At 48.2% G+C, this 144,179-nt stretch overlaps 1 protein-coding gene across 4 annotated transcripts; it reads right to left on the bottom strand.

Moving 5' to 3' along the window:
• Nucleotides 1–79,498: 79,498 nt before the first annotated feature.
• Nucleotides 79,499–126,794, bottom strand: TSEN54 (tRNA splicing endonuclease subunit 54). 4 transcript variants are annotated; one of them, XM_069752354.1, is made up of 12 exons: nucleotides 126,682–126,788; nucleotides 119,083–119,560; nucleotides 117,967–118,131; nucleotides 113,243–113,306; nucleotides 112,245–112,328; nucleotides 90,359–90,457; nucleotides 90,218–90,270; nucleotides 84,683–84,769; nucleotides 83,643–84,265; nucleotides 83,144–83,204; nucleotides 80,173–80,289; nucleotides 79,499–79,786 (listed from the first exon to the last, which is right to left on the bottom strand). In XM_069752354.1, the coding sequence occupies exons 2-12, from the start codon at nucleotides 119,229–119,231 to the stop codon at nucleotides 79,636–79,638; spliced, it is 1,653 nt and encodes a 550-aa protein (XP_069608455.1). In that variant the 5' UTR covers nucleotides 119,232–119,560; nucleotides 126,682–126,788; the 3' UTR covers nucleotides 79,499–79,635. The 4 variants fall into 4 exon arrangements, with proteins under 4 accessions (XP_069608455.1, XP_069608456.1, XP_069608457.1 ...); XM_069752355.1 differs by having other exon boundaries at nucleotides 119,083–119,281; XM_069752356.1 differs by lacking the exon at nucleotides 119,083–119,560 and having other exon boundaries at nucleotides 126,682–126,794.
• Between the last annotated feature and the right edge of the window lie 17,385 nt (nucleotides 126,795–144,179).

Below are 144,179 nucleotides of genomic sequence, written 5' to 3'. Positions count from 1 at the left end.
TGCGAGGTGGGATCTGGAGCAGCGTGGACGCACAGGCACTGACAGCCTGACACCAAATTATGTCAGAAGACAGGCAGCGCTAATTGGGCATGGCCAAGGGCTAACAGAACAGCGCAGGCTCCGTGGCAGCTTAAAACAACGCTGAGGAGGCAGCGCACGGCATCAAGGGGATAGGAATGACAGCTGTGCTGTGTCCCATTACGAAGGAAATTCGCACCTCCGGAACGGTTTAACGGTATAAAGGGACACATTTTTAGTGTTTACTTCGGTGTTTGCAAGGAGCATAATTAAAAGAGCAACCTTTTCCTTTTGCATCCTTAGTGCTGCACAACATGGCTCTTTCAGCTACAAACGTCTTGGGGGGGGGGGTTAAAGGTTTCCTTTCAACTTGCTCCAATCAGGCTTCGGCCTACACTCTGTTCCTCTGCTCCTCCTGCTGTCCCTGGGCTCTAACACCGCCAGTTGGTGCCTGGAAGTGCTGTGTGCACAGTCAACAGTCGCTCCTCTGTTATTGGGGTTCAGTAACGTCAGCTGATCCCCAGCTGTGTGTGCGGCAATACCTCCAATCTGCTCCTCCTGCTGTCCCTGGGCTCTAACACCGCCAGTTGGTGCCTGGAAGTGCTGTGTGCACAGTCAACAGTCGCTCCTCTGTTATTGGGGTTCAGTAACGTCAGCTGATCCCCAGCTGTGTGTGCGGCAATACCTCCAATCTGCTCCTCCTGCTGTCCCTGGGCTCTAACACCGCCAGTTGGTGCCTGGAAGTGCTGTGTGCACAGTCAACAGTCGCTCCTCTGTTATTGGGGTTCAGTAACGTCAGCTGATCCCCAGCTGTGTATCCGGCAACGTGTCATGCGACCGCCACGCTGGCACAACTAAAATGTAAGGGGACCTGTCCCCCCCCCCCCCTAGGCGTTTGTTACTGAAAGAGCCACCATGTGCAGCACTAATACTGCACAAGGGAAAGGTCGCTCTTGAAATTATGCTCCTTGCAAACGCTGAACTACACACTCATGTAATGTGTCCCCTCACACCGTCCAACCGTCCCGGAGGTGGGACTTTCCTTTGTAATGTGACACAGCACAGCCGTCATTGCTACCCCCTTGGCACCGTGCGCTGCCTCCTTAGCGTTGTTTGATTCCGTCATGGACCCTGCGCTGTTATGTTATCCCTTGGCCATGCACAGTTTGCGCTGCCCGTCCTCTGACATCATTTGTTGTCGTCCTGGCTGCGCCTGTGCGTCCACGCTGCCCGAAATCACACCTCGCAGTGTCGTCTAATGTGATCCCACAGTGGGCCTGGTATCCATGGCCATGCGCAGTGCATATACTAGCCTCTCACTCCCCTTCTTCACGCTTCTTCAGACTAGGCGGCGTCAGCTGATCCCTAATAGCATGCCACGGCCGTGACGCCGCACAGTCTGAAGAAGCAGGAAGGAGGTGAGTGAGAGGCGATGATATGCACTGCGCATGCCCATGGATCCCTGGCCCGCAGTGGGACTACATTAGATGACACTGCAAGGTTGGATCTCGGGCAGCTTGGACGCACAGGCACTGCCAGCCTGACACCTACATGATGTCAGAAGACGGGCACCGCTAACTGTGCATGGCCAAGGGATAACATTACAGTGCGGGCTCCGTGACAGAACCAAACAACGTTGAGGAGGTGGTGCCCGGCACCAAGGGGGTTGGAATGACGGCTGTGCTGTGTCACATTACAAAGGAAAGTCCCACTTCCGGGATGGTTTGACGGTGTGAGGGGACACATTATATGAGTGTGTACTTCAGCGTTTGCAAGGAGCATAATTTTCGGAGCCACCATTTTCCATGTGCAGTATTACTGCTGTACAAGATGGCTCTTTCAGCAACAAATGCCTGGGGGGGGGGGTTAAAGGTTCCCTTTCAACTTGCTCCACTGCAGGCTTCGGCCTACACTCTGCTCCTCTTTGATTCCCTGGGTTTCAACACTGTCAGTTGCCACCTGGAAGTGTTGTCTACACAGAAAAAAACACTAGGTGATGTGTCAGTGGGGTTCAGCACCGCCAGCTGTTCCCCTGCTGTGTAGTCGGCAACGTGTCCAGCACAAGCCACGCTGGCACAACAGAACAAAAGCTGCCACCAGTGCAGGCTTCGGCCTACACTCTGCTCCTCTCCTCCTCCTGCTGACCCTGGGCTCAAACACCGCTAGTTTTTGCCCGGAAGTGCTAGCTGCACAGAGAAAAACACCAGCCAATGTGTTAGTGGGGTTCAGCAACGCCAGCTGTTCCCCTGCTGTGTAGCCGGCAACGTGACCTGCAAACGCCATGCAGGCACAGGAACTGAAATTAAAAGGGAACCTGGCCCCACCCCCCCAGGTGTTTCTATGTATAACAGCCACCTAGTACAGCAGTACTGCTGCATTTGTACAAGGTGGCTGACTTTTTCTCCTTGCCCACGTGGAACTCAACACGTACAAAATGTGTCTCATTGAGACCATTCCACTGTCCCTGAGGTGTGACTTTCCTTTGTAATGATACGCAGCACCCCCCTTGGTAGCGTTTCCCGTCTTTTGTCATCATGGTTAGCTGGCTGCGCCTGTGCATCCGCCCTGCTAGAAACAACGCCCCTCGTTGTCATATTTATTTTGTCAGCGAGGGTGTGGTTTATGGGCACGAGCAGTGCATATGTTCGCCTGTCTTAACTCATCTCCTTCCGCCTTCTTCAGACTGTGCGGCCTCCTGGCCGTGGTAGGCGATAAGGGATCAGCTGAGGCCGCCCAGTCTGGAGCCGGTGTAAGGACATGTGTAAGCGGCAAACCTATTTACTGCACAAGGCCACGAATCCCAGCCACGTAGTGTGATTGTTTGAAAACACACTGTGGGTCTGGGATTCATGTCCATCGCTAACCGCAACGGCCGACATGAAATGAGGTCAGAAGACAGGAAGCGCTCACAGCGCATGGCCAAGGGATCACAATAGCGCAGACTCCTGTACAGCAAATAACAACGCTCAGGAATCTGCGCCCAGTACCTAGGTGCAAATTTTGACACCTGTGCTGCGTCTCGTTAAAAAGACAAGTCACGCCTCCACAACTGTTTGACAGTATAATGGGCTAAATAGTGTACGTGTTTTAGTCAGCGTGTGCAAGGAGCAAAACAAATAGAGCAACCTTTTACTTGTGCAGCATTAATGCTGCACAAGGTGTGGCTCTTGTACCTTGCAACACCTGAGGGGGGGGTTAAAGGTAACCTTTGAAATTGGTTCAACTAGGCTTCGGCCTACACTCTGCTCCTCTACTCCTCCTGCTGACCCTGGGCTCAAACAGCGCTAGTTTTTGCCCGGAAATGCTAGCTGCACAGAGAAAAACACCAGCCAATGTGTTAGTGGGGTTCAGCACCGCCAGCTGTTCCCCCGCTGTGTAGCCGGCATCGTGTCCAGCAAAAGCCACGCTGGCACAACCGACCAAAAGCTGCCACCAGTGCAGGCTTCGGCCTACACTTTGCTCCTCTCCTCCTCCTGCTGACCCTGGGCTCAAACAACGCCAGTTTCTGCCCGGACATGCTAGCTGCACAGAGAAAAACACCAGCCAATGTGTTAGTGGGGTTCAGCACCGCCTGCTGTTCCCCCGCTGTGTAGCCGGCATCGTGTCCAGCACAAGCCACGCTGGCACAACCGACCAAAAGCTGCCACCAGTGCAGGCTTCGGCCTACACTTTGCTCCTCTCCTCCTCCTGCTGACCCTGGGCTCAAACAACGCCAGTTTCTGCCCGGACATGCAATCTGCACAGAGAAAAACACCAGTCAATGTGTCAGTGGGGTTCAGCAACGCCAGCTGTTCCCCTGCTGTGTAGCTTGCAACGTGACCTGCAAACGCCACGCAGGCACATGAACTGAAATTGAAGGGAGCCTGCCCCCCACCCACAGGTGTTTCTATGTATATCAGCCACCTTGTACAGCAGTACTGCTGCATTTGTACGAGGTGGCTGACTTTTTCTCCTTGCCCACGTGGAACTCAACACGTACAAAATGTGTCTCATTAGAGACCATTACAATGTCCCTGAGGTGTGACTTTCCTTTGTAATGACACGCAGCACCACCCTTGTTAGCGCTGCCCGTCTTTTGACATCATTGGTTAGCTGGCTGCGCCTGTGCATCTCCCCTGCTCGAAACAACGGCCCTCGGTGTCTTATTTTTTTGGACAGCGAGGGTGTGATTGATGGGCATGTGCAGTGCATATGTTTGCCTGTGTTCACTCATCTCCTTCCGCCTTCTTCAGACTGGGTGTCCTCATGGCCGCGGCAGGCGATAAGGGATCAGATGAGGCCGCCCAGTCTGAAGCAGGTGTAAGGACATGTGTGAGCGGCAAACATATTTAGTGCACCAGGGCACGAATCCCAGCACCGCAGTGTGATTTTTTAAAAACACACTGTGGGTCTGGGATTCATGTCCATCGCTAACCGCAACGGCCGACATGAAATGAGGTCAGAAGACAGGAAGCGCTCACAGCGCATGGCCAAGGGATCACAATAGCGCAGACTCCTGTACAGCAAATAACAACGCTCAGGAATCTGCGCCCAGTACCTAGGTGCAAATTTTGACACCTGTGCTGCGTCTCGTTAAAAAGACAAGTCACGCCTCCACAACTGTTTGACAGTATAATGGGCTAAATAGTGTACGTGTTTTAGTCAGCGTGTGCAAGGAGCAAAACAAATAGAGCAACCTTTTACTTGTGCAGCATTAATGCTGCACAAGGTGTGGCTCTTGTACCTTGCAACACCTGAGGGGGGGGTTAAAGGTAACCTTTGAAATTGGTTCAACTAGGCTTCGGCCTACACTCTGCTCCTCTACTCCTCCTGCTGACCCTGGGCTCAAACACCGCTAGTTTTTGCCCGGAAATGCTAGCTGCACAGAGAAAAACACCAGCCAATGTGTTAGTGGGGTTCAGCACCGCCAGCTGTTCCCCTGCTGTGTAGTCGGCAACGTGTCCAGCACAAGCCACGCTGGCACAACCGACCAAAAGCTGCCACCAGTGCAGGCTTCGGCCTACACTTTGCTCCTCTCCTCCTCCTGCTGACCCTGGGCTCAAACAACGCCAGTTTCTGCCCGGACATGCTAGCTGCACAGAGAAAAACACCAGCCAATGTGTTAGTGGGGTTCAGCACCGCCTGCTGTTCCCCCGCTGTGTAGCCGGCATCGTGTCCAGCACAAGCCACGCTGGCACAACCGACCAAAAGCTGCCACCAGTGCAGGCTTCGGCCTACACTTTGCTCCTCTCCTCCTCCTGCTGACCCTGGGCTCAAACAACGCCAGTTTCTGCCCGGACATGCAATCTGCACAGAGAAAAACACCAGTCAATGTGTCAGTGGGGTTCAGCAACGCCAGCTGTTCCCCTGCTGTGTAGCTTGCAACGTGACCTGCAAACGCCACGCAGGCACATGAACTGAAATTGAAGGGAGCCTGCCCCCCACCCACAGGTGTTTCTATGTATATCAGCCACCTTGTACAGCAGTACTGCTGCATTTGTACGAGGTGGCTGACTTTTTCTCCTTGCCCACGTGGAACTCAACACGTACAAAATGTGTCTCATTAGAGACCATTACAATGTCCCTGAGGTGTGACTTTCCTTTGTAATGACACGCAGCACCACCCTTGTTAGCGCTGCCCGTCTTTTGACATCATTGGTTAGCTGGCTGCGCCTGTGCATCTCCCCTGCTCGAAACAACGGCCCTCGGTGTCTTATTTTTTTGGACAGCGAGGGTGTGATTGATGGGCATGTGCAGTGCATATGTTTGCCTGTGTTCACTCATCTCCTTCCGCCTTCTTCAGACTGGGTGTCCTCATGGCCGCGGCAGGCGATAAGGGATCAGATGAGGCCGCCCAGTCTGAAGCAGGTGTAAGGACATGTGTGAGCGGCAAACATATTTAGTGCACCAGGGCACGAATCCCAGCACCGCAGTGTGATTTTTTAAAAACACACTGTGGGTCTGGGATTCATGTCCATCGCTAACCGCAACGGCCGACATGAAATGAGGTCAGAAGACAGGAAGCGCTCACAGCGCATGGCCAAGGGATCACAATAGCGCAGACTCCTGTACAGCAAATAACAACGCTCAGGAATCTGCGCCCAGTACCTAGGTGCAAATTTTGACACCTGTGCTGCGTCTCGTTAAAAAGACAAGTCACGCCTCCACAACTGTTTGACAGTATAATGGGCTAAATAGTGTACGTGTTTTAGTCAGCGTGTGCAAGGAGCAAAACAAATAGAGCAACCTTTTACTTGTGCAGCATTAATGCTGCACAAGGTGTGGCTCTTGTACCTTGCAACACCTGAGGGGGGGGTTAAAGGTAACCTTTGAAATTGGTTCAACTAGGCTTCGGCCTACACTCTGCTCCTCTACTCCTCCTGCTGACCCTGGGCTCAAACACCGCTAGTTTTTGCCCGGAAATGCTAGCTGCACAGAGAAAAACACCAGCCAATGTGTTAGTGGGGTTCAGCACCGCCAGCTGTTCCCCTGCTGTGTAGTCGGCAACGTGTCCAGCACAAGCCACGCTGGCACAACCGACCAAAAGCTGCCACCAGTGCAGGCTTCGGCCTACACTTTGCTCCTCTCCTCCTCCTGCTGACCCTGGGCTCAAACAACGCCAGTTTCTGCCCGGACATGCTAGCTGCACAGAGAAAAACACCAGCCAATGTGTTAGTGGGGTTCAGCACCGCCTGCTGTTCCCCCGCTGTGTAGCCGGCATCGTGTCCAGCACAAGCCACGCTGGCACAACCGACCAAAAGCTGCCACCAGTGCAGGCTTCGGCCTACACTTTGCTCCTCTCCTCCTCCTGCTGACCCTGGGCTCAAACAACGCCAGTTTCTGCCCGGACATGCTAGCTGCACAGAGAAAAACACCAGCCAATGTGTTAGTGGGGTTCAGCAACGCCAGCTGTTCCCCTGCTGTGTAGCTTGCAACGTGACCTGCAAACGCCACGCAGGCACATGAACTGAAATTGAAGGGAGCCTGCCCCCCACCCACAGGTGTTTCTATGTATATCAGCCACCTTGTACAGCAGTACTGCTGCATTTGTACGAGGTGGCTGACTTTTTCTCCTTGCCCACGTGGAACTCAACACGTACAAAATGTGTCTCATTAGAGACCATTACAATGTCCCTGAGGTGTGACTTTCCTTTGTAATGACACGCAGCACCCCCATTGTTAGCGCTGCCCGTCTCCTGACATCATTGGTTGGCTGGCTGTGCCTGTGCGTCCCCCCTGCCCGACACAACGCCCCCCGTTGTCTCATATATTTTGACTGCGAGGGTGTGATTGATGGGCACGAGCAGTGCATATGTTCCCCTGTTTTCACTCCCCTCCTTCCGCCTTCTTCTGACTGTGCGGCCTCATGGCCGCGGCATGCGATAAGGGATCAGCTGAGGCCGCCCAGTCTGAAGCAGGTGTAAGGACATGTGTGAGCGGCGAACATATTTACTGCACAAGGCCACGAATCCCAGCACCGCAGTGTGACTTTAGGAAAAGCCACTGTGGGTCTGGGATTTATGGCCATCGTTAACCGCACCGGCCAACATGAAATGAGGTCATGAGACGGCCTGCACTAACAGGGTATTGCCAAGGGATAACACAAGAGCGCAGACTCCTGTACAGCAAATAACAACGCTCAGGAATCTGCGCCCAGTACCTAGGTGCAAATTTTGACACCTGTGCTGCGTCTCGTTAAAAAGACAAGTCACGCCTCCACAACTGTTTGACAGTATAATGGGCTAAATAGTGTACGTGTTTAATTCAGCGTGTGCAAGGAGCAAAATTAAATAGAGCAACCTTTGACTTGTGCATCATTAATGCTGTTCAAGGTGTGGCTCTTGTACCTTGCAACACCTGAGGGGGGGGTTAAAGGTAACCTTTGAAATTGGTTCAACTAGGCTTCGGCCTACACTCTGCTCCTCTACTCCTCCTGCTGACCCTGGGCTCAAACACCGCTAGTTTTTGCCCGGAAATGCTAGCTGCACAGAGAAAAACACCAGCCAATGTGTTAGTGGGGTTCAGCACCGCCAGCTGTTCCCCTGCTGTGTAGTCGGCAACGTGTCCAGCACAAGCCACGCTGGCACAACAGAACAAAAGCTGCCACCAGTGCAGGCTTCGGCCTACACTTTGCTCCTCTCCTCCTCCTCCTGCTGACCCTGGGCTCTAACACCGCTAGTTTTTGCCCGGACATGCAATCTGCACAGAGAAAAACACCAGTCAATGTGTCAGTGGGGTTCAGCAACGCCAGCTGTTCCCCTGCTGTGTAGCTTGCAACGTGACCTGCAAACGCCACGCAGGCACATGAACTGAAATTGAAGGGAGCCTGCCCCCCACCCCCCCAGGTGTTTCTATGTATATCAGCCACCTTGTACAGCAGTACTGCTGCATTTGTACGAGGTGGCTGACTTTTTCTCCTTGCCCACGTGGAACTCAACACGTACAAAATGTGTCTCATTAGAGACCATTACAATGTCCCTGAGGTGTGACTTTCCTTTGTAATGACACGCAGCACCCCCATTGTTAGCGCTGCCCGTCTCCTGACATCATTGGTTGGCTGGCTGTGCCTGTGCGTCCCCCCTGCCCGACACAACGCCCCCCGTTGTCTCATATATTTTGACTGCGAGGGTGTGATTGATGGGCACGAGCAGTGCATATGTTCCCCTGTTTTCACTCCCCTCCTTCCGCCTTCTTCTGACTGTGCGGCCTCATGGCCGCGGCATGCGATAAGGGATCAGCTGAGGCCGCCCAGTCTGAAGCAGGTGTAAGGACATGTGTGAGCGGCGAACATATTTACTGCACAAGGCCACGAATCCCAGCACCGCAGTGTGACTTTAGGAAAAGCCACTGTGGGTCTGGGATTTATGGCCATCGTTAACCGCACCGGCCAACATGAAATGAGGTCATGAGACGGCCTGCACTAACAGGGTATTGCCAAGGGATAACACAAGAGCGCAGACTCCTGTACAGCAAATAACAACGCTCAGGAATCTGCGCCCAGTACCTAGGTGCAAATTTTGACACCTGTGCTGCGTCTCGTTAAAAAGACAAGTCACGCCTCCACAACTGTTTGACAGTATAATGGGCTAAATAGTGTACGTGTTTAATTCAGCGTGTGCATGGAGCAAAATTAAATAGAGCAACCTTTGACTTGTGCATCATTAATGCTGTTCAAGGTGTGGCTCTTGTACCTTGCAACACCTGAGGGGGGGGGTTAAAGGTAACCTTGGAAATTGGTTCAACTAGGCTTCGGCCTACACTCTGCTCCTCTACTCCTCCTGCTGACCCTGGGCTCAAACACCGCTAGTTTTTGCCCGGAAATGCTAGCTGCACAGAGAAAAACACCAGCCAATGTGTTAGTGGGGTTCAGCACCGCCAGCTGTTCCCCCGCTGTGTAGCCGGCATCGTGTCCAGCACAAGCCACGCTGGCACAACCGACCAAAAGCTGCCACCAGTGCAGGCTTCGGCCTACACTTTGCTCCTCTCCTCCTCCTCCTGCTGACCCTGGGCTCTAACACCGCTAGTTTTTGCCCGGACATGCAATCTGCACAGAGAAAAACACCAGTCAATGTGTCAGTGGGGTTCAGCAACGCCAGCTGTTCCCCTGCTGTGTAGCTTGCAACGTGACCTGCAAACGCCACGCAGGCACATGAACTGAAATTGAAGGGAGCCTGCCCCCCACCCCCCCAGGTGTTTCTATGTATAACAGCCACCTTGTACAGCAGTACTGCTGCATTTGTACGAGGTGGCTGACTTTTTCTCCTTGCCCACGTGGAACTCAACACGTACAAAATGTGTCTCATTAGAGACCATTACAATGTCCCTGAGGTGTGACTTTCCTTTGTAATGACACGCAGCACCACCCTTGTTAGCGCTGCCCGTCTTTTGACATCATTGGTTAGCTGGCTGCGCCTGTGCATCTCCCCTGCTCGAAACAACGCCCCTCGGTGTCTTATTTTTTTGGACAGCGAGGGTGTGATTGATGGGCATGTGCAGTGCATATGTTTGCCTGTGTTCACTCATCTCCTTCCGCCTTCTTCAGACTGGGTGTCCTCATGGCCTCGGCAGGCGATAAGGGATCAGATGAGGCCGTCCAGTCTGAAGCAGGTGTAAGGACATGTGTGAGCGGCAAACATATTTACTGCACCAGGGCACGAATCCCAGCACCGCAGTGTGATTTTTTAAAAACACACTGTGGGTCTGGGATTCATGTCCATCGCTAACCGCAACGGCCAACATGAAATGAGGTCATAAGACAGGAAGCGCTCACAGCGCATGGCCAAAGGATCACAAGAGCGCAGACTCCTGTACAGCAACTAACAACGCTCAGGAAGCTGCGCCCATGCAAAAAGGTGTTTTCGACACCTGTGCTGCTTTTCTTTAAAAAGACAAGTCACGCCTCCACTACTGTTAAACAGTATAATGGGCTAAATAGTCTACGTGTTGCATTCAGCTTGTGCAAGTAGACAAATTAATAGAGCAACCTTTTACTTGTGCAGCATTAATGCTGCAGAAGGAGTGGCTCTTGTTCTTTGTAACACCTGAGGGGGGGTTAAAGGTAACCTTTGAAATTGGTTCAACTAGGCTTCGGCCTACACTTTGCTCCTCTCCTCCTCCTCCTGCTGACCCTGGGCTCTAACAACGCTAGTTTTTGCCCGGAAATGCTAGCTGCACAGAGAAAAACACCAGCCAATGTGTTAGTGGGGTTCAGCAACGCCAGCTGTTCCCCCGCTGTGTAGCCGGCATCGTGTCCAGCACAAGCCACGCTGGCACAACCGACCAAAAGCTGCCACCAGTGCAGGCTTCGGCCTACACTTTGCTCCTCTCCTCCTCCTCCTGCTGACCCTGGGCTCAAACACCGCTAGTTTTTGCCCGGAAATGCTAGCTGCACAGAGAAAAACACCAGCCAATGTGTTAGTGGGGTTCAGCAACGCCAGCTGTTCCCCCGCTGTGTAGCCGGCATCGTGTCCAGCACAAGCCACGCTGGCACAACCGACCAAAAGCTGCCACCAGTGCAGGCTTCGGCCTACACTTTGCTCCTCTCCTCCTCCTCCTGCTGACCCTGGGCTCAAACACCGCTAGTTTTTGCCCGGAAATGCTAGCTGCACAGAGAAAAACACCAGCCAATGTGTTAGTGGGGTTCAGCAACGCCAGCTGTTCCCCCGCTGTGTAGCCGGCATCGTGTCCAGCACAAGCCACGCTGGCACAACCGACCAAAAGCTGCCACCAGTGCAGGCTTCGGCCTACACTTTGCTCCTCTCCTCCTCCTCCTGCTGACCCTGGGCTCAAACACCGCTAGTTTTTGCCCGGAAATGCTAGCTGCACAGAGAAAAACACCAGCCAATGTGTTAGTGGGGTTCAGCACCGCCAGCTGTTCCCCTGCTGTGCAGCTTGCAACGTGACCTGCAAACGCCACGCAGGCACATGAACTGAAATTGAAGGGAGCCTGGCCCCCACCCCCAGGTGTTTCTATGTATAACAGCCACCTTGTACAGCAGTACTGCTGCATTTGTACAAGGTGGCTGATGTTTTCTCCTTGCCCACGTGGAACTCAACACGTACAAAATGTGTCTCTTTGAGACCATTCCACTGTCCCTGAGGTGTGACTTTCCTTTCTAATGATACGCAGCACCCCCCTTGGTAGCGCTTCCCGTCTTCTGACATCATTGGTTGGCTACTTGCGCCTGTTCGTCCGCCCTGCCTGAATAAAATGCTCCTCGTTGTCTTAATTATTTTGACTGCGAGGGTGTGATTGATGGGCACGAGCAGTGCATATCTTCGCCTGTCTTAACTCATCTCCTTCAGCCTTCTTCAGACTGTGCAGCCTCATGGCCGCGGCATGCAAGAAGGGATCAGCAGAGGCCGCCCAGTCTGAAGCAGGTGTAAGGACGTGTGTGAGCGGCCAAAATATTTACTGCTCAAGGCCACGAATCCCAGCACCGCAGTGTGGCTTTATGAAAAGACACTGTGGGTCTGGGATTTATGGCCATCGTTAACCGCACCGGCCAACATGAAATGATGTCATAAGATGGGCAGCGCTAACAGGGCATTGCCAAGGGATAACACAAGAGCGCAGACTCCTGTACAGCAAATAACAACGCTCAGGAAGCTGCTCCAAGCACCAAGGCGTTATTTTGGACACCTGTGCTGCGTCTCATCAAAAAACCAAGTCACGCATCCACTACAGTTTGACTGTAGAATGGGGTAAATTGTGTATGTCTTTCATTCAGCGTGTGCAAGTAGACAAATTAATAGAGCAACCTTTCACTTGTGCAGCATTAATACTGCACAAGGTGTGTCTCTTGTACTTTGTAACACCTGAGGGGGGGGTTAAAGGTTTCCTTTGAAATTGGTTCAACTAAGCTTCGGCCTACACTCTGCTCCTCTCCTCCTCCTCCTGCTTCAACACGGGCTCTAACATCGCTAGTTTTTGCCCGCAAGTGCTAGCTGCACAGAGAAAAACACACGCCATTGTGTTAGTGGGGTTCAGCAACGCCAGCTGTTCCCCCAGTGTGTAGCCGGCAAAGTGTCCTGCAAACGCAACGCAGACACAAAGCTGCCTCCAGTGCAGGCTTCGGCCTACACTCATCTCCCCCTGCTTACCCTTTGCTCCAACACCGCTAGTTGGGGCTCTAGGAAGACAATCTTTAATAGGCAAGGCAACGCATCCGGGTTCCAGCACCGCCAGCTGGTTCTCGGCAGTGTTTTTGTCACAGGTACTCCCTCGTGCCAAGCCTGGTTTCAGCACCGTCAGCTGTTTCCGGGTTGTGTCAAGCTCACTGAGACACCTATGCTTGCCTCGTCGTGGTGCGGTCGGGTTAGCCAACTCCAGGGTGCCTCCAGTTTAGGAGCTTCCTATGTGGGCTGCGTGAACTGGTAGTCAAGGCTGGTTCTGTAGTGCCAGTAGGCCCAGCTCCCCCTGTAGGACTGTTGGGGTTCGGTAACTGCGGCTGCCTCGCGGCCTAGCTGTTCTCTCCTCTCCTGTGGACCTTCGGGTCCACCACCTGGTTCCAGCACCGTCAGCTGGTTCCGGGCCGAGCCTTTGGCTTAGGTGCCTCCTCCTGGGTATCCGAGTTCCGCCAACGCCAGGCGGTCCTTGGTAGTGCTTTTAAGCGCGGGCACCTACAGCTTAGTAACCGGGTTCCAGCACCGTCAGCTGGTCCTCGGTCGTGCCATTGGCTCTTGCACACTGGGGCAACGCATCCGGGTTCCAGCACCGCCAGCTGGTTCTCGGCAGTGTTCTTGTCACAGGTACTCCCTCGTGCCAAGCCTGGTTTCAGCACCGTCAGCTGTTTCCGGGTTGTGTCAACTTCACTGAGACACCTATGCTTGCCTCGTCGTGGTGCGGTCGGGTTAGCCAACTCCAGGGTGCCTCCAGTTTAGGAGCTTCCTATGTGGGCTGCGTGAACTGGTAGTCAAGGCTGGTTCTGTAGTGCCAGTAGGCCCAGCTCCCCCTGTAGGACTGTTGGGGTTCGGTAACTGCGGCTGCCTCGCGGCCTAGCTGTTCTCTCCTCTCCTGTGGACCTTCGGGTCCACCACCTGGTTCCAGCACCGTCAGCTGGTTCCGGGCCGAGCCTTTGGCTTAGGTGCCTCCTCCTGGGTATCCGAGTTCCGCCAACGCCAGGCGGTCCTTGGTAGTGCTTTTAAGCGCGGGCACCTACAGCTTAGTAACCGGGTTCCAGCACCGTCAGCTGGTCCTCGGTCGTGCCATTGGCTCTTGCACACTGGGGCAACGCATCCGGGTTCCAGCACCGCCAGCTGGTTCTCGGCAGTGTTCTTGTCACAGGTACTCCCTCGTGCCAAGCCTGGTTTCAGCACCGTCAGCTGTTTCCGGGTTGTGTCAACTTCACTGAGACACCTATGCTTGCCTCGTCGTGGTGCGGTCGGGTTAGCCAACTCCAGGGTGCCTCCAGTTTAGGAGCTTCCTATGTGGGCTGCGTGAACTGGTAGTCAAGGCTGGTTCTGTAGTGCCAGTAGGCCCAGCTCCCCCTGTAGGACTGTTGGGGTTCGGTAACTGCGGCTGCCTCGCGGCCTAGCTGTTCTCTCCTCTCCTGTGGACCTTCGGGTCCACCACCTGGTTCCAGCACCGTCAGCTGGTTCCGGGCCGAGCCTTTGGCTTAGGTGCCTCCTCCTGGGTATCCGAGTTCCGCCAACGCCAGGCGGTCCTTGGTAGTGCTTTTAAGCGCGGGCACCTACAGCTTAGTAACCGGGTTCCAGCACCGTCAGCTGGTCCTCGGTCGTGCCATTGGCTCTTGCACACTGGGGCAACGCATCCGGGTTCCAGCACCGCCAGCTGGTTCTCGGCAGTGTTCTTGTCACAGGTACTCCCTCGTGCCAAGCCTGGTTTCAGCACCGTCAGCTGTTTCCGGGTTGTGTCAACTTCACTGAGACACCTATGCTTGCCTCGTCGTGGTGCGGTCGGGTTAGCCAACTCCAGGGTGCCTCCAGTTTAGGAGCTTCCTATGTGGGCTGCGTGAACTGGTAGTCAAGGCTGGTTCTGTAGTGCCAGTAGGCCCAGCTCCCCCTGTAGGACTGTTGGGGTTCGGTAACTGCGGCTGCCTCGCGGCCTAGCTGTTCTCTCCTCTCCTGTGGACCTTCGGGTCCACCACCTGGTTCCAGCACCGTCAGCTGGTTCCGGGCCGAGCCTTTGGCTTAGGTGCCTCCTCCTGGGTATCCGAGTTCCGCCAACGCCAGGCGGTCCTTGGTAGTGCTTTTAAGCGCGGGCACCTACAGCTTAGTAACCGGGTTCCAGCACCGTCAGCTGGTCCTCGGTCGTGCCATTGGCTCTTGCACACTGGGGCAACGCATCCGGGTTCCAGCACCGCCAGCTGGTTCTCGGCAGTGTTCTTGTCACAGGTACTCCCTCGTGCCAAGCCTGGTTTCAGCACCGTCAGCTGTTTCCGGGTTGTGTCAACTTCACTGAGACACCTATGCTTGCCTCGTCGTGGTGCGGTCGGGTTAGCCAACTCCAGGGTGCCTCCAGTTTAGGAGCTTCCTATGTGGGCTGCGTGAACTGGTAGTCAAGGCTGGTTCTGTAGTGCCAGTAGGCCCAGCTCCCCCTGTAGGACTGTTGGGGTTCGGTAACTGCGGCTGCCTCGCGGCCTAGCTGTTCTCTCCTCTCCTGTGGACCTTCGGGTCCACCACCTGGTTCCAGCACCGTCAGCTGGTTCCGGGCCGAGCCTTTGGCTTAGGTGCCTCCTCCTGGGTATCCGAGTTCCGCCAACGCCAGGCGGTCCTTGGTAGTGCTTTTAAGCGCGGGCACCTACAGCTTAGTAACCGGGTTCCAGCACCGTCAGCTGGTCCTCGGTCGTGCCATTGGCTCTTGCACACTGGGGCAACGCATCCGGGTTCCAGCACCGCCAGCTGGTTCTCGGCAGTGTTCTTGTCACAGGTACTCCCTCGTGCCAAGCCTGGTTTCAGCACCGTCAGCTGTTTCCGGGTTGTGTCAACTTCACTGAGACACCTATGCTTGCCTCGTCGTGGTGCGGTCGGGTTAGCCAACTCCAGGGTGCCTCCAGTTTAGGAGCTTCCTATGTGGGCTGCGTGAACTGGTAGTCAAGGCTGGTTCTGTAGTGCCAGTAGGCCCAGCTCCCCCTGTAGGACTGTTGGGGTTCGGTAACTGCGGCTGCCTCGCGGCCTAGCTGTTCTCTCCTCTCCTGTGGACCTTCGGGTCCACCACCTGGTTCCAGCACCGTCAGCTGGTTCCGGGCCGAGCCTTTGGCTTAGGTGCCTCCTCCTGGGTATCCGAGTTCCGCCAACGCCAGGCGGTCCTTGGTAGTGCTTTTAAGCGCGGGCACCTACAGCTTAGTAACCGGGTTCCAGCACCGTCAGCTGGTCCTCGGTCGTGCCATTGGCTCTTGCACACTGGGGCAACGCATCCGGGTTCCAGCACCGCCAGCTGGTTCTCGGCAGTGTTTTTGTCACAGGTACTCCCTCGTGCCAAGCCTGGTTTCAGCACCGTCAGCTGTTTCCGGGTTGTGTCAAGCTCACTGAGACACCTATGCTTGCCTCGTCGTGGTGCGGTCGGGTTAGCCAACTCCAGGGTGCCTCCAGTTTAGGAGCTTCCTATGTGGGCTGCGTGAACTGGTAGTCAAGGCTGGTTCTGTAGTGCCAGTAGGCCCAGCTCCCCCTGTAGGACTGTTGGGGTTCGGTAACTGCGGCTGCCTCGCGGCCTAGCTGTTCTCTCCTCTCCTGTGGGCCTTCGGGTCCACCACCTGGTTCCAGCACCGTCAGCTGGTTCTCGGCAGTGTCTTTTGCTCTTGTACCTTCTGCTCCCCATCCTGGTTCCAGTACCGTCAGCTGGTTCCGGGCAGAGCCTTTGGCTTAGGTGCCTCCTTCTGGGTATCCAAGTTCCACCAACGTCAGGTGGTCCTTGGTAGTGCTTTCAGGCACGGGTACCTCCTGCTTAGTAACCGGGTTCCAGTAACGTCAGCTGGTCCTCGGTAGTTCCATTGGCTCTTGGACCTTCGGCTACCCATCCGGGTTCCAGTACCGTCAGCTGGTTCTCGGCAGTGTCTTTTGCTCTTGTACCTTCTGCTCCCCATCCTGGTTCCAGTAACGTCAGCTGGTTCCGGGCAGAGCCTTTGGCTTAGGTGCCTCCTTCTGGGTATCCGAGTTCCGTCAACGTCAGGCGGTCCTTGGTAGTGCTTTTTAGCACGGGTACCTCCTGCTTAGTAACCGGGTTCCAGTAACGTCAGCTGGTCCTCGGTAGTTCCATAGGCTCTTGAACCTTCGGGTAGCCATCCGAGTTCCAGTTCCATCAGCTGGTTCTTGGCATTTTCTCAGCCTTCTTGTACCTTCTGCTACATTTCCAAGTTGAAGACCCTAACGTCGACGACCCGGAAGACCACCACGATGACGACGACACGGAAGACCACCCCGATGACGACGACGACGACGGCGGAGATGACGACACTGGAGACGACGACCCTGGAGACGACAACATGGAAGACCGAGAAGCAGAAGAACAAGAGGCTGCAGAACAAAGAGCAGAAGAACATTAAGCATAAGACTTAATATCAGAGCAAAAGATATTATCTAAATTATATGCAGAAGAAGACTAAGCAGTGTATGGGGGTGAGTCCGTTCCTCCTCGTGGTGCCCCTGGATAAAGCCTGATGCTGCAGGCCAAACTGAACGCGGACAAATGTAACTTTTGTGACTGGCAGAACGGAAGGTGTAATCTTCAAACTTTTATAGATAACAACTACGGGAATGCCTGTCACAAATGAGAATATGATGAAGAAGTAGAATAGGAAGAATAATAACAGTGGAATAAAAAGAATATGTAGAATAAGAAGAATAATAATAGTTGAATAAAATGAATATGAAGAATGTAATAAAAAAAAAAAAATAGGTAGAAGATGAAGAAGAAGATGAATAAGGTGAAGAAGTTGATGTCAAAGATGCTGATGATGATGAAGATGAAAGTGTGGGAAAAGAAAAAAAAAAAGAAAAAAAAGAAGGGGAAGGGCGTGGAATAGTGAAACATCAATATCTGACAAAATAAAAAAAAAATTTACATAGTCAATATCTTTGTCACTCCGAACGTCTTAAAAAAAAACAAAAAACATGCTATTCTATTTGATTGGGATAAACCTCTATGACTTTAATGTCTCCGCCACCTCCCCAAATACATCCGGCATTATTCTTAGTTGTTTTCCTTCATGTAGAATGAACCTACAAGGAAAGAAAGGGTTTATTTTAATTCCGATATTTTGGTCCCATTGACTTGCATTGGGATCGGGTATCGGTATCGGCGATATCCGATATTTTTTGAATATCGGCCGATCCAAACCGATACCGATACTTTCCGATATCGGAAGGTATCGCTCAACACTAATCACGAACCATACAACACACTTCACACTCCAGTCCACCAGGGGGAGCCATGCTCCTATTTATTAGGGCACTCTTCTCAATTAGGTAAAACTGGTGGTCTGGATAGGAAGTTAGGCAGAAGCTGGCTGGGCTTCACCCAATGAGCTGCTATCTGAGCTCCGCTCAGGTAGTTGGTCCCTGACATGGGTGGGATCCTGTCAGAGGCCTAGACAGAAGGCCACGGAGCTGCGACTGCCTACCGATGTGGCAGCATCCTAAGAAAGAGACAAGAACAGCAAATTGTATTGTAGAGGGTGAGAAACGAAGTCATAGCAAAAGGAGAGGAAACCAGAAGGAGTTTTGCCCTATACAGGCTGCCTCCTTCTGAGGCGCAGGATCCGGTAGCCGGAACACCGAGGGAGCAATCATCTCCATGCCTTGCTCCAGAGACCAGCAGGACAGCTAATTCCATATTACCTGCCCGACATATACCCAGGAAGCACAGTGGCAACTTGTGGGGGCTGGGGCTTTCTAGAGTCCCTGTAAAAAGCCTCAGGCCACCAGTCATACGGGTTTGTTCCTATCCATCTGGGGGACAGAGAGGGACATCTACAACAGTTGTGAGGACCTTATGAGAAGCTTAGCAGGAAGGCACTACAACACCCAGGCACTAGAGGAAGGCTACTGATTTCCACCTCGATAAGGGGACTCTGGATTTGCCTTCAGACCGTCCGGACTCTGCCTGCCCTGTAATCTGGTGCTCTGGACTGTGGATGCTGAAGCCTTCAGTAAAAAGGTAAAGAGAATGCAACATTATGTCTGCGTTCTTCACTGCGCCTCACACCATCCACCATCTACACACTGGGAAGCCCTGGGGACATACTTCACCTGTGGGAAGGTATACCATCTAGCTGCCATAACATCACCCCAGCGGACCCCTAAGCAGCGTCGGTCACCCTGACCGAATACCACAGGTGGCGTCAAGAACACTTCCCCTTTAACCCCTTAATCCCATATGAAGTACTATCCAGGCAAGATGACCTGGGACTTAATTCCCAGTGACGGGATAGTACGTCATATGCGATCAGCCGCGCTCACAGGGGGAGCGCGGCCGATCGCGGCCGGGTGTCAGCGGACTATCGCAGCTGACATCCAGCACTATGTGCCAGGAGTGGTCAAGGACCTCTCCCGACACATTAACCCCGGCACACTGTGATCAAACATGATCGCAGTGTTCCGGCGGTGCAGGGAAGCATCGGGCAGGGAGGGGGCTCCCTGTGTGCTTACCTGAGACAATCGGTACAAGGCGATGTGCTCACCTTGTACCGAGCATCTCCTCCCTGCAGGCCTCGGATCCAAAATGGCCGCAGGGCTACTTCCGGGTCCTGCAGGGAGGTGGCTTACCAAGTGCCTGCTCAGAGCAGGCGCTGGTAAGCCAGGAGCAGTGCACGTCAGATCGCTGATCTGACACAGTGTTCCCCCCTGGGAAAAAGTAAAAAAAAAATGTTTTAAATGTGTAAAAAAAAAAAAAATCCTAAATCAAGAGAAAAAAAAATATTGTTCCCATAAATATATTTCTTTATCTAAATAATAAAAAAAAACAATAAAAGTACACATATTTAGAATCGCCGCGTCCGTAACGTAACGACCCGACCTATAAAACTGGCCACTAGTTAACCCCTTCAGTGAACACCGTAAAAAAAAAAAGAGGCAAAACAACGCTTTATTAGCATACTGCCAAACAAAAAGTGGAATAACACGTGATCAAAAAGACGGATATAAATAACCCTGGTACCGCTGCAAACGTCATCTTGTCCCGCAAAAAACGAGCCATCATACAGCATCATCAGCTAAAAAATAAAAAAGTTATAGTTCTCAGAATAAAGCGATGCAAAAATAATTATTTTTTCTATAAAATAGTTTTTACTGTATAAAAGCACCAAAACATAAAAAAAATCTAAATGAGGTATCACTGTAATCATACTGACCCGAAGAATAAAGCTGCTTCATCCATTTTACCAAACATGGAACGGTATAAACGGCCCCCTCCAAAAGAAATTAATGAATAGCTGGCTTTTGGTCATTCTGCCTCACAAAAATCGGAATAAAAAGCGATCAAAAAATGTCACATGCCCAAAAATGGAACCAATAAAAACGTCAACTCGTCCCGCAAAAAACAAGACCTCACATGACTATGTGGAGCCAAATATGGAAAAAATATAGGTCTCAAAATGTGGTAACGCAAAAAATATTTTTTGCAATGAAAAGCGTCTTTTAGGGTGTGACGGCTGCCAATCATAAAAATTCGCAAAAAAACCCGCTATAAAAGTAAATCAAACCCCCTTCATCACCCCCTTAGTTAGGGAAACATAAATTTTTTTTATTTATTTCCATTTTCCCATTAGGGCTAGGGTTAGGGCTAGGGATAGGGCTAGGGTTGGGTTTAGGGTTGGGGCTACGGTTAGGGTTAGGGCTACAGTTAGGGTTGGGGCTAAAGTTAGAGCTGGGGTTAAAGTTAGGGTTAGGGCTGGGGCTAAAGTTAGGGTTGGGGCTAAAGTTAAGGTTAGGGCTACAGTTAGGGTTGGGGCTAAAGTTAGGGTTAGGGTTGGGGTTGGGGCTAAAGTTAGAGTTTGGATTACATTTACTGTTGGGATTAGGGTTAGGGGTGTGGTTATGGTTATGGTTGGGATAAGGGTTAGGGGTGTGTTTGGGATAGGGTTTCAGTTAGAATTGGGGGTTTCCACTGTTTAAAGGGAACCTGTCACCCCGAAAATCGCGGGTGAGATAAGCCCACCAGCATCAGGGGCTTATCTACAGCATTCTGTAATGCCGGTGGGCTTACCTCACCCGCGATTTTCGCGGTGACAGGTTCCCTTTAAACAGTGGAAACCCCCAATTCTAACTGAAACCCTATCCCAAACACACCCCTAACCCTAAAGGTGACAGGTTCCCTTTAAGCACATCAGGGCTCTCCAAACGCGACATGGCGTCCGATCTCCATTCCAGCCAATTCTGCGTTGAAAAAGTAAAAAAGTGCTCCTTCCCTTCCGAGCACTCCCGTGCACCAAAACAGGGGTTTACCCCAACATATGGGGTATCAGCATACTCAGGACAAATTGGACAACAACTATTGGGGTCCAATTTCTCTTGTTACCTTGGGAAAATAAAAATTTGGGGGGCTATAAAAACATTTTTGTGGGAAAAAAATTAATTTTTATTTTCATGACCGTTATAAACTGTAGTGAAACACTTGGGGGTTCAAAGTTCTCACAACACATCTAGATAAGTTCCTTGGTGGGTCTAGCTTCCAATATGGGGTCACTTGTGGGGGATTTCTACTGTTTAGGTGCATCAGGGGCTCTGCAAATGCAATTTGACGCCTGCAGACCAATCCATCTAAGTCTGCATTCCAAATGGCGCTCCTTCCCTTCCGAGCTCTGCCATGCGCCCAAAAGGTGGTTCCCCCCACATATGGGGTATCAGCGTACACAGGACAAATTGGACAACAACTTTTGGGGTCCAATTGCTCCTGTTACCCTTGGAAAAATACAAAACAGGGGGCTAAAAAATAATTATTGTGGAAAAAAATGATTTTTTATTTTCACGGCTCTGCGTTATAAACTGTAGTGAAACACTTGGGGGTTCAAAGTTCTCACAACACATCTAGATAAGTTCCTTGGGGGGTCTAGTTTCCAAAATGGTGTCACATGTGGGGGGTTTCTACTGTTTAGGTGCAACGTGATAAGTTCCTTGGTGGGTCTAGCTTCCAATATGGGGTCACTTGTGGGGGATTTCTACTGTTTAGGTGCATCAGGGGCTCTGCAAATGCAACATGACGCCTGCAGACCAATCCATCTAAGTCTGCATTCCAAATGGCGCTCCTTCCCTTCCGAGCTCTTCCATGCGCCCAAACAGTGGTTTACCCCCACATATGGGGTATCAGCGTACTCAGAACAAATTGTACAACAACTTTTGGAGTCCATTTTCTCCTGTTACCCTTGGTAAAATAAAACAAATTGGAGCAAAAAAAAATAAATGTTCATTTTTTTTTAAACATTCCAAAAATTCCTGTAAAACACCTGAAGGGTTAATCAACTTCTTGAATGTGGTTTTGAGCACCTTGAGGGGTTCAGGTTTTAGAATGGTGTCACATTTGGTTATTTTCTGTCATATAGACCCCTCAAAATGACTTCAAATGTGATGTGGTCCCTAAAAAATATTGGTGTTGTAAAAATGAGAAATTGCTGGTCAACTTTTAACCCTTATAACTCCCTAACAAAAAAAAAATTTGGTTCCAAAATTGTGCTGATGTAAAGTAGAAATGTGGGAAATGTTACTTATTAATTATTTTGTGTGACATATCTCTGTGATTTAAGGGCATAAAAATTCAAGTTTGGAAAATTAAATTTTCACCAAATTTCGTTTTTTTTTCACAAATAAACGCACGTTATATCTAAGAAATTTTACCACTATCATGAAGTACAATATGTCACGAGAAAACATTGTCAGAATTGCCAAGATCCGTTGAAGCGTTCCAGAGTTATAACCTTATAAATGGGCAGTGGTCAGAATTGTAAAAATTGGCCCGGTCATTAACGTGCAAACCACCCTTGCGGCTTAAGGGGTTAAAGACCTTTAAAGGGAACCTGTCACCCCGAAATTCGCGGGTGAGGTAAGCCCACCGGCATCAGGGGCTTATCTACAGCATTCTGTAATGCTGTAGATAAGCCCCCGATGTTACCTGAAAAAGGAGAAAAAGACGTTAGATTATACTTACCCAGGGGCGGTCCCGCGGCTGGTCAGGTCAGATGGGTGTCTCCGGTCCGCTGCAGCGCCTCCTATCTTCTTTCCATGACGTCCTCTTCTGATCTTCAGCCACGGCTCCGGCGCAGGCGTACTTTGCTCTGCCCTGTTGAGGGCAGACAAAGTACTGCAGTGCGCAGGCGCCGGAAAGGTCAGAGGCTCGGCGCCTGTGCACTGCAGTACTTTGTCTGCCCTCAACAGGGCAGAGCAAAGTACGCCTGCACCGGAGTCGTGGCTGAAGATCAGAAGAGGACGTCATGGAAAGAAGATAGGAGGCGCCGCAGCGGACCGGAGACGCCCATCTGACCTGACCAGCAGCGGGACCGCCCCTGGGTAAGTATAATATAACGTCTTTTTCTCCTTTTTCAGGTAACATCGGGGGCTTATCTACAGCATTACAGAATGCTGTAGATAAGCCCCTGATGCCGGTGGGCTTACCTCACCCGCGATTTTCGGGGTGACAGGTGCCCTTTAACTTGCTACAACGGACCTCCCGAGGGCCACGGACCGGGTCAGCCACCGTGACATCCCCCTTGAGAACCGAAGGACCCGGTACCGAGTACCCCTAGCCCTTGGGGGCGCTCCACATCGGTAGTCTGTCTCTGGTCTCTGTAAATTCAAAGGCATAGAGCCAATATCTGAAAAATGGCAGAAATAGAAACCCTGCAGTATGCAACAAAGTATAATTTTTTGCAGACATGTGTCACAAATATAAGGTGCTGAGAGATGGTAGTTAGCACCCAGCCGCCCATATTTAGGCCTCATCCAAAAGTCAGTAATTTTGCACATATGCAAAAAGGGTCTGAGAGTCAAGTGTTTTTCATCAGAGTTTCACCAGAGTTTGGTCAGTGCGTCAATTTGTACCATTAGTGCTTCATCAGTGATTTACACATATGGAAAAATAAATAAATTGCAAAACGTTTCATATTCAAAGGCATCCGTGTTCTGTCCATGATTATAAATAGACCCTTGTATTGGTAATTTTGATCTGTAACTGATTGACATGTCTTAGTGACATTTCTGTGATCACAAGGTCTGCAAAAAACACGGACATGTGAATAGCACCAAAGATTTTTTGTGAAAAGAAGAAAAATGCTGAACTCCCCACGTAAAAAATCAACACACTCCATTGCTATTATCGTGGGTGCCATCCCAACCACTGACTTGCAGACAACAAAAAGAGGGATATTGGCTCATCCACTTGTAAGTAATAACATAAACTTCTTTATAATCCATTCAAACGTTACTCATGTTGTCCTAGTATGTGCATCTCTGACGCGTTTCTGGCACTAAAGAAGCCCTTAGTCGTAAAGACCTCATTACTAGACTGTCAGTTTTTGTTTTAAATAGGTGTCTCAACAATGTGCAACAATACATTAACTTAAATATAATATTGTCTTAAATATAAGAATAAAATCATAGCAATGCAACAGTTTGTGAGCCCAGGTTATTTTTAAAACATCAAATCCCACAAATTATCATGTAAAATTTCATGCCCTTGCACTTGACACTTTTCAATTAATTGTTGAATGAGAGTTGAAGGCATTGCATGTTCAAGTACCAAAGGATCACCAGAAACATAATAACTGGTGATGAGCGAATATACTCGTTACTCGAGATTTCTTGAGCACACTCGGGTGTCCGAGTATTTTTTAGTGCTTGGAGTTTTAGTTTTTAGTGCCGCAGCTGAAAGATTTACATCTGTTAGCCAGCATAAGTACATGTGGGGGTTGCCTGGTTGCTAGTGTTGAGCGATACCTTCCGATATCGGAAAGTATCGGTATCGGTTGGGATCGGCCGATATTCAAAAAATATCGGATATCGCCGATACCGATACCCGATCCCAATGCAAGTCAATGGGACCAAAATATCGGAATTAAAATAAACCCTTTCTTTCCTTGTAGGTTCATTCTACATCAAGGAAAACAACTAAGAATAATGTAGGATGTATTGTGGGAGGTGGCGGAGACATTAAAGGCAATGAGGTTTAGCCCAATCAAATAGAATAGCATGTTTTTTTTTTTTTTTAAGACGTTCGGAGTGAAAAAGATATTGAGTATGTAAATTTTTTTTTATTTTGTCAGATATTGATGTTTCACTATTCCACGCCCTTCCCCTTCTTTTTTTTTCTTTTTTTTTTTTACTTTTCCCACACTTTCATCTTCATCATCATCAGCATCTTTGACATCAACTTCTTCTTCACCTTATTCATCTTCTTCTTCATCTTCTACCTATTTTTTTTTTTTATTACATTCTTCATATTCATTTTATTCAACTATTATTATTCTTCCTATTCTACATATTCTTTTTATTCCACTGTTATTATTCTTCCTATTCTACTTCTTCATCATATTCTCATTTGTGACAGGCATTCCCGTAGTTGTTATCTATAAAAGTTGGAAGATTACACCTTCCGTTCTGCCAGTCACAAAAGTTACATTTGTCCGCGTTCAGTTTGGCCTGCAGCATCAGGCTTTATCCAGGGGCACCACGAGGAGGAACGGACTCACCCCCATACACTGCTTAGTCTTCTTCTGCATATAATTTAGATAATATCTTTTGCTCTGATATTAAGTCTTATGCTTAATGTTCTTCTGCTCTTTGTTCTGCAGCCTCTTGTTCTTCTGCTTCTCAGTCTTCCATGTCGTCGTCTCCAGGGTCGTCGTCTCCAGTGTCGTCATCTCCGCCGTCGTCGTCTCAGCCGTCGTCGTCTCTGCCGTCGTCGTCGTCGTCATCGGGGTGGTCTTCCGGGTCGTCGTCGTCGTCATTGGGGTGGTCTTCCGGGTCGTCGACTTTAGGGTCTTCAACTTGGAAATGTAGCAGAAGGTACAAGAAGGCTGAGAAAATGCCAAGAACCAGCTGATGGAACTGGAACTCGGATGGCTACCCGAAGGTTCAAGAGCCTATGGAACTACCGAGGACCAGCTGACGTTACTGGAACCCGGTTACTAAGCAGGAGGTACCCGTGCTAAAAAGCACTACCAAGGACCGCCTGACGTTGGCGGAACTCGGATACGCTCTGCCCGGAACCAGCTGACGGTACTGGAACCAGGATGGGGAGCAGAAGGTACAAGAGCAAAAGACACTGCCGAGAACCAGCTGACGGTACTGGAACCCGGATGGGTAGCCGAAGGTCCAAGAGCCAATGGAACTACCGAGGACCAGCTGACGTTACTGGAACCCGGTTACTAAGCAGGAGGTACCCATGCCCGAAAGCACTACCAAGGACCACCTGACGTTGGTGGAACTTGGATACCCAGAAGGAGGCACCTAAGCCAAAGGCTCTGCCCAGAACCAGCTGACGGTACTGGAACCAGGATGGGGAGCAGAAGGTACAAGAGCAAAAGACACTGCCGAGAACCAGCTGACGGTGCTGGAACCAGGTGGTGGACCTGAAGGTCCACAGGAGAGGAGAGAACAGCTAGGCCGCGAGGCAGCCGCAGTTACCGAACCCCAACAGTCCTACAGGGGGAGCTGGGCCTACTGGCACTACAGAACCAGCCTTGACTACCAGTTCACGCAGCCCACATAGGAAGCTCCTAAACTGGAGGCACCCTGGAGTTGGCTAACCCGACCGCACCACGACGGGGCAAGCATAGGCGTCTCAGTGAGCTTGACACAACCCGGAAACAGCTGGCGGTGCTGAAACCAGGCTTGGCACGAGGGAGTACCTGTGTCAAGAACACTGCCGAGAACCAGCTGGCAGTGCTGGAACCCAGATGCGTTGCCCCAGTGTGCAAGAGCCAATGGCACGACCGAGGACCAGCTGGCGGTGCTGGAACCCGGTTACTAAGCTGTAGGTGCCCGTGCTTAAAAGCACTACCAAGGACCGCCTGACGTTGGCGGAACTCGGATACCCAGGAGGAGGCACCTAAGCCAAAGGCTCGGCCCGGAACCAGCTGACGGTGCTGGAACCAGGTGGTGGACCCGAAGGCCCACAGGAGAGGAGAGAACAGCTAGGCCGCGAGGCAGCCGCAGTTACCGAACCCCAATAGTCCTACAGGGGGAGCTGGGCCTACTGGCACTACAGAACCAGCCTTGACTGCCAGTTCACGCAGCCCACATAGGAAGCTCCTAAACTGGAGGCACCCTGGAGTTGGCTAACCCGACCGCACCACGATGGGGCAAGCATAGGCGTCTCAGTGAGCTTGACACAACCCGGAAACAGCTGGCGGTGCTGAAACCAGGCTTGGCACGAGGGAGTACCTGTGTCAAGAACACTGCCGAGAACCAGCTGGCGGTGCTGGAACCCAGATGCGTTGCCCCATTGTGCAAGAGCCAATGGCACAACCGAGGACCAGCTGACGGTGCTGGAACACGGTTACTAAGCTGTAGGTGCCCGCGCTTAAAAGCACTACCAAGGACCGCCTGACGTTGGCGGAACTCGGATACCCAGGAGGAGGCACCTAAGCCAAAGGCTCGGCCCGGAACCAGCTGACGGTGCTGGAACCAGGTGGTGGACCCGAAGGCCCACAGGAGAGGAGAGAACAGCTAGGCCGCGAGGCAGCCGCAGTTACCGAACCCCAACAGTCCTATAGGGGGAGCTGGGCCTACTGGCACTACAGAACCAGCCTTGACTACCAGTTCACGCAGCCCACATAGGAAGCTCCTAAACTGGAGGCACCCTGGAGTTGGCTAACCCGACTGCAACACGACGGGGCAAACATAGGCGTCTCAGCAAGTTTGACACACCCCGGAAACAGCTGACGGTGCTGAAACCAGGTTTGGCACGAGGGAGTACCTGTGACAAAAACACTGCCGAGAACCAGCTGGCGGTGCTGGAACCCAGATGCGTTGCCCCAGTGTGCAAGAGCCAATGGCACGACCGAGGACCAGCTGACGGTGCTGGAACACGGTTACTAAGCTGTAGGTGCCCACGCTTAAAAGCACTACCAAGGACCGCCTGACGTTGGCGGAACTCGGATACCCAGGAGGAGGCACCTAAGCCAAAGGCTCGGCCCGGAACCAGCTGACGGTGCTGGAACCAGGTGGTGGACTCCAAGGCCCACAGGAGAGGAGAGAACAGCTAGGCCGCGAGGCAGCCGCAGTTACCGAACCCCAACAGTCCTACAGGGGGAGCTGGGCCTACTGGCACTACAGAACCAGCCTTGACTACCAGTTCACGCAGCCCACATAGGAAGCTCCTAAACTGGAGGCACCCTGGAGTTGGCTAACCCGACTGCAACACGACGGGGCAAACATAGGCGTCTCAGCGAGTTTGACACACCCCGGAAACAGCTGACGGTGCTGAAATCAGGTTTGGCACGAGGGAGTACCTGTGACAAAAACACTGCCGAGAACCAGCTGGCGGTGCTGGAACCCAGATGCGTTGCCCCAGTGTGCAAGAGCCAATGGCACGACCGAGGATCAGCTGACGGTGCTGGAACACGGTTACTAAGCTGTAGGTGCCCGCGCTTAAAAGCACTACCAAGGACCGCCTGACGTTGGCGGAACTCGGATACCCAGGAGGAGGCACCTAAGCCAAAGGCTCGGCCTGGAACCAGCTGACGGTGCTGGAACCAGGTGGTGGACCCGAAGGCCCACAGGAGAGGAGAGAACAGCTAGGCCGCGAGGCAGCCGCAGTTACCGAACCCCAACAGTCCTACAGGGGGAGCTGGGCCTACTGGCACTACAGAACCAGCCTTGACTACCAGTTCACGCAGCCCACATAGGAAGCTCCTAAACTGGAGGCACCCTGGAGTTGGCTAACCCGACCGCACCACGACGGGGCAAGCATAGGCGTCTCAGTGAGCTTGACACAACCCGGAAACAGCTGACGGTGCTGAAACCAGGCTTGGCACGAGGGAGTACCTGTGACAAGAACACTGCCGAGAATCAGCTGGCGGTGCTGGAACCCAGATGCGTTGCCTATTAAAGATTGTCTTCCTAGAGCCCCAACTAGCGGTGTTGGAGCTAAGGGTAAGCAGGGGGAGCAGAGTGTAGGCCGAAGCCTGCACTGGAGGCAGCTTTGTGTCTGCGTTGCGTTTGCAGGACACTTTGCCGGCTACACAGTGGGGGAACAGCTGGCGTTGCTGAACCCCACTAACACAATGGCGTGTGTTTTTCTCTGTGCAGCTAGCACTTGCGGTCAAAAACTAGCGATGTTAGAGCCCGTGTTGAAGCAGGAGGAGGAGGAGAGGAGCAGAGTGTAGGCCGAAGCCTATTTGAACCAATTTCAAAGGAAACCTTTAACCCCCCCTCAGGTGTTACAAAGTACAAGAGACACACCTTGTGCAGTATTAATGCTGCACAAGTGAAAGGTTGCTCTATTAATTTGTCTACTTGCACACGCTGAATGAAAGACGTACACAATTTAGCCCATTCTACAGTCAAACTGTAGTGGATGCGTGACTTGGCTTTTTAAGGAGACGCAGCACAGGTGTCCCAAATAACGCCTTGGTGCTTGGCGCAGCTTCCTGAGCGTTGTTATTTGCTGTACAGGAGTCTGCGCTCTTGTGTTATCCCTTGGCAATGCCCTGTTAGAGCTGCCCGTCTTATGACCTCATTTCATGTTGGCCGGTGCGGTTAACGATGGCCATAAATCCCAGACCCACAGTGCCTTTTCATAAAGTCACACTGCGGTGCTGTGATTCGTGGCCTTGAGCAGTAAATATTTTGGCCGCTCACACACGTCCTTACACCTGCTTCAGACTGGGCGGCCTCTGCTGATCCCTTCTCGCATGCCGCGGCCATGAGGCTGCACAGTCTGAAGAAGGCTGAAGGAGATGAGTTAAGACAGGTGAAGATATGCACTGCTCGTGCCCATCAATCACACCCTCGCAGTCAAAATAAGACAACGAGGAGCATTGTTTCAGGCAGGGCGGACGCACAGGCGCAACAAGCCAACCAATGATGTCAGAAGACGGGAAGCGCTACCAAGGGGGGTGCTGCGTATCATTAGAAAGTTAAGTCACACCTCAGGGACAGTGGAATGGTCTCAATGAGACACATTTTGTACGTTTTGAGTTCCACGTGGGCAAGGACAAAAAGTCAGCCACCTTGTACAAATGCAGCAGTACTGCTGTACAAGGTGGCTGTTATACATAGAAACACCTGGGGGGGTGGGGGGCAGGCTCCCTTCAATTTCAGTTCATGTGCCTGCGTGGCGTTTGCAGGACACGTTGCCAGCTACACAGCAGGGGAACAGCTGGCGGTGCTGAACCCCACTAACACATTGGCTGGTGTTTTTCTCTGTGCAGCTAGCATGTCCGGGCAGAAACTGGCGTTGTTTGAGCCCAGGGTCAGCAGGAGGAGGAGAGGAGCAAAGTGTAGGCCGAAGCCTGCACTGGTGGCAGCTTTTGGTCAGTTGTGCCAGCGTGGCTTGTGCTGGACACGATGCCGACTACACAGCAGGGGAACAGCTGGCGGTGCTGAACCCCACTAACACATTGACTGGTGTTTTTCTCTGTGCAGCTAGCATGTCCGGGCAGAAACTGGCGGTGTTTGAGCCCGGGGTCAGCAGGAGGAGGAGAGGAGCAGAGTGTAGGCCGAAGCCTGCACTGGTGGCAGCTTTTGGTCGGTTGTGCCAGCGTGGCTTGTGCTGGACACGATGCCAACTACACAGCAGGGGAACAGCTGGCGGTGCTGAACCCCACTGACACATTGACTGGTGTTTTTCTCTGTGCAGCTAGCAGTTCCGGGCAGAAACTAGCGGTGTTTGAGCCCAGGGTCAGCAGGAGGAGTAGAGGAGCAGAGTGTAGGCCGAAGCCTAGTTGAACCAATTTCAAAGGTTACCTTTAACCCCCCCCCTCAGGTGTTGCAAGGTACAAGAGCCACACCTTGAACAGCATTAATGATGCACAAGTCAAAGGTTGCTCTATTTAATTTTGCTCCTTGCACACGCTGAATTAAACACGTACACTATTTAGCCCATTATACTGTCAAACAGTAGTGGAGGCGTGACTACTAGTCTTTTTAAGGAGACGCAGCACAGGTGTACAAATTTACACCTAGGTGCTGTGCGCAGATTCCTTACCGTTGTTATTTGCAGTACAGGAAACTGCGCTCTTGTGTTATCCCTTGGCAATACCCTGTTAGTGCAGGCCGTCTCATGACCTCATTTCATGTTGGCCGTTGCGGTTAACGATGGCCATAAATCCCAGACCCACAGTGGCTTTTCCTAAAGTCACACTGCGGTGCTGGGATTCGTGGCCTTGTGCAGTAAATATGTTCGCCGCTCACACATGTCCTTACACCTGCTTCAGACTGGGCGGCCTCAGCTGATCCCTTATCGCATGCCGCGGCCATGAGGCCGCACAGTCAGAAGAAGGCGGAAGGAGGGGAGTGAAGACAGGGGAACATATGCACTGCTCGTGCCCATCAATCACACCCTCGCAGTCAAAATATATGAGACAACGGGGGGCGTTGTGTCGGGCAGGGGGGACGCACAGGCACAGCCAGCCATCCAATGATGTCAGGAGACGGGCAGCGCTAACAATGGGGGTGCTGCGTGTCATTAAAAAGGAAAGTCACACCTCAGGGACATTGTAATGGTCTGTAATGAGACACATTTTGTACTTGTTGAGTTCCACGTGTGCAAGGAGAAAAAGTCAGGCACCTTGTACAAATGCAGCAGTACTGCTGTACAAGGTGGCTGTTATACATAGAAACACCTGGGGGGGTGGGGGGCAGGCTCCCTTCAATTTCAGTTCATGTGCCTGCGTGGCGTTTGCAGGACACGTTGCCAGCTACACAGCAGGGGAACAGCTGGCGGTGCTGAACCCCACTAACACATTGGCTGGTGTTTTTCTCTGTGCAGCTAGCATGTCCGGGCAGAAACTGGCGTTGTTTGAGCCCAGGGTCAGCAGAAGGAGGAGAGGAGCAAAGTGTAGGCCGAAGCCTGCACTGGTGGCAGCTTTTGGTCAGTTGTGCCAGCGTGGCTTGTGCTGGACACGATGCCGACTACACAGCAGGGGAACAGCTGGCGGTGCTGAACCCCACTAACACATTGGCTGGTGTTTTTCTCTGTGCAGCTAGCATGTCCGGGCAGAAACTGGCGTTGTTTGAGCCCAGGGTCAGCAGGAGGAGGAGAGGAGCAAAGTGTAGGCCGAAGCCTGCACTGGTGGCAGCTTTTGGTCAGTTGTGCCAGCGTGGCTTGTGCTGGACACGATGCCGACTACACAGCAGGGGAACAGCTGGCGGTGCTGAACCCCACTAACACATTGGCTGGTGTTTTTCTCTGTGCAGCTAGCATGTCCGGGCAGAAACTGGCGTTGTTTGAGCCCAGGGTCAGCAGGAGGAGTAGAGGAGCAGAGTGTAGGCCGAAGCCTAGTTGAACCAATTTCAAAGGTTACCTTTAACCCCCCCCCTCAGGTGTTGCAAGGTACAAGAGCCACACCTTGAACAGCATTAATGATGCACAAGTCAAAGGTTGCTCTATTTAATTTTGCTCCTTGCAGACGCTGAATAAAACACGTACACTATTTAGCCCATTATACTGTCAAACAGTAGTGGAGGCGTGACTACTAGTCTTTTTAAGGAGATGCAGCACAGGTGTCAAAATTTACACCTAGCTGCTGTGCGCAGATTCCTGAGCGTTGTTATTTGCTGTACAGGAGTCTGCGCTATTGGGATCCCTTGGCCATGCGCTGTGAGCGCTTCCTGTCTTCTGGCCTCATTTAATGTCGGCCGTTACGGTTAGCGATGGACATGAATCCCAGACCCACAGTGTGTTTTCAAAAAATCACACTGCGTGGCTGGGATTCGTGGCCTTGTTCAGTAAATATGTTTGACGCTCACACATGTCCTTACACCTGCTTCAGACTGGGCGGCCCCATCTGATCCCTTATCGCCTGCCGCGGCCATGAGGACACCCAGTCTGAAGAAGGCGGAAGGAGATGAGTGAACACAGGCAAACATATGCACTGCACATGCCCATCAATCACACCCTCGCTGTTCAAAAAAAATAAGACACCGAGGGGCGTTGTTTCGAGCAGGGCAGATGCACAGGCGCAGCCAGCTAACCAATGATGTCAAAAGACGGGCAGCGCTAACAAGGGTGGTGCTGCGTATCATTAGAAAGGAAAGTCACACCTCAGGGACAGTGGAATGGTCTCAATGAGACACATTTTGTACGTGTTGAGTTCCACGTGGGCAAGGAGAAAAAGTCAGCCACCTTGTACAAATGCAGCAGTACTGCTGTACAAGGTGGCTGTTTTACATAGAAACACCTGGGGGTGGGGGGCAGGCTCCCTTCAATTTCAGTTCATGTGCCTGCGTGGCGTTTGCAGGTCACGTTGCAAGCTACACAGCAGGGGAACAGCTGGAGGTGCTGAACCCCACTGACACATTGACTGGTGTTTTTCTCTGTGCAGCTCGCATGTCCGGGCAAAAACTGGCGGTGTTAGAGCCCAGGGTCAGCAGGAGGAGGAGAGGAGCAATGTGTAGGCCGAAGCCTGCACTGGTGGCAGCTTTTGGTCAGTTGTGCCAGCGTGGCTTGTGCTGGACACGATGCCGGCTACACAGCGGGGGAACAGCTGGCGGTGCTGAACCCCACTAACACATTGGCTGGTGTTTTTCTCTGTGCAGCTAGCACTTCCGGGCAGAAACTGGCGGTGTTTGAGCCCGGGGTCAGCAGGAGGAGGAGAGGAGCAGAGTGTAGGCCGAAGCCTGCACTGGTGGCAGCTTTTGGTCAGTTGTGCCAGCGTGGCTTGTGCTGGACACGATGCCGACTACACAGCAGGGGAACAGCTGGCGGTGCTGAACCTCACTAACACATTGACTGGTGTTTTTCTCTGTGCAGCTAGCAGTTCCGGGCAAAAACTAGCGGTGTTTGAGCCCAGGGTCAGCAGGAGAGGAGCAGAGTGTAGGCTGAAGCCCAGTTGAAACAATTTCAAAGGTTACCTTTAACCCCCCTCAGGTGTTGCAAGGTACAAGAGCCACACCTTGTGCAGCATTAATGCTGCACAAGTAAAAGGTTGCTCTATTTGTTTTGCTCCTTGCACACGCTGACTAAAACACGTACACTATTTAGCCCATTATACTGTCAAACAGTTGTGGAGGCGTGACTTGTCTTTTTAAGGAGACGCAGCACAGGTGTCAAAATTTGCACCTAGGTACTGGGCGCAGATTCCTGAGCGTTGTTATTTGCTGTACAGGAGTCTGCGCTATTGTGATCCCTTGGCCATGCGCTGTGAGCGCTTCCTGTCTTCTGACCTCATTTCATTTCGGCCGTTGCGGTTAGCGATGGACATGAATCCCAGACCCACAGTGTGTTTTCAAAAAATCACACTGCGTGGCTGGGATTCGTGGCCTTGTGCAGTAAATAGGTTTGCCGCTTACACATGTCCTTACACCTGCTCCAGACTGGGCGGCCTCAGCTGACCCCTTATCGCCTACCACGGCCAGGAGGCCGCACAGTCTGAAGAAGGCGGAAGGAGATGAGTTAAGGCAGGCGAACATATGCACTGCTTGTGCCCATAAACCACACCCTCGCTGACAAAATAAATATGACAACGAGGGGCGTTGTTTCTAGCAGGGCGGATGCACAGGCGCAGCCAGCTAACCATGATGACAAAAGACGGGAAACGCTACCAAGGGGGGTGCTGCGTATCATTAGAAAGGAAAGTCACACCTCAGGGACAGTGGAATGGTCTCAATGAGACACATTTTGTACGTGTTGAGTTCCACGTGGGCAAGGAGAAAAAGTCAGCCACCTTGTACAAATGCAGCAGTACTGCTGTACTAGGTGGCTGTTATACATAGAAACACCTGGGGGGGTGGGGCCAGGTTCCCTTTAATTTCTGTTCATGTGCCTGCGTGGCGTTTGCAGGTCACGTTGCCGGCTACACAGCAGGGGAACAGCTGGCGTTGCTGAACCCCACTAACACATTGGCTGGTGTTTTTCTCTGTGCAGCTAGCACTTCCGGGCAAAAACTAGCGTTGTTTGAGCCCAGGGTCAGCAGGAGGAGGAGAGGAGCAGAGTGTAGGCCGAAGCCTGCACTGGTGGCAGCTTTTGTTCTGTTGTGCCAGCGTGGCTTGTGCTGGACACGTTGCCGACTACACAGCAGGGGAACAGCTGGCGGTGCTGAACCCCACTGACACATCACCTAGTGTTTTTTCTGTGTAGACAACACTTCCAGGTGGCAACTGACAGTGTTGAAACCCAGGGAATCAAAGAGGAGCAGAGTGTAGGCCGAAGCCTGCAGTGGAGCAAGTTGAAAGGGAACCTTTAACCCCCCCCCCCAGGCATTTGTTGCTGAAAGAGCCATCTTGTACAGCAGTAATACTGCACATGGAAAATGGTGGCTCCGAAAATTATGCTCCTTGCAAACGCTGAAGTACACACTCATATAATGTGTCCCCTCACACCGTCAAACCATCCCGGAAGTGGGACTTTCCTTTGTAATGTGACACAGCACAGCCGTCATTCCAACCCCCTTGGTGCCGGGCGCCACCTCCTCAACGTTGTTTGGTTCTGTCACGGAGCCCGCGCTGTAATGTTATCCCTTGGCCATGCACAGTTAGCGGTGCCCGTCTTCTGACATCATGTAGGTGTCAGGCTGGCAGTGCCTGTGCGTCCAAGCTGCCCGAGATCCAACCTTGCAGTGTCATCTAATGTAGTCCCACTGCGGGCCAGGGATCCATGGGCATGCGCAGTGCATATCATCGCCTCTCACTCACCTCCTTCCTGCTTCTTCAGACTGTGCGGCGTCACGGCCGTGGCATGCTATTAGGGATCAGCTGACGCCGCCTAGTCTGAAGAAGCGTGAAGAAGGGGAGTGAGAGGCTAGTATATGCACTGCGCATGGCCATGGATACCAGGCCCACTGTGGGATCACATTAGACGACACTGCGAGGTGTGATTTCGGGCAGCGTGGACGCACAGGCGCAGCCAGGACGACAACAAATGATGTCAGAGGACGGGCAGCGCAAACTGTGCATGGCCAAGGGATAACATAACAGCGCAGGGTCCATGACGGAATCAAACAACGCTAAGGAGGCAGCGCACGGTGCCAAGGGGGTAGCAATGACGGCTGTGCTGCGTCACATTACAAAGGAAAGTCCCACCTCCGGGACGGTTGGACGGTGTGAGGGGACACATTACATGAGTGTGTAGTTCAGCGTTTGCAAGGAGCATAATTTCAAGAGCGACCCTTCCCTTGTGCAGTATTAGTGCTGCACATGGTGGCTCTTTCAGTAACAAACGCCTGGGGGGGGGGGGGAACAGGTCCCCTTACATTTTAGTTGTGCCAGCGTGGCGGTCGCATGACACGTTGCCGGATACACAGCTGGGGATCAGCTGACGTTACTGAACCCCAATAACAGAGGAGCGACTGTTGACTGTGCACACAGCACTTCCAGGCACCAACTGGCGGTGTTAGAGCCCAGGGACAGCAGGAGGAGCAGATTGGAGGTATTGCCGCACACACAGCTGGGGATCAGCTGACGTTACTGAACCCCAATAACAGAGGAGCGACTGTTGACTGTGCACACAGCACTTCCAGGCACCAACTGGCGGTGTTAGAACCCAGGGACAGCAGGAGGAGCAGATTGGAGGTATTGCCGCACACACAGCTGGGGATCAGCTGACGTTACTGAACCCCAATAACAGAGGAGCGACTGTTGACTGTGCACACAGCACTTCCAGGCACCAACTGGCGGTGTTAGAGCCCAGGGACAGCAGGAGGAGCAGATTGGAGGTATTGCCGCACACACAGCTGGGGATCAGCTGACGTTACTGAACCCCAATAACAGAGGAGCGACTGTTGACTGTGCACACAGCACTTCCAGGCACCAACTGGCGGTGTTAGAGCCCAGGGACAGCAGGAGGAGCAGATTGGAGGTATTGCCGCACACACACCTGGGGATCAGCTGACGTTACTGAACCCCAATAACAGAGGAGCGACTGTTGACTGTGCACACAGCACTTCCAGGCACCAACTGGCGGTGTTAGAGCCCAGGGACAGCAGGAGGAGCAGAGGAACAGAGTGTAGGCCGAAGCCTGATTGGAGCAAGTTGAAAGGAAACCTTTAACCCCCCCCCCCAAGACGTTTGTAGCTGAAAGAGCCATCTTGTGCAGCACTAAGGATGCAAAAGGAAAAGGTTGCTCTTTTAATTATGCTCCTTGCAAACACCGAAGTAAACACTAAAAATGTGTCCCTTTATACCGTTAAACCGTTCCGGAGGTGCGAATTTCCTTCGTAATGGGACACAGCACAGCTGTCATTCCTATCCCCTTGATGCCGTGCGCTGCCTCCTCAGCGTTGTTTTTAAGCTGTCATGGAGCCTGCGCTGTTCTGTTAGCCCTTGGCCATGCCCAATTAGCGCTGCCTGTCTTCTGACATAATTTGGTGTCAGGCTGTCAGTGCCTGTGCGTCCACGCTGCTCCAGATCCCACCTCGCAGTCTCGTCTAACGTAATCCCACTGCGGGCCTTGGAACCATGGGCATGCACAGTGCATAACCTCGACTCTCACTCCCCTCCTTCCCTCTTCTTCAGACTGTGCGGTGTCACGGCCGTGGCATGCTAGGGATCAGCTGACGGCGCACAGTCTAAAGAAGGCGGAGGGAAATGAGCGAGAGCCCGAGGGGAAGATATGCACTGCGCATGCCCATGGATCCCAGGCCCGCAGTGTGACTCAATCAGAAGACACTGCGAGGCGGGATCTCGGGCAGCGCGGCCGCACAGGCGCAGCCAGCCTGACACCAAATTATGTCAGAAGACAGGCAGCGCAAATAGGGCATGCCCAAGGGATAACAGAACAGCGCAGGCTCCGTGACAGCTTAAAACAACGCTGAGGAGGCAGCGCATGGCACCAAGGGGGTAGGAATGACGGCTGTGCTGCGTCACATTACGAAGGAAAGTCCCAGCTCCGGGACGGTATAACGGTATCAGTGAACACATTTTATAAGTGTTAAGTTCTGCGTGTGCAAAGAGCTAAAAAAACTACCTTTTCCTTGTGCAGCATTACTGCTGCACAAGATGGCTCTTTCAGTAACAAACGACGGGGGGGGGGGGGGGGGACAGGTTCCCTTACATTTAGGTTGTTGTGCCAGCGTGGCGGTCGCAGGACACATTGCCGGCTACACAGCTGGGGATCAGCTGACGTTACTGAAACCCAATAACACTGGGTCGTATGTTTTTACTGTGCAGCCTGCACTTCTGAGCCGCAACTGGCGGTGTTGGAGCCCAGGAATAGCAGTTCAGGTGGTAGAAAGATGAACACAGCAGGAGACCTGGATGACACCCAATTACTTAATCAGGCAGAGGAGTGGCAAATTCCTGCGAGATCCAGGCCTGGTTCATTTTCAGGAAAGTAAGCCGGTCAACGTTATCGGAGGATAGTCGCATGCGACGGTCTGTTAGTACACCACCTGCGGCACTAAAGACACGTTCCGATAAGACACTAGCCGCAGGGCAAGCCAGCACCTCCAATGCATACTGGCTTAGCTCTGGCCATGTATCCAGCTTAGAGACCCAAAACTTGAACGGGGAAGAGCCGTCTGGGAGTACAGTAAGAGGGCAAGCCATGTAGTCTGTCACCATCTGACGGAACCGTTGCCTCCTGCTGACTGGAGCCGCTGGTGATGGTGTAGACATTTGGGGCGGGCACACAAAAGTGTGCCAGAGTTGTGCCATACTGGGCTTGCCTTGGGCAGAGGCACTGCTTCTGCTCCCTCTTTGGGCAGAGCCTCCCCCACTGCCTCGACGCACTGAGCTGCTTTGTAAAGCACTAGCAGCACTCCTCTCAGTTGGACAGGAGAAGATGATGGAATTCACCAGTGTGTCGTGGTACTCCCGCAATTTACGCTCCCGGGTCAACGCAGGGATGAGGTTTTGGACGTTGTCCCGGTAGCGAGGATCGAGGAGGGTGAACACCCAATAATCAGGCATGTTGAGAATGTGGTCGATGCGGCAGTCGTTTCTCAGGCACTGCAGCATGAAATCCACCATGTGCTGCAGAGTGCCAACTGGCCCAGAAACGCTGTCCCCTGCTTGAGACATGATCTCTGCCCGCTCGTCATCACCCCACCCTCGCTGTACACACTGACCACTGGACAATTGTGTCGCTCCCTCCTCTGGACGGAGCTCTTCCTCCTCCATTGACTCCTCCTCATCCTCCTCACAAATTGGCCCCTGCGTACCCCTTTGTGAGGAACCACGTGGCGCTGACTCTCCAGAAGCTGATGGAAAAGGTGACTCCTCATCCTCCACCTCTTCCACCACATCATCCCTTAACCCTTGCAAAGTTTGCTGAAGCAGGCAGATAAGGGGGACAGTCATGCTGACTAGTGCATCATCTGCACTTGCCATCCGCGTGGAATAATCAAAAGGACGCAAAACCTGGCAGACGTCCTTCATAGTGGCCCACTCTGTGGTTGTGAAGTCTGATCGGCGCTGACTGCGACTTCTTTGCGCCTGATGCAGCTGGTACTCCATAACTGCTTGCTGCTGCTCACACAACCGCTCCAACATATGTAACGTGGAATTCCACCGGGTAGGTAGGTCACATATGATGCGGTGTTCCGGAAGGCGGAATCGGCGCTGCAGAGCAGCAATGCGGGATCTGGCCAAGCTGGAACGCCGCAAGTGAGCACACTCTAGGCGGACCTTGTGCAGCAGGGCATCAAGATCCGGATAGTCCCTCAGAAAACTCTGCACAACCAAATTGAGCACATGTGCCAGACATGGGATGTGAGTGAGGTTGCCAAGGGCCAAAGCTGCCACCAGATTTCGGCCATTGTCACACACTACCATGCCTGGCTGGAGATTCGCTGGCAGTAACCACACATCGCTTTCCTGCTTGATGGCATTCCAGAGCTCCTGCGCTGTGTGGCTTCGATGCCCCAATGAAACTAGTTTCAAGACGGCCTGCTGACGTTTGGCCACGGCTGTGCTCATGTCGGTCATAGGTAAACGTTCACGGGTCCATGTGGAGGTGGACTGTGACGGATCCTGCAGAGAGGAATCAGAGGAACTGGTGTAAGAGGAGGAGTCGATGCGTACAGACTGGATTCCTGCAATCCTTGGAGTGGGCAGGACACGTCCTGCGCCACTCGCACGATCTGTACCTGGCTCAACAACATTAACCCAATGGGCAGTGAGGGAAACATATCGCCCCTGTCCATGCTGACTGGTCCACGCATCGGTGGTGAGGTGGACCTTGCTACTGACGGCGTTCAGTAGCGCATGTTTTATGTTTGCCTCAACATGCCTGTGCAGGGCAGGGACAGCCTGCCTGCTGAAGTAAAAGCGGCTGGGCACCTTGTACTGTGGGACTGCCAATGCCATCAAGTCACGGAAGCTGTCAGTCTCCACCAGCCTGAACGAGAGCATTTCCAGGGACAACAGTTTGGCAATGCCTGCATTCAGAGCCTGTGCTCGGGGGTGGTTGGCCGAGAATGCCCGCCTTTTCTCCCATGCCTGGACTACCGATGGCTGTAGAGTAGACTGGGAGTGTGAGGATGACTGGGAAGGTGGTGCTGTGGGTGGAATTACACTAGGTCTCTGGACAACAGTGGAGGAAGAGGCAACACGAGATGAAGAGGTGGTAGCTGCCGCTGTTGGTTGGCCTACGTCTTCACTGTGTTTCTGTAACTCCACCGCGTGCCTGTTCCGCACATGTTTCCACATATTTGTGGTATTGAGGTTGCTGACACTTTTACCTCTTTTTACTTTCTGATGACACAGCTTGCATTTGACAAAACAAATGTCATCTGCAACTGTGTCAAAAAAGGACCAGGCACTGCAAGTCTTGGGAGCGCCCTTTTTGGCTTTGGAAAGAGACAGGCTCCTAACGGGTGCCAAAGTGGAGGCTACAGGCTCCGCAGTCTTCCCCCTCCCTCTCCCTCTTTGGCCCGTAAGGGGAAGCTCTTCCTCAGAGCTGCTCCCACCACCTTCCTGTTCCTCACGCCACGATGGGTCAAGGACCTCATCATCTCCACTACCCTCTGCCACCAACTGCTCCTCCTGGGTAGTCTCGGCAGCACAGTACGCATCAGAAAGCGGCACCTGAGTTTCATCATCAGATGCGTACTGCGCTGTGGTCACCGGAGGCACTGGCCCACCTGCCTCTTCAGAGTCAGAGAGATAAAGCTTTTGGGCATCACTGCACACTGCCTCTTCTTCCATTTCTCCAATGCTGCTTGGCTGGCCCCCTGTTTCCAAGCCAAGAGATTCAGAGAACAGAAGTAGAGACGGCTCCTGTCCTGGGCTCTCTGACTGCCTGGCCAATTTGGCAGGTGGTGAAGAGACAGATGGCTGCTCTCCAGTGCTCTGTGCCTGAGAGGATGTGGCACTAACTGAAGTCGATGCCGAGGCGTTAGCTGCCATCCACCCGACAACGGCTTCAATTTGGTCTTCACGTAGCAGCGGTGCACGGCGCTCTCCGACAAAGCTGCGCATGAAGGACTGTTCCCTGCTGAAACTGAGTGACGACGAGTCACCGGCGCCCGCAGCAGGCACAGAATCACCACGTCCTCTCCCTGCTCCTCTCCCTGCTCCGCGCCCACGCCCACGTGCCTTACTCCCTGCCCTCTTCATCTTGGTTGACAGATAAAGATAAGCAGAAAAGTACTAAGGCCTTAGTGTGCTTATTCCTGAAATGCTCCTCCTAACAGGTGTAAGAAACACTAATGTTGTAAATTGTGGACTAAACTTTATTATTTTTCAAATGTGGCCTACACAAGTGTTAAGTTGTGTTTGGTGAACTTAACTTTTTTTTTGGTGCAGATCGGGCTACAGAGCTAGTTTAAATCACACGGAGACCGTGTAGACAGCCGTAAACGGTGCTGCAAGGCCAAAAAACCCTCCTCTCGGTTATCCTATATAGTGTTTTTCCACTATTTAGCTGGATACGAGTGGAAAGACACTAATAGGAATTTTTTTTTTCAAATTTTAAACTGGCTGCACTATTTGAAAAAAAGGAAATTGTTTTTCAAGGTATGAGGCAGTAACGCACCCTGAGCTGAATCCAACCGGCTATGGCTGCACACAGACTACAGGGCGAGCTGCGCTCACACAGAGACATTGCAGACAGCCGTAAACGGCGCTGCAAGGCCAACAAACCCTCCTCTAGGTTATCCTATATAGTGTTTTTCCACTATTTAGCTGGATACGAGTGGAAAGACACTAATAGGAATTTTTTTTTTCAAATTTTAAACAGGCTGCACTATTTGAAAAAAAGTAAAATTTTTCTCAAGGTATGAGGCAGTAACGAACCCTGAGCTGAATCCAACCGCCTATGGCTGCACACAGACTACAGGGCGAGCTGGGCTCACATGGAGACCGTGCAGACAGCCGTAAACGGCGCTGCAAGGCCAAAAAAACCTCCTCTAGGTTATCCTATATAGTCTTTTTCCACTATTTAGCTGGATACGAGTGGAAAGACACTAATAGGAATTTTTTTTTTCAAATTTTAAACTGGCTGCACTATTTGAAAAAAAGGAAATTGTTTTTCAAGGTATGAGGCAGTAACGCACCCTGAGCTGAATCCAACCGGCTATGGCTGCACACAGACTACAGGGCGAGCTGCGCTCACACAGAGACCGTGCAGACAGCCGTAAACAGCGCTGCAAGGCCAAAAAACCCTCCTCTAGGTTATCCTATATAGTGTTTTTCCACTATTTAGCTGGATACGAGTGGAAAGACACTAATAGGAATTTTTGTTTTTCAAATTGTAAACAGGCTGCACTATTTGAAAAAAAGTAAAATTTTTCTCTAGGTATGAGCCAGTAACGAACCCTGAGCTGAATCCAACCGGCTATGGCTGCACACAGACTACAGGGCGAGCTGGGCTCACACGGAGACCGTGCAGACAGCCGTAAACGGCGCTGCAAGGCCAAAAAACCCTCCTCTAGGTTATCCTATATAGTGTTTTTCCACTATTTAGCTGGATACGAGTGGAAAGACACTAATAGGAATTTTTTTTTTTCAAATTTTAAACAGGCTGCACTATTTGAAAAAAAGTAAAATTTTTCTCAAGGTATGAGCCAGTAACGAACCCTGAGCTGAATCCAACCGGCTATGGCTGCACACAGACTACAGGGCGAGCTGGGCTCACACGGAGACCGTGCAGACAGCCGTAAACGGCGCTGCAAGGCCCAAAAAACCCCCTCTAGGTTATCCTATGTAGTGTTTTTCCACAATAGAGCTGGAGACTGGTGGAAAAACACTAATAGGAAATTTGAGAAAAAATGTGCAGCAGGCTGCACTAAGAGCAAAAAAGGACAACTGTGTGAGGCAGTGTGAACCCCCCCTGAGCTGAATACAACCGGGTATATGGCTGCACACAGACTACAGAGTGAGCTGCACACACACACACAGAGAGAGACCTTGCAGAACGCTGTTAAAACAGCGCTGCAAGGCAAGAGCAAGGTGAACAGTGAAGAACACACAGCGTTTTGCTAAATTAGCCTTTGGAAAGGAAAATAAAGCAATTAGCTAGCTCGACTGGCCCTCAGTTAGAACACAGCGTCCTGTTCCTAACTGAAATCACAGCAGAGTGAGCGCAAAATGGCGGCAGCGTTTTTTATAGTGCAGAGTGACATCATTTCAGCAGCCAATCCAAGCCTTGCCAGTACTTACATGCCCACCATGCTAAACAGGATGTGCCCACACTTCCAATCATTCCTCATTGGCTGCTGCGTTCAGTTTGAATTCTGGGAACTTCCGATTCCGGTATCCGATACGCGGGAAGTATCGGAATTCGGTATCGGAATTCCGATACCGCAAATATCGGCCGATACCCGATACTTGCGGTATCGGAATGCTCAACACTACTGGTTGCTAGGGAATCCCCACATGTACTTATGCTGGCTAACAGATGTAAATCATTCAGCTGCCGCACTAAAAACTAAAACTCCGAGCACTAAAAAACAAAAAATACTCGGACACCCGAGCGTGCTCGGGAAATCTCGAGTAACAAGTATATTCGCTCATCACTAATAATAACCTGTCTAAATATAACTGGGTCTCCCTCTACTGGATAAATGGAAAATCTGCACTTATAAGCGTATTTTTATACTAAGGATATGTTCACTGAGAGTTTTTCCCCAGCGGTCCTGTTTCAGGAAATTCTTCTTCGTTTTTTTTTTTTGCAGTCTTTGAATTAGTTATTGCCTAATTTGGAGCATTTTCCGTCAGCTCTGCTTCAAAGATAACATCCACTTTTTCTCCAACCATTCATTTTTGAAAGCCTGAAGCATTTAAAAGACTCTCAAAACTCTGAACATGTGAACAGAAAGTCAGTTTTCCATAGAAATTAATGGCAAAATTATTTGACCACTCTGCGAGTGAGTTTTTAGGAGCAGAGACACTCAAACCCCAGAAAAAAATCATAGTGTGAATAACAGGATTTTTGGTTACTCATAAAATCTGTTTACCGGTGCCTTCATTGGGGGACACAGGAAACCATGGGTGTATGCTGCTGCCACTATGCACAAAAAATTAGCTCCTCAGCAGTGTACACCCCACCGATTAGCACTAGGTTAATCAGTTAGTGAGAAAGTAGTAGGAGAAGCAACATGTAAAAGAGAAACAAAACACACAAACTCAAACTGTAACATTATAACAGTAAATAGAGCTGTTAATCTTAGGAGGGTGCCGTGTCCCCAAATGAAGCCTAAGAGAAACATATTTTACGGTGATTGACCAAAAATCCTGTTTTCTCTATCGCTTCATTGGAGGACACAGAAAACCATGGGACGTCCCGAAGCAGTCCCTGGGGAGGTAACAGCAGAAACTCCGTTCAGGTAGGAGAACTAACCACTGCCGCCTGCAAGATCCTTCTACCTAGGCTGGTGTCTGCTGAAGCGAAGGTATGTACCCTGTAAAATTTTATCGAATGTGTGGATGGAAGACTAGGTTGCCATTTTGCAGAGTTGTAGGGCTGATGCTCTATGGTGCACCCCCCAGGAGGCACTCCCTGCCCGGGTAGTGTGTGCCTTAATCCCAGGGGCAGGCGCTCTGTTATTGCCCCGGTACACCAGCAAGATTGTCATCTGGATCCAGAGAGTAATCATAGCCTTAGAGGCCTCTACATGCATCTTCCAGAATTACATAGAGTCCATCTTCCGGAAGGGGGCGGTCCTAGCCAGATTGATGCGCATAGCCCTGACAAGGTCTATCCTGTTCAGTGAACGCTCCAGAGGATGAGTCGGAGCCAGGCAAAAGGAAAGGAGGACAAGATCCTCATTTAGATCAAAAGCGGACACCACCTTGGGAAGGAAGGGATTGGTCGCAAGACCACCTTGTCCTGGTGAACCAGAAAAGGGGATGACAGGAAAGAACCGCCAATTTTGAGGTGCGTCTAATGAAAATGATTGCCACAGGAAACACCACCTTCCAAGAAAGATCAGACTGAGAGACTTCTCAAAGTGGTTCAAAGGGAGAACTCCTGAGGACCTCGAGGACTTAATTGAGGTACCAGGTGTCAACAGGTTTCTGGTATGGAGGGGCTGCGTGGGCCACTCCTTGGAGCAAGGTTCTGACCTTAAAATGGGAAGACAGGTTTTTCTGTAAAAGTATGGAAAATGCTGACACCTGGCCCTTTAGAGAACTGAGGTTAAGGCCTGTGTCAAGTCTCACCCGAAGAAAAGCCAGAACAGAAGGAAGAGAAAAAGACATAGGGGCAATGTGATTAGCCTCACACCAATGGAAATAAGCTTTCCAAGTCCAATAATAGACCCGAGACGAAGACGGCTTCCTAGCCCGGATCATTGTCTCAATCACCCGTCCTGATAACCTGTACTCTCTTAGAACCGCGGTTTCAACAGCCACGCCGTTAAATTGAGCAAGCGAGAATTCTGGTGTCAGATCGGCCCCTGGGAAAGGAGATCTGGCCTGTCTGGGAGCCTTCAAGGGACATCGGTGAGAAGATTGATGACCTCTGTGAACCAAGACCTCCTGGGCCAATCAGGTGCAATTAGAATGACTGGCACCCCTTCCGCCTTGATCTTTTTCAACAGCCTGGGAAGGAGGAGGAGAGGGAACAGGTAGGGAAGGGCAAACTATGACCAGTGTATTGCCAGAGCGTCAGCGCCCACCGCATGAGGATCATCGGACTTGGAGATGAATTGTGGGACCTTCCTATTCAACAAAGATGCCATTAGGTCTACATCCAGAGTGCTCATTCGAAGGCAAATCTGATGGAAGATGTCCTGATGTAAAGACCACTCTCCCGTCGCAAGACCCTTGCGACTGAGAAAGTCGGTGGCCCAGTTGACAACACTGGCACTATGCATAGCAGATATTGTTGGAACATTCATCTCTGCCCAGAGGAGGATCTTGGAGACTTCTGACATAGCCAAGGGACTCAGAGTCCTTCCCTGGCATTTGACATATTCGACCGCCGTGGCATTGTCTGTCTAAACCCAAACTGGCAGGCCCCTGAGAAGTTTCTCCCAGTGGCAGAGGGACAGAAGAATGGTCCTTATAAAATGAGCGGGGATGGCAGCCACCAGCTTAGAGACCTCCTTACTCGAGAGGAGATCCGAATTTGTCGGTCTAAAGAGAGAACAGATCTGTTCCGCTATAATAGGCTGAATAGACTGAAGCAGTCTGGAGTGGAATTGTGCAAACGGGATCGCCTCCGACGCTGCCACCATCCTTTCGTTGACCACCATGCAAAGCAGAAGGATGGAGGTCGAGGGCCCTGTAGAGAGCGAACCCTCTGGTGGACGGTTGCCCTCATCCCCTTGGAAAACCCTTTGCCTGATGGGTGCGGAACAGCATGCCTAGGAATATGAGACGCTGAATAGGGACAAGGCAGGACTTTAACCAGCCGAATCGAGACAGGGTCTCAAGAATGATGGACAGGCTTTCCTGGGCCTGGTAAAAAGATGGAGCCTTGATGAAGATATCATCGAGGTACAGGATGAGCACTAGGCCTCTGATCCGTAGAATGGCCATAACCGCTGCCATGATCTTTGTGAAGACCCTGGGAACGGTTGCAAGACCGAATGGCAGGGCAACAAACTGAAAATGGTCCGCTGCACCGCAAAACGCATGACCTTGGAAAATAGGGACATGGAGATAGGCATCTTGGATGTCTATGAAGCACAGGAACTCCTGCGACTCTATGGAAGCTATTACTGAATGAAGGAACTCCATCCTGAAATATCGCAGACGGACCATTTGTTAAGTTATTTCAGATACATACAGGACGGGTTTAACCAAGCTTGCAACATTCCTGGGATGGGACAGGAACTCATGATTTGAGAAGGGAGTCAATGGAAGTGATAAACTCCGGAACCAGAGAGGCATATCTTGGAGGACAGGATTCGAAGAATCAATCTAGGAGCCACAAAACAAAATTTTTGTTTCCTGAAGATACAACTTATCTCACCTACAGTGGGGCAAAAAAGTATTTAGTCAGTCAGCAATAGTGCAAGTTCCACCACTTAAAAAGATGAGAGGCGTCTGTAATTTACATCATAGGTAGACCTCAACAATGGGAGACAAACTGAGAAAAAAAAATCCAGAAAATCACATTGTCTGTTTTTTTAACATTTTATTTGCATATTATGGTGGAAAATAAGTATTTGGTCAGAAACAAACAATCAAGATTTCTGGCTCTCACAGACCTGTAACTTCTTCTTTAAGAGTCTCCTCTTTCCTCCACTCATTACCTGTAGTAATGGCACCTGTTTAAACTTGTTATCAGTATAAAAAGACACCTGTGCACACCCTCAAACAGTCTGACTCCAAACTCCACTATGGTGAAGACCAAAGAGCTGTCAAAGGACACCAGAAACAAAATTGTAGCCCTGCACCAGGCTGGGAAGACTGAATCTGCAATAGCCAACCAGCTTGGAGTGAAGAAATCAACAGTGGGAGCAATAATTAGAAAATGGAAGACATACAAGACCACTGATAATCTCCCTCGATCTGGGGCTCCACGCAAAATCCCATCCCGTGGGGTCAGAATGATCACAAGAACGGTGAGCAAAAATCCCAGAACCACGCGGGGGGACCTAGTGAATGAACTGCAGAGAGCTGGGACCAATGTAACAAGGCCTACCATAAGTAACACACTATGCCACCATGGACTCAGATCCTGCAGTGCCAGACGTGTCCCACTGCTTAAGCCAGTACATGTCCGGGCCCGTCTGAAGTTTGCTAGAGAGCATTTGGATGATCCAGAGGAGTTTTGGGAGAATGTCCTATGGTCTGATGAAACCAAACTGGAACTGTTTGGTAGAAACACAACTTGTCATGTTTGGAGGAAAAAGAATACTGAGTTGCATCCATCAAACACCATACCTACTGTAAAGCATGGTGGTGGAAACATCATGCTTTGGGGCTGTTTCTCTGCAAAGGGGCCAGGACGACTGATCCGGGTATATGAAAGAATGAATGGGGCCATGTATCGTGAGATTTTGAGTGCAAACCTCCTTCCATCAGCAAGGGCATTGAAGATGAAACGTGGCTGGGTCTTTCAACATGACAATGATCCAAAGCACACCGCCAGGGCAACGAAGGAGTGGCTTCGTAAGAAGCATTTCAAGGTCCTGGAGTGGCCTAGCCAGTCTCCAGATCTCAACCCTATAGAAAACCTTTGGAGGGAGTTGAAAGTCCGTGTTACCAAGCGAAAAGCCAAAAACATCACTGCTCTAGAGGAGATCTGCATGGAGGAATGGGCCAACATACCAACAACAGTGTGTGGCAACCTTGTGAAGACTTACAGAAAACGTTTGACCTCTGTCATTGCCAACAAAGGATATATTACAAAGTATTGAGATGAAATTTTGTTTCTGACCAAATACTTATTTTCCACCATAATATGCAAATAAAATGTTAAAAAAACAGACAATGTGATTTTCTGGATTTTTTTTTCTCAGTTTGTCTCCCATAGTTGAGGTCTACCTATGATGTAAATTACAGACGCCTCTCATCTTTTTAAGTGGTGGAACTTGCACTATTGCTGACTGACTAAATACTTTTTTGCCCCACTGTATGTGTGCTCAACCGTGGCGAGCCAGATGTCCGTGAAGAACAGGAGACGGCCGCCAAGCCTGGGAGAATCCCTGGGTGTTGGAGAGGTGTCATGCGGAGGAAAATCTGCCAGGTCTGCTCCTGGAGGATATACCCTGAGCATTATGGGGACACCATGAAGGGGTAGGTATGAAGGAATATCGTAGTTACTCACCGATAACGGTATTTCTCTGATCCCATGATGGCACCACGGAGAGAGGGATCCGCCCTCAGGGACAGGAAACCCACAGGTTAAAAAGGCGGGACCTCTCCTCCACCTCAGTTGGTTTACAGAGCCTTAACAGGACTTCAGCTGTAATTTAATTGGTTATTTACATGCACAGAAATCATCATATACACATATGTATTTTTTTTTTTCTAACACCGCGTGACTACAACATTAGTAGCGTGCACACCCAAATGTGAAGGGAGGGAATATACGGGTGCAGTCATGGGATCAGAGAAATACCGTTATCGGTGAGTAACTACGATATTCTCTTACCCCCATGACGGCAACACGGAGAGAATTTCATAGAATGCATACTATTGTGGGATTACTGCCTCCAGGACTCTTCTACAGAAGGTTAAGTCTGAAGAGGAAGATAGGTCAAGTTGGTAGTGCTTAACCCCTTTACCCCCAAGGGTGGTTTGCACGTTAATGACCAGGCCAATTTTTACAATTCTGACCACTGTCCCTTTATGAGGTTATAACTCTGGAACGCTTCAACGGATCCTGGTGATTCTGACATTGTTTTCTCGTTACATATTGTACTTCATGATAGTGGTAAAATTTCTTTGATATTACCTGCGTTTATTTGTGAAAAAAATAGAAATTTGGCGAAAACTTTGAAAATTTCGCAATTTTCCAACTTTGAATTTTTATGCAATTAAATCACAGAGATATGTGCAGCGCCCCAGAGATCTGGTCGTTGCAGTATGACGCTCTGCCACTAAGGGGAGTGATGGTAAGTCTGATGGCACTGAAGGAGTTCTCCTGACCAGGTATCACCAGAACACTTTACACTTCACACTCCGGCCACTAGGGGGAGCAAAAGGCTTTATTTATTGGGCCACTCCTCACACTGGTAAAACTAGGGGTTGGGGAGGAAGTTAGTCAGAAGCTGACTGGGTTGGATTCAGGCAACATCCCGTGGCAGGGGGTGTTGCAGGGAGAAGACACAGGGGGGTCCCTGTCGGGCGTGGGAACCTGGCAGGTGCCTAGCGAACAGAGCAGAACGTAATGGAACCGCGCCTGCACACCCCGCGGCGGTATCCAAGAGAGAGACACGAAGGGAAGGATATTGTGGAACAGTGTAAACGAGATCAAGCACAAAGGAGTACCAGTAGGAGTTGTGCCGTGAGACCGAGGCAACATCCTACTGAGGCGCGTAGCTGGTGGCTGGAACACCGCGGGAGTAACTGACTCTAGGCCTTACTTCGAACTCCGCAGGACAGTTAATTATAGGTTGGCTGTCTCACCTAAACACCTACGAAGACATAGGGGGCAACAGTGGGAGAGGGGCATCTCTAGGGTCCCGGAAGACCTCCAGGCCTTCCCGTCATACGGGTGCGTCCTAGCCATAACATATCTGGGGGACGTTGAACTAGAAACATCTGAACCAAAGAGAGAGAGAGCTGTAGAGAACGAACGAACGAGAACAGCAGTTGTGAGGACTATTCCGAATGCTCAGCAGGGTAGGACTACAACACACAGGCACTAGTGGTAGGCAACGATTTCCATCTGCGAAGGAAACTCTGGATGTTCCCATCGGACCGGCCGGTCTCAGATAGCCCTGTGAAGCATGCTCTGGATTGAGGATCCTGAAGTCTTCAGTAAAGAGGTAAAGAGACTGCAACCCTGTGTCCTCGTTATTGACTGCACCCTACACCATCACCATCCACCTTACTGGGAAGCCCTGGGGACATACTTCACCTGTGGGAAGGTATACCATCCAGCTGCCATTCCATCACCCCAGCGGACCCCATAGCAGCGTCGGTCACCCTGACCGAACACCACAGGTGGCGTCACGAACCCCTGACAGACTGCACCACCTTTATTGGATGCCCCTTAGCAGGGTCGCGGACCGGGTCTAGCCACCGTGACAGCCTCAGAACCGAACCAGAGAGGCCCGGTACCGAGAACGCGTGGCCCTGTGTCTGGGGGCGCTCCAACTTGGCGTCACGAACAGGATAGTACTTAAGCCTGAGAAGCAGGTCATGTGTGCCTTGGAATTGTGATTGAAACGTGTTGGACTGTGATTTATTGCAAAGACTGTGTATTGCTATCTGTCGCATGATTCCCGCCAAAACCGCCGCCATTGCCGCGCCACGAGGAGCGCAGGAGAAGGAGGGCGTGTCATGGGAGGAGATCGAGAAAATGGCGCGAACAGCAGCCCCCGCCCACTTCGACTACGGCTGCGGGATGACGAGCTCAGGAATGGAGGAGCTCAAACCCCAGAAAATGGCGGAGCCTCGTGTGTGTGCCGCTGCAGACCAAGGGGCAGAGCTGATGACCAGCGGGTACCTGAAAGACGACGAAGTGACCCGGGATCACCGCAGCCCAGCGGAGCCGGACCAGGGCTTGCCGTCACAGGGGAACCCGGATCCCCTGGAGTTGCCGGGGGAGGCATCGGACCACCCGACTCCAGACGGGGGGTTGGCGACGGCGAGGAAATGGAAGTTGGAGCTGTGCTGGAAGGCCGCTCGGGGGGAGCCGTGGTCAGGGCCACAGCGGACTCCAGCGTCCTCGTCAGCGGAGCCGACCAACATCGGTGGAACCACATCAGACGCAAGTACCAACAGCGACCCTGCCCCACCGACCGCTCCGGCTCCGGTGACCGCTCCCCAGCCCATTGATGACTGGTCTCCCGCTACTGAGATCGTGGTGGCGGCCCTTTACGCCATGAGGGGGATCCTACCCCCACTGCCGACACCTCTGGGTACACCGATAGACATGAGCCCCAGGGGGGTGGTCTTCGAGTGGAATGCTCCCGGGTTCCAACCAGACGGGTCCCGACAGGATGGCTCCTACGTCATCAGGCTCACCTGGGATCAGTATAGACGAAGTTTGATTTCACAATGGGAAGACCGGGAACGAATGGAACAGACTGTCCGACCGGAGGAACGGGTGCCCCTCGTCAATTGCTGCCCTGAGAGTTTGATAAAACAGGGGATTGTGCTGGCCTTCCACCGGCGGAGGGGTTGTGGCTTCATATTAGAGCCAGGGCTGCTGACCGAGGTCTTTGTGACTAGCTGCAACGTGGAACCCCAGTCCCGCAGTGTACCTCCACTCCGAAACTTGTACAGAGGGGACCATGTGACCTACACCCACCACTGGAGTGAGCGAGGGTGGTATGCTAAGAGAGTCAAATGATGTGCGCTAGTGGTCGCGCCATCTACGATCACGACCGAAACTGGTGGCGGGACCCCACTGACCCCGCCGGACCCAGCGGTACCACCCCGGCGTGTGGTGTCCTGCTTGCGGAGTCTGCCACCGGCATCACCGCTTGTACCCAGACCGCTGCTGATCCGATGGAGACAGTGCTGGACGGTGACCCAGGGCCAGACCTTCCCCGGCCGGGACGTGGTCACCACCGGCTGATGTTGTGTCACCTATTACAGCACTAAACCTCGAAACCCGCAATTGTAAATAGTTAACTGTTTCCTGTTTGCTGCTTTAAACCCGTCCAGGGTTATTCCTAAAAGGGGTCCCTTTGTTTACCCGGGAACCCTATTGTTTATAGTTCTTTTTCTATTTTTGCACAAGTTCATCATTGTTTAAAAGACTGCCGGATCATGGACGGTGAATGATTTAAAACTGTTTTTGTATATAGTTTGCACCTTCTTAAAGGTGCTCCCTACTGGTTTTACAAGCGAAAGAAGACTTTGCGAAGATAATGCTTCGGGACATGACGCAGAAGGTCTTGCTTTCAGTGGACTTGCAGAAAGAGAGAGAATCTGCACTACCTCCTAGAGACTTGGGTCCCTCTTAAAGGGAATGTTTACATGATTGCTTTAATAAAAGTTGAAACGTTAATAATGTTGAAATTTAGAAAGTTTGATAATGTTGATAGAGACTGAGGACAGGAAAGCTTGAAAGTGAACCCGTAGGGGTTAGAGAGAGAATCCTCCTGAGAACTGTAGAAAGATGGTCGGCAGGGCCGTATTTAGAGTTTCTGCTGCCCTAGGCACTTTTCGTGCTGCCTCCCCCATTGGTGAGTATGACTAATGCAGAGACTGTCGGCAGTGACTTAGGCTACTTTCACATCAGCGATTTTTGACATTTGCGGCAGATCCGGCAGTTTTTCCGCATCCGTAATGGATCACTTATGGCAACACTGTGTTTGGCCTCATTCATTTCCTATGGGACTTGCGGCACTTGCGGTTTTGCTGCGATCCGGCAAATGCGGTACTTGCAGCAACAGGAAAAAAAATGCTGCTAGCAGTGTTTTTTTTTTGTGTCTCACCTCAAGTGCTGCACATGTCCGCAAGTCGCATAGGGAATGAATGAGGCCGAACGCAGAGTTGCCGGCCTGTAAGTGATATGTTACACGACAGAGGCAGAAAAACTGCAGTATCTGCCGCGAACGGAGAAAATCGCTGATGTGAAAGGAGCCTTAGCAAACCTTTCCATTAGTTGTCATGTGAGAATCTGGTGGATCTCATACACAGTACATGGTCAGTTGATTCTGCCACGGTTGCAAGGTTTGGCCGACAGGTTTTTAAGGGGAACCTGTCAGTCGATTCATACTACCAAAACCACGGGCAGCATCACTCAGACTGCAAACAGGGAAGTTTATCTCTGCAATGCTGGGACGTTTCAGAGAGAATAGTTTGAAGAGCTGGATGGGTAATTTAGTGAGAGAACGGACTAATCTGTTGCTATCGTCTGTGGGCTTCTCACTCCATGTCTCTAGATCAGGGGTGGGCAATTTATTTTCCCGAGGGGCCAGATGAAAGACCATGACTGTTGTGGAGGCCGAACCAATAGCATGAAAATAATTCTACTCAATATTAATTAATATTAATTGTATCACTTAATATTGAGCAGAATTAAGTATGTTGACAACCCCTATATATCTTTAAACCCCCCACAGCCCCTTAAATACAGCATGAGCCCCACACAGCCTCCCCATATACAGCATGAGACCAGCCTCTCATCTCCTCTCCTCAGCAGCCTCCCCTCTCCTCACCAGCCTCTCACATCCTCCCATCACCAGCCTCCCCTCTCCTCTCCTCAGCAGCCTCCCCTCACCAGCCTCTCATCTCCTCTCCTCAGCAGCCTCCCCTCACAAGCCTCTCATCGCCTCTCCTCAGCAGCCTCCCATGTCCTCTCCTCAGCAGCCTCCCCTCACCAGCCTCTCATGTCCTCTCCTCAGCAGCCTCCCCTCACAAGCCACTCCTCTCCAGCTTCTCCTCTCCAGCCTCTCCTCTCCTTTCCAGCTTCTCCTCTCCAGCCTCTCCTCTCCTTTCCAGCCTCTCCTCTCCTCTCCAGCCTCTCCTCTCCAGCCTCTCCTCTCCAGCCTCGCCTCTCCAGCCTCGCCTCTCCTCTCTTTTCCAGCCTCTCCTCTCCAGCCTCTCCTCTCCAGCTTCTCCTCTCCAGCCTCTCCTCTCCTTTCCAGCTTCTCCTCTCCAGCCTCTCCTCTCCTTTCCAGCCTCTCCTCTTCTTTCCAGCCTCTCCTCTCCTTTCCAGCTTCTGCTCTCCAGCCTCTCATCTCCTCTCCTTTCCAGCCTCTCCTCTCCTTTCCAGCCTCTCATCTCCTCTCCTTACCAGCCTCTCATCTCCTCTCCTTACCAGCCTCTCATCTCCTTTCCTTACCAGCCTCTCATCTCCTCTCCAGCCTCTCCTCTCCTTTCCAGCCTCTCCTCTCCTTTCCAGCCTCTCCTCTCCTTTCCAGCCTCTCCTCTCCTGCCTCTCATTTCCTCTCCTTACCAGCCTCTCATCTCCTCTCCTTTCCAGCCTCTCATCTCCTTTCCAGCCTCTCCTCTCCTGCCTCTCATCTCCTTAGCAGCCTCTCATCTCCTCTCCTTAGCAGCCTCTCATCTCCTCTCCATTCCAGCCTCTCCTCTCTTGCCTCTCATCTCCTTTCCAGCCTCTCCTCTCCTTACCAGCATCTCATCTCCTCTCCTTTCCAGCCTCTCCTCTCCAGCCTCTCCTCTCCTGCCTCTCCTCTCCTTTCCAGCCTCTCCTCTCCTTACCAGCCTCTCATCTCCTCTCCTTTCCAGCCTCTCCTCTCCTTTCCAGCCTCTCCTCTCCTGCCTCTCATCTCCTTTCCAGCCTCTCCTCTCCTTACCAGCCTCTCATCTCCTCTCCTTTCCAGCCTCTCCTCTCCTGCCTCTCATCTCCTTTCCAGCCTCTCCTCTCCTTACCAGCCTCTCATCTCCTCTTCTTTCCAGCCTCTCCTCTCCTTTCCAGCCTCTCCTCTCCTGCCTCTCATCTGCTTTCCAGCCTCTCCTTACCAGCCTCTCATCTCTTCTCCAGCCTCTCCTATCCTGACTCTCATCTCCTTTCCAGCCTCTCCTCTCCTTACCAGCCTCTCATCTCTCCTTTCCAGCCTCTCATCTCCTTTCCAGCCTCTCCTCTCCTGCCTCTCCTCTCCTTACCAGCCTCTCATATCCTCTCCTTTCCAGCCTCTCATCTCCTTTCCAGCCTCTCCTCTCCTGCCTCTCCTCTCCTTTCCAGCCTCTCCTCTCCTTACCAGCCTCTCCTCTCCAGCCTCTCCTCTCCTGCCTCTCATCTCTTTTCCAGCCTCTCCTCTCCTTACCAGCCTCTCCTCTCCTCTCCTTTCCAGCCTCTCCTCTCCTTTCCAGCCTCTCCTGCCTCTCATCTCATTTCCAGCCTCTCCTCTCCTTACCAGCCTCTCATCTCCTCTCCTTTCCAGCCTCTCATCTCCTTTCCAGCCTCTCCTCTCCTGCCTCTCATCTCCTTTCCAGCCTTCCCTTGCCAGCCTCTCATCTCCTCTCCTTTCCAGCCTCTCCTCTCCTTTCCAGCCTCTCCTCTCCTTTCCAGCCTCTCCTCTCCTGCCTCTCATCTCCTTTCCAGCCTCTCCTCTCCTGCCTCTCATCTCCTTTCCAGCCCCTCCTCTCCTTACCAGCCTCTCCTTTCCAGCCTCTCCTCTCCTTTCCAGCCTCTCCTCTCCTGCCTCTCATCTCCTTTCCAGCCTCTCCTCTCCTTACCAGCCTCTCCTCTCCTTTCCAGCCTCTCCTCTCCTTACCAGCCTCTCCTCTCCTTTCCAGCCTCTCCTCTCCTGCCGCTCATCTCCTTTCCAGCCTCTCCTCTCCTGCCTCTCATCTCCTTTCCAGCCTCTCCTCTCCTTACCAGCCTCTCCTCTCCTTTCCAGCCTCTCCTCTCCTTTCCAGCCTCTCCTCTCCTGCCTCTCATCTCCTTTCCAGCCTCTCCTCTCCTTACCAGCCTCTCCTCTCCTTTCCAGCCTCTCCTCTCCTTTCCAGCCTCTCCTTTCCAGCCTCTCATCTCCTTTCCAGCCTCTCTTCTCCTTACCAGCCTCTCCTCTCCTTTCCAGCCTCTCCTCTCCTGCCTCTCATCTCCTTTCCAGCCTCTCCTCTCCTTACCAGCCTCTCCTCTCCTTTCCAGCCTCTCCTCTCCTGCCTCTCATCTCCTTTCCAGCCTCTCCTCTCCTGCCTCTCATCTCCTTTCCAGCCTCTCCTCTCCTTACCAGCCTCTCCTCTCCTTTCCAGCCTCTCCTCTCCTTTCCAGCCTCTCCTCTCCTGCCTCTCATCTCCTTTCCAGCCTCTCCTCTCCTTACCAGCCTCTCCTCTCCTTTCCAGCCTCTCCTCTCCTGCCTCTCATCTCCTTTCCAGCCTCTCCTCTCCTGCCTCTCATCTCCATTCCAGCCTCTCCTCTCCTTACCAGCCTCTCCTCTCCTTTCCAGCCTCTCCTCTCCTTTCCAGCCTCTCCTCTCCTGCCTCTCATCTCCTTTCCAGCCTCTCCTCTCCTTACCAGCCTCTCCTCTCCTTTCCAGCCTCTCCTCTCCTTTCCAGCCTCTCCTCTCCTGCCTCTCATCTCCTTTCCAGCCTCTCATCTCCTTACCAGCCTCTCCTCTCCTTTCCAGCCTCTCCTCTCCTGCCTCTCATCTCCTTTCCAGCCTCTCCTCTCCTTACCTGCCTTTCCTCTCCTTTCCAGCCTCTCCTCTCCTGCCTCTCATCTCCTTTCCAGCCTCTCCTTACCAGCCTCTCCTTTCCAGCCTCTCCTCTCCTGCCTCTCATCTCCTTTCCAGCCTCTTCTCTCCTTACCAGCCTCTCCTCTCCTTTCCAGCCTCTCCTCTCCTGCCTCTCATCTCCTTTCCAGCCTCTCCTCTCCTTACCAGCCTCTCATCCCCTCCCCTTAGCAGCCTCCCCTCTCCTCACTCACTCACATCAGCAGACTCCCGTCTCCTCTCTCACCTCACTCCTCTCTGCAGCTTCCTATGAGTCCTCACACACTGCCCGCCTCCTCTCCCTGCTCACCGCCGACTTCAGTATCTTCTCCCACAAACCGCGCCTGCACACCCCGAAGGGGTCGAGAGAGACATGAAGGGAAGGATATTGTGGAACAGTGTAAACGAGATCAAGCACAAAGGAGTACCAGTAGGAGTCGTGCCGTGAGACTGAGGCGACATCCTACTGAGGCGCGTAGCCGGTGGCTGGAACACCGCGGGAGTAACTGACTCTAGGCCTTACTTCGAACTCCGCAGGACAGTTAATTATAGGTTGGCTGTCTCACCTAAACACCTACGAAGACATAGGGGGCAACAGTGGAAGAGGGGCGTCTCTAGGGTCCCGGAAGACCTCCAGGCCTTCCCGTCATACGGGTGCGTCCTAGCCATAACATATCTGGGGGACGTTGAACTAGAAACATCTGAACCAAAGAGAGAGAGAGAGCTGTAGAGAACGAACGAACGAGAACAGCAGTTGTGAGGACTATTCCGAATGCTCAGCAGGGTAGGACTACAACACACAGGCGCTAGTGGTAGGCAATGATTTCCATCTGCGAAGGAAACTCTGGATGTGCCCATTGGACCAGCCGGTCTCAGATAGCCCTGTTAAGCGTGCTCTGGAATGAGGATCCTGAAGTCTTCAGTAAAGAGGTAAAGAGACTGCAACCCTGTGTCCTCGTTATTGACTGCACCCTACACCATCACCATCCACCTTACTGGGAAGCCCTGGGGACATACTTCACCTGTGGGAAGGTATACCATCTAGCTGCCATTCCATCACCCCAGCGGATCCCACAGCAGTGTCGGTCGCCCTGACTGAACACCACAGGTGGCGTCACGAACCCCTGACAGACTGCACCACCTTTATTGGACGCCCCTTAGCAGGGTCGCGGACCGGGTCTAGCCACCGTGACAGCCTCAGAACCGAACCAGAGAGGCCTGGTACCGAGGACGCGTGGCCCTGTGTCTGGGGCGCTCCAACTGTCACACAAAATACTTAATAAATAACATTTCCCACATGTCTACTTTACATCAGCACAATTTTGGAACCAACATTTTTGTTAGAGAGTTATAAGGGTTAAAAGTTGATCAGCAATTTCTAATTTTTACAACAGCATTTCTTTTAAGGAACCACATCTCATTTGAAGTCATTTTGAGGGGTCTATATGATAGAAAATACCCAAGTGTGACACCATTCTAAAAACTGCACCCCTCAAGGTGCTCAAAACCACATTCAAGAAGTTTATTAACCCTTCAGCTGTTTCACAGGAATTTTTGGAATGTTTAAATAAAAATGAACATTTAAAGGGACCCTGTCACCTGAATTTGGAGGGAACAATTTTCAGCCATGGAGGCGGGGTTTTCGGGTGTTTGATTCACCCTTTCCTTACCCGCTGGCTGCATGCTGGCTGCAGTATTGGATTGAAGTTCATTCTCTGTCCTCCATAGTACACGCCTGCGCAAGGCAAGATACTGCAGCCAGCATGCAGCCAGCGGGTAAGGAAAGGGTGAATCAAACACCCGAAAACCCTGCCTCCATGGCTGAAAATTGTTCCCTCCAAATTCAGGTGACAGAGTCCCTTTAACTTTTTTTCACAAAAAATTTACTTCAGCTCCAATTTGTTTTATTTTACCAAGGGTAACAGGAGAAAATGGACCCCAAAAGTTGTTGTACAATTTGACCTGAGTACGCCGATACCCCATATGTGGGGGTAAACCACTGTTTGGGCGCATCAGGGCCGACGTCAGCACCCTGGGCAAATGCCGGGGCCCTGGGAAGAGAGGGGGGCCCACTCACGCTGTCATAGATACAGCTGGGAGAGCAGAGCAGGAGAACATGCTCTCTCCGCCCACAAAGTCACTGCTGGCTGCTTCTCTTAACCCCTATGTGCCAGCTCTGAAACAAGCATCTTCTCACTCAGTCAGTGCAGCCAGGCAGGCAGGCACATAGGGGTTAAGAGAAGGCAGCCAGTGTTACATTGTTTGTGGGCGGAGAGAGCAGTTCTCTGCTCTGATCTCTGCCCCTGGCTGGCTGCAGTGCTGCTGAACTTATCAGGCAGATTCTGGAGGAGCTGCTACCAGTGACTGAGTGAGTGCAAAGGTATCCAGCAGTGATTGCAGTTGGTCTTATGGCTCAGTCTGCTGCTGTCTGTCTCCGCTGCCTAAAAATGTGGGTGATGTCTGGAGGAGCAGCTGGTGGGGTGGAGCCTGCAACCACCCAGCTCTCCCAGAATACATGCATGCTGCACCAAACCTGCACCAGTGAGGTAGGAAGAAGCTTAACCCCTTCCCATCTGTATGAAGGTTATTGCTGAACCTTAAAGATAACAATCCGACCTGCATAAATGGGGTTAACCAGATGCCAGGAGGAAGGGGAGCTGCTGCCATGGATAAAACTGAGCTGTGGGCTGTACGTTGGGGCCCCGTGGCCCCAGGCTGGTGACTGGAGGGACTCTGCCCAGTGCTGGCATGTGGGTGATTTCTGCTCCGGAGTCTCAGCTTCTCTCCTCCAGGTCACACTGTGCAGTCACAGCAACATTGGTTGTGTCTGTCCAGGTCCCAGCAGCTGCCACTGCTCCCACCAAGGACATGGCATCACTTAACCCTTCCCCTGCAGCCACCGGCAACAAATCCACATTAATCCTTGATTAAATCAGGTTCCAACCCAATAGAGCAGACATTTCCTGCTGCCATTAGGGTCCGGGAGGGGGTGACCTGTGACATTGGCTGCCCTGCTACTCTGTAGTTGGGGGTGACAAGTGTAACATGGGGTAACGATGAAGAAGAAATGCACAGGATAATAGTGAGCGCGACAGAGGGCAGTGTATGGTATGGAGCAGTCAGGGGGTGGGCTGCAGGATCCCCCCATACTGTACATGACTGCTCGGGACAGGGAGGCGTTTAATGAGCTTCTAATGACGGGGCACTAATTGGGTCATTAGGGTTTGTGGAAAGGATTCAACATCAGGTCCCTCATTAATGCCCGAGCCGCCTGTTACTTTGTAGCACAGATCTGTTAGGGCCGCAAAACCAAACAACGTTGTTTATGTAGAAAAGTCTTTGTTTCATAGAAAAACTCAAAACAGAAAAGATTTTCTGATACAACAACGCCCTGCTCACGACACTGCACAGCACCTCTCCTGTATATATGCACTGCACAGCACCCCTCCCCCTGTATATATACACACTGCACAGTACCGCTCCTCCTGTATATATACACTGCACAGTACCGCTCCTCCTGTATATGTACACTGCACAGCACCTTTCCTCCTGTATATATACACTGCACAGCACCTTTCCTCTTGTATATATACACTGCACAGCACCTCTCCCCCTGTATATACACACTGCACAGCACCGCTCCTCCTGTATAATGTACACTGCACAGCACCTTTCCTCCTGTATATATACACTGCACAGCACCTTTCCTCCTGTAAATATACACTGCACAGCACCTCTCCCCCTGTATATATACACTGCACAGCACCTCTCCCCCTGTATATATACACTGTACAGTACTGCTCCTCCTGTATATGTACACTGCACAGCACCTTTCCTCCTGTATATGTACACTGCACAGCACCTTTCCTCCTGTATATGTACACTGCACAGCACCTTTCCTCCTGTATATATACACTGCACAGCACCTTTCCTCCTGTATATATACACTGCACAGCACCTCTCCCCCTGTATATATACACTGCACAGTACCACTCCTCCTGTATATATACACTGCACAGCACCTCTCCCCCTGTATATATACACTGCACAGCACCTTTCCTCCTGTATATATACACTGCACAGCACCTCTCCTGTATATATACACTGCACCTTTCCTCCTGTCCTATATATACACTGCCCAGCACTTTTCTGTTGTGAATTCTGTTGTCGGGCTCCCTCCTGTGGTCATGAATGGTACTTCGGCTGGTTCTGTCCATGGACTTCCTCTGGTGGGTGTTTCTGAGTTTCCGTCCACAGGTGACGAGGTTAATTCGTTAGCTGGCTGCTCTATTTAACTCCACTTAGATCTTTGCTCCATGCCACCTGTCAATGTTCCAGTATTGGTCTAGTTCACTCCTGGATCGTTCTTGTGACCTGTCTTCCCAGCAGAAGCTAAGTTCCAGCTTGTATTTCTTTGGTTTGCTATTTTTCTGTCCAGCTTGCTATTTTCATTGTTGTCTTGCTTGCTGGAAGCTCTGGGACGCAGAGGGAGCGCCTCCGCACCGTGAGTCGGTGCGGAGGGTCTTTTTTGCGCCCTCTGCATGGTCTTTTTGTAGGTTTTTGTGCTGACCGCAAAGTAACCTTTCCTATCCTCGGTCTGTTCAGTAAGTCGGGCCTCACTTTGCTAAATCTATTTCATCTCTGGGTTTGTATTTTCATCTTTACTCACAGTCATTATATGTGGGGGGCTGCCTTTTCCTTTGGGGAATTTCTCTGAGGCAAGGTAGGCTTTATTTTTCTATCTTCAGGGCTAGCTAGTTCCTTAGGTTGTGCCGAGTTGCATAGGGAGCGTTAGGCGCAATCCACGGCTATTTCTAGTGTGTTTGATAGGATTAGGGATTGCGGTCAGCAGAGTTCCCACGTCCCAGAGCTCGTCCTTTATTATCAGTAACTATCAGGTCATTCCGTGTGCTCTTAACCACCAGGTCCATTATTGTCCTGACCACCAGGTCATAACAGTACAGGTGGCCCAAAGTACTAATGCATCTCAATAGAGGGATAAGAGAAGTTCTGAGACCATTTTTTTTTCTTTGCAGTGTGTTTTGTCTCTCTTTTCCCCTTTACCTCTGGGTGGTTCAGGACACAGGTGTAAACATGGACATTCAAGGTCTGTCCTCTTGGATGGATAATCTCACTACAAGGGTACAAAACATTCAAGATTTTGTGGTTCAGAATCCGATGTCAGAGCCTAGGATTCCAATTCCTGATTTGTTTTTTGGTGATAGATCTAAGTTCTTGAATTTCAAAAATAATTGTAAATTGTTTCTTGCCTTGAAACCTCGCTCCTCAGTTGACCCTGTTCAACAAGTAAAGATCATTATTTTTTTGTTACGTGGTGACCCTCAAGACTGGGCATTTTCCCTTGCGCCAGGAGATCCGGCATTGCGTGATGTTGATGCGTTTTTCCTGGCGCTTGGATTGCTTTATGACGAACCTAATTCAGTGGATCAGGCAGAGAAAATCTTGCTGGCTCTGTGTCAGGGTCAGGATGAGGCGGAGATATATTGTCAGAAGTTTAGAAAGTGGTCTGTGCTTACTCAGTGGAATGAATGTGCCCTGGCAGCAATCTTCAGAAAGGGTCTCTCTGAAGCCCTTAAGGATGTCATGGTGGGATTTCCCATGCCTGCTGGTCTGAATGAGTCTATGTCCTTGGCCATTTAGATCGATCGACGCTTGCGTGAGCGTAAAGCTGTGCACCATTTGGCGGTACTATCTGAGCATGGGCCTGAGCCTATGCAATGTGATAGGACTTTGACCAGAGCTGAACGGCAAGAACACAGACGTCGGAATGGGCTATGTTTTTACTGTGGTGATTCCACTCATGCTATCTCCGATTGTCCTAAGCGCACTAAGCGGTTCGCTAGGTCTGCCACCATTGGTACGGTACAGTCTAAATTTCTATTGTCCGTTACTCTGATTTGCTCTTTGTCATCCTATTCTGTTATGGCATTTGTGGATTCAGGCGCTGCCCTGAATTTGATGGACTTGGAGTATGCTAGGCGCTGTGGTTTTTTCTTGGAGCCCTTGCAGTATCCTATTCCATTGAGAGGAATTGATGCTACGCCTTTGGCCAAGAATAAGCCCCAGTACTGGACCCAATTGACCATGTGCATGGCTCCTGCACATCAGGAGGATATCCGCTTTCTGGTGGTCTTTTTGTAGGTTTTTGTGCTGACCGCAAAGTAACCTTTCCTATCCTCGGTCTGTTCAGTAAGTCGGGCCTCACTTTGCTAAATCTATTTCATCTCTGTGTTTGTATTTTCATCTTTACTCACAGTCATTATATGTGGGGGGCTGCCTTTTCCTTTGGGGAATTTCTCTGAGGCAAGATAGGCTTTATTTTTCTATCTTCAGGGCTAGCTAGTTCCTTAGGCTGTGCTGAGTTGCATAGGGAGCGTTAGGCGCAATCCACGGCTATTTCTAGTGTGTTTGATAGGATTAGGGATTGCGGTCAGCAGAGTTCCCACGTCCCAGAGCTCGTCCTTTATTATCAGTAACTATCAGGTCATTCCGTGTGCTCTTAACCATCAGGTCCATTATTGTCCTGACCACCAGGTCATAACACTTTTCCTCCTGTATGTATACACTGCACAGCACCTCTCCTGTATATATACACTGCACAGCACCTTTCCTCCTGTATATATACACTGCACAGTACCACTCCTCCTGTCCTGTATATATACACTGCAGAATTTACAATAGCTGTCACTCATGTAAGAAGTGAAATCTGGCATTGTACTATACATTTCTCTGCCGTATTTGTGCATCATAAATCGGGGTATGTGTTAAAGGGGGGCCCACTGAGACTCTTTCGCCCGGGGCCCTCGAAAACCTGGAGCCGGCGCATGACAGAGCTCGGAAGCGAAGGAGCACCATTTGACTTTTCAATGCAAAATTGACAGGAATTGAGATGAGACGCCATGTTGCGTTTGGAGAGCCACTGATGTGCCTAAACATTGAAACCCCCCACAAGTGACACCATTTTGGAAAGTAGACCCCCTAAGGAACTTATCTAGAGGTGTGGTGAACACTTTGACCCACCAAGTGCTTCACAGAAGTTTATAATGCAGAGCCGTAAAAATAAAACAAAAATTTTTTCCCACAAAAATTATTTTTAAGCCCCCAGTTTTGTATTTTCCCTAATGGTAACAGGAGAAATTGGACCCCAAAAGTTTTTGTCCAATTTGTCCTGAGTACGCTGATACTCCATATGTGGGGGGGTGGAATCACCGTTAGGGCGCATGGGAGGGCTCGGAAGGGAAGGAGCGCCATTTGGAATGCAGACTTAGATGAATGGTCTGCAGGCGTCACATTACGTTTGCAGAGCCCTTAATGTACCTAAACATTAGAAACCCCCCACAAGTTACACCATTTTGGAAAGTAGACCCCCAAGGAACTTATCTAGATGTGTTGTGAGAACTTTGAACCCCTAAGTGTTTCACTACAGTTTATAACGCAGAGCCGTGAAAATAAAAAATCCTTTTTTTCCCACAAAAATTATGTTTTAGCCCCCAGTTTTGTATTTTCCCAAGGGTAACAGGAGAAATTGGATGTCAAAAGTTGTTGTCCAATTTGTCCTGAGTACGCTGATACCCCATATGTGGGGGGAACCACCGTTTGGGCGCATGGCAGAGCTCAGAAGGGAAGGAGCGCCGTTTGGAATGCAGACTTAGATGGATTGGTCTGCAGGCGTCACGTTGCATTTGCAGAGCCCCTGATGTAGATAAACAGTAGAAACCCCGCACAAGTGACCCCATATTGGAAACTAGACCCCACAAGGAACTTATCTAGATGTGTTGTGAGAACTTTGAACCCCCAAGTGTTTCACTACAGTTTATAACGCAGAGCCGTGAAAATAAAAAAAACTTTTTCTTCCCACAAAAATTATTTTTTAGCCCCCAGTTTTGTATTTTCCCAAGGGTAACAGGAGAAATTGGACCCCAAAAGTTGTTGTCCTATTTGTCCTGAGTACGCTGATACCCCATATGTTGGGGTAAACCCCTGTTTGGGCACACGGGAGAGCTCGGAAGGGAAGGAGCACTGTTTTACTTTTTAAACGCAAAATTGGCTGGAATTGAGATCGCGATTGAAGAGGCCTTGATGTGCCTAAACAGTGGAAACCCCCAATTATAACTGAAACCTTAATCCAAACACACCCCTAACCCTAATCCCAATGATAACCCTAACCACACCTCTAACCCAGACACACCCCTAACCCTAATCCCAATCCTATTCCCAACCGTAAATGATTACAAACCCTAACTTTAGCCCCAACCCTAACTGTAGCCATAACCCTAGCCCTAACCCCAACCCTAATGGGAAAACGGAAATTGTTTTAATTTTTTTATTTTTTCCTAAGGGGGTGATGAATGGGGGGTTTGATTTACTTTTATAGTAGGTTATTTAGCGGATTTTTATGATTGGCAGCCGTCACACACTGAGAGACGCTTTTTATTGCAAAAAATATTTTTTGTGTTACCACATTTTGAGAGCTATAATTTTTCCATATTTGAGTCCACAGAGTCATGTCAGGTCTTGTTTTTTGCGGGACAAGTTGACGTTTTTATTGGTAACATTTTCGGGCACGTGACTTTTTTGATCGCTTTTTATTCCGATTTTTGTGAGGCAGAATGATCAAAAACCAGCTATTCATGAATTTCTTTTTTGGGGGAGGCGTTTATACCGTTCCGCATTTGGTAAAATTGATAAAGCAGTTTTATTCTTCGGGTCAGTACGATTACAGCGATATCTCATTTATATCATTTTTTTATGTTTTGGCGCTTTTATACGATAAAAACTAATAGAAAAAATAATTATTTTGGCATCGCTTTATTCTCAGGATTATAACTTTTTTATTTTTTTGCTGATGATGCTGTATGGCGGCTCGTTTTTTGCGGGACAAGATGACGTTTTCAGCGGTACCATGGTTATTTACAGTGCCTACAAGTAGTATTCAACCCCCTGCAGATTTAGCAGGTTTAATAAGATGCAAATAAGTTAGAGCCTTCAAACTTCAAACACGAGCAGGATTTATTAACAGATGCATAAATCTTACAAACCAAAAAGTTTTGTTGCTCAGTTAAATTTTTATAAATTTTAAACATAAAAGTGTGGGTCAATTATTATTCAACCCCTAGGTTTAATATTTTGTGGAATAACCTTTGTTTGCAATTACAGCTAATAATCGTCTTTTATACGACCTGATCAGGCCGGCACAGGTCTCTAGAGTTATCTTGGCCCACTCCTCCATGCAGATCTTCTCCAAGTTATCTAAGTTCTTTGGGTGTCTCATGTGGACTTTAATCTTGAGCTCCTTCCACAAGTTTTCAATTGGGTTAAGGTCAGGAGACTGACTAGGCCACTGCAACACCTTGATTTTTTGCCTCTTGAACCAGGCCTTGGTTTTCTTGGCTGTGTGCTTTGGGTCGTTGTCTTGTTGGAAGATGAAATGACGACCCATCTTAAGATCCTTGATAGAGGAGCGAAGGTTCTTGGCCAAAATCTCCAGGTAGGCCGTGCTATCCATCTTCCCATGGATGCGGACCAGATGGCCAGGCCCCTTGGCTGAGAAACAGCCCCACAGCATGATGCTGCCACCACCATGCTTGACTGTAGGGAAGGTATTCTTGGGGTCGTATGCAGTGCCATCCAGTCTCCAAACGTCACGTGTGTGGTTGGCACCAAAGATCTCGATCTTGGTCTCATCAGACCAGAGAACCTTGAACCAGTCAGTCTCAGAGTCCTCCAAGTGATCATGAGCAAACTGTAGACGAGCCTTGACATGACGCTTTGAAAGTAAAAGGTACCTTACGGGCTCGTCTGGAACGGAGACCATTGCGGTGGAGTACATTACTTATGGTATTGACTGAAACCAATGTCCCCACTGCCATGAGATCTTCCCGGAGCTCCTTCCTTGTTGTCCTTGGGTTAGCCTTGACTCTTCGGACAAGCCTGGCCTCGGCACGGGAGGAAACTTTCAAAGGCTGTCCAGGCCGTGGAAGGCTAACAGTAGTTCCATAAGCCTTCCACTTCCGGATGATGCTCCCAACAGTGGAGACAGGTAGGCCCAACTCCTTGGAAAGGGTTTTGTACCCCTTGCCAGCCTTGTGACCCTCCACGATCTTGTCTCTGATGGCCTTGGAATGCTCCTTTGTCTTTTCCATGTTGACCATGTATGAGTGCTGTTCACAAGTTTGGGGAGGGTCTTAAATAGTCAGAAAAGGCTGGAAAAAGAGATAATTAATCCAAACATGTGAAGCTCATTCTTCTTTGTGCCTGAACTACTTCTTAATACTTTAGGGGAACCAAACAGAATTCTGGTGGGTTGAGGGGTTGAATAATAAATGACCCTCTGAAAAGACTTTTCACAATTTAAAAAAAAATAAACAAAGAAATAACATTCTTTTTTTCTGCAGTGCATTTCACACTTCCAGGCTGATCTACAGTCCAAATATCACAATGCCAAGTTAATTCCAAATGTGTAAACCTGCTAAATCTGCAGGGGGTTGAATACTACTTGTAGGCACTGTATATCTGTCTTTTTGATTGCGTGTTATTCCACTTTTTGTTCAGCAGTATGATAATAAAGCGATGTTTTTTGCCCCGTTTTTTTTTTTCTTACGGTGTTTACTGAAGGGTTTAACTATTGGGGCAGTTTTATAGGTTAGGTCGTTACGGACGCGGCGATACTAAATATGTGTTCTTTTATTGTTTGTTTTTTTTATTTAGATAAAGAAATGTATTTATGGTTATAATATTTTTTTTCATTATTTAGTAATTTTTTTTATTTTTTTTACACATGTGGAAATTTTTTTAAAAACTTTTTTACTTTGTCCCAGGGGGGGACATCACAGATCACTGATCTGACAGTTTGCACAGCACTCTGTCAGATCAGCGATCTGACTTACAGCGCTGCAGGCTTACCAAGTGCCTGCTCTGAGCAGGCACTTGGTAAGGCACCTCCCTCCCTGCAGGACCCAGATGCCGCGGCCATTTTGGATCCGGACCTGCAGCGAGGAAGGAGGTAGGAGACCCTCGGAGCAATGCGATCACATCGCGTTGCTGCGGGGGTCTCAGGGAAGCCCGCAGGGAGCCCCCTCCCTGCACGATGCTTCCCTGCACCGCCGGCACACCGCGATCATGTTTGATCGCGGTGTGCCGGGGGTTAATGTGTCGGGGCGGTCCGTGGCCGCTCCTGGCACATAGTGCCGGATGTCAGGTGCGATAGGCAGCTGACACCTGGCCGGGATCGGCTGTGCTCCCCCCGCGAGCGTATGACGTACTATCCCATCGGTGGGCATACGGACCCACCCCACCTCGACAGGATAGTATGTCATATGTCAGAAAGGGGTTAAAAAATGTAGGTGAGGACCAAGTGGCTGCTCTACATATCTAGTCAATAGATGCTCAAGCTAGCTCTGCCCAAGAGGTTGCCAGTGCCACCGATCTGGTTGAATGAGCCTTAATTGTGTCTGGAACCGCTTCCTCGGATGAGGTGTATGACAGGGTGATGGCATCCCTTACCCATCTTGCCAACGTGGCTTTTGATGCTTTCTGCCCCTTGTTTGGCCACTGAAAACAGACAAACAGAGCCCTCCCTTTCCTACACTCCCTCATGGCTGATATATAATGGGTCAGACACCTTTTCACATCTAGAGTGTGCAGTGTCCTTTCTTTCTCATTTTTGGGATTTGGGCAAAAGGATGGTAAGGATATTTCTTGGTTTCTATGAAATTTTGACTCCACTTTAGGAAGGTAGGCTGGATCGGTTTGGAGGACTACTCTGTCTTCTAATATCTGGGTTAAAGGTGGGTAGGCTGATAAAGCCTGTAAGTCACTGATCCTGCGGGCTGAGGTCAGTGCTACCAGTAGACAAGTTTTCAGGGAAATTATTTTTAGGGACGCTTGCGATAAGGGTTCAAAAGGCGCCTTAGTTAGTGCCGAAAGCACCAGATTCAGATCCCAGGGAGGAGAAGTGTGATGTATGACAGGTCTAGATCTGGATGAAGCCATAATGAACCTTTTTACCCAGTGGTTCCCTGCCAGGTCGTGGTTGTAAAGGGCCCCTAATGCTGCTATTTGAACTTTTAGGGTACTTGTTGTCAAGCCTTTTTCTAGCCCTTTTTGGAGGAATTCCAGAATCTCCTGAATTGGGATCTCCTCTGATAAACTGACACCTGAACTAGAGAGGAATTTTTTCCAGACTTTACCGTATGCTCTCGTAGTTACCGGTTTTCTACTGGCCAATAGTGTTGAAACTAGATTTGGAGAGAACCCCCTCCCAGTTAAAAGTTCCCTCTCAAATTCCATGCTGTCATGTGCAAATTTTTTATTTGTGGATGGTTTATTGGTCCCTGGCACAGGAGATTTAAGATGTCTGGGAGGACCCAAGGCTCTGATATGGACATTAGACGCAGCCATGGGAACCACATTCTTTTTGGCCAAAACAGGGCTATCATTATCACTCTTGCTCTGCCCTCCCTGATCTTCTTCAGAACTAGTGGAACTAGAGCTAATGGAGGAAAGGCGTATGCCAGTTGGAAATTCCAGGGAATTAGAAAGGCATCTTGGGTCACTGGATTCCCCCGTGGATCTATTGAGCAGAATGCCTGAGTATTCCGGTTTTGACTGTTCGCGAACAGATCTATATCCGGGGCTCCCCAACGATCTACTATGAGATTGAATATCTCCTGGTTTAACTCCCATTCTCCCTGTTTTAGTTGTGTTCTGCTTAAAAAATCTGCCTTCTGATTTTCTGTCCCTTTGATGTGCAAGGCTGTCAGGGAGAGCAGGTTGGCTCCTACTTGTGACAGAATAGATTTTATCACTTTCATCAGAGGTTGTGACCTTGTTCCCCCCTGATGATTCACCACTACTACCCTGTTGTCCGTCAGAACTCTCACGTGATGGGAATGGAGGGAGGTTAGAAAGTGGTTGAGGGCATATTTTATAGCTAAAAGCTCTTTCATATTTGAAGTGAGTTTTTCTTCCCCTGACCATGGACCTTGAGCCACTTGACCTTTTAGGTGAGCTCCCCAACCCCATGGGCTTGCATCCGTGGTCAGGGTTATTGAAACTGGCCATACCCATGGTACTCCTTTCGTGAGATTGGCCGGGTCTGTCCACCAAACTAAAGAAGCTATTGTTTGTGAAGATATTTTTAATCGCTTCTCTAAATCTCCCTTTGAGCGGCATTCTGCTTCTAATATTTCCCACTGGAGATCTCTGGAATGACCCTGAGCCCATTGGACCGCTGGAATGCAGGCTGTCATTGACCCTAGTATGGACATTGCTTTCCTCAAAGTAACGACTGGGGAATGTCTTAAATTGTCCTCTAGTTTTATCATGTTTGACACTTTTACTTCTGGAAGACAACATTCTTGTTTTATTGAATCTATTATTATCCCCAAGTATTGTTGTATTTGAGTTGGGATAATTCTGGATTTTTCCAGATTCAATAACCACCCCAGATTTGATATGGCTGCCATCACTCTGTCTAGCTGCTGACTGCAATGGAGAGGAGATCTGCCCATCACGAGGAGGTCGTCGAGATAAGGGACAATCAATACATCTTGCTCCCTTATGTGGGCCATTACTTCTGCCATTAGTTTTGTAAACACCCTCGGGGCTATGGCAAGGCTGAACGGAAGCGCTCTGTATTGATAATGTTTCAGCTCCCCTTGCATCATTACTGCCACCCTGAGATATTTTTGAAAATCTGGATGGATCGGTACATGGTAGTATGCGTCTTTCAAGTCTATGACAGTCATAAAACAAGACGGATGAAGGGTTCTGACACCATGACTTTATTGTTTCCATCTTGAAACTTTCTGTCACTAGGTATTTGTTTAATCTCTTCAGGTTTATTATTACTCTGAAAGTCCCGTCCGGCTTCGTCCGAAGAAAAAGGGGAGAGTAGAAACCTGTTGCTTCCTCCTGTTGTGAAACTTCCTGAAGGACATTCTTTGCTAGGAGATTGTAGACTTCTTTCTGGATGCTCAGCTGTTCGGTCTCGGATTTCCTTTGTGGTGTTATAACGAATTGATGGTGTGGCCTTGTATGAAATTTCAGCTTCAGGCCTGTCTCTATTATGTTCAAAGTCCAGTTGCTCCCTGATATTTTTTCCCAGGCTTGGAGAAAGTATGTCAGTCTCCCTCCTACCTGGGGCGCACCTTCATTGGGGCTGTTTTTTTATTTTTTGGCGGGCGTTTACGCATAAATTTCCTCCCTCGAAAGGGCTGCCTATAGGATTGGTTGGGAAACCCTGGAAAAGCTTTTTTCTTGTCTACAGCTTTTTCGAGGATATCATCCAGTGTAGGTCCTAACAAAAATTCCCCCTCACTCGGTATGGAACATAATTTTGCTTTTGTTTGCAAATCACCTGGCCAGCACTTCAGCCATAGTGCTCTTCTGGCTGCATTTGAAAATGAAGCTGATCTCGCTCTCAGCCTTACTGAATCTATGGAGGCGTCTGCCAAGTATGCTGCAGCTCCCCTCATGACTGATACGGAGTCCAATATAGAGTCCCTTGGAGTTTTATTTGTTAATTGGGTCTCCAGGTGATCTAGCCATACCATTAAGGCTCTAGCCGTGCATGTGGCAGCTATCCCAGGTTTTAATCCCCCCCAGCTGCCTCCCAGCATCCTTTTAAAAACACGTCAGCTCTTTTATCCATGGGATCTTTAAGGGTTCCTTTTATAGGGTAGAGCGAATTTTTTAGAGGCTTTCGCAATAGCGACATCCAATTTTGGCGCTTTACCCCATGAGGAACAGGCTAGATCATCAAATGGATACTTCATTTTAGGGGTTAAAAGGACTTTTTTATCTGGTCTCTTCCACTCTCTTTATTAGCGCCTGGATTTTTTCATTTAACGGGAACACCCTACGCCTCTTTTGTTCAAGGCCCCCAAACATAAGGTCTTGTGCGTTTTTTAGCACGAGTATCTGTCAGCCCCATGGTGGTTCTAACGCATCCGTTTCCTCAATAGGGAAACAGTTATGGCCAGCCTCTGAGGATGTAGCGCAGGGCTCCCCAACCTGTAGCTCGGGAGCCACATGTGGCTCGCGGCCCCATGAATTGTGGCTCGCGACTGTCTGCCAGCTTGATGCATTAGCTCCAGGTCTAGCAAAAAGGTATGAAGACCACATCTCAAAATGGTGAATTTTGTGAGTAGCCCTGCACAGAATTGCAGATCTAGATGCACATTTACTGGTCTTAGGGGTTTAGAGATGTTTTAGGTATGGTATGCTGGAGGTTTGTACTACCTGTTAGAGGAAGTGCTCAAAGCTGGACGTGACAGTGTGTTGGGAAAATACTGAATGGGGGTATTGTGGGAACCCCTGGATATCAGTGTACTGCTCTGCAGTGATTTCTGTGGAAAAGCTTTGGTTATCATTATACCTCTAATGGGGGCTTTGATTGACACTACTTTGAAGGGGGTGGGAGCTGGATGTGGCTCGCAACACTCTCTCAGTGCTCAATGTGGCTCGCGACCCTCTCTCTAAGCTGAATGTGGCTCTCAAGGTCAGAAAGGTTGGGGACCACTGTAGAGGATGAAGCTGAGGAGGACGTAGAGCTATCCGAACTATAATGGACACTATCTTCCTCACTGGAACTGTAATGTGGGGATTTATTCCTCCGTCTCCTCTTACGGCTTTTTACCCCTTTTAGTGCATCTTCTACTTGGGTTTTTATTAAGTCTTTGAGCTCAGATGCAAATCTTGGGGTTTCTTCATTTATAGTATTCTGTATGCATACGGCACTAAGCTTTTTTGCCCATGCATGTGGCTGATAAATCTGCCAAGCAGAGTGGGCACACTTTATTTTTGGTTTTCGCCTTGCACTTCTTTCCCTAAAAAAATACAATAAACCCCTATTTAGCATATATACATTCAGGGAGGTCACTTACCCTCCTAACGTGAGGGAGATACCGGTTCTGGTCTTGGGGATGCCTCCTCCATTTGAACCACTGCTCTTCTCCCGGATCCACTAGAGCCTCGGCTGTGCTGGAATCCTGAGCTGTGGCGTTGCGCAGGTTGGTCCTGCTTCTTCTTTTGCGTGTGACGGCGCTCCTGCGGGTCTTCTTTCCATGGGGTTTGCAGAGTTTCCTCCACCGACTGCTCTCTTCCACTCATAGTGGTGATATTTGAGCAGCGGTGTGAGATTCCCCGCCGATTTTATCTTGAAAATGCGGCGCAAGGCAACTTTCGGTTTACCCAGGGGTGCCCTGCGCCGCCCCGAAAATAACCCCTGCGCATTAAGCGCCGCTGGACCTCGCCATCAGTTGCCGGCTCCAGGGAGGGACAGAGGGATCGTCCCAGCCGCCGCTGCATTCATGCTTGCGCCTCCCGTATGTGACCGCCGTCACCACCTCCCATGGGCCTTGAAAAACCATGCACCAGATAGCCGCCGCTACCTATTACCGGTTGCTTTTTGAGAGAGAAGAGGCAGGCTTGGTTCCTCTTCACTGCCTCTTCCCCGCATGTATCTACAGAGCCCGCCGACCTCGGAACCGTGCCTTCAGGGAGGACATCCATCTGTGACCGCTGCAGGGCCCCCCGCTGCCTGGATAAGCTGTGGGTTCCCAGTCAGGGACAGGAAACAGAACTGAGGTGGAGGAGAGGTCCCACCTTTTTAACCTGTGTGTTTCCTGTCCCTGAGGGCAGATCCCTCTCTCCGTGGTGCAGTCAGGGGGGTAAGAGAACCCTGTTCCTATCCTGGCGAACCTGTGGCCTTTCTTGGCGGGAGAAATCTTTTGTTAACAAGAATTGGTGAAAAGGCTGAAAGGAACAAAACTTACATTTCAGAGGGATATGTTGAGGTTTGGCCTGAGGCAGAAGAGAGCTCCAGCTTGGAGCCAAATAGCCAAGATCCCTGGAAAGGTAAACTGATAAGGGACCTCTTTGAGGATAAGTATGCCTGCCATACCTTTAGCCAAATGGTTCAGTGAATGGCCTGTATATTGCTGGCCGATTGAGCAGCATTTGAAGTAGCGTCCAGGAAGCTCTGGTCCACGAAGTCAGCTAACTCCGCTGGCCGGGCTCCAGCCCTGACGGAGCGGTTTAGCCCATGTGGCAATAGACTGACACCCAGGTGGTGGCAAAGGCAGAGCACATTGTAGAAGTGCTTGCTTCAAAGGCTAATTTGGCAAATGACTCAATGAATCTATCATTGGTGTCCTCTTTGAGGGATGCTCCTTCCGTTAGGGGAAGAACCGCGTAGTAATCTGGAAACTGGAGGGTCCACAGTTGGAGCGGCGGACCAGTTTGCAGTGAGCTCAAAGGCAAAGGGGTATAGGATGCCAAGGCGCTTCCCTCTCTGTAAGCATCTGGTCGTGTTTTCCTGTTCCCTTGAGAGAACCTCCACAAATTCCCTGGGAGGGGCAAAGATCCTAGGAGTTGGTCTCGACCGTCTGAAGGACACCGCCTGCTCTGAGTTCCATAGCAGTATCCTTGAAAAGGTATGGTTGACTGCCACAATGAGGTTCTGGACCATATCTTTCATATTAGAGGCCTGGTCCGAATCCAGGTCCGAGTTAGGCTCGTAAATTACGTCCGAGACTGCCTCAGCAGGTGACTCAGGAGAGGACGACTAGGCAGAAACTGTCCGCCAGGAGAGGCCAGGGGGAGAGAGTCAGCAAGAGGAGAACCTGGAACAACTCTCTTGCCTAGATCTCTTACGGCCCATGTTGGTGGGTAAAGCCAATGAGTCCTGCAACCGACCGGCAACAGCGGAATGAGGAACAGGCAATCTGTCAAGCATGAACACCAGTGTCTGCCACACCTTGATAAGGTCCGCAAAAGCTTGTGACAGAGAGGTAGCCCTCACTGGGATAGGGGGACCACTCTCTCCGGGGGCAGTAGTGGACTCCTGGGTAGCAGGCACAGGAGGGAAGTTGCTGCAGTCCTAACAGAGGGGAGAAGACTGACCTGAAGAGAGTGGCTTTGCAAGAAGAAGAGCAAAGTGTTTGACAAGAGAAGCTTGAGGGCGAAAGCGCTCTCCTTTAGAATTAGGCATGTCTTTCTTTTGAAAGACAGGCCCTCTAATGCCAGAGGTTAGGGGACAAAAAAAGGATTTGCTGAGGAGAGTGTCAGTCTGCAAAGCAGAGCTTACTCACAAGAAATATGCAACTCCTGAAGTCTGCCTCCAGGATATCAGGAGTTCCTGGTGACAAGGAAGGCTGCAGGAGGCGTGCCTGTGTTGCCTGAAGAAAACACCACCGTCCGGGTCCAGGTGCCGGCAAATGGCGACCGCAGGGAGGAAGAGGAGGGCCTTCTATGAGAAAAGGGCACGCAGCTTCCAAACCACTAAAGATCGAGAAGGGGGTGTGCCTGCAAGGGGCGGGACAAAAGCCCGCTCGATAAAGCCGGTGAGACTAGGCCCCTCAGAAGCCAGGGCCTAAATTTACAGGCGAGGCCAGTGAGACAGGGGAGAGCGGCACGGAGGCATAAAAAAAAACAACAAATTGCGCAAGAGGACCCTGTGCCCACCGATCCTGCAAAACCCCACACAAGAGAATATAGACCAAAAGGTCTAATCTAACCCAGAGAGCCCTATGACACTAAGCTAAACTGATTAACATAGTGCCAGTTGGTGGGGTGTACACGGCTGAGGAGGAGCTATTTTTTGTGCTTAGTGTCAGCCTCCTACTGACAGCAGCATACACCCTTGGCTTCCTGTGTCCCCCAATGAAGCGGTAAGAAAAATATCATAAGATACACAATTTTGTTATAGTAATGGCTACAGCATATCTTCTCCCAGGTCATCTCTGATCAACCACAGAGATGATTTTTGCATAATTCCATTGACATGTACACAAGTGGACAAAACAGTTGGTTCCCTTCAGTTACAGTAATAAAAATCCCTCAACAGTCGCTGAAATGACATGAAACTAAAATGCACTGAATGTCAACTAATAAAAATCACACACTGAGTTTGAATTGTGCTTCAACCGAAAAAATAAAAAGTAATGACAATGACTTAAGGTACCGTCACACATAACGATATCGTTGCAACGTCATGCTTTTGGTGACGTAGCAACGATCTCGTTATGTGTGCATCTCGGCTTTGGGAAAATGGCCGCCGCGATCTCTAATGCGCACGCGCGGCATCCCGCGGCCATTTTCCTGAAGCCCCGTGCAGCAGAGCACTCCATCTGCGCACGCGCGGCCCCAGGAAGATGGCCGCCCCCACCGATGCAAGGGATTACAGCGCAGATCGCGCGCTGTGTCTTCACGTGGGCGCAGGGAAGTCGGAACTCTGGACATGCGCACACCACTACGCCACCAACGGAAAGCTGGGGAAGAAAAGAGCGCTGTGAACACGCCCACCTGACCAGACCAGCCTGATTGACAGGCGAAAACGGCGACTTTGGTAATGTATTTCTCAGCATACATGGGGAATCAGGGTACACTACATACACTGTAGTAACGCACAGCGCAGGCCCTATTTAACAGTATTTATAGCTCAATCTCAAAAAACGGGGTGACAGGTTCCCTTTAAAGGCTGAAAAGTAGTCACTGTGCGGTTTGGTATGGCAAAGGGGAATAAAAGCATTGGACTATTTTGAAGGGGTAAGAGAATATTATTATTATACATTTTTATGGCGCCATTTATTCCATGGCGCTTTACATGTGAAAAAGAGGGCAGATATAGGCAAATACATTAAACATGAGCAAAAAACAAGGCACACAGGTACATAAGGAGGGAGGACCCTGCCCACGAGGGCTCACAGTCTGCAGTGGATGGGTGAGGATGCACGGTAGAGCTGGTAGTGCAGCGGTTCAGTGGGTTGAGGATCACTGCAGGCTGTAGCCTTGTCGGAAGAGGTTCTTTTTGAAGGTTTCAATGGTAGGTGAGAGTCTGATGTGTTGGGGTAGAGTTCCAGAGTATGGGGGAAGCTCGGGAAAAGTCTTGGATGCGGTTGTGAGAAGAAGAGATGAGAGAGGAGTAGAGAATGAGATCTTGAGAGGATCGGAGGTGGCATGTAGGTAAGTATCGGGAGACCATGTCACAGATGCATGGAGGAGACAGGTTGTGGATGGCTTTGTATGTCATTGTAAAGGTTTTCAACTGGAGTCTCTGGGCGATAGGAAGCCAGTGAAGGGCTTGGCACAGGGGAGAGGCTGGGGAATAGCGGGGAGACAGGCAGATTAGTTGAGCAGCAGAGTGTAGGATGGATTGGAGTGGTGCCAGAGGGGGGGGGGGGGCAGAGAGAAGGTGGTTGCAGTAGTCAAGATAAGGGCATGCACTAGTGTTTTTGTGGTGTCGCAGTCAAGGAATGCGCGGATCCGCGAAATATTTTTGAGTTTGAGATGGCAGGAGGAGGCAAAGGCTTTGATATGTGGCTTGAAAGAGAGGGCAGAGTTGAGGATCACCCCGAGGCATCGGGCGTGTGGGACTGGGGAAAGTGAGCAGCCATTGACATTGATGGATAGGTCTGGTGGAGGGGTAGAGCAAGATAGAGGAAAGATGATGAATTCTGTTTTGTCCATGTTCAGTTTTAGAAAGCGAGCAGAAAAGAAGGACGGGATAGCAGACACAGTGTGAGATTTTTGTAAGTAAGGAGGTGAGGTCAGGTCTAAATAGGTAGATCTGCGTGTCATCGGCGTAGAGATGATACTGCATACCACGGGATTCTATGAGCTGTCCAAGGCCAAAGGTGTAGTTGGAGAAAAGTAGGGGTCCTAGAACAGAGCCTTGAGGAACACCGACAGACAAGGGGTGAAATGAGGAGGTGGCGTGGGTGAGGGAGACACAATGTTCGGTCTGTCAGATATGACGAGATCCAGGAGAGGGCCAAGTCTATGATGCCAAGAGATGAGAGAATCTGTAACAGAAGGGGGTGGTCCACAGTGTCAAAGGCAGAAGACTGGTCCAGGAGAAGGAGGACAGAGTAGTGTCGCTTGCTCTAGGCAGTTAGTAGGTCATTGGTGACTTTAGTTAGGGCAGTTTCAGTTGAGTGATGGGGTCGGAAGCCAGACTGTAAACGGTCAAAGAGGGAGCAGGAGGAGAGGTGTTAGGACAGTTCAAGATGACATGCTGTTCCAGTAATGTTGAGGCATAAGGGAGAAGAGATATCGGGCGATAGCTGGACAGAGGATGGGTAGAGGGAGGGCTTTATGAGGATGGATATGATTTTGGCATGTTTGAAGAATGAGGGGAAGACACCTGTTGTGAGTGAGAGGTTGAAGAGGTGTGTTAGGGTTGGGATGAAGACCGTGGCAAGGTTACGGATGAGGTGGGACAGGAGTGGGTGAAGAGTGCAGGTGGTGAGGTGTGATCTTCAAAGAAGGGTGGAGAGCTGATCTTCTGCCATGGTGGAGAAGCTGGTTTTGGAGGAACAGGGTTAAGCAGCTAAGAGGGGCATTGGGCGCTGTGGGCCAAAGCTTTCTCTGATCGTATCGATCTTCTGTTTAAAGAAAAAGGCAAAGTCTTCAGCAGAAATGAGAGGGGATGGAGAGGGTTGAAAAGTGTTGAAAAGCTGTTTAGGGATGTGAGACAGGGAGGATATGAGAGATGAGAAGTAAGTTTGTTTTGCAGCAGTGGGTGTGGACTTGAAGCTGGAGAGGGACTGCTTATATGCAGTGAAGTGGTTGGCAGAGCGGGATTGCTTCCATCTCCGCTCACGATCCTGGAAGCCCATCTCAGTTCTTTGGTCAGAATATAAGAGCATTCCCAATCTCTGGGAACTGCATGCCTTCGTTGCAAATAGCTATAGTAAGAGAGTCTGTGGTACGGACTTCATAGAGCTATTGACATTTCTCAAATGAACAAGAACCCCCTGGACTGGATATTCCTGTGCCAGTGTATTTACCCCTAAGTTAGACCAAAACTGAGCATCTAAGGAATGTAGCAATTCAAGAACCCTTATGCCATAAGGGGAAAGCAAGTACTGTATCCTTAAATTGGGAAATCTTTTTAGCTCTCCACGCTTGGACTGCAAGTCTGTGACTGGGCAAGAAGGGGCGTGAATATTGCCCTGGTGCCTTCAAGACCCCCAAAGACTTCAAAGATTCAACCAGTGCGCATAGAAGTGTTCAGAAAACCAAAATAATCTTTAAAGGGAACCTGTCACCCCGAAAATCGCGGGTGAGGTAAGCCCACCGGCATCAGGGGCTTATCTACAGCATTCTGTAATGCTGTAGATAAGCCCCCGATGTTACCTGAAAGAGGAGAAAAAGACGTTATATTATACTCACCCAGGGGCGGTCCCGCTGCTGGTCAGGTCAAACGGGCGTCTCTGGTCCGCTGCGGCGCCTCCCATCTTCATTACAAGACGTCCTCTTCTGATCTTCAGCCACGGCTCCGGCGCAGGCGTACTTTGCTCTGCCCTGTTGAGGGCAGACAAATTACTGCAGTGTGCAGGCGCCGGGCCTCTGACCTTTCCGGCGCCTGCGCACTGCAGTACTATCCTCTGCCCTCAACAGGGCAAAGCAAAGTACGCCTGTGCCGGAGCCGTGGCTGAAGATCAGAAGAGGACGTCTTGTAATGAAGATGGGAGGCGCCGCAGCGGACCGGAGACACCCATCCGACCTGACCAGCAGCGGAACCGCCCCTGGGTGAGTATAATATAACGTCTTTTTCTCCTCTTTCAGGTAACATCGGGGGCTTATCTACAGAATTACAGAATGCTGTAGATAAGCCCCTGATGCCGGTGGGCTTACCTCACCCGCGATTTTCGGGGTGACAGGTTCCCTTTAAGCTTACTGAAAAATCATCACACAGCATCACCTTCATCTCGTGTAAACATGTCCTAGGATTGTGCAGAAACACAGCTTATTGAAAATCGGAATAGTAACAGCACAAAGTATTGTTTGATTTATTTGCAGTTTTTTTTATTAAATTACAAGAATATTTTTTTCAAAACATATATATTAAAGAATAATCTTCTAATATAAGCAGCAGCACCTTTACCATACACACAAATTGCTCAAGGCTTTTACATCCTCAGGGGTAAACATCCACTGGTAGTTGCAAATCTTTAAAGGCGTAAAAGGCTATTTCTCCACAGTCCACCAGAGCAAACACAACTGGTATGTCTCCACTCTGGTATGCCAGGCTCTTTATAGTTCGTAGAGAAGGGATCTGCTCGTCAAAGCTACAGGAAGGAAAACAGAAATTCATCGGTTTGACTTCAATGAGCAAACTGAAAAATATACAAAAGCTAATGCTACAATGACAAACAATTGTAAGAAGTGTCCTTTGTTTGCTCAACATTTAGGCAACTCTTTATTGGCTAAATTCACATTAGCGTTTGGGGGCTTTGCGGAGGGCTGCGTACGTCCTCCATAAGTCCCATCTACTTCCGCATACATCCTGCGTACCTATCTTTAACAATGGGTACGCAGGACATGCGGATGCGTTTTGACGCGCCTGCCAACCGCACGGGAACGCAATAAGTTGCGTTTTGTCCCACGTAGCCTATACCTAAATGTTCATTCTGCCTTCATATACACCATAGAGTTCATGTAACTAGCCACCTACCTGCGCACACACAAATAAGCATATGGTTTGCCTGGTTTGGATTTCTTAAACTCAGAGTTACCATCAGCTTGATACAAATTAAAGTGTATCTGTGGCACATTCTGCTTGTCTTGAAGTCTGTAAACAGGAAATAAATAATTTAATTTCACACACTATTTCTCTAAAGCTTCAGAATTGATAAATCCAATACAAAATGTATAAATCTGAGGTTAGATTTACACAAATGACAATCACGCGAGTGCTATTCTGCATTGAAAATGCAGATACTTTGAGTCGACAGGACAGCGCATTACTCCATTCCAAGCATATTACCTTCTTGATGTTTTGTTTTGTCAATATATGGTACATATAACGTACACACACAAAAAAACTTTTTGTGGGAGCATGAAAGAGGAATTTTTGCAATTTTTAAAAAAAATACATTGCCTTTAACCTGGGGTTTGATATGACTGCAGCATTGCCTACATGGAGTTATCTTGTACTACTTTTAATGAGACTTTGAAAAATAAAAAGACAAAAAAAAAAAAAAAAAAAAAAAAAAGCAATTTGCCTTCATATTACTGCCATAGCGCAGCATGAGAAATTGTTTTTGAGTTTTAAATACTTGGCAGGTTTTTGATTAAAAAACCCCATAGGTCTGAAGCTGATAGCATCCACCAGGTCAGGGACTGCCTCACCTTGAGAGGCAGAAGAACGGGCCGGTCCAGGGACACGGTGCGAATCACCGTGAGAGGCGTTCGGAGCACTGGTGGCATTAGACCAATGTGGAAGTCGCTCCAGGACCTGGACCAGGGACTGTGAAACTTGTCAGGTCAGAGACCGACTGAGACATGGCAATAGCCCACTCCGGAGGGAGGGGAGTGCGCTCATCCTGGGTGTTAGAGGGCTCTAGCGGGGCAGACATGGTGGAGCGGCTGTAGGACAGGTAGAAAAGGGAGGGCTGGTCTGAAGACCACTTTTTGCAGAGGGCACAGGTGTAGTGAACTACAGTGGGCTTACAGGGCCTCTCTAGGGTTGGGCATAAGTTGAGCCTTGGGTATACTGCTGAGGAGGAGCCAAGACAAAAAGAAACAGAGCCTACCCAATGCCAGTGACGACCAACAGAAAGAGCTGTGGAAGCTGTGTCCCCCTGTGAGCAAAGCATCCGCAGATCTAAAGAGCGCAGAATATGGCTTGTGTCTCCTCCTGTGTGCAGAGCATCCTCTGGTCTGTAGCGAGGGCACAATATGGCGGTATAATAAGCCAGATGAAGTCTGGCTGTGTCACCGCATGCTGAAGTCTGCCAGCCTGTGAAAGGAAGATCTGCCGGCTGGCGAAAGCGCAAGTTCCCCTGCGACTGGCTGACACGCCGGGGGGCGTGACCAGCCAGGAAGGGGAAGCTCCATGATAGGAGTGAGAAAAAAGCGCCATAAAATGTGGGAAATGATATTTTTTAACTATTTTGTGTGACATAACTCTCTGATGTAAGGGCATGAAAATTAAAAGTTTGAAAATTGCAAGATTTTCCACAAAGTCCCAATGAAGAAATGTTACCACTATTATGAAGTACGATATGTCACAAAAAAACAGTCTCAGTCACTGGGATCCACTGATGCGTTTTAGAGTTATTACCTCATAAAGTGACACTGGTCAGAGCTGTAAAATTTGGCCTGGTCATGAAGGTGAAAACAGGCTTATGGGGGGGAAGTAAACCTGACAACCGATGCTTGCTGGTCAATCCATGGGGCGCATGTATCAGCTCTATCCTGCAGTACTTTTAAGTTTTACTACTTTTGCACGCATGAGATGCAAACACCCTGAAACATCTGTCTCCAAATGCAGTTTCTAGTTTGGCTTCTTATTCATGTGGCAAGGCTCATTAAAAGACTTGATATTGACTTTTAAGATTACTACATCCAATATAGGCACTAGAGTTCTAGTCCTCCATCTCTCTGAAGAGGCCACTTTCATATTTAAATTTCCAGGAACAAATTCCATCATGGCCTATAGGTCTCTCTATGCCGACTTGGTGCTCTCCACAAGGAAAATGTATTGCTAAAGACCTACTTTTGGACAAAATACTTGATTCTTTATTTATTTATTTTTTTATTGGCACTTATTGGGGTATAAATTAAATTTTGAGTTCTTATTTCATATTTTTGGATTGACGTTTTTAGTTTAGGTTAATTTTATAGTTGAGGTAATTACAGATGTCACAATACCAATTACATGTATGATGGTTTTTTTTTTTTTCCTGGCAGTTGTTTCCATAACGCCATTCTTCTGACGCTTATTTTGCGGATATAGGGAGCATACTCACAAGATCAATATAACAGATATGTTCTCTAAAGAATACATATCCTATAAATATGTCCCTGCTGTGTACTGTGTAATGGCTGTGTCTGACCGTGCAGGGATATGGTCTGATCATACCACAGCTCCTGGGCAGGGGAGGAAGCAAAAGACTAAACAGACAGGACAGCACGGGATCACAGACCTTTTTTTTTTTTATTGAGGAAAAACATTGCTTAAACGCAGGAAGTGAAAGGTTTTGCCTCACAGAAAGTAGCAGCTACGATCCCATGCTGTCATGTCTGTATATTTTTTCTGCTTCCTCTCTGCCCAGGAGCTGTGGTATGATCAGACCATGTTCCTGTACGGTCAGACACGGCCATTACACAGCACACAGCAGGGGGGCACATTTATAAGATCTCAGCACAGGAACATTGTTGTTTAACATCCAATTGTGGAAATTATTATTATTCAAAGATCTATAAATTAAAATGCACTTTGTTTGTGGGAAACCCCTTTTAAATCTCTGCACCTAGAATTAACTGTATAAGACAAACCTGTTTTTTTTATGTAGTATAATATTATGGCATACGGTACATAAAAAAATGAGACAAAAAAAAAAAAAAAAAAAAGGTTTACAACAAACCTCTACATTAATTGTTCTGCCAGGGACATGTCTTCTGTTCGTTATTGCACTTACCTCTTACCATCTTCTAGTAAAGTAGATTGACTGATAATCGTTACTTGCTCTAAAACAGAAGCTGGAAGCAACAATAAGGAGTTAATATATCGAATGTGTCGTTATCAACACTATCAATCAGTCAATAATACCTGTCACTCTGCTCCTTGTTGTCTGTTACTTTCTAGAATTTGCTATATATTTAATGTAATTTAGTCATCTATATAACAGTGTAGAACCTGGGTCTGACTCTGGGAATAAAATGCTAATTTAGGTCATCAGACCTCATTCATAGTAACCTATTAGTGACTGTAATACAGATGTGCCCGCGTCACGATGGTCCGACACTGAGTGCTAGACATTTTGCTTGAAAACATTGAATAGAGTGGTAGTAACGTTTTACATCCCTAAATTTTGGGCAATATTCACCCTACACAATTTACACCACCCTAAGGTACGATTTTATATGTTTGAGAGCAAGTATTAAAAAGTTAAGGCGATAAACATAGGAAAACTTCACCTGTAGATGTCACCTGTCCAGGTGTCAGCAGTGGTCGGACTGTACTTGACCATAGATGTGCTGGCCTCTCCCTACGACTTTGACGTTCTCTCTCTTGTAGGAGCTTCTTATATTCACTCCAGTTCCTGCATTTCTTTATTTTAGGGTCAGCATTGATGCTGATTTTGTGCTTCCGTTCCCAGTCCAATTGATCTTGTTCTTTTCTGGAAAACTTTTCTGCACGCAAGTTTAGTTTTCCTAACCAAAGAGATATATTCACTTGGCGGCCAACCACATTTTCGGGAAGAAAGGCAGGCTCAGGATCTGGCAGCTGAACGTACGGCTGATCATGTGCACAGTTAGGAAAGCAGAATTTTGAGAAATCCCATCTGTATTTCTCTTTTGATTTGACAATAGCCGCTTCTTCATGGTCATGAGCAGTTTCGTTGCTTTCCAGTCGATTGTTATCATTTCTGGCTTCTTCATCAATGTTCATGTTTTCTACTACAGTGGGAACAAATGCTATTGGTTCTGGAGTAAAGGAATCAACTTTTTCAGGGCAATGACTAATCCGTGGTTTTGAAGACTTATTTTCTTCTCTGCTATTGCTTCCTGATGTCTCCAACTGATCTTGAGTTTCTAAACTGCAAATTTTACACAAAAAACACAAACAAAAATCAGGTTATTTTGGCTCTAATCAACCACTCCATTATCTGCTATGCTGCAAGAAATAAGAAGCTTGGGTCCGACTACAGATGTGGCTGCTGGACCAGGGTCCCGAGAATCTTTTTGCTCAAAGCTATTAAAGGGAATTTTAGGTCACTACAACTGCTCAACTGCACCAAAAGTGATCAACAATAAAGGATCCACGTCGCTCCAGGCACCGCAACTTTCATTCAATGAGTGGTCAAAGTAGGGATCACAAAGAGTGACTACACTGCTAATCTTGTGAATGGAGGTGTTACATAATGCAAACAGATAATTGTTAAACGTCAATCAATCCCAAAACATTATTCCCAATCCAACTCAATAACTATACTGTATGAGACATGGATCATTACCCTGTTATTGAACTCCTCTTACGCTTCCTATTCGATACCGACGGGATCTCCAAATTTATCTGTCTTTCATAAGGTAACTGAATTGAGCTATAAAAAAAAAAAGAAAAAAAAAAAAAAAGAGAGAAAGCAGAGAAATTAATATGTGTCAGTGGAAGGACATCAGATTCCAGAATATCACTCACAATGATACAGCAATATTAGTAAGGCTACATTCACACATACTGTATTTTCTGGCGTATAAGACTACTTTTTAACCCCTGAAAATCTTCTCAAAAGTCAGGTATCGTCTTATACGCCAGGTGTTGTCTTATAGGGCAGGTGCGGAGTAATCTGCGTTCGCTGCATATTGTGGGGGGAGCGACACCAATGACAAGGTGAGGGGGCGCCTCACTGGGAAGGTGTAAGTGAAGCAGAGGCAGAGAAGGAGATAATAGGATACAAGGGCGAGCCAGATTAGTGAAAGAAGAGTTTTTCTAGGCACAGCATCGCTCTCTTTTTTGCATACCCTGGCATCCCAGACGCTGACAGTTTGCTTCACTTACACCTTCCTGGTGAGGCGCTCCCTCACCTCGTCATCGGGACCACTCCCCCCCCCACTATATACGTCGACCGCAAATTGCTCCGCACCCACCCTATAAGACGACACCCGGCATATAAGACAACTCCCGACTTTTGAGAAGATTTTATATTTTAACTGGAAAAGTTGGGGGTCGTCTTATACGCCCAGTCGTCTTATATGCCGGAAAATACGGTACATGAAATTCAGATCATGGATAAATCATAATTACCCTATACCTATATACTTGTGTGTTACCTGAGATTTTCAGCACTTTTTTTGTGCTGAAAACGCCCCCCCTCGGCTTATACACGAGTCATTGTCCAGAAAGCCAGCGGGGGAGGGGGAGCGGCGGAGCAGCAGCAGTCAGCGGTGGCTGTAACTGTGCAGCTGCTAGAGAGAAATAAATACGGTATTCATTTCTCTTATTGCGCACAGTGACAGCTGAAGGCTTCCAGAAGACATCATACTCGCCCTCGCTGCATCTCATTGGTGCCGGTGCCAGCAGCTCTTCCTACCGAGCGATCACGTGGCCCCGCGCATTAAGGTAATGAATATGCATGCCTCTCCACTCCCATTGGCGTGGATCATATATTCATTACCTTAATGAGCGGTACCATGTGACCACTCAGCATAGGAAGAGCTGCAGGCGCCAGAACCAACGAGATGCTGCGACGGCGCAGAGGAGGGCGAGTATAATGGGGTTTTTTTGTTTTTTATTAGGAAGCATGCATACCGCGACGGGGGAAGCCACGCCTACAATGACAGGATGGGGGGGGAGCCATGCATACAACTATGGGACCAGGGGAGCCATGCATACAACGATGGGAGGGGGGGGGTACGCATACCAGGACAAGACATGGGGTTGAGCCACGCATACCAGGACAGGACGGGAAGGGGGGTTGTGTGCCACGCATACCAGGACGGGGGGGTGGGGGTTTGGGGTTGTGTGCCACGCATACCAGGACAGGGGTGAGCCACACATACCAGGACAGGACGGGGGTGAGCCACGCATACCAGGACAGGACAGGGGAGAGCCACACATACCAGGACAGGACAGGGGGGAGCCACGCATACCAGGACAGGAAAAGGGGGAGCCACGTACACCAGGACAGGATGGGGGGGGGAGCCATGCATACAACGATGGGACCGGGGGAGCAATGCATACGATGGGAGGGGGCACGCATACCAGGACAGGACAGGGGATGAGCCACGCATACCAGGCAGGATGGGGGTGAGCCACGCATACCAGGACAGGGGGGAGCCACACATACCAGGACAGGGGGGAGCCACACATACCAGGACAGGACAGGGGGGAGCCACACATACCAGGACAGGGGGGAGCCACACATACCAGGACAGGACAGGGGGGAGCCACACATACCAGGACAGGACAGGAAGACCCACACATACCAGGACAGGACAGGGGGGAGCCACACATACCAGGACAGGACAGGAAGAGCCACACATACCAGGACAGGACAGGGGGGAGCCACACATGCCAGGACAAGACAGGGGGGAGCCACACATACCAGGACAGGACAGGGGGGAGCCACACATAGCAGGACAGGACAGGGGGGAGCCACATATCAGGACAGGATGAGGGGAGCCACACATACCAGGATGATGGGAGCCACACATACCAGGACAGGGATGAGGGGACAATACATACCCGGTTTATACTCGAGTCAATAAGCATACCCAGTTTTCCATGGTAAAATTAGGTGCCTCGGCTTATACTTGTGTCAGCTTATACTCGAGTATATACGGTACATATATGAAGCAGTTAGCTCAGATCAGGATACCCAACAATTGTACTATGGTCTGTTTCCTGGTTCTTATTTCATCCCAAATACAACAAATCAGATGAAGAATTGGTCTAAGCAGAGTTCATATATCTGAGTCGGAGGTTCCTTTCTGAAGACACTTTTTCAACATTTGCTCCAAAATAAATAAATAAATAAATAAATAAAATATAGTGCAAAATGTAACTACTTTTTTGTAATAAAACAAAGGACACCATGATGTAATCAGATGGACTTTAGTATAGGTCAATAGGGTCCATCAAGTGTCATCGTCATGATTCAGGCAATTGATCTGTTTTTTTGTTGCTCTAATAAAAGACTATAAAAATGTACAAAGCAATGTTAAGCCGGCCTTGAAAACATGTGTTCATCAAAGAAAAAGTCTTGTACATTAGCAAGATGTCAGAGGTCCTAAGGAACAGGTCTTGTTCTGGCAGAACCAACTTGCCCATGTATCAAGTGCATTAAGATGAAGGGGCTGTTCAGCGCTAGGGGAACCTGTCAGCAGGAATGTGCACAGTAACCTACAGTGTCAGGTCAGCGCTGTTCTGAATAAAATGATCCCATGGGTGATGAAATCCTTCTTGTGATTGTGGTTTAATCATTTTCAGTTTTGAGTTAATATGCTCGTGGTCCGGGGCGGCCTATGGGGGGTCTGCATGTGGTGCTCTGCTTACATATTCATCAGTATGGCTTCTGACTGGTCAGTGATCCCTCAGTGACCTGACCCCTATTTTACATACTGAATATTCTATATATTGAAAATAAAATGCCTTCAGCAGGCAGTGGCGCCTGCACTGCAGCATGATCTGCATGTAAAATGTGCATATAAATTTAGTTTTTGCCATATTTGAGGCAGCAATTTTTTTTTCTTCCTTTATGAATTTCTTTATACTTAATCAAGCGTCACATGAAGACCCCCCAGAGCACGAGCATATCATTAGCTCATAACTGAAAATAAGGATTAAACAACAAGCATAAGACGGATTTCATCAGCCCAGGTATCATTATAATCAGTATAACGGCGCCGACCTGACACTCTCTCTAGGTTACTGTGCACAATGCTGCTGACAGGTTCCCTTTAAACATTGCATGTAGAAGAAGCCCACGCAAAACGCATGTTGGGGTTGCTACCTAGGACGCACTGACAGATACTTTCATGGGTAAGTTCAGCGGTTCTTAAAGGGATATTCCCTTATATTTTGTAGTATGTCTGGCAGGTTAGAATGAGGGTTAATGTCTGTCCTTACATAGGTTATTATCCATTTATTAATAAAATATTTCTTTTTATTGATCTTGGTTTGGACTTGTACTCCTTTTTCTGTGTAGGACTCAGTGCTGCTCATGATGTTGCAATTTCAAAGATCTTTCAAGATTTCATGCATGATCAGCAGATTTAGTGCAACCTGTCTTACGCATTGAAATACCGAAATAACGTACTCACAAGAATCATGCACCGGTCATCTCCGGATGCAGAAGTATGCTGCTGCAACAGTCTATTTAGGCCACATTCACACATTCAGTAACTGTAAGTCAAATCCAGGAGTCGGTGATAAATACAGAAGTGGTGCATATGTTTCTATTATACTTTTCCTCTGATTGTTCCACTCCTGGTTTTGGCTTACAGATACTGAGGTAAAATACTGACCAAATACTGAAGGTGTGAACGTGGCCTTTAAGTGATTTTCTAGAAAGAGAAAGCTATCACTTATCTACAGTATATGTCTCCGAGGTCACTAGAATGGGAAATTTGAATCTAGCGGGAATGAGAATGGGGCATGCTCCATGGGACTGCTAGAGATAGCCATGCGCTGTATTTAGCCATCACCTGAATGAAGTGGTGCACACATTCTCAAGGTTGTCTATGCCTGATGAAATCCAAAAGAGGCAACTTAATGACTGTTTAGCAATAACTATTTGTTACCTAATACATGAATGACTAGTATATGCATTCATTACCATCTTTTCAGTTAGCCAATAAAAAGGTATCAACCACTGAAAACTCTCAAATCTAAATATTTTTCCACCTACTGGCTAACACGGTACCAAGATTATATTTATATATATATATATATATATATATATATATATATATATATATATATATATATATATATATATATATATATATATATATATATATATATATATATATATATATATATATATATATATATATATATACACACATACATACAACATGCAGCTTGCACATGTTCACATTGGGAGTGCTGATTTGTTTTTTTCCCTCTATTTGTATGGATGTGGCAACATCCAGACTTATCTTGCACTCCCCCCATTGACCTTGCAGGTGGCGGTGATCAGCTCTACCTGCCCATAAATTGTAGGTTTAGCCCGGAGTGACATGTTTGTCCAGAGTTGTAGGCTGGTGGCCCAAGAGTGGCATGTACAGTAGAGTAGGACCCATCAGGGGGAGATCACCTTGCCATGGTTGATGGGCACACATGAATTGGCCAATTTATGCGCTAAGAATCTCCATCTTTAACTGTAAGTTTAATGAAAAAAATGAAAAAAATTTTGGAAAAATTTTTTATGAAAAAATATTTTTGAGAAATGTATATTCGTCTGTGTTTTCACATGGCCGATTCATGTACATGTGCTGCTGTGATCATATATATATATATATATATATATATATATATATATATATATATATATATATATATATATATATATATACATATACATACATATATACATACATATATACATATATATACATATATATATATATATATATATATATATATATATATATATATATATAATCACAGCAGCACATGTACATGAATCGGCCATGTGAAAACACAGACAAATATACATTTCTCAAAAATATTTTTTTATAAAAAAAATTTTTCTAAATTTTTTTTCTTCATTAAACTTACAGTTAAAGATGGAGATTCTTAGCGCATAAATTGGCCAATTCATATATATATATATATCTTTCCTGTAGTATAGGCAGAAATGTAAAATTTAAATACAAAATGCAAGCAATTCAATAGATGCAAAGACGATTCCCTCCGAAATATATTAGCTTTATAGCAACCCAAACATTCACTCAAGCAGAATCAATGCAGGCCGAAAAGTGTCAAAAACAAAAAAAAATAGTTAAGGTTAACCAGAGAAACTTCAATAAAAGCCAAGTGTTTGCACCTTGGATCAAAACGGGTGACAATGTAGCCCAGTCTTTTCAAGTGGCTATACACCTGTATAAAAAGCCAGAAAGAAAGAAATATTAACTAGTAGAGAAGTGAACACATCCTTAGTGATAAAAAATAAGACTGCCGATTGTACCTGATAGTGTAGCAGACTGACCGGCCCACGTGAGAGCAGTCTCTCATAAGCCTCCTGGACAGACAGTGGAAGTTCCCTGTAAAACAGCTGAATCGTTCCCTAAACAGAGAAACCATTATCATTTATAGGACAAGTGCACACTACCGTATTTTTGGTACAAGTTCTGCCTGTAAAAAAGTGACAGAACTCGGAAAGCACTCAGACCAATGTTATTCAATGGGACAGTGAAGATGAGCAATTTTTATTTTTCACCAACCGAGTCTGTGTTGGATGAGAATCACCCACTCATGTCTATGGGTATAAAAATATATCAGATTCCATACAGAGCCACTATATGGCATCCAATTTTAATTGATACATGGAAACTGTTTTAGTCTTGTACATATTAAATAACTGCTGCTGTATAAAAACCTGATTGGACACAGATGACAGATAGAAAAAAAAAAAATTGTCTGAATTTTTTGGCTGAAATTAGTTTTTTTTTTTTTTTTTTATATATGCTCATGTGAACTTAAAGGGGTAATCTCATCTCCAAGATCTTATCCCAATATATAGTAGATGTAATGATACCTTCAATTAGAAATTTAGTATAGTTCTTCAGATTCGCTGTCACTTAACCCATGTAGGGAATTGCAGTAGCTTAGGTATCCATGGTTATGACCACTTAGTGGTAGTTAAACAGCTCTGCGTGGTCGTAACCATGGATACCTAAGCTACTGCAATGCCCTACATGAGATAAGCGACATAGCGAATCAGAAGAACTATGTTACATTTCTAATTGGAGGTATTTACTAAAATAGGGATTTTTGTGTACTCACCGTAAAATACTTTTCTCCGAGCCATTCATTGGCGGAAACAGGCCGTGGGTGTATGCTGCTGCCACTAGGAGGCTGACACTAAGTGATACAAAGAAAGTTAGTTCCTCCCCTGCAGTATACACCCTCCTGCTGGCTCTCAGCTAACCAGTTAGGTGCAAAAGCAGTAGGAGATCAATAACATATGAGCGTATAGCATGTCACATTATATATGAGGAGTATAGCATGTCAAATTACAAAACAAGCACAAGCTAAGAACAGGGTGGGAGCGGTGTCCCCCAATGAATGGATCGGAGAAAAGGATTTTACGGTGAGTACACAAACATTCCTATTTCTCCTTCACCTCATTGGGGGACACAGACCGTGGGACGTCCCAAAGCAGTCCCTGGGTGGGGACAACATCATATCAGGCCCTGTGTAACCGCTACTTACAAGTGCGCCACCGCGGCCTGCAGAATCCGCTTGCCCAGGCAGACATATGCGGGAGTCTGGGAATTATAGTGCTTCAAGAATGCATGCGGGCTGGACGAACCCGCAAGCTTGCAGGAGAGCTTTGCCGATGCCTGGTGCCTAGAACCCAAGAAACCTTGATAGACAGGGAGATAGGCTGACATATAATATGGAAGGACTCCTGGATGTGTAACGAATCACTAGGCTAACATGGCTGATGAAACAGCTAAACCCTTCCTGTAACCATCAGGAAACCTTACTCTTACCGTCAGGAAGCCCAAGATAAAGTGTCAAACCTTCAGAAGGACGCCGTCCTCGAGACGTACCCACTCAGAACACTCACTTAGTCCAGAACATGGGGAACCCATTCCGTTTTGAGGACTGGTGCCAAAAGAGACGAGGGAAGAACGATGCCCTCATGACAGTGGGAATACAATACCACCTTGGTAACAAGGGACAGGGACTGCCTGAGGACAACCTTGCCTTGATGGCAATAAGGGAAAGAAGTCTGAAAGAACAGAGCAGCTAGCCCCGAAGATAGAGGAAAAAAGGGGCGACCTTCCCTGAAAGTGAAGTCTATCCGGATCAAAAGGAGTCTATTGTAAGACTCCCAGGATCATTAAGGTCCCAAAGATCTAATGGTATGCGATAGGGAAGAACCACATGTGAAGACTCCCTGCGAGGAAGACCCTTCTTGCAGTCTTTGTTGCAATAAGACGGAAAAATGCTGGGTCTGGAAATGAAAAACCTGTCGTGTCAGTGCGGATCTCTCAGGATCACTGGGGCCCTTCCTGCTTATGAAAGGCTAACTGAGGTAGTGGAAGAGGAGTTACGGAAAATGGTACCATGGAAGAATCAGAGCATGCACTGCGATGGCATTTGGATTTCGAGACCAAACCATAAACTAGAGTACAATAGCATTCAGTCTGGATGTCATCTGATCTACATCTTGGGTACTCCAGTGAAGGCAGATCTGATGGAAGACTTACGGATGAAGTTCCCACTCACTTGAGGTGAGACCCCGATGGCAGAAGTCTGCCGCCCAGAGTTCTACTACTGGGATGTGTACTGCCGAGATAGCCGAATGATAGATCTCGGCCCATCAGAGAATGTGAGGTACCTCGGCCATGGTGCCTGACCGCGGGTAACTTAAGATGATTGACGTATGGCACAGCCGTGGCATTATTCGATTGAATATGGATGGGGTGACCCGCCAGATGGCAGTGGACCTGCTGTAGGACTAGCCATACCATTTGGATCCTCAGAACAATGATCGGGAGACTGGATTCCCGAGATGAAAAAGTATCTCCCCTGGATGAGGAAGGAGTTCAGAGCCTAACCTCTGGAAACCTGTTTGACCTGCAGAAAAGAAAAAAAAAAAAAAAAAAAAAGGCGGAGCAAAGGATCTGCTTGCATTGCTATCACCACTTTTCCTCCGGACCCTCCTAGCAAATCGAATGGAATGAGGGGATGAGTGATCAAGTGCACAAGCTCCCTGTTGAAGGGCCATGACCTTGTCTCAAGGGAGAATTACCGACCCTCTGGAGGTGTCCAGGATCATCCTGAAAAAGGATACCTGCTGGCTGGAAATGAGGAAGACTTTTCTAAGTTTAGCTGCCAGCCCAGATGAGAAAGGGTATCGCAAGGGATATAAAGGACTCAGCGCAGTCCTGGAGGAATGGCTAGAAAGTAAACCAGATAGGGCAGTACGACCACGCTCCTAGAGTGTAAGAGGGACATGACAGCCACCATGACCCTTGCGAACACTTTGGGTGCGGTAGCAAGGCCGAAGGGCAAGGTCGTGACCTGAAAAGCTGTCCGCGAATGGAAAAGCGCAGGGGCTTTTGAAGAGGGGAAAAAATAGGAATGAGAAGGTAAGCATCCCAAATGTTAATGGATGCCAGGAACTCCACCTTTTTCCATGGAAGTAATGGGCGAGTGGAGGAACTCCAACAGAAGGAGGACCTTGTCAAGCTTATTAGAAGTTTGAGGTCCAGGATCGGTCTTACTTTTCGTTCCCCTTTTTGGAAACAAGATCCCTTAGATCTAGTCTGTCCTGTACAACCCTTCCACTGCAGGTTGGGTCTATATGACACCTGCGATCCTTAGTTCCTGTGTGGGGAACGCTCCCAACTTCTTACAGAATAACTGACCACTCAGGCAAGAGTGATGTCGGAGGTTTTTTTGAACGCGGGGTACGCGTAATCGGAGTCATAATGCCCTTCAGTATTGAGCGGTATTTGCTGCTGACAGCGCCGCGCAACTAGCCGCATACAAAGAGGTGTGAACTACATAATCTCCCGCTAAAGATATTTGAATGGCCAGCTGTACTGTCACCGGGGAAAGGTTACAGATCTAAATTAAAATAGTTAAGGTATCATTGGTAAATGTAGATTATAAAGTTTTTACTAAAATCCTAGCTACAAGACTGAACTCGATCATATTAGACCTAATACATCCAGACCAAACGGGTTTTATGCCAGGAAAAAATACCTCCATCAATATCAGGCGGGTCCAGTCAGTAGTCAAATATAGCTCATTGGTACCAGATAACACCTGGGCACTGGCATCGCTAGATGCGGCTAAAGCTTTGGACTCTCTGGAATGGCCCTTTCTGTCAGCATGTTTAAAAAAATATGGTTTTGGTGATGGCTTTTTGAAATGGGTGGGTCTTTTATATATGAAACCCAGGGCCTGCATCATTGTTAATGGCTCTGTCTCTAAATCTTTTTCACTACATAGAGGGACCCGCCAGGGGTGCCCTCTCTCCCCGGCCCTCTTTGCCCTAGCAATAGAGGCTTTGGCGATACGTATAAGGTCCTCCGCTGACATTAAGGGTATAAATATAGCTGACCGGGTGGATACCGTTGGACTCTACGCTGATGATATGGTGATATTTATGGATAGGGCAGAGGAAACGTTGCCACGGGTAATAGCTACCATAGATAAATTTAGTAGACATTCAGGCCTATACATAAACTGGGATAAATTCGCGTTGATGCCTCTTTCTCACACCTAGATGCCCGGCCTTGGGACTCATTCTTCCCTCCCCATTGTACATAGCTTTAAATATTTGGGTATACATATTTCTCAGAATAGTAGGCCTGACCTGCAACTTAATATATTCCCATTGCTAGAAATAGTTAAATGTAAATTTGCAGCGTGGAGTAAACTTCCGTTGTCTGTGGCCGGCCGGATCAATTTACCGTATATACTCGAGTATAAGCCGAGATTTTCAGCCCAAAATTTTGGGCTGAAAGTGCCCCTCTCGGCTTATACTCGAGTCAAGGTGGGTGGCAGGGTCGGCGGGTGAGGGCGCTGAGGCATACTTACCTAGTCCCAGCGATCCTCGCGCTGTCCCTGCCGTCCCACGGTCTTCTGTGCTGCAGCTTCTTCCCCTCTTCAGCAGTCACGTGGGACTGCTCATTACAGAAATGAATAAGCGGCTCCACCTCCCATAGGGGTGGAGCCGCCTATTCATTCCTCTAATCAGCGGTGCCGGTGACCGCTGATAGAGAAAGAAGCTGCGGCACCGAAGACCAGGCAGAGGGACAGCGCGAGGATCGCCAGGACTAGGTAAGTATAGCATATTCACCTGTCCTCGTTCCAGCCGCCGAGCGTCGCTCCATCTTCCCGGCATCTGCGCTCTGACTGTTCAGGCAGAGGGCGCGATGACGCATATAGTGTGCGCGGCGCCCTCTGCCTGATCAGTCAGAGCAGAGACGCCGGGAAGATGGAGGCGCCGGAACGAGACGCCGGGAGCTGCAATCAAGGGAGGTATGTGTTTTTTTTTTTATTGCAGCAGCAGCAGCGGCGGCAGAGATTTATGTGGAGCATCTATGGGGCACAGTGAACGGTGCAGGGCACCGTATATGGCACATCTATGGGGCACAGTGAACGGTGCAGAGCACCGTATATGGCACAGCTATGGGGCACAATGAACGGTGCAGAGCACCGTATATGGCACATCTATGGGGCACAGTGAACGGTGCAGAGCACCGTATATGGCACATCTATGGGGCACAGTGAACGGTGCAGAGCACCGTATATGGCACATCTATGGGGCACAGTGAACGGTGCAGAGCACCGTATATGGCACATCTATGGGGCACAGTGAACGGTGCAGGGCACTATATGGCACAGCTATGGGGCACAGTGAACGGTGCAGAGCACCGTATATGGCACATCTATGGGGCACAGTGAACGGTGCAGAGCACCGTATATGGCACATCTATGGGGCACAGTGAACGGTGCAGAGCACCGTATATGGCACATCTATGGGGCACAGTGAACGGTGCAGAGCACCGTATATGGCACATCTATGGGGCACAGTGAACGGTGCAGGGCACCGTATATGGCACATCTATGGGGCACAGTGAACGGTGCAGGGCACCGTATATGGCACATCTATGGGGCACAGTGAACGGTGCAGGGCACCGTATATGGCACATCTATGGGGCACAGTGAACGGTGCAGAGCACCGTATATGGCACATCTATGGGGCACAGTGAACGGTGCAGAGCACCGTATATGGCACATCTATGGGGCACAGTGAACGGTGCAGGGCACCGTATATGGCACATCTATGGGGCACAGTGAACGGTGCAGAGCACCGTATATGGCACATCTATGGGGCACAGTGAACGGTGCAGAGCACCGTATATGGCACATCTATGGGGCACAGTGAACGGTGCAGAGCACCGTATATGGCACATCTATGGGGCACAGTGAACGGTGCAGAGCACCGTATATGGCACATCTATGGGGCACAGTGAACGGTGCAGGGCACCGTATATGGCACATCTATGGGGCACAGTGAACGGTGCAGGGCACCGTATATGGCACATCTATGGGGCACAGTGAACGGTGCAGGGCACCGTATATGGCACATCTATGGGGCACAGTGAACGGTGCAGAGCACCGTATATGGCACATCTATGGGGCACAGTGAACGGTGCAGAGCACCGTATATGGCACATCTATGGGGCACAGTGAACGGTGCAGGGCACCGTATATGGCACATCTATGGGGCACAGTGAACGGTGCAGGGCACCGTATATGGCACATCTATGGGGCACAGTGAACGGTGCAGAGCACCGTATATGGCACATCTATGGGGCACAGTGAACGGTGCAGAGCACCGTATATGGCACAGCTATGGGGCACAGTGAACGGTGCGGAGCACCGTATATGGCACATCTATGGGGCACAATGAACGGTGCAGAGCACCGTATATGGCACATCTATGGGGCACAGTGAACGGTGCAGAGCACCGTATATGGCACATCTATGGGGCACAATGAACGGTGCAGAGCACTGTATATGGCACATCTATGGGGCACAGTGAACGGTGCAGAGCACCGTATATAGCACATCTATGGGGCACAATGAACGGTGCAGAGCACCGTATATGGCACAGCTATGGGGCACAGTGAACGGTGCAGAGCACCGTATATGGCACATCTATGGGGCACAGTGAACGGTGCAGAGCACCGTATATGGCACATCTATGGGGCACAGTGAACGGTGCAGGGCACCGTATATGGCACATCTATGGGGCACAGTGAACGGTGCAGGGCACCGTATATGGCACATCTATGGGGCACAGTGAACGGTGCAGGGCACCGTATATGGCACATCTATGGGGCACAGTGAACGGTGCAGAGCACCGTATATGGCACATCTATGGGGCACAGTGAACGGTGCAGAGCACCGTATATGGCACATCTATGGGGCACAGTGAACGGTGCAGGGCACCGTATATGGCACATCTATGGGGCACAGTGAACGGTGCAGGGCACCGTATATGGCACATCTATGGGGCACAGTGAACGGTGCAGAGCACCGTATATGGCACATCTATGGGGCACAGTGAACGGTGCAGAGCACCGTATATGGCACAGCTATGGGGCACAGTGAACGGTGCGGAGCACCGTATATGGCACATCTATGGGGCACAATGAACGGTGCAGAGCACCGTATATGGCACATCTATGGGGCACAGTGAACGGTGCAGAGCACCGTATATGGCACATCTATGGGGCACAATGAACGGTGCAGAGCACTGTATATGGCACATCTATGGGGCACAGTGAACGGTGCAGAGCACCGTATATAGCACATCTATGGGGCACAATGAACGGTGCAGAGCACCGTATATGGCACAGCTATGGGGAAATATGAACGGTGCAGAGCACTGTATGGCACAGCTATGGGGAAATAATGATCTATTTTTATTTTTGAAATTCACCGGTAAATGCTGCATTTCCACCCTAGGCTTATACTCGAGTCAATAAGTTTTCCCAGTTTTTTGTGGCAAAATTAGGGGGGTCGGCTTATACTCGGGTCGGCTTATACTCGAGTAGGGTTGAGCGAAACGGGTCGAACATTTTCAAAAGTCGCCGACTTTTGACAAAGTCGGGTTTCATGAAACCCGATCCGACCCCTGTGCGGTGTCGGCCATGCGGTACGCGACTTTCGCGCCAAAGTCGCGTTTCAATGACGCGAAAAGCGCCATTTCTCAGCCAATGAAGGTAAACGCAGAGTGTGGGCAGCGTGATGACATAGGTCCTGGTCCCCACCATCTTAGAGAAGGGCATTGCAGTGATTGGCTTGCTGTCTGCGGCGTCACAGGGGCCATAAAGGGGCGTTCCCGCCGACCGCCATGTTACTGCTGCTGATCTGAGCTTAGGGAGAGGTTGCTGCCGCTTCGTCAGAAGCAGGGATAGCGTTAGGCAGGGTCCATTAACCACCAAACCGCTTGTGCTGTAGCGATTTCCACTGCCCAACACCACCTTCGGTGTGCAGGGACAGTGGAGGCTGTATTTTTTTTTTTTTTCCCCCTCAGCGCTGTAGCTCATTGGGCTGCCCTAGAAGGCTCCCTGATAGCTGCATTGCTGTGTGTACGCCGCTGTGCAAACCAACTGCTTTTTTCAAAGCACAAATCCTCTTGTTCCTTCCTTTCTGCACAGCTATCTTTTTGGTTTGTACACACTTTTTATTTAATTTGTGCATCAGTCCACTCCTTATTGCTGCCTGCCATACCTGGCTGAGATTACTGCAGGGAGATAGTAATTGAAGGACACTCCCTGTTTTTTTTTTTTTTTTTTCTGGGAGATTAAGATTGACATTTCTGCTAGAGTGCCATCCCTGTCTGTGTCATCTCTCACTCAGTGGGCCATAGAAAGCCTATTTATTTTTTTGCTTGATTTGGGTTATAAAATCTACCTGAAAAAATCACTACATCAATCAGTGGGAGAAAAATATTGGCCTCAGGGCTTGTGTGCCACTCTTGACTCCTGTGTGCATCATCACTCACTCAGTGGGCCATAGAAAGCCCATTTTTTTTTTTTTTTTTTTTTTGCTTTATTTGGGTTCTAAATTCTACCTGAAAAAAATCAATAAATCAATCAGTGGGAGATTAATATTGGCCTTTGGGCTTGTGTGCCAGTCCTAAGCGTGCCATCTCTCTCTCTCAGATAGTGGGCCATAGAAAGCCTATTTATTTATTTATTTTTTTAATGGGTTTTTTTTTTCTTCCAGGGAAAATTTATAAAGTGGGAGATTAATATTGGCCTCTGGGCTTGTGTGCCAGTCCTGAGCGTGCCATCTCTCTCACAAATAGTGGGCCATAGAAAGCCTATTTATTTTTATTTTTTTTGTTTTATAAATTCTCCCTTAAAAAAAAAGGGAGATTAATATTGGCCTTTGGGCTTGTGTGCCAGTCCTAAGCGTGCCATCTCTCTCTCTCAGATAGTGGGCCATAGAAAGCCTATTTATTTTTTTTTTTAATGGGTTTATAAATTTTCCCTGGAAAAAAAAAAAAAAAAGTGGGAGATTAATATTGGCCTCTGGGCTTGTGTGCCACTCCTGACTCCTGTGTGCGTCATCTCTCACTCAGTGGGCCATAGAAAGCCTTTTTTTGTTTTATTTGTTTTCTAAATTCTCCCTGAAAAAATCATTTTATTTTATTTGGTTTCTAAATTCTTCCTGAAAAAATCATTTTATTCTATTTTTTTTTTTCCTAAAGTCTCCCTTAAAAAAAAAAAAAAAAATCAAATCAGTGGGAGATTAATATTTACATTTGTGCTTCAGTGACAGTCCTGCGTGTGTGGCATCTCTCTCATTTGTTGCCACCAACAACAGAGTGTGTAACATTGTGCCTGATTTTCGTTGTGGTCTCACTCACCTGTAAAGGGGTAGCTAAATCATACTGAAGTTATAGCTCACCGTGTAATTTGTGTGACAGCAACAAATACCGTTAGTTTGTTTACATTTTTAAAACAATGAGGAAGTATGGTGGAAGAGGTCGTGGCCGGGGGCGTTCATTGTCAGCTGGTAATGAGGGTAGTGGTAGAGCATCAGCTGGGAAAAAAAATATTGCACCTAAGTCTGGAGCTGTGGAGCCAGGTTCGTCGTCTGGCTACACAAGGCCTCGAACGCTCCCTTTTCTGGGAGTAGGAAAACCGCTTTTAAAGCCGGAGCAGCAAGAGCAAGTTTTGGCTTATCTTGCTGACTCAGCCTCTAGCTCTTTTGCCTCCTCTCGTGAAACTGGTAAATGTCAAAGCAGCGCGTCGTTAGTGGATGTTCACGGTCAGGGACAAGTCGCTTCCTTGTCCTCTTCAGCAAAAACAACAACAGAGAAGAATGCAGCAGGCGACACAACGGGTTACTCCATGGAGCTCTTTACACATACCGTCCCTGGCTTAGAAAGTGAAGCAGTTAACAGTCCATGCCCATTACAAGTTGAATCTGACATGGAGTGCACTGATGCACAGCCACAGCCAGACTACTATGCTGGTCCTTTGACTCAGACCACAACATTGCCCTCGCAGGGTGCTGATCAAGAATCAGACCCTGATGAGACTGTTGCCCCATCACGAACGCTATACCACCGACCGACACGGTGACACAGACGAAGTTGCACACGAGCTACAAGAAGAGGTAATAGATGACCCAGTTCTTGACCCCGATTGGCAGCCATTGGGGGAACAGGGTGCAGGCGGCAGCAGTTCTGAAGCGGAGGAGGAGGGGCCGCAGCAGGCATCAACATCGCAACAGGTTCCATCTGCCGGGCCCGTATCTTGCCCAAAACGCGTGGCAAAGCCAAAACCTGTTGGAGGACAGCGTGGCCATCCGGTTAAAGCTCAGTCTGCAATGCCTGAAAAGGTATCCGATGCTAGAAAGAGTGCAGTCTGGCATTTTTTTAAACAACATCCAATTGATCAGCGCAAAGTCATCTGTCAAAAATGTTCAACTACCTTAAGCAGAGGACAGAATCTGAAAAGTCTCAATACAAGTTGCATGCATAGACATTTAACCACCATGCATTTGCAAGCCTGGACTAACTACCAAACGTCCCTTAAGGTTGTAGCACCCTCGGCCAATGAAGCTAGTCAGCAACGCAACATCCCTTCCGGCAGTGTAGGGCCACCATTTTGCGCACCACCTGCAGTATCTGTGCAGGTTTCTTTGCCAGGCCAAAGCAGTCAGGGTCAGGGAATCACCAGTTTCGTAGTAGGAAACACTGCATCTAGGGCACCGGTGGCAACAATACCATCTCCCACCGTCTCTCAGTCTGCCATGTCCACCGGCACCCCCGCTAGTTCCACGATCTCCAGCTCTCCAGTCCAGCTCACCCTACATGAGACTATGGTTAGAAAAAGGAAGTACTTAGCCTCGCATCCGCGTACACAGGGTTTGAACGCACACATAGCTAGACTAATCTTGTTAGAGATGATGCCCTACCGGTTAGTTGAAAGCGAAGCTTTCAAAGCCCTGATGGACTACGCTGTACCACGCTACGAGCTACCCAGTCGACACTTTTTTTTCCAGAAAAGCCATCCCAGCCCTCCACCAGCATGTTAAAGAGCGCATCATCCATGCACTCAGGCAATCTGTGAGAACAAAGGTGCACCTGACAACAGATGCATGGACCAGTAGGCATGGCATGGACGTTATGTGTCCATCACGGCACACTGGGTAAATGTGGTGGATGCAGGGTCCACAGGGGACAGCAAGTTTGGGACAGTTCTGCCTAGCCCACGGTCTAGGAAACAATTGGCTGTAGCCGTTCGCACCCCCTCCTCCTCCTCTTCGTCCTCCTGCAGAAGCGAGAGCTCGTCCACAGACCGCAGTCGCACAACCACTCCATCCGCAGCTGCCACTGTTGCACACCAGGTCTCCCATTATGGGGCAGCTACTGGCAAACGTCAGCAGGCTGTATTGGCTATGAAGTGTTTGGGCGACAACAGACACACCGCGGAAGTTCTGTCCGAGTTCTTGCAGAAAGAAACGCAGTCGTGGCTGGGCACTGTAGATCTTGAGGCAGGCAAGGTAGTGAGTGATAACGGAAGGAATTTCATGGCTGCCATCTCCCTTTCCCAACTGAAACACATTCCTTGCCTGGCTCACACCTTAAACCTGGTGGTGCAGTGCTTCCTGAAAAGTTATCCGGGGTTATCCGACCTGCTCCTCAAAGTGCGTGGACTTTGCTCACATATCCGCCGTTCACCCGTACACTCCAGCCGTATGCAGACCTATCAGCGTTCTTTGAACCTTCCCCAGCATCGCCTAATCATAGACGTTGCAACAAGGTGGAACTCAACACTGCACATGCTTCAGAGACTGTGTGAACAGAGGCGGGCTGTTATGTTTTTGTGGGAGGATACACATACACGGGCAGGCAGTAGGATGGCAGACATGGAGTTGTCAGGTGTGCAGTGGTCGAAGATTCAAGACATGTGTCAAGTCCTTCAGTGTTTTGAGGAATGCACACGGCTGGTTAGTGCAGACAACGCCATAATAAGCATGAGCATCCCCCTAATGCGTCTGCTGATGCAAAGTTTGACGCACATAAAGGATCAGGCGTCTGCAGCTGAGGAAGAGGAAAGCCTTGATGACAGTCAGCCATTGTCTGGCCAGGGCAGTGTACAGGACGAGGTAGCGGGCGAAGAGGAGGAGGAGGACGAGGAGGATGATTATATTTTTAATGAGGAAGCTTTTCCGGGGCCACTGGAAATTGGTGGCGCGGCAAGGCCGGGTTCTGGTTTTTTGAGGGACACAAGTGACGTGGATTTGCCTGAAACTGCCCCTCAACCAAGCACAACCGCAGATTTGAGAACTGGAACTTTGGCCCACATGGCGGATTATGCCTTACGTATCCTCAAAAGGGACACACGCATAACTAAAATGATGAATGATGACGATTACTGGTTGGCCTGCCTCCTTGATCCTCGCTATAAAGGCAAATTGCAAAATATAATGCCACATGAGAACTTGGAACTAATATTAGCAACCAATCAACTCTTGTTGACCGTTTGCTTCTGGCATTCCCTGCACACAGCGCCCGTGATCGTTCTCACACGAGCTGCAGGGGCCAGCAGACCAGAGGAGTTAGAGGGGCAGAAATCAGAAGTGGCGTTGGCCAGAGGGGTTTTCTGACCAGGTTGTGGAGTGATTTTGCTATGACCGCAGACAGGACAGGTACTGCAGCATCAATTCAAAGTGACAGGAGACAACATTTGTCCAGTATGGTTACAAACTATTTTTCATCCCTTATCGATGTTCTCCCTCAACCGTCATTCCCATTTGATTACTGGGCATCAAAATTAGACACCTGGCCAGAATTGGCAGAATATGCATTGCAGGAGCTTGCTTGCCCGGCAGCTAGTGTCCTATCAGAAAGAGTATTCAGTGCTGCAGGTTCAATACTAACAGAAAAAAGGACTCGTCTGGCTACCCAAAATGTAGATGATCTAACCTTCATTAAAATGAACCACAACTGGATTTCGAAATCTTTTGCCCCACCTTGCCCGGCTGACACCTAGCTTTCCTATGAAAAGGTCTTGCCTGTGGACTATTCTGAATGCCTTTTCCAATCTCGTAATTTTCTGCACCTGATTGTCCAGCATACGACATGTTTACACCTCACTAAATGGCCAAACTCCCCACACGGGGCCGTGGTATCGACACTTGGCGACAGCACCCGTGAGTGCAGTTTGTCTGAAGAGGTGGGTGAGCCAGCTTTTGGTCGACGGCACTGCCACTGGGTCCCTCCTAGTACAATAAAGTGTCTCTGGCGGTGGTGGTGCGCACCCAACGTCAGACACACCGTTGTAATATGAGGGGCCCTGGGCCTGTACCGCCGGCCACAAGACAGTTTCCCCCCACCCCAGCTCAAACAGTGCTCTACCACTTGCAAAATTATCTCACAGCTCCACCAATGTTTAGTCTATGCGCTGACATCCTTCAATGCCTGCCACTGACAATACCATTGTATTGACATTTTTGTTATGTTAGGCCTTCGATGCCTGTCTGTGGTCACTCCTTCCACTAGGCCTCCACTGACCACACCACTGCTGCCCGTGTACCCCTGGAACCAATTTAAAATTGCCTACAGCCATGTGTTATTATTTTAGGCCTTCGATGCCTGTCTGCGGTGACTCCTTCCACTAGGCCTCCACTGACCACACCACTGCTGCCCGTGTACCCCTGGAACCAATTTAAAATTGCCTACAGCCATGTGTTATTATTTTAGGCCTTCGATGCCTGTCTGCGGTCACTCCTTCCACTAGGCCTCCACTGACCACACCACTGATGCCCGTGTACCCCTGGAACCAATTTAAAATTGCCTACAGCCGTGTGTTATTATTTTAGGCCTTCGATGCCTGTCTGCGGTCACTCCTTCCACTAGGCCTCCACTGACCACACCACTGCTGCCCGTGTACCCCTGGAACCAATTTAAAACTGCATACAGCCATGTGTTATTATTTTAGGCCTTCGATGCCTGTCTGCGGTCACTCCTTCCACTAGGCCTCCACTGACCACACCACTGCTGCCCGTGTACCCCTGGAACCAACATCAGAAAATATAAAAATAAGTATTTTGCTTATAAAAAAGAAAATACTGGAGAGATATCAAATGCAGACATTTTAACATTAAAAACAAACACATACAACAAAAATCTGGTACAGTACTAAAAATGGCCACCAGCTACAATAACTTTCTCCTGCAAGTAGTTAACTGAAAGGTTTTTTCAATTTTAAACACAGATATGGCATCCAGCGAGTGTTGTCCTGTCGCGTCTTCTTTATATTATTGCCAAGAAGATGCAAAACAATGAAAATAATAAAATCATTATTTACCAAAAAAATAGAGTAAGTCAAAACCACATTGCAAATAAACATTCATTACAAATAAAGAAGCAGGGCGCGTCCGAGGGTGAGTATATACCTAATAAGAATATAATCACCCTCGGACGCGCCCTGCTTCTTTCCGACAGCCTTCCTTCCTAAGAATCAGTCCTTCCGTGGTGTAGAGAGAGGGTTTGTTACACTCCAAGGTGTTCCCCAGGTTGCCTTTCCTGAGCTTCGATCTTCCGGCTCTCGTTTAGTAGTTGTTGGAAACTACGCTGCATTAGGCCTACAAATTGGGTATGGGGTGTAGAGAGATGGTGTGTTCCACTGTAGAGAGATGGTGTGTTCCACTCCAAGGTGTTCCCCAGGTTTCCTCGCCAATGCTTCGATCATCATGCTCTCGTTTAGTAGTTGTTGGAAACTACGCTGCATTAGGCCTACAAATTGGGTATGGGGTGTAGAGATGGTGTGTTACACTCCAAGGTGTTCCCCAGGTTTCCTCTCCATTGCTTCGATCTTCCGGCTCTCGTTTAGTAGTTGTTGGAAACTACGCTGCATTAGGCCTACAAATTGGGTATGGGGTGTAGAGAGATGGTGTGTTACACTCCAAGGTGTTCCCCAGGTTTCCTCTCCATTGCTTCGATCTTCCGGCTCTCGTTTAGTAGTTGTTGGAAACTACGCTGCATTAGGCCTACAAATTGGGTATGGGGTGTAGAGAGATGGTGTGTTACACTCCAAGGTGTTCCCCAGGTTTCCTCTCCATTGCTTCGATCTTCCGGCTCTCGTTTAGTAGTTGTTGGAAACTACGCTGCATTAGGCCTACAAATTGGGTATGGGGTGTAGAGAGATGGTGTGTTCCACTCCAAGGTGTTCTCCAGGTTGCCTTTCCTGAACTTCTATCTTCAGGCTCTCATTAAATTGTGGTTAAACGGAACAACTGCATTTGGCGTACTAGTTGGTTTGGGGCCTACTATCGGTGTCTGCCGCTCCTTGCTGTTCTCCTGGTTTCCTGTCCTGAAATTCCGTTTTCAGGCGCTCGTTAAGTAGTTGTTAATGTTAGACTGCATTTGGCCTACTAGTTGGGTTGGGGCCTACTATCGGTGTCTGCCACTCCTTGCTGTTCTCCTCCACTGAACAAAGCTGTGCCGCCTGTTTACTACTGTTGCAAATTTTGAACTGCATTTCGACTACTTACTGATTTGGGCCTACTCTCTGTGTCAGCCTCTCATTCCAGTTGTCCTCCACTGCAATGCCCCCTGATTAGTCCTGTGTTACCAATTTTGAACTGCATTTAGCCCACTTTATTCTTTGGGCCTATATCTGTGTTTCCTCCTCATCCTGCCCATTGCCCAGCCAGTGATAGAGGAGTCTGCTGGTACATTGACCCATAACGCAACATTTCCCGTGCACGCTACACTGCAAGATTGTGACCCTGCTGAAAGTCAGGTCCCCCTTCCCGCATACCATACCACCTTACACGGGGACAAACAGGAAGGTGCAGATGAAAGTGCAGGTTCCTTCATCAGGTGGGGGGAGGAATACTAGTTGGCGACGTCACTGGCACAGGGCCTCTCATGGTACGCAAAAGTGTTGCTGCCGGTGGGAGGCGCCCCCGCCGTGCAAACACACCGCTGTACTTTGAGGGGCCCTGTGCCAGTGCCAATGCCAACGAGTGGGCCCCCCCTGCTTGCTCAGGTTCACAGCACTTGCAAAGTTGAAATACTTACCTCTCCCTGCTCCACTGCCGTGACGTGGTCCAGATTTCCTGGGCCCACTAATTACTTGAACCAGCCCTACCCACCACAACTTTAGCCAAATGACCCCCAATTTCAAATGCCTTCCAATTATTATAAGGTAAATTACGCTTGACAAGCTTCATTAAGAAGAATGGATGGTTTTGACATTAAAATGGGCACTCTAGGTGTTTTCCTGGCCCCCACTCACTGCCGACTATGCTGCCCCATTGACTTGCATTGGGTTTCGTGTTTCGGTCGATCCCGACTTTACGTCATAAACGGCCGATTTCACTCGACCCGACTTTTGAGATAGTCGGGTTTCGCGAAACCCGGCTCGACTCTAAAAAGGTCAAGGTCGCTCAACTCTATACTCGAGTATATACGGTAATTAAAATGATATTGCTTCCCAAACTTAGCTACTGTCTCCAGCACAGTGCTGTGCTAATCCCTAAATCCTTCTTTGCAAGTTTGAGCTCTCAAATCACAGTTTTTATATGGGGGAAATCTAGGCCCAAACTTAAGCTAGCTACGCTGCAGAGACCAAAACAGGGAGCTGGGGCGGCGCTACCAGACTTCTATCTATATTATTTGGCAGGTCAGACTGGAGCCCTTAATAAATGGATGCCCAATAATTGCCTTCCTAACTCTGAAAGTCATTTGCTTCATGCGGCACAAATTGAATGTCCATTGAATTTTTTAGAATTGGAGAAAGTTGGTATCCCTCGTATGATACCATTACTACGCCTAGCGCGATCGGTCTGGAGGCAAGTTAAAAAAACGTTTGGATTCATAGATATTATTGCGGAGATGCCCCTGTGAGGCAATGGCTATTTCCCAACTTTATTGGACCACCCATCCGCTGGTTTTTGGATTGGGAATGGTGTCTCATCAATAGGTGATCTATATGATGGGGGAACTTTTGTGTCATTTGAGCAATTGCAAACCAAGTACGATATAACGAGATCCCAATTTTTTCGATATTTACAGCTCAGGTCAGCCATTCAGTCATATATGAGACAGGCAGGCGCAGGTCGAGTTATATCCTCTCTACCCTTGATAGGAATTCTTAAGTCACAGGGTCCACAGGGTCTCATCTCCTCTCTATACACTTACATGTTATCCGCGGGAGCAACACTTACCATTGAATCTGTTAAAGGGAAGTGGGGGGGGGGGGGACTTCTTGCTGATATACAAGAAGAGGAATGGGACGACGTCCTGGAATCCTCAATTAAAGTATCCCCCTCGGTTAACAACAGGATGACTCAGCTTTATATAATACACCAGTCGTATCTAACCCCGAAACGGCTTTTTAAAATGGGTCGGCTTCAAACGTCAGAATGTATGCGTTGCTATTCACCTGATGCAGATTTTATTCACATGATATGGAGTTGTCCCGTCATTTTTCAATTCTGGAAGGGGGTGACATCGCTATTGACAACTTTGTTGTTAATACCAGTCCCCCATGAACCACTAGTTTGTTTATTTGGAATATGGGAGGAAGGGACTTGGGATCATTATACTGGCATTTTCTTACGTGAGACGCTCTTTATGGCGCGGAAGGTACTGGCACTGCGTTGGATGGGGAGTTCAGAACCATCTATAAGAACTTGGATTGACCTGATTAACTCGATAATTCCATATGAACGCACGTTATATCAAAATAGAGGCTGCCCGGGCAAATTTGAAAAAATTTGGGGAAGATGGAATGCTTCCCATCTTACTCTATAGACTTGTTGGGGACGGGAGATGTCACACAGGGGGATAGGCACGAGGCAATGCGGCGTATTAGAGGTTAGAATAGATACAGTTGTAACTCAAGAGTTATGGTTTTCTTTATGTTCTATTTACTTAAATGACCCATATGTAACTATTGGAAAACAAGCATAATAATGATCACAAGAAAACATCGGCTATAAACGAAGATTGCATTTTATTACATGTTTAATCATACGCAGTTTATATGTATTGCACACTATGCTTGATAACCTTGGATGTAAATAGGTTTGTAACAATTTATTTTATTGTCAATAAACGAATTAAAAAAAAAAAAAAAAAAAAAAAGTTAAGGTCTCCAACTAGGAGACTATTGCTCTAGCGACCCATGCGGCGGCAAAGGAAAGGTAGAGCACTGGACCAGAGGCAGCAATTCGGAATGAGTCAGATTTTTTAATTGAGGACTCGTCGGGCAGAGATACTTAAGTAACCCACTGGAGACTCTACCCGGTTAACCTGCCAGGTGGCAAAATCCACGGCTGCATCCAGCAGGTGAGGAAAAAAAACAAAACATCTCTTGCTATTGCTGCCGTCTTTGGACGGTGCAGAGTTAAAAGGATGAACCCTCGATCCACCATCCTCTTAACAAGGAAGTGGAAAGGGATAGTCCGCCAATCTTGCATCATTCACTAAACAGTGGCGGTGCAGAGGAGGGATGCTCGGATGCCAAAAGGAGGGTGCCTCTGTACATCCACGGAGTTAGGGTCCCCGGGTGGACAGGGCTAGTTGTTTGGCCCTTAGGCCTAGGTGAAGAGGAGGATACATGGAGGCGACACTCCATGTGCTCGTCTGTTAATGGTGTGGGGAGATCGGTGTCCTTTAAAGGACCCGTCGCCCTTAAAAATCAGACCAGGCGTGGCATCCTATGTTGGAAGGTATACATGGAGAGGCACTCAACATGTTTGCATATTGCTGAAAAAGGATACCACGCTTGAAGAGGTTTCTGTTTCTAGAGAAAATCCATTTGCAATTTGTCATAGTGGGGCTAGAACCCTGGCCTCCCATGCTGCGAAGCACCAGTGCTTTCCACTGGGCAACTGTGGTTTTCGCCAGTGAATCGCTTATCCGGGCCCTCGCTGTCCGGGTGAATGGCAAATGCACTATAGGGTGTGTAGTCTCCGTTTTGAGGGACACTGCGTGATCTAGAGCAGGACCGGAGACCTTGTTAATCTACTGAGATTGGTTGATGGCCTAAATAGGCTAATCCATCGTGTTCTGAAGATCTGGCGAGTCCAGATCCAAGGCAACATCTAATCCATATGCAGAGGCTTGTTCTCAGCAAATCATTGGTACGGGAGAACAAGAAATGAAGCTCCCGTTTTCTAGACGCATGAACGTTTTTAGATGCCTGTACGTTTGTAAAATACTTGCGGCCCCTGCTAGCCGACGGCTCCCGTGTAGGAGAGGATCCATCTATATTGGTCCTGCGAGCACTCCGTACCACAGAGGGTTAACGGAGGGATTCAATCTGTTGGTCAGAGAAGCCATGGACTGTGGCAAAGAAGCCCAATCAGGGGGAACTAGGTACTCTGGGAAAAACTGGGGTCGGCAGCAGCGGCGGGGGACTCCTGAGCTCATTTGGAGTGACCGGCTTCGGACTGGTCATGCACCTTCAAGACCGGGGACTGCTGGTCATGCGCCTTCAAGACCGGGGACTGCTGGTCATGCGCCTTCAAGACCGGGGACTGCTGGTCTGGTCGTGGTTAATGGAGGGATTCAATCCTTTATGCTGTAGTGAGGTGCGGGGGAAGGGATCAGCGTCTCCTTATCCGGATCCTGAGTCCCCGTTTTATTAGTGCCATCTTCGGCGCTGAATACCGCCGGGTCCTATGGAGGAGCCGCTTCCGGATGGCGGCTGGTGTCCGGAAGCGGCAGGAGAACGAAGATGGCCGCTGAGAATTGCGAGTGCTCTCGTCCTGAACGAGAAGCGCCTGGATAGGTGGCAGAGCCCAAAAGTGCGGCCTAGAGTGGGCGGAGGCTAAATTTTCGGTGCCAGCCGGCGCCGAGCAGGAAAAAAGGCGACCCCCCGCTGTAAAAAAGGCGGGTAACCGCCGGTTGCGCAGAGCCCTCCAAACGCTCCAGTCCCGGCACTTACCCCAAGAAGCCGCTGGAAGACAGAGTACACAGCTCTATTCAGCAGGTCAGAGATCCTCTGCTGTTTGGACGGTATGGTGGTAAAGAGAAGCCCTCAATCCATTGTCCCTTTAGTAGGGAGGTGGAGAGAAACCGTCCGCCTCCTTGTACCATCCACTTTCAACAGTGGTGGAGCAGTGGGGGCTGCTCGGATGCCACGAGGTGCCAAAGGGTTAATCCTGTAGGGTGGGATCCAGCATTAGGCCTGGCTGGGGAAGAGGATACGTGGAGGCGACACTCCATGTGCTCGTCCGTGCAGGGTGTGGGGAGATCGGTGCCTTTGAAGGGACCAGTCACCCCTAAGAATCAGCTCAGGCTTGGCATCCCACGTCGCAGGAGAGGATGCGGAGAGGCGGCACTCTCCGCGTGCTCGCCTGTTGATGGTTCGGGGAGATCGGAGCCTTGAAAGAATCCGTCGCCCCTTCGTTCGTTGTAAGAGGTAAAATCAAAAATGTAAAAGGAAAAATTAAATAATAAAGAGTTTTGGGTCTGAATAGCAGACCCGTCCGTGTGCCTCCTACAGACACTAAACAAGAACTGGTTAGCCGAGAGCCAGCAGGAGGGTGTATACTGCAGAGGAGGAGCGAACTTTATTTGTATCCCTGAGGCTGCCGTCACACTAGCAGTATTTGGTCAGTATTTTACATCAGTATTTGTAAGGCTAGGTTCACATTGCGTTAGTGGGTGTCCGCTGACGGAATCTGTTTCATAGCGGCACTAACACTATGTAACGGATCCGTTAGCACACCCATTGACTGCAATTATGTAGCGCATCGCTAACGCATGTCATTATTGGCATGCGTTAGTGATGTGCCGTTATTTTGTGACGGACCCTCGAACGCTGTCTGCAGCGTTTTTTGGGTCCGTTCCCGCTAGCGCAGATAGAGCATCTGCGCTAGTGCGATCGCATAACGCGATCCCTTTTCGGCAATTGCGTTAACGCAGTCCGTTAGCGTATGTGCTAAACGGCTGCACTAACGCAATGTGAACCTAGCCTTAGCCAAAACCAGGAGTGGAACAATTAGAGAAAATGTTTAATATAAACATGTCACCACTTCTGTATTTATCACCCACTCCTGGTTTTAGCTTACAAATACTGATGTAAAATACTGACCAAATACTGATAGTGTGACGGCAGCCTTAGTGTCAGCCTTCTAGTGGCAGCAGCTAACACCCACGGCCTGTGTCCCCCAATGAGGCGAAGGGGAAATTATGATTATTACACCTACTACATAGTGGGATAGGATCTTGGAGACGCGAACTCCCCTTTAGGCTATGTACACACGTTCAGGATTTCTTGTAGAAATTTCCTGAGCAAAACCGGACATTTTTGGCAAGAAATCCACGTGTGTTTTTCGCATTTTTTTTTTTTTTTTGCAGATTTTTCCTAATTCAATGATATAGTGGGAAATCCACAAAAAATCCGCAAAATTGATAAACATGCTGCCTTGTTTACCGCGATGCGTTTTTTTCATGGAAAAAAACGCATCATGTGCACAAAAATTGCGGAATGCATTCTAAATGATGGGATGCATAATGTATGCGTTTTTATAGCAAAAAAAAAAAACGTGAAATATCCGCAACGTGTGCACACAGCCTTAATAGTTAATAAGGCACAGAGGTTATATTATAGGCTACAAACAAATAAGGTGTGAGACATGAACATACTATAAGAATGCCAAAGATACGAACAATGGTGCCAAATTGATCATCAAGGTATACATGCATTATATGCTCAATGGGACTATTTTATCAGAAATACAAAAAGCATACAGCAAACAGAGCTCAACATGCATGTCTTTGCACTGTGCCTGTTTACTACGGGGGAGAAGTTAACACTTACACACTCGAGTAAGTAGACGGCTTCCTCAGGCAGGAGACACTGCCTTCCTCCCTCAGCGAAACCCATAGTCTGCCAAAACTTGCCCTGCACATGAGAGATACAAATCACTACTGCTCCTGGTGACAAGTATTACATTCACAGCGACCGATTGCCACAGGGGTTTGTTGCAGCTCTCGAGCTGTGCGTTGTGTACAGCGGCCTTCCTGGCATGAAGCAGATATATGTAAGCTTCTTTGCATACCTCAATGCAGTATTGGGGATTTCTTTTTTATTACTTGTTTAGTCTGCACAGGAGCACGATACCGTGGACACTGTGGATGATGAACGCACCATCCACACGAAGCACAGAAAAAAGACAACATCGAAAAAAGTTAGTGGGCACAGACAAAGACACCCATCGGACCGGACAGCCCTGTAGGAGAGTATAATAAAAGCTTTTCTTGCTTTATGGAGAACATATTGGGGACACAGACAGCATTCGGTCACACAGGGCTTACAGATGCTGGCCTTACTCTTTAACATCTGTACTCTATGGTTGACATGCGCTATACTCCTTTTTTATTACCAAATACATTTTTTATCTCTATTTTTAACAAGAAAAAAAGGAGTGGATTTAATTTTTTATTTTATACTTTTCAAAACGTAAATGCTGCTGTCAGAAATTGACAGCAGCATCTAAATGATGGTTAAAAGCAGCATTCAGAGGTCAGCTGCCAGCGCTTGTGTTAGAGACAGGTGCCAGCATCTACAGCGTGTAGAGTGGGCTTCGCTCCCGAGCCCGCGCCCTCCCCACTGTGCAGCGCTAACGAGGCAGGTTGGGCTTTAGGCAGGTATTTCAGGGGGCAGCAAAATCCATGGCAGACTGTTGTCAGAGGCGAGAAGCTCATCGCAACTCACGGTAGAAGCGGCCTTGCGTGTTATGTATCTGTGAATGGTTTCATTTCCAGACAGTTTATTAGAGCTTTAACCCCAATTTGATCAGGCAAAAGAACACATACTGCAGGTATCGTCAGCTCCACCAATTCTTCTTCTGGTTTCCATACGCCTCTTCCCAAGCTTCCTCTGCAAAAGACAATCTGATCTGTCATTTGAGAGCAATCTGTGCTATTTAACCCCTTCATGACCCAGCCTATTTTGACCTTAAAGACCTTGCCGTTTTTTGCAATTCTGACCAGTGTCCCTTTATGAGGTAATAACTCAGGAACGCTTCAACGGATCCTAGCGGTTCTGAGATTGTTTTTTCGTGACATATTGGGCTTCATGTTAGTGGTAAATTTAGGTCAATAAATTCTGCCTTTATTTGTGATAAAAACGGAAATTTGGCGAAAATTTCGCAATTTTCACATTTTGAATTTTTATTCTGTTAAACCAGAGAGATATGTGACACAAAATAGTTAATAAATAACATTTCCCACATGTTTACTTTACATCAGCACAATTTTGGAAACCAAATTTTTTTTTGTTAGGAAGTTATAAGGGTTAAAATTTGACCAGCGATTTGTCATTTTTACAACGAAATTTACAAAACCATTTTTTTAGGGACCACCTCACATTTGAAGTCAGTTTGAGGGGTCTATATGGCTGAAAATACCCAAAAGTGACACCATTCTAAAAACTGCACCCCTCAAGGTACTCAAAACCACATTCAAGAAGTTTATTAACCCTTCAGGTGCTTCACAGCAGCAGAAGCAACATGGAAGGAAAAAATGAACATTTAACTTTTTAGTCACAAAAATTATCTTTTAGCAACAATTTTTTTATTTTCCCAATGGTAAAAGGAGAAACTGAACCACGAAAGTTGTTGTCCAATTTGTCCTGAGTACGCTGATACCTCATATGTGGGGGTAAACCACTGTTTGGGCGCACGGCAGGGCTTGGAAGGGAAGGAGCGCCATTTGACTTTTTGAATCAAAAATTGGCTCCACTCTTTAGCGGACACCATGTCGCGTTTGGATAGCTCCTGTGTGCCTAAACATTGGCGCTCCCCCACAAGTGACCCCATTTTGGAAACTGGACCCCCCAAGGAACTTATCTAGATGCCTAGTGAGCACTTTAAACCCTCAGGTGCTTCACAAATTGATCTGTAAAAATGAAAAAGTACTTTTTTTTCACAAAAAAATTCTTTTCGCCTCAATTTTTTCATTTTCACATGGGCAGTAGGATAAAATGGATCATAAAATTTGTTGGGCAATTTCTCCCGAGTACGTCGATACCTCATATGTGGGGGTAAACCACTGTTTGGGCACTCGGCAGGGCTCGGAAGGGAAGGCGCGCCATTTGACTTTTTGAATGGAAAATTAGCTCCAATTGTTAGCGGACACCATGTCGCGTTTGGAGAGCCCCTGTGTGCCTAAACATTGGAGCTCCCCCACAAGTGACCCCATTTTGGAAACTAGACCCCCCAAGGAACTTATCTAGATGCATATTGAGCACTTTAAACCCCCAGGTGCTTCACAGAAGTTTATAACGCAGAGCCATGAAAATAAAAAATAATTTTTCTTTCCTCAAAAATGATTTTTTTAGCCTGGAATTTCCTATTTTGCCAAGGATAATAGGAGAAATTGGACCCCAAATATTGTTGTCCAGTTTGTCCTGAGTACGCTGATACCCCATATGTGGGGGTAAACCACTGTTTGGGCGCACGGCAGGGCTCGGAAGGGATGGCACGCCATTTGGCTTTTTAAATGGAAAATTAGCTCCAATCATTAGCGGACACCATGTCACGTTTGGAGAGCCCCTGTGTGCCTAAACATTGGAGATCCCCCAGAAATGACACCATTTTGGAAACTAGACCCCCAAAGGAACTAATCTAGATGTGTGGTGAGGACTTTGAACCCCCAAGTGCTTCACAGAAGTTTATAACGCAGAGCCATGAAAATTAAAAAAAAAATTATTTTCTCAAAAAATGATCTTTTAGCCTGCAATTTTTTATTTTCCCAAGGGTAACAGGAGAAATTTGACCCCAAAAGTTGTTGTCCAGTTTCTCCTGAGTACGCTGATACCCCATATGTGGGGGTAAACCACTGTTTGGGCACATGCCGAGGCTCGGAAGTGAAGTAGTGACGTTTTGAAATGCAGACTTTGATGGAATGGTCTGCGGGTGTCACGTTGCGTTTGCAGAGCCCCTGGTGTGCCTAAACAGTAGAAACCCCCACAAGTGACCCCATTTTAGAAACTAGACCCCCCAAGGAACTTATCTAGATATGTGGTGAGCACTTTGAACCCCCAAGTGCTTCACAGACGTTTACAACGCAGAGCCGTGAAAATAAAAAATCATTTTTCTTTCCTCAAAAATTATGTTTTAGCAAGCATTTTTTTTAGATTCACAAGGGTAACAGGAGAAATTGGACCCCAGTAATTGTTGCGCAGTTTGTCCTGAGTATGCTGGTACCCCATATGTGGGGGTAAACCACTGTTTGGGCACACGTCGGGGCTCGGAAGTGAGGGAGCACCATTTGACTTTTTGAATACGAGATTGGCTGGAATCAATGGTGGCGCCATGTTGCGTTTGGAGACCCCCTGATGTGCCTAAACAGTGGTAACCCCTCAATTCTAACTCCAACACTAACCCCCCCACACCCCTAACCCTAATCCCAACTGTAGCCATAACCCTAATCACAACCCTAACCACAACCCTAATTCCAACCCTAACCCTAAGGCTATGTGCCCACGTTGCGGATTCGTGTGAGATATTTCCGCACCATTTTTGAAAAATCCGCGGGTAAAAGGCACTGCGTTTTACCTGCGGATTTTCCGCGGATTTCCAGTGTTTTTTGTGCGGATTTCACCTGCGGATTCCTATTGAGGAACAGGTGTAAAACGCTGCGGAATCCGCACAAAGAATTGACATGCTGCGGAAAATACAACGCAGCGTTTCCGCGCGGTATTTTCCGCACCATGGGCACAGCGGATTTGGTTTTTCATATGTTTACATGGTACTGTGAACCTGATGGAATACTGCTGCGAATCCGCAGCGGCCAATCCGCAGCCAAATCCGCACAGTGTGCACATAGCCTAATTCTAAAGGTATGTGCACACGCTGCGGAAAACGCTGCGGATCTGCAGCAGTTTCCCATGAGTTTACAGTTCAATGTAAACCTACGGGAAACAAAAATCGCTGTACACATGCTGCGGAAAAACTGCACGGAAACGCAGCGGTTTACATTCCGCAGCATGTCACTTCTTTGTGCGGATTCTGCAGCGGTTTTACAACTGCTCCAATAGAAAATCGCAGTTGTAAAACCGCAGTGAAATGCGCAGAAAAAAACGCGGTAAATCCGCAGCGGTTTAGCACTGCGGATTTATCAAATCCGCAGCGGAAAAATCCGCAGAGGACCAGAATACGTGTGCACATAACGAAACCCTAACCCTAGCCCTAACCCTAACCCTACCCCTAACCCTACCCCTATTCTAACATTAGTGGAAAAAAAAATTTCTTTATTTTTTTATTGTCCCTACCTATGGGGGTGACAAAGGGGGGGGGGTCATTTATTATTTTTTTTATTTTGATCACTGAGATATAATCTAACTCAGTGATCAAAATGCACTTTGGAACGAATCTGCCGGCCGGCAGATTCGGCGGGCGCACTGCGCATGCGCCCGCCATTTTGGAAGATGGCGGCGCCCAGGGAGAAGACGGACGGGACCCCGGCTGGATCGGTAAGTATGATGAGGTGGGGGGGACCACGGGGGGGGGGGGGGGGAAAATCGGAGCAGGGGGGGGGGGGGAATCGGAGTGTGGGAGGGGTGGAACGGAGCATGGGGGGCGTGGAACGGAGCATGGGGGGGTGGAACAGAGCACCGGGGGGGGGGTGGATCGGAGTGCAGGGGGGGTGATTGGAGCACGGGGGGGTGATTGGAGCACGGGGGTGAGCGGACAAGAGCACGGGGGGAGTGGAACACAGGACGGAGGGGAGCCGGAGCAGTGTACCGGCCAGATCGGGGGGCTGGGGGGGCGATCGGTGGGGTGGGGGCACATTAGTATTTCCAGCCATGGCCGATGATATTTCAGCATCGGCCATGGCTGGATTGTAATATTTCACCCGTTATAATAGGTGAAATATTACAAATCGCTCTGATTGGCTGTTGAAAGTGAAACTGCCAATCAGAGCGATCGTAGCCACGAGGGGGTGAAGCCACCCCCCCTGGGCTAAACTACCACTCCCCCTGTCCCTGCAGATCGGGTGAAATGGGAGTTAACCCTTTCACCCGATCTGCAGGGACGCGATCTTTCCATGACGCCACATAGGCGTCATGGGTCGGATTGGCACCGACTTTCATGACGCCTACGTGGCGTCATGGGTCGGGAAGGGGTTAAACAAGATCATATACAACTCTCACAAAAGGTGGGACCAGAAATGTGGTCTGATATTAAGGGGTCTTCATACAAAGTTATGCAATGTTAATGTTTGCATTTCCATGGAGGAAATGTGCATCCGTGAGCTAAAAGTGGAGCATGCGCCGTGCCAGAGAGCACGCGCTGTGCCAGAGAGGACCAGGTTCAATGTGTGTGCCAACTGACATATAGCAAAGCCTGCCAGCATTCATGCCAAGTATATCACATCCACAAAGACTGCCCAAACTCCATCACTTCCCCACAGTTCTTTACAAGCTATGCTTCAATCTCGCCCCTTACGACCAGTACAGAGCTCCTCTTCTAAGCCTAAAATAATGAAGGTTAGTGAGCCGTGTGCACGCACTATAATCCCATGACATTACTTACAGTCGCTCCACACGCTCCTCTCCCAGCAACTCCCATTGCTCAGCACGACAGATCTGCAGCTTCTCATTCTGTATCTGTGACCCATCAGGCAAAAAGTCCTTCTGTCCATGTGAGCGCTGAGGAAGGCTCTGCTCTCGGCTCCGCACTTCAAACAGCTCTGCTGGGCTGAAAGGTATAAATACATAGCAAAAGTGAATGCAGGAGCCTTTATTAATGTGAGCGAAAGAGAAAAGAAAAAGCTGGTCAAAGCAAGGAACAAAGTGCAGCTCTTTTTGAAAGCATAAAAAAAATAAATTTCTATTTAAAGGGATGCCTTAGACAACTGCAGAAGGTCCGTGACTCCACAACAAGCGCCCATACCACATAGGGAAACAGCAGCTGCTTGTTACTTCTCGTAACATCACAAATTACCAACAACTCCATGGAGCCCTAAACGGTTTCCCAATGCGATATATGGATAATCAGGTATACGACTAATTAAGCTAGAAGATCGTTGGGTACAGCCGGGACCAGCTGCTTGGAAAGCATCACCAAACCAGGGATTCAAGAATTTTTGCCTGTAGGACATTATTGCAAGAGAGCTTGGCTGAGTAGATTACACAAGAAGGAAAGCACACAGCAAGTCAGCAGGATCTAGGAGCAACATGGCAGATGTGACAACCTACATGGTGAGCTGCAGCATGTGCTACATGTTCACAGATCGACCAGAAGAAGAATCAAATTTCACCTGTCAGAAGTGTAGACTAGTGGCCCTTTTAGAAGAAAAGGTGCGGGGTCTGGAAGAAAGAATAGCAACTTTGAAACTCATCAAAGAGAATGAAGACTTTCTAGACAGAACAGAAGCATCTCTACTGGTCACAGAAGGTGAAAAAAGTGTCAGAGAACCTCCAAAAGCAGATGAGTGGAAGCATGGGACCAAAAGAAGCAAGAAGACCATGGAGAAATCACCAACCACACAACTGAAGAACCGATATCAAATCTTTGTAGAGGATGAAGATGGCACACCTAAGGATGAAGCAATACCAGCAAGCAAAAAAGAAAAGGGCACACAGCAACAAGTGACAGCAAAAAGTACAGCCAAGAAGCAACGAAGAGTGGTGGTGGTGGGAGACTCACTACTGAGAGGCACAGAAGCAGCCATCTGCAGACCGGACATAACTGCAAGAGAAGTATGCTGCCTTCCAGGTGCGATGATCAAGGATGTGACCGATAGGATACCAAAGCTCTTCAGCTCCAAGGACGTCCACCCATTTCTTCTGATACATGTTGGCACCAATGACACGGCAAGGAAGGACCTACCGACAATCTGCAAGGACTTTGAAGAGTTGGGGAAGAAAGTAAAGGAACTGGATGCACAGGTAGTTTTTTCTTCTATCCTTCCAGTAGACGGGCATGGCACCAGGAGATGGAACAGGATCCTTGATGCAAACAACTGGCTAAGACGATGGTGCAGACAACAAGGATTCGGATTCCTGGACCACGGTGTGAATTACTTGTACGATGGACTCCTCGCCAGAGACGGACTACACCTCAACAAACCTGGGAAACACACATTCGCCAGAAGACTCGCTACACTCATCAGGAGGGCGTTAAACTAGAAGAAGAGGGGACGGGAAGAAAAACATTAGACTTGAACAAAGAAGACCCAGGAAAACATACTCAGAAGGGAGGTAAGAACATTTCTAAAACAATCCACAGCAAGGAGATTGAAACAAAACAAAATCCTCTAAACTGCATGCTCGCAAACGCCAGAAGCCTGACAAACAAGATGGAAGAACTAGAAGCAGAAATATCTACAGGTAACTGTGACATAGTGGGAATAACCGAGACATGGTTAGATGAAAGCTATGACTGGGCAGTTAACTTACAGGGTTACAGTCTGTTTAGAAAGGATCGTAAAAATCGGAGAGGAGGAGGGGTTTGTCTCTATGTAAAGTCTTGTCTAAAGTCCACTTTAAGGGAGGATATTAGCGAAGGGAATGAGGATGTCGAGTCCATATGGGTCGAAATTCATGGAGGGAAAAATGGTAACAAAATTCTCATTGGGGTCTGTTACAAACCCCCAAATATAACAGAAAGCATGGAAAGTCTACTTCTAAAGCAGATAGATGAAGCTGCAACCCATAATGAGGTCCTGGTTATGGGGGACTTTAACTACCCGGATATTAACTGGGAAACAGAAACCTGTGAAACCCATAAAGGCAACAGGTTTCTGCTAATAACCAAGAAAAATTATCTTTCACAATTGGTGCAGAATCCAACCAGAGGAGCAGCACTTTTAGAGCTAATACTATCTAATAGACCTGACAGAATAACAAATCTGCAGGTGGTTGGGCATCTAGGAAATAGCGACCACAATATTGTACAGTTTCACCTGTCTTTCACTATGGGGACTTGTCAGGGAGTCACAAAAACACAACTTTAGGAAGGCAAAGTTTGACCAGTTTAGAGATGCCCTTAATCTGGTAGACTGGGACAATATCCTCAGAAATAAGAATACAGATATTAAATGGAAAATGTTTAAGAACATCCTAAATAGGCACTGTAAGCGGTTTATACCTTGTGGGAATAAAAGGACTAGAAATAGGAAAAACCCAATGTGGCTAAACAAAGTCGTAAGACAGGCAATTAACAGTAAAAAGAAAGCATTTGCACTACTAAAGCAGGATGGCACCATTGAAGCTCTAAAAAACTATAGGGAGAAAAATATTTTATCTAAAAAACTAATTAAAGCTGCCAAAAAGGAAACAGAGAAGCACATTGCTAAGGAGTGTAAAACTAATCCCAAACTGTTCTTCAACTATATCAATAGTAAAAGAATAAAAACTGAAAATGTAGGCCCCTTAAAAAATAGTGAGGAAAGAATGGTTGTAGATGACGAGGAAAAAGCTAACATATTAAACACCTTCTTCTCCACGGTATTCACGGTGGAAAATGAAATGCTAGGTGAAATCCCAAGAAACAATGAAAACCCTATATTAAGGGTCACCAATCTAACCCAAGAAGAGGTGCGAAACCGGCTAAATAAGATTAAAATAGATAAATCTCCGGGTCCGGATGGCATACACCCACGAGTACTAAGAGAACTAAGTAATGTAATAGATAAACCATTATTTCTTATTTTTAGGGACTCTATAGCGACAGGGTCTGTTCCGCAGGACTGGCGCATAGCAAATGTGGTGCCAATATTCAAAAAGGGCTCTAAAAGTGAACCTGGAAATTATAGGCCAGTAAGTCTAACCTCTATTGTTGGTAAAATATTTGAAGGGTTTCTGAGGGATGTTATTCTGGATTATCTCAATGAGAATAACTGTTTAACTCCATATCAGCATGGGTTTATGAGAAATCGCTCCTGTCAAACCAATCTAATCAGTTTTTATGAAGAGGTAAGCTATAGGCTGGACCACGGTGAGTCATTGGACGTGGTATATCTCGATTTTTCCAAAGCGTTTGATACCGTGCCGCACAAGAGGTTGGTACACAAAATGAGAATGCTTGGTCTGGGGGAAAATGTGTGTAAATGGGTTAGTAACTGACTTAGTGATAGAAAGCAGAGGGTGGTTATAAATGGTATAGTCTCTAACTGGGTCGCTGTGACCAGTGGGGTACCGCAGGGGTCAGTATTGGGACCTGTTCTCTTCAACATATTCATTAATGATCTGGTAGAAGGTTTACACAGTAAAATATCGATATTTGCAGATGATACAAAACTATGTAAAGCAGTTAATACAAGAGAAGATAGTATTCTGCTACAGATGGTTCTGGATAAATTGGAAACTTGGGCTGAAAGGTGGCAGATGAGGTTTAACAATGATAAATGTAAGGTTATACACATGGGAAGAAGGAATCAATATCCCCATTACACACTGAATGGGAAACCACTGGGTAAATCTGAAAGGGAGAAGGACTTGGGGATCCTAGTTAATGATAAACTTACCTGGAGCAGCCAGTGCCAGGCAGCAGCTGCCAAGGCAAACAGGATCATGGGGTGCATTAAAAGAGGTCTGGATACTCATGATGAGAGCATTATACTTCCTCTGTACAAATCCCTAGTTAGACCGCACATGGAGTACTGTGTCCAGTTTTGGGCACCGGTGCTCAGGAAGGATATAATGGAACTAGAGAGAGTACAAAGGAGGGCAACAAAATTAATAAAGGGGATGGGAGAACTACAATACCGAGATAGATTAGCGAAATTAGGATTATTTAGTCTAGAAAAAAGACGACTGAGGGGCGATCTAATAACCATGTATAAGTATATAAGGGGACAATACAAATATCTCGCTGAGGATCTGTTTATACCAAGGAAGGTGACGGGCACAAGGGGGCATTCTTTACGTCTGGAGGAGAGAAGGTTTTTCCACCAACATAGAAGAGGATTCTTTACTGTTAGGGCAGTGAGAATCTGGAATTGCTTGCCTGAGGAGGTGGTGATGGCGAACTCAGTCGAGGGGTTCAAGAGAGGCCTGGATGTCTTCCTGGAGCAGAACAATATTGTATCATACAATTATTAGGTTCTGTAGAAGGACGTAGATCTGGGGATTTATTATGATGGAATATAGGCTGAACTGGATGGACAAATGTCTTTTTTCGGCCTTACTAACTATGTTACTATGTATGTTACTATGACTAAACGAGATCAAAAAAAGAATTGGCGCTCTGCAGTTAGAATTAGAACTAAAGAACTGGTATCTGAGAGTATGGATTGGATTCTGGGGTCAATAATGGCCATGGAAGTGTGAAGGAACAAATTATGAAAGATTGTCCATTTTGTGCTTTGACTCCATTTTGTTGTTGGTTAAAGATAAATTCTGTTATTTACTTATTTAGAAGGTTACAGCTGCTATGAAATAACTCTGTCCTGTTTCTCACGAAGATAACATTTTGTTATTCAGCTAGTCTATGGTTCATAATTGGTATAAAGACCTTGAGTATTCTAACTCGAGTGAGCCAGATAAGAGACTCGTGGGTGTATCGCTATACAAGACTGAGGCATCTGTTAATATGTTTTTCTATGCCAAAAAGACATGACCATATCTGTAGTTTCCATTTTTCCTGTATCCTCATGGGTTAAGTTTTTCCTGTATTCTTATGCTGATTGGTTGAAGTATAATTTCTATGACTATGAAAACTCATACACAATAAACGGGGGCCCAGAGATCTGCTCGATCCCCCACACAGAGGCACGAGTCTCGTCTGGTCATTTTCAGTTGCCGGCAACGCCCTTTAGATTAATTTGGAAATCACTGAGTCAACCGTGAAGGATCACTTTAGATCCTCCCTCAACAGAAGCTTAGGGTTGAAATAACGAGGGTAGGCGAGGGTTCCCTTTGTTACCCCGTCACTAGCCCTAGTGATGTGATTGTGGGGTACTATCTGCAGCGTCCAAAATGGATACAATTCCACAAACCCTGCATTGGGGATGAGGCTTGTATGGGGTTTTTAAGCATAAAAAGAAAACAAGAGTGGCAGCATTCAGCGACAGTAACGTGCGGAGGAGTCTTTAGCTGGAGGAGAGAATGCAGCTAAAAACTGGTTTTCATGATTTGCACCTTATGTTGTATGAGTTTAGGCACTTTCTTAAGGGGCTGTCTCTTTGCTAAAAATGGATGTGCATGGGATGTGGCACTATGGGCCGGATTCATCAAAGATTTTGAGTAGAATTTTGGCGTAAAGGCTTTAACCCGTTCATGACAGTCCTTTTTCGCTCCCCTTCTTCCCAGAGCCGCAACTTTTTTATTTTTCCATCAATATGGCCGTGTGAGGGCTTATTTTTTGCGGGTCGAGTTGTAATTTTGAAGGACACCATTGGTTTTACCATATCGTGTACTAGAAAATGGGAAAAAAATTCCAAGTCTGGTGAAATTGCAAAAAAAAGTGCAATCCCACACTGGTTTTGTTTGGCTTCTTTTACTAGGTTCACTAAATGCTAAACCTGACCTGCCATTATGATTCTCCAGGTCAGTACGAGTTCATAGACACCTAACATGTCTAGGCTCTTTTTTTTAAAAAATATTTACAGCCAAATTAGCTCAGTTGGGAGAGCGTTAGGTTAGGTTCACATTGCGTTAGTGGGTATCCGCTAACGGAATCGGTTACATAGCGCCACTAACGCAATGTAACGGATCCATTAGAGCACCCATTGACCGCAATGTATGTAACGCATCCCTAACGCATGCCATTTTTGGCATGCGTTAGCGATGTTCCGTTATTTTGTGACGGACCTCGAACGCTGTCTGCAGCGTTTTTGGGTCCGTTCTCGCTAGCGCAGATCGGGCATCTGCGATCGCTAAACGTGATCCTTTTTGGACATTGCGTTAATGCAGTCAGTTAGCGTATGCGCTAAACGGATTGCACTAACGCAATGTGAACCTAGCCTTAGACTGAAGATTTAAAGGTCCCTGGTTCAATCCCGAGTTTTGGCAACAACTTTTTTATGTGGTGAAAAAAAAATCCAAATCACGCCATATTCTGATACCTGTGGCGTCTCCATTTTTTGCGATCTGGGGTCGGTTGAGGGCTTATTTTTTGCGAGCCAAGCTGAGGTTTTTAATGATACTATTTTGGTGTAGATACAATGTTTTGATTGCCCATTATTACATTTTAATGCAATGTTGCGGTGACAAAAAAACGCAAACCTGGCGTTTTACTTTTTTTCTCGCTACGACGTTTAGCCATCAGGATAATCCTTTTTTTATTGATAGATCGGGCGATTCTGAACACAGCGATACCAAATATGTGTAGGTTTATTTTTTTTTTTGTATTGTTTTATTTTGAATGGGGCAAAAGGGGGATGATTTCAACTTTTATATTTTTAAAAATATATATTTTTTTACCATGGGAGACTAGAAGCTGCCATAACCCGATCAGATCTGCTACATACAGGCGATGATCAGATCGCCTCTATGTAGCAAAATTACACACTTGCTATGAGCGTCGACCATCAGGCGGTGCTCACAGCAAGCCAAGTGATAACCATAGAGGTCTCCAGTAGACCTCTGGTTGTCATGCCAATGAACCGGTAACCTGTGATCACATGACGGGGGTCACCGGTGTGCACATTTCAGGCCCCATTGGCTGGAAGCGCACGTTAAATGCCGCTGTTAGAGTTTGACAGTGGCATTTAACAGTTAACAGCCGCAGGTGGATCGCGATATATTAATTATAAAATATTTATTTTTTCCTTTATTAGGGGATTTTTTTTAAATATATTTTTTTACATATTAGAATATTTTTTTTTTACTTTTTTACATTGCCCTTGTATGAGACATTATATAACATCGAATCGCTGATCTGACACTCTGCACTGCTCTGTATCAGATGATCAATCTGACAGGCAGGGAAGGAGGCATGCCAGCACCTGCTCCTAACAGGCGCTCACAAGCCACCTCTGTGCAGGACCCCACAGCCATCTTGATGCCAGGGGTCTCCATGAAGAACATCAGAACAACGCGATGCTTCTCTGTGCCGCTGTCACTACTGACAGTGGCATCAGAGGGGTTAAATGCCCAAGATCTGTGCTAATGGGGGTTTCCTGGGGGGTGTCAGCTGTCACATACAGCTGACACTTGCACCCGATAGTCGCGGCGCTCAGTGTGAGGCCGTGGTGATGGCGGCGCCGTACTAGTGCTGCTCTGGTCAGAAATGCACCTCCCCCGCAGAGCAGTACTAGTATGGCGAAGGTCATGAAGGGGTTAAGGCTAGGTTTACATTGCGTTAGCAGCAGCCCGTTCAGCACATACGCTAACGGGCTGCTGCTTGCGCAAGTGCCTGCGCTACATCACGCTAGCGCAGATGGAGCATCTGCTAGCTCCATCTGCGCTAGCAGTGACGGACCCGGAAACGCTGCATTCCGCGTCTCGGGTCCGTCACTCAAATGACGGCACATCGCTAGCGCACGCCCATTGTGGGCGTGCGCTAGCGATGCGTTCGCCATTGCATTCAATGGCGGGCGTTAACGGACTACGTTACACCGCGTTATGCCGAGGTGTAACGTAGTCAATGAACATAATGTGAACCTAGCCTAATGGAATAAAAATTAAAAGGCAAAGACACGCTTTAGGTTTACAAAATTCTAGGGCCGTTTTGGCTACCTAGGAAAGACACAGTGTACCCTATGGGTAGGTGCACGCACTCAGTAACCGCTGCGGGTTGGACGCTGCACACTTGAGCAGGGACCAGATGTTACAGCATAGTGGATGGGATGTCAAGAGTCGACAAACCGGACATGCGGCTCACCTCTCCAGACAGCAGCATGTCTCTATGTTGTGGAGACGCGATAAACGTCACCCGTACAATGTACTGGACGCAGTGAATCCGCATGGCTCAGGGATCACACGTGGAGTCACCTGCGCGCAACAGCCGGCAGCGGACGAGTGCTGCGCCTTCCGGATCGTGTGCACCTACCACGACGGTGTGGCGGATGCAGACAATGGATCTGATCACATAACCTGGGAATAATCTGGCGCAGTTAGTTGCACTCTGCACGGTCTCAGCCCCTCACTAGCGGAGTACAGACTGCCACACTGCGCCATTATTCCGCTGCCACACCAGCTCAATCATGGACAGCAATGCCAACAACAATACTATTATTATACAATGGCTTGCAGAGCAAAAAGTGGCTATATTCTGTGTTACTCAAGCCTGCAGCAGCAGGGGCGCAGATGAGAGGAGCTGCCATGGCCGATCACTGCCGGCAGCACCGAGGACACATACCTCAGCATTATTCACCACGTGTCCGGTCCTACGCCCACATACTAGTCACACACCGGGAACGCAGCGCACGTGTCCGGTCAGGAACAGCGAGAGACAAGGGGGATACTCTTTACATGATAGACAGCTCGGCAGCCAATCAGCACGAACCTCGTTTGCTGTGATTGGCTACCAGTCCAACTCCTCTAGCGTATCAGGGGAACTCGGCCTGCTATTGGAGCACAACTGCCCACTAATACTGTACAGAGTCACGTGAGCGACCGGCTTGTGACACTTTCTCTGCGCCCCCTGTAGGAGACAGGAGTGATTACTTATGGGTTACAGTCAGTTCTATACACTAATAACACCAGGCTCATTGACATTGTCTTCATGTGTCTCAGTGACAGGGAATGGGTAAGTTTATGTGTAGGGTCAGTAGGTGTTTATAGTGTGGATGTAGCAGAGCCGTGTGTGTACGAGGTGTACGGAGCAGAGCCGTGAGTGTACAAGTTGTACGGAGCGGAGCCGTGTGTGTACGAGGTGTACGGAGCGGAGCCGTGTGTGTACGAGGTGTACGGAGCAGAGCCGTGTGTGTACGAGGTGTACGGAGCTGAGCCGTGAGTGTACAAGGTGTACGGAGTGGAGCCGTGTGTGTGTACAAGGTGTACGGAGTGGAGCCGTGTGTGTACAAGGTTTACGGAGCGGAGCCGTGTTTGTACGAGGTGTACGGAGCGGAGCCGTGTGTGTACGAGGTGTACGGAGCGGAGCCGTGTGTGTACAAGGTGTACGGAGTGGAGCCGTGTGTGTACAAGGTGTACGGAGTGGAGCCGTGTGTGTACAAGGTTTACGGAGCGGAGCCGTGTTTGTACGAGGTGTACGGAGCGGAGCCGTGTGTGTACGAGGTGTACGGAGCGGAGCCGTGTGTGTACGAGGTGTACGGAGCGGAGCCGTGTGTGTACGAGGTGTACGGAGCGGAGCCGTGTGTGTACGATGTGTAGGGAGCGGAGCCGTGTGTGTACGAGGTGTACGGAGCGGAGCCGTGTGTGTACAAGGTGTACCGAGTGGAGCCGTGTGTGTACGAGGTGTACGGAGCGGAGCCGTGTGTGTACAAGGTGTACGGAGTGGAGCCGTGTGTGTTTACAAGGTGTACGGAGTGGAGCCGTGTGTGTACAAGGTTTACGGAGCGGAGCCGTGTTTGTACGAGGTGTACGGAGCGGAGCCGTGTGTCTTCGAGGTGTACGGAGCGGAGCCGTGTGTGTACAAGGTGTACGGAGTGGAGCCGTGTGTGTACAAGGTGTACGGAGCGGAGCCGTGTTTGTATGAGGTGTACGGAGCGGAGCCATGTGTCTTCGAGGTGTACGGAGCGAAGCCGTGTGTGTACAAGGTGTACGGAGCGGAGCCGCGTGTGTGTACAAGGTGTACGGAGTGGAGCCGTGTGTGTACAAGGTTTACGGAGCGGATCCGTGTGTCTTCGAGGTGTACGGAGCGGAGCCGTGTGTGTACGAGGTGTACGGAGCGGAGCCGTGTGTGTACGAGGTGTACGGAGCGGAGCCGTGTGTCTTCGAGGTGTACGGAGCGGAGCCGTGTGTGTACGAGGTGTACGGAGCGGAGCCGTGTGTGTACGAGGTGTATGGAGCGGAGCCGTGTGTGTACAAGGTGTACGGAGTGGAGCCGTGTGTGTACGAGGTGTACGGAGCGGAGCCGTGTGTGTACAAGGTGTACGGAGTGGAGCCGTGTGTGTGTACAAGGTGTACGGAGTGGAGCCGTGTGTGTACAAGGTTTACGGAGCGGAGCCGTGTTTGTACGAGGTGTACGGAGCGGAGCCGTGTGTCTTCGAGGTGTACGGAGCGGAGCCGTGTGTGTACAAGGTGTACGGAGTGGAGCCGTGTGTGTACAAGGTGTACGGAGCGGAGCCGTGTTTGTATGAGGTGTACGGAGCGGAGCCGTGTGTCTTCGAGGTGTACGGAGCGAAGCCGTGTGTGTACAAGGTGTACGGAGCGGAGCCGCGTGTGTACGAGGTGTATGGAGAGGAACCATGTGTATGAGTTGTACGGAGCATAGCCGCCTGTTCAAGGTGTACAGAGCGGAGCCGCATGTGTACGGAGCGCAGCCGTGTGTATGGAGCGGAGTCGTGTGTGTATACGAGGTGTACGGAGCTTTTGCTTTGATGACTGCTTTGCACACTCTTGGCATTCTCTTGATGAGCTTCAAGAGGTAGTCACCGGGAATGGTCTTCCAACAATCTTGAAGGAGTTCCCAGAGATGCTTAGCACTTGTTGGCCCTTTTGCCTTCACTCTGCGGTCCAGCTCACCCCAAACCATCTCGATTGAGTTTAGGTCTGGTGACTGTGGAGGCCAGGTCATCTGGTGTAGCACCCCATCACTCTCCTTCTTGGTCAAATAGCCCTTACACAGCCTGGAGGTGTGTGTGGGGTCATTGTCCTGTTGAAAAATAAACGATGGTCCAACTAAACGCAAACCGGATGGAATAGCATGCCGCTGCAAGATGCTGTGGTAGCCATGCTGGTTCAGTATGCCTTCAATTTTGAATAAATCCCCAACAGTGTCACCAGCAAAGCACCCCCACACCATCACACCTCCTCCTCCATGCTTCACGGTGGGAACCAGGCATGTAGAGTCCATCCGTTCACCTTTTCTGCGTCACACAAAGACACGGTGGTTGGAACCAAAGATCTCAAATTTGGACTCATCAGACCAAAGCACAGATTTCCACTGGTCTGATGTCCATTCCTTGTGTTCTTTAGCCCAAACAAGTCTCTTCTGCTTGTTGCCTGTCCTTAGCAGTGGTTTCCTAGCAGCTATTTTACCATGAAGGCCTGCTGCACAAAGTCTCCTCTTTAGGGCTTGTTTCTATTTGTGAGAAACACGTCCGTGTCTCGCATGTGAAAACCAAGCTCTGGCGCCAACACTTGGGAGCGGAGCGTGCAACTCCATGTGTTGCTATGCGGCTGCACGCTCCGCTCTGGAGTGCCGGCGCCAGAGCTTGGTTTTCACATTCGATACACGGACGTGTTTCTCGCAAATGGAAACAAGCCCTAACAGTTGTTGTAGAGATGTGTCTGCTGCTAGAACTCTGAGTGGTCTTGATCTGGTCTCTAATCTGAGCTGCTGTTAACCTGCGATTTCTGAGGCTGGTGATTCGGATAAACTTATCCTCAGAAGCAGAGGTAACTCTTGGTCTTCCTTTCCTGGGGCGGTCCTCATGTGAGCCAGTTTCTTTGTAGCGCTTGATGGTTTTTGCAACTGCACTTGGGGACACTTTCAAAGTTTTCCCAATTTTTCGGACTGACTGACCTTCATTTCTTATAGTAATGATGGCCACTCGTTTTTCTTTACTTAGCTGCTTTTTTCTTGCCATAATACAAATTCTAACAGTCTATTCAGTAGGACTATCAGCTGTGTATCCACCAGACTTCTGCTCAACACAACTGATGGTCCCAACCCCATTTATAAGGCAAGAAATCCCACTTATTAAACCTGACAGGGCACACCTGTGAAGTGAAAACCATTTCCGGTAACTACCTCTTGAAACTTATCAAGAGAATGCCAAGAGTTTGCAAAGCAGCCATCAAAGCGAAAGGTGGCTACTTTGAAGAACCTAGAATATAAGACATATATAATTGCCTAGAATACTACTTCCTGCAATTTGTGCCAACTTCCGTGGCTTTGTCCGGAGCTAATGTCCGGAGCTAATGTCCGGAGCTAATGTGCGGAGATAATGTCCGGAGCTAATGTCCGGAGCTAATGTCCGGAGATAAGTGACGTCAACAGTGTCCAGTGTCTGATTGGTTGCCGCCTGCTGCGAGCGACCAATCAGAAACGTGCCGTACTGTGACACACTCCACCCACCATTTTGGTGTGATTTTTGAATTTTTACCTCACAGCAAGTTTCTACTGCGTGGAGGCGGGCCCAGTGACGTTGCTCTTCAAGCTCCTGCCGAATTTCGTCAAAAAAATGATAATACCATTTACCAAAACTATATATATTTAGTTGTGAAGTGGTTCAGTGACATTTTCACACCAATTTTGAACTTTTGTTTGGTGTTTTCTCCATATACTGCCTATTATTTTTGTTCTTTCTTACTATTATTTATTAATTGTATTATTCTTACATTTGAATAAATAAAGTATATATGGATTCTAGACTCCCGATTCTTTAGAATCGGGCTGCCATCTAGTAAGACATAATTTCAGTTGTTTCACACTTTTTTGTTAAGTATATAATTCCACATGTGTTAATTCATAATTTTGATGCCTTCAGTGTGAATGTACAATTTTCATAGTCATGAAAATACAGAAAAATCTTTAAATGAGGTGTGTCCAAACTTTTGGTCTGTACTGTATATCACACATGAAAACATTGCTACATCAAGACAGAGCATACCCATAGATGGCCAACAATAAACATCAAAATAATGATGTGGATAGACCGACATGCTGAGGACGTGGAAACGAGAAGCCTCAACGCGGGTTTCGCACCTTGCTACTTCGGGGGGTGTAGTGTCAATGGCTAGGGTGCAGGTTATTAAATACCCCAAGAGATTGTGGAATAAAGCGGCTGCTGCAGCGCTTCCTGTGGCACGGCGGAGACCGGATGCAGTGGAGTCGGCGTCCGACGTCACAAAAGTGCCGGGTGTAACGGATAGACTGTTCTTTAATTAATGGTTACTTTTTTCCTGCATGGATGTGGCACTATGGTGTCATCTCCTGTTTTTAATTGTTTCTGTATTGATTGTATTTACTTACCTTTTTATTATTTTGTGAATAAAAATGTATTTCTTTATTTAGCTCAGTTGTCCATTTTTCTTTGGTTATTCTCTTAGTCTTATGTGGTGGAGCTTGCTTATTATATGCCACTTATTTGGTTTATTCACTTATTATGTATAGCAGAGTCCCTTAGTATATAGTGAACTCACTTATTTTGTATAGTATAGTCCCCTAGTATATAATGTACTTACTTATTATGTATAACACCATCCTTAGTTACATAGCTTCCTCTTTTATTATGTATAACACTGACCCTTATTGCGTACCATTCTCTCTAGTTATATATGGTGCCGTCCCTTATTACATAGCTTCCTCTGCTGTTATGTATTGTGCTTTCTCTTACACAGTGTACTCTTGTTATTTTTGTTATTCTCAGTGCCCTCTTTTATTACCTAGTCTCCTCTCTTGTTAGGTATAAAATGACTGCTGATGGAGCAGCCAGTGACCAGAAGACCAGTCCATCAGCTCCTCCATTAGAAAAGAAGCTTTCCCATGCTCCATCAGCGATCATTGCATTATATATCTAACAAGACAGGACGGTATGTATAAAGAACATTTTGTAAAAAGGGAACATAATAAAGGAGACAATGTAAGATATACAGTGAGTACAGAAAGTATTCAGACCCCTTTACATTTTTCACTCTTTGTTTCATTGCACCCATTTGGTAAATTCAAAAAAGTTAATTTTTTTCTCATTAATGTACGCTCTGCACCCCATCTTGACTGAAAAAAAGCGGAAATGTAGAAATTTTTACAAATTTATTAAAAAAGAAAATCTAAAATATCACATGGTCATAAGTATTCAGAACCTTTGCTCAATATTGAGTAGAAGCACGCTTTTGAGCTAGTACAGCTATGAGTATTTATTATTATATTATACATTTATATAGTACCATTTATTCCATGACGTTTTACATGTGAAAAGGGGCAAATATAGACAAGCACAATAAACATGAGCAATACAAGGCACACAGAAGGAGAGAAGACCCTGCCCGCGAGGGCTCATAGTCTACAGGGGATGGGTGAGGACACACTAGGAGAGGGTCGAGCTGGTCGTGTGGTGGTTCAGCACACTAAGGATCATTGCAGATTGTAGGCTTGTCGGAAGAGGTAGGTCTTCAGGTTCTTTTTGAAGGTTTCCGTGGTAGGCGAGAGTCTGATGTTTTGTGGTAGAGAGTTCCAGAGTATGAGGGAAGCACGAGAGAAGTCTTGTATGAGGTTGTGGGATGAAGAGATAAGAGGGGAGTAGAGAAGGAGATCTTGAGAGGATCGAAGCTTGTGTGTGGGTAAGTACCGGGAGGCCATGTCACAGATGTATGGAGACAGGTTGTGGATGGCTTTGTATGTCATAGTAAGGGTTTTGAACTGGAGCCTCTGGACACTAGGAAGCCAATGAAGGGCTTGGCAGAGAGGAGAGGATGGGGAATAACGGGGAGACAGGTGGATTAGTCGGGCAGCAGAGTGTAGGATGGATTGGAGTGGTGCCAGAGTGCTCTAGGGGAGGCCAGAGAGTAGGAGGTTGCAGTGTCTTCTTGGGAATGATGCAACAAGTTTTTCACACCTGGATATGGGGATTCTCTGCCATTCTTCCTTGCAGATCCTCTCCAGTTCTGTCAGGTTGGATGGTGAACGTTGTAGAAAGCCATTTTCAGGTCTCTCCAGAGATGCTCAATTGGGTTTAGGTCAGGGCTCGGCTGGGCCAGTCAAGAATGGTCACAGAGTTATTCTGAAGCCACTCCTTTGTTATTTTAGCTGTGTGCTTAGGATCATTGCCTTGTTGGAAGGTGAACCTTCGGCCAAGTATGAGGTCCAGACCACTCTGGAAGAGGGTTTTATCCAGGATATCTCTGTACTTGGCCACATTCATGTTTCCTTCAATGGCAACCAGTCGCCCTGTCCCTACAACTGAAAAACACCCCCATAGCATATTGCTGCCACCACCATGTTTCACTGTTGGGATTGTATTGGGCAGCTGATGAGCAGTGCCTGGTTTTCTTCACACTTATCACCAAAAAGGTCTATCTTCGTCTCATCAGACTAGAGAATCTTATTTATCATAGTCTGGGTGTCCTTCATGTGTTTTTAAGCAAACTCTATGCAGGCTTTCATATGTCTTGCACTGAGGAGAGGCTTCCATCGGGCCACTCTGCCATAAAGGCCTGACTAGTGGAGGGCTGCAGTGATAGTTGACTTTGTGGAACTTTCTCCCTACTGCATCTCTGGAGCTCAGCAACAGTGATCTTGGGGTTCTTCTTTTCCTCTCTCAAAAAGGCTCTTCTCCCACAATTGCTCAGTTTGGCTGGACGACCAGGTCTAGGAAGACTTCTGGTGGTCCCAAACGTCTTCCATTTAACTCCTTCATGACCAGAGTTTTTTTTGGTTTTGCGTTTTTGTTTTTCGCTCTCCTTCTTTCCAGAGCCATAACTTTTTTTATTTTTCCATCAATAAGCATTCCGTTTACTCGAAAACGGGAAAAAAATTCCAAGTGCGACGAAATTGCAAAAAAGTGCAATCCCACACTCCTTTTTTGTTTGGCTTTCTTGGTAGGTTCACTAAATGCTAAAACTGACCTGCCATTATGATTCTCCAGTCATTACGAATTCATAGACACCAAACATGTCTAGGTTCTTTTTTATTTAAGTGCTAAAAAAAATAAAAAAATTGTGCAATTTTCCGATACCGTAGCGTCTCCATTTTTCATGATGTGGGGTTGGGTGAGGGCTTATTTTTTGCGTGCCGTGCTGAAATTTTTAAGGATACCACTTTTGTGCAGATACGTTCTTTTGATTGCCCGTTATTGCATTTTAATGCAACGTCGTGGCGACCAAAAAACGTAACTCTGGCGTTCAGATTTTTTTCTCGCTACGCCATTTAGCGATCAGGTTAAACCTTTTTTTTTATTGATTGATCAGGTGATTCTGAACGAGGCGATACCAAATATGTGTATGTTTGATTTTATTTTAATTGTTTTATTTTGAACTTTTATTTATTTATTTTTTTCATATTTTTAAACACTTTTTTTTTTACTTTTGGCATGCTTCAATAACCTCTATGGGAGACTAGAAGCTGCCATAACTTGATCGCCTCTGCTACATAGAGGCGATGCTCAGATCACCCCTATGTAGCAGAATTACTGAATTGCTATGAGCGCCAACCACAGGGTGACGCTCATAGCAATCTGGCATCAACAACCATAGAGGTCTCAAAGAGACCTCTGGTTGTCATGCCGACACACCACTGATTCCCGATCACATTACGGGGGTCAGCGGTGCGTGTAGTTTGGCCAGAAGCACGCGTTAAATGCCGCTATCAGAGTTTGACAGTGGCATTTAACTAGTTAATAGGCGCTGGCAGACTGCGTTTCCGCCCGCGCCTTTTGCAGGCACAAGTCAGCTGTTGAAAACATGTCAGCTGCCAGAGCCCTCCTCAAAGCGGCGCTTCTGACCTTGAACGTACTATCCCGTCCGACGTCAGAAAAAGGTTAAGGATTATGGGGGCCACTGTGCTCTTAGGATCTTTGAGTACTGCAGAAATTCTTTTGTAACCTTGGCCAGATCTGTGCCTTGCTACAATTCTGTCTTTGAGCTCCTTGACCAGTTCCTTTGACCTCATGATTCTCATTAGGTCTGACATGCACTGAGAGCTGTGAGGTCTTATATAGACAGGTGTGTGCCTTTCCAAATCAAGTCCTATCAGTTTCATTAAACACAGCTGGACTCCAATGAAGGAATAGAACCATATCAAGGAGGATCACAAGAAAATGGACAGCATGTGACTTAACCCCTTCCCGACCTTTGACGCCACGTAGGCGTCATGAAAGTCGGTGCCAATCCGACCTGTGACGCCTATGTGGCGTCATGGAAAGATCGCGTCCCTGCAGATCGGGTGAAAGGGTTAACTCCCATTTCACCCGATCTGCAGGGACAGGGGGAGTGGTAGTTTAGCCCAGGGGGGGGTGGCTTCAACCCCCCGTGGCTACGATCGCTCTGATTGGCTGTTGAAAGTGAAACTGCCAATCAGAGCGATTTGTAATATTTCACCTATTAAAACTGGTGAAATATTACAATCCAGCCATGGCCGATGCTGCAATATCATCGGCCATGGCTGGAAACACTGATGTGCCCCCACCCCACCCCACCGATCGCCCCCCCAAGCCACCGATCTGTCCGGTACACTGCTCAGGCTCCCCTCCGTCCTGTGCTCCGCTCCCCCCGTGCTCTTGTCCGCTCCCCCCGTGCTCCGATCCAACCCCCCTGCACTCCGATCCACCCCCCCGTGCATCATCCACCACCCCATGCTCCGATCCACCCCCACCAGTGCTCCGTTCCACCCCCCCGTGCTCCGTTCCACCCCCCCATGCTCCGATCCCCCCCCCGTGCCCCACCCCATCATACTTACCGATCCTGCCGGGGTCCGTCCGTCTTCTCCCTGGGCGCCGCCATCTTCCAAAATGGCGGGCGCATGCGCAGTGCGCCCGCCAAATCTGCCGGCCGGCAGATTCGTTCCAAAGTGCATTTTGATCACTGAGATATAATATATCACAGTGATCAAAATTAAAAAATAATAAATGACCCCCCCCCCCTTTGTCACCCCCATAGGTAGGGACAATAAAAAAAATAAAGATTTTTTTTTTCCACTAAGGTTAGAATAGGGTTAGGGTTAGGGCTAGGGTTAGGGCTAGGGTTAGGGCTAGGGCTAGGGTTAGGGCTAGGGTTAGGGTTTCGGTATGTGCACACGTATTCTGTTCCTCTGCGGATTTTTCCTTTGCGGATTTGATAAATCCGCAGTGCTAAACTGCTGCGGATTTATGGCGGATTTACCGCGGTTTTTCTGCGCATTTCACTGCGGTTTTACAACTGCGATTTTCTATTGGAGCAGTTGTAAAACCGCTGCGGAATCCGCAGAAACAAGTGACATGCTGCAGAATGTAAACCGCTGCGTTTCCGTGCAGTTTTTCTGCAGCATGTGTACAGCGATTTTTGTTTCCCATAGGTTTACATTGAACTGTAAACTCATGGGAAACTGCTGCGGATCCGCAGCGTTTTCCGCAGCGTGTGCACATACCTTTAGAATTAGGCTATGTGCACACGCTGCGGAAAACGCTGCGGATCCGCAGCGGATTGGCCGCTGCGGATTCGCAGCAGAGTTCCATCAGGTTTACAGTACCATGTAAACCTATGGAAAACTAAATCCGCTGTGCCCATGTTGCGGAAAATACAGCGCGGAAACGCTGCTTTGTATTTTCCGCAGCATGTCAATTCTTTGTGCGGATTCCGCAGTGTTTTACACCTGTTCCTCAACAGGAATCTGCAGGTGAAATCCGCACAAAAAACACTGGAAATCCGCGGTAAATCCGCAGGTAAAATGCAGTGCCTTTTACCCGTGGATTTTTCAAAAATGATGCTGAAAAATCTCACACAAATCCGCAACGTGGGCACATAGGGTTAGGGTTGGAATTAGGGTTGTGGTTAGGGTTAGGGGTGTGTTGGGGTTAGGGGTGTGTTGGGGTTAGGGTTGTGATAAGGGTTATGGCTACAGTTGGGATAAGGGTTAGGGGTGTGTTGGAGTTAGAATTGAGGGGTTTCCACTGTTTAGGCACATCAGGGGTCTCCAAACGCAACATGGCGCCACCATTGATTCCAGCCAATCTTGTATTCAAAAAGTCAAATGGTGCTCCCTCACTTCCGAGCCCCGACGTGTGCCCAAACAGTGGTTTACCCCCACATATGGGGTATCAGTGTACTCAGGACAAACTGCGCAACAATTACTGGGGTCCAATTTCTCCTGTTACCCTTGTGAAAATAAAAAAATGCTTGCTAAAACATCATTTTTGAGGAAAGAAAAATGATTTTTTTGTTTTCACGGCTCTGCGTTGTAAACGTCTGTGAAGCACTTGGGGGTTCAAAGTGCTCACCACATATCTAGATAAGTTCCTTGGGGGGTCTAGTTTGTAAAATGAGGTCACTTGTGGGGGGTTTCTACTGTTTAGGCACACCAGGGGCTCTGCAAACGCAACGTGACGCCCGCAGACCATTCCATCAAAGTCTGCATTTCAAAACGTCACTACTTCCCTTCTGAGGCCGGCTTCACACACAGCGTATGAAAATACGGTCCGTATATTACGGCCGTAATACGCTGAAAAGTCCCGAAAATAGTGGTCCGTAGCTCCTCCGTAGGCAGGGTGTGTCACTGTTTTTTGCGCATGGCATCCTCCGTATGTAATCCGTATGGCAGCCGTAATGCGTGTTTTTATCGCAGGCTTGCAAAACCGACATACGGCTATACAAGGGATCCATGTGTTAAAAAAAAAAAAAAACCCATATATACTGTCTATATATATATATATATATATATATATATATATATATATATATATATATATATATATGTAGACACATATATGTATATATATTATTACTTCATCCAGCGCGAGATAGCAGAAAGCCGGTAATTGAATTACCGGCTTTAAAGCTGTCTAGCGCTGGAAGAAATATTAATATATATACATATATGTGTCTCACTGACTATATATATATATATATATATATATATATATATATATATATATATATATATATATATATATATATATATATATATATATATATACCTATATATACCTATTCTATGTGTACACATTTATTCTACCTATTCTACTGTAAGCTGTCAGTGTGATTTTACTGTACACCGCACTGAATTGCCGGCTTTTCTCTCTAACAGAGCTGCGTATTTCTCGCAAGTCACACTGCTAGTCCGTGTGTGATGATAATGTGTGCCAAACTGTAAAGCGCTGCGGAATATGTTAGCGCTATATAAAAATAAAGATTATTATTATTATTATTATTAATCCGTATTTTTGGGGCTTCCATAGACTTTCATTGACGTTTAATTTGCGCAATACGGTGACAAACGCAGCATGCTGCGATTTTCTACGGCCGTATAATACTGATCAGTTTAATACGGCAGATAGGAGCAGGGGCATAGAGAATAATTGTGCCGTATGTTTTGCGAGTTTTACGGACGCAGTTTCTGCGCTCTTACGTCCGTAAAACTCGCAAGTGTGAAGCCGGCCTGAGCCCCGACGTGTGCCCAAACAGTGGTTTACCCCCACACATGGGGTATCAGCGTACTCAGGAGAAACTGGACAACGACTTTGGGGGTCCAATTTCTCCTGTAACCCTTGGGAAAATAAAAATAAATTTATTTTTGAGGAAATAAAACGTATTTATTATTTTCACGGCTCTGCATTATAAACTTCTGTGAAGCACTTGGGGGTTCAAAGTGCTCACCATACATCTAGATAAGTTCCTTTCGGGGTCTAGTTTCCAAAATGGGGTCACTTGTGGGGGGTTTCTACTGTTTAGCCACATCAGGGGCTCTGCAAACGCAACGTAACGCCCGCAGAGCATTCCATCAAAGTCTGCATTTCAAAACGTCACTACTTCACTTCCGAGCCCCGGCATGTGCCCAAACAGTGGTTTACCCCCGCATATGGGGTATCAGCGTACTCAGGAGAAACTGGACAACAACTTTTGGGGTCAAATTTCTCCTGTTACCCTTGGGAAAATAAAAAATTGCAGGCTAAAAGATAATTTTTGAGAAAATAATATTTTTTTTTTATTTTCATGGCTCTGCGTTATAAACTTCTGTGAAGCACTTGGGGGTTCAAAGTCCTCACCACACATCTATATTAGTTCCTTTGGGGGTCTAGTTTCCAAAATTGGGTCACTTGTGGGGGGTTTCTACTGTTTAGCCACATCAGGGGCTCTGCAAACGCAACGTGACGCCCGCAGAGCATTCCATCGAAGTCTGCATTTCAAAACGTCACTACTTCACTTCCGAGCCCCGGCATGTGACCAAACAGTGGTTTACCCCCACATATGGGGTATCAGCGTACTCAGGAGAAACTGGACAACAACTTTTGGGGTCAAATTTCTCCTGTTACCCTTGGGAAAATAAAAAATTGCAGGCTAAAAGATCATTTTTGAGAAAATAATATTTTTTTTTTTATTTTCATTGCTCTGCGTTATAAACTTCTGTGAAGCACTTGCGGGTTCAAAGTCCTCACCACACATCTATATTAGTTCCTTTGGGGGTCTAGTTTCCAAAATTGGGTCATTTGTGGGGGATATCCAATGTTTAGGCACACAGGGGCTCTCCAAACGTGACATGGTGTCCGCTAATGATTGGAGCTAATTTTCCATTTAAAAAGCCAAATGGCTTGCCTTCCCTTCTGAGCCCTGCCGTGCGCCCAAACAGTGGTTTACCCCCACATATGGGGTATCAGCGTACTCAGGACAAACTGGACAACAATATTTGTGGTCCAATTTCTCCTATTACCCTTGGAAAAATAGGAAATTCCAGGCTAAAAAATCATTTTTGAGGAAAGAAAAATTATTTTTTATTTTCATGGCTCTGCGTTATAAACTTCTGTGAAGCACCTGGGGGTTTAAAGTGCTCACTAGGCATCTAGATAAGTTCCTTGGGGGGTCTAGTTTCCAAAATGGGGTCACTTGTGGGGGAGCTCCAATGTTTAGGCACACAGGGGCTCTCCAAATGCGACATGGTGTCCGCTAACGATGGAGATAATTTTTCATTCAAAAAGTCAAATGGCGCGCCTTCCCTTCCGAGCCTTACCATGTGCCCAAACAGTGGTTTACCCCCACATGTGAGGTATCGGTGTACTCAGGAGAAATTGCCCAACAAATTTTAGGATCCATTTTATCCTGTGCCCATGTGAAAATGAAAAAATTGAGGCTAAAATAATTTTTTTGTGAAAAAAAAGTACTTTTTCATTTTTACGGATCAATTTGTGAAGCACATGGGGGTTCAAAGTGCTCATTACGCATCTAGATAAGTTCCTTGGGGCGTCTAGTTTCCAAAATGGGGTCACTTGTGGGGGAGCTCCAAGTTTTAGGCACACGGGGGCTCTCCAAACGTGACATGGTGTCCGCTAAAGAGTGGAGCCAATTTTTCATTCAAAAAGTCAAATGGCGCTCCTTCCCTTCCAAGCCCTGCCGTGCGCCCAAACACTGGTTTACCCCCACATATGAGGTATCAGCGTACTCAGGACAAATTGGACAACAACTTTCGTGGTTCAGTTTCTCCTTTTACCATTGGGAAAATAAAAAAATTGTTGCTAAAAGATAATTTTTGTGACTAAAAAGTTAAATGTTAATTTTTTTCTTCCATGTTGCTTCTGCTGTTGTAAAGTACCTGAAGGGTTAATAAACTTCTTGAATGTGGTTTTGAGTACCTTGAGGGGTGCATTTTTGGGTATTTTCAGCCATATAGACCCCTCAAACTGACTTCAAATGTGAGGTGGTCCCTAAAAAAAATGGTTTTGTAAATTTCGTTGTAAAAATGAGAAATCGCTGGTCAAATTTTAACCCTTATAACTTCCTAGCAAAAAAAAATTTTGTTTCCAAAATTGTGCTGATGTAAAGTATACATGTGGTAAATGTTATTTATTAACTATTTTGTGTCACAAAACTCTCTGGTTTAACAGAATTAAAAAAATTCAAAATGTGAAAATTGCGAAATTTTCAAAATTTTCGCCAAATTTCCGTTTTTATCACAAATAAATGCAGAATTTATTGACCTAAATTTACCACTAACATGAAGCCCAATATGTCATGAAAAAACAATCTCAGAACCGCTAGGATCCGTTAAAGCGTTCCTGAGTTATTACCTCATAAAGGGACACTGGTCAGAATTGCAAAAAACGGCAAGGTCTTTAAGGTCAAAATAGGCTGGGTCATGAAGGGGTTAAATATGAGTGTCTGAGCAAAGGGTCTGAATACTTATGACCATGTGATATTTCAGTTGTTTTTTTTATAAATTTGCAAAAATGTCTACATTTCTGTTTTTTTCCGTCAAGATGGGGTGCAGAGTGTAGATTAATGAGGAAAAAATGAACTTTTTTTAATTTACCAAATGGTTGCAATGAAACATAGAGTGAAAAATTTAAAGGGGTTTGGGTTCCGTACCCACTGTATGTAAATATGTATACACACATCTACTATATAAAGCTGAATGTGTGTGTGTGTGTGTATATGTGTGTGTGTATGTCCGGGATTGGCATATGCACCGTCGCAGCTACAGCCACAAAATTTTGCACAGTCACGCGTCTGGACCCCGAGAGCGTCATAGGCTATATTGTGAGGCAAAATTTTAACCCCGCGCGTTCCAATTCACCAAACAATTTTGCCCCTATCTACATAATGGGGAAAAAAGTGAAAGGAAAAGTGTTGGAGGCAAATTGACAGCTGCCAGATGTGAACAAGGGGGACTTAAAGAATGAGAGCGATGGCGCAAAAGAGTATATACCGATCAGTTGCTAAGGTGGGGCCCCGACATGAGATACTCACCACACATGGGGATATCAACACACACACAAAATGCGCCACACACTACCACGTGCTTGAACACATATACCACCCTCAGCACACATTTCACCACACATACACCAACCTCGCCACATAAAAGTCGAAACACAAAAGTCGCCGCTCAAAACCCGCCACGTGCAAAACTCGCCACATGCAAAAACTAGGCTCACGCAAAACTCGCCACAAGCGCAAAACTCACCTCATGGAAAACTCGCCACACGCAAAACTTGCACACGCGGAAAAATTGCCACATGCACAAAATTTGCAACACATGCAAAAGTTGCCTCACACAAAACTTGCACATACTCAAAAGGCACCAGACATAAAACTCACCACGCGCAAAACTCACCATGTGCAAAACTTGCTGCACACAACTTGCTACACTAACCTGTTACATGAAACTCGACACACAAAAAGTTGCTACACGCATTTTGCCACACAAAACTCATCTCACAAAAGTCACTACATGCATGTCGCCACACACAACTCAACACACACAACTTGACAAACGAAACTCGCCCTAAAACACACACAAGTCTGGTATTAGCATTCAAAAATAAAAATCTGATTAATAAGCAGACAAACTACAAGAGCAACAAATGTACCATATAGGAAATACAGCAGCTGTCAGTCACATGACCTGACTATTATGTGTATGTGTGAGCTAATATATACTGCCAGGGGGAGGGCTTCCTGTTGGCTGGGGATTTATCAGGCTGCCAATTTATCTTACAAATACTGAGGTAAAAATACTGAGCAAATAACGTGTTAACGAGGTCTAATACAGGAGATCACACAGGTATATACTATATACAGGGGAGATGACACACAGATATATACTATATACAGGAGAGATGACACACAGGTATATACTATATAGAGGAGGAGATGACATACAGGTACATACTATATACAGGAGGAGATGACATACAGGTATATACTATATACAGGAGGAGATGACACACGTATATACTATATACAGGAGCAGATTATCTACAGGTATATACTATATACAGGAGGAGATGACATACAGGTATATGCTATATATAGAAGATGACATACAGGTATATACTATATACAGGAGGAGATGACACACAGATATATACTATATACAGGGGAGATGACACACAGATATATACTATATACAGGGGAGATGACACACAGGTATATACTATATACAGGAGGAGATGACATACAGGTATATACTATATATAGGAGATGACATACAGGTATATACTATATATAGGAGGAGATGACATACACGTATATACTATATACAAGGGAGATGACACACCAGGTATATACTATATACAGGGGAGATGACATACAGGTATATACTATATACAGGAGATGACATACAGGTGTATACTATATATAAGGGAGATGACAAACATGTATATACTGAGGTGAAAATGAGAGGTGTGAGGTGAAAATGAAAAGGTGTGAGTGCAAAATGAGAGGAGTGAGGGAAAATAGTGTAGTGATCGGAAAATGACAGATGTGAGGTCGAAATGACAAGTGTTAGGGGGGAATGAGAGGAATGAGGGAGAAAATGAGAGGTGTGAGGGAGAAAATGAGAGATGTGAGGGGGAAAGTTAAAGATGTGATTGGGAAAATGAGAGGCGTGATGGGAAAATAAGAGAAGTGACGTGCTATAACTAACCACAGATATTTACTATGCCCAGGCAACGCCGGCCTCTTCAGCTAGTCTAATATATAAAGCTGAATGTGTGTGTGTATGTGTGTGTGTATGTGTGTATGTCCGGGATTGGCATCTGCACCGTCGCAGCTACAGCCACAAAATTTTGCACAGTCACACGTCTGGACCCTGAGAGCATCATAGGCTATGTTGTGAGGTGAAATTTTAACCCCGCGCTTTCCAATTCACCAAACAATTTTGCCCCTATCTACATAATGGGGAAAAGTGAAAGGAAAAGTGTTGGAGGCAAATTGTCAGCTGCCAGATGTGAACAAGGGGGACTTAAAGAATGAGAGCGATGGCACCAAAGAGTATATACCGTACATTTGCTAAGGTGGGGCCCCGACATGGGATACTCACCACACATGAGGATATGAACACACACACAAAATGCGCCACACACTACCACGTGCATGAACACATATACCACCCTCAGCACACATTTCACCACAAATACACCAACCTCACCACATAAAAGTCGAAACACAAAAGTCGCCGCGCAAAACTCGCCACATGCAAAACTAGGCTCACGCAAAACTCGCCACACGTGCAAAACTCACCTCATGGAAAACTCGCCACATGCAAAACTTACACATGCGGAAAAATTGCCACATGCACAAAGGTTGCAACACATGCAAAAGTTGCCT

Source organism: Ranitomeya imitator, chromosome 2 (assembly GCF_032444005.1).
Source record: "Ranitomeya imitator isolate aRanImi1 chromosome 2, aRanImi1.pri, whole genome shotgun sequence".
Lineage (NCBI taxonomy): Eukaryota > Metazoa > Chordata > Amphibia > Anura > Dendrobatidae > Ranitomeya > Ranitomeya imitator.
The sequence above is the reverse complement of the archived record's forward strand: the minus strand, read 5'-3'. Positions and strand labels throughout refer to the sequence as shown.

Bases quoted from the DNA above. Each gene is read 5' to 3' on its own strand.
- TSEN54 (XM_069752354.1), bottom strand. From the start codon at position 119,231: ATGTATCAGAAGAAATGGGTGGACGTCCTTGGAGCTGAAGAGCTTTGG. The intron at 118,132-119,082 runs GTGAGTCTCCCA...TATACCTTTCAG, and splicing joins TGCTTCTGTGCCTCTCAGTA to CCCAGCAGAGCTGTTTGAAG. The intron at 80,290-83,143 runs GTAAGTGCAATA...TCCTGTTTACAG, and splicing joins TTACTAGAAGATGGTAAGAG to ACTTCAAGACAAGCAGAATG.